Source organism: Aquarana catesbeiana, linkage group LG05, assembly GCF_042186555.1.
Source record: "Aquarana catesbeiana isolate 2022-GZ linkage group LG05, ASM4218655v1, whole genome shotgun sequence".
Classification (NCBI taxonomy): Eukaryota; Metazoa; Chordata; class Amphibia; order Anura; family Ranidae; genus Aquarana; species Aquarana catesbeiana.
Window position 1 is genome coordinate 514,401,956 of NC_133328.1, and position 125,574 is coordinate 514,527,529.

At 43.7% G+C, this 125,574-nt stretch overlaps 1 long non-coding RNA gene across 1 annotated transcript; it reads left to right on the forward strand.

The window, feature by feature from the left end:
• Window positions 1-549: 549 nt before the first annotated feature.
• On the forward strand, window positions 550-119,541 carry LOC141146014 (uncharacterized). Its single transcript, XR_012244714.1, has 3 exons — window positions 550-697; window positions 37,142-37,221; window positions 119,339-119,541. It is a non-coding gene; the product is annotated as an uncharacterized lncRNA (long non-coding RNA).
• The last annotated feature ends 6,033 nt before the right edge of the window (window positions 119,542-125,574 follow it).

Below are 125,574 nucleotides of genomic sequence, written 5' to 3' on the forward strand. Positions count from 1 at the left end.
AAGGGGAAGTTACAGTCAGATGGTCTGGCAGTGCCTAAAGAGGTGGTGCTAGGATCAGTAGCCACCTGAAGGTAGCTGGACAATGGGACTTTCTACAAACCAAAGGGGCCCATGGTCCCTGCCTGTAATGGACTTTTGCTGGATCTGACAGAGTGCCCTGTCATATACCACCTACACAGTGTTCCTGCTGGGCATAAGTGTTTCTGCAAGCAAGTGATGTGCTGGAGGAAGAGAAGTGTATATAGAGATTATATATAGTTGAAATGTCCCTGAGACTTTGTTCCAGTCAAGTGGGCCTCCCATAATACCCCTATCCCCATCCAAGTTATTAACCCCTAAATAAAAAACAAAACAAGGCTGCATGGACTGTTTCCTGTCTCAGTGAGCCTTTGGAAAAATTGGTGTGTCTGGCTGTGCAGGGTGGGGAATGCGCTAACTTACATCTGTGGAATTTCAATCCCGGAGCTGTAAATAAAACAAAGCATTCTTGACTTAATTTTTTCAAGTTACTGCAATGCATCCGCTGTCAGTGGAAGACTCAGAGGAAGTAGAGAGGAGAGGACTGGAATGAGAAGCTGTGCCTGCCACACAGAGGAAGGAGGAAGAGCTGGGGCTTTGCCTGTCACTGAGGATCTGGTGGGAACAGAGATCGCCAGTAGAGGCAGGGACAAAGGAAATTGAAGATTCCACAAGTGAGGTAAGCTTGATTGTGTAAGTATGTGTATGCAGTGCGTATGTATGTTGTATGCAGTGCATACAGTATGCATGAAAGCAAGTGTAGTACAACTTTCCTGTGCACATGGTGCTGTGATGGCCACCGCTATGCAGGGTGAGAGGGTGGAGGACAGGAGGAATGCTTGTTCCTTTGAAGCCTTGGTAGGTGTCATCAGGAGAGCAGCTGTCTGATTGGACGCTGCTGCCATAGATGACCTTGGCAGCCATCTTTAGTGTGGGCAGTGCTAATAAATAGCACTGTCCCTCTGTAATTGGCCTGCTTTTGTGAAGTGGCTAGGTAAGAAACAGGAACCTGCTGATTAGGGACAGCGTGCTTAGCATAGGGAAAGGTTCCAGTAGAGGAGGGACAGAATAAGGACTGTGTGCCTTTGTCGGCAGCCAGAAGCTCTTCCATGTTTAGGTGCCTTGTTGCCAGACCACCTTTCAGCCATCTCCTTCATCAGATGTTGGCAGGCTTCGTAAGCTGTTTAAAGCATCTTTTGTAATACTGAGACTGTTTTTGCAAGACCTTCTGCAAAGTACTGCTGTGTCGGGCTTGGCCATGTTATACAGATCCTGTTACCACCCTGTCAAAACTTTTGTGTTAAATACATTTGCTGCATTTATTGGTCTCCATGTGCTGTCTCTCCACTCTGTGTAACAAATTCCTGGCTCCACCTACCCAGATAGCAAGGACAACTTGTCACAAATTTGTGGCAGTGTTGAATTGTAAGTCTTGTTAACTTGCTGCACATTTTCACTGGGAAGTTGTACACTTGCAGAGCACGTGAAGCAAAAGTTCTAGTTGACACTTTTCCAATTTGTAGCAAATTTGCGTGGCAAGTCTCTAGCAAGAGCAAAGTTGCAGTGGTAAGTCTACAGCAAGAGCTTTGCAAGTCACAGTGACCCCTGTGGTGGGATGATTATTGCACAACATAACTGAACCAGAACTTGTAGCAGACTTACAGAATGTTTTCAAAGAAAGTTGATCTGAAGTCATGCAATGCGGACTTGCTGCAATTATGCAACATCTGGAAAGTCTAGCAATAGCTTAGCAAGCCATTTTCAAACTTGCATCTCATTTGCTTGCTATCTGGGTACATGTACAGTGGGGACGTAAAGTATTCAGACCCCCTTAAATTTTTCACACTTTGGTATATTGCAGCCATTTGCTAAAATCATTTAAGTTCATTTTTTTCCTCATTAATGTACATACAGCACCCCATATTGACAGAAAAACACAGAATTGTTGACATTTTTGCAGATTTATTAAAAAAGAAAAACTTAAATATCACATGGTCCTAACTATTCAGACCATTTGCTCAGTATTTAGTAGAAACACCATTTTGATCTAATACAGCCATGAGTCTTTTGGGGAAAGATGCAAAAAGCTTTTCGCAGCTGGATTTGGGGATCCTCTGCCATTCCTCCTTGCAGATCCTCTCCAGTTCTGTCAGGTTGCATGGTAAACTTTGGTGGACAGTCATTTTTAGTACTCTCCAGAGATGCTCAATTGGGTTTAAGTCAGTGCTCTGGCTGGGCCATTCAAGAACAGTCACTGAGTTGTTGTGAAGCCACTCCTTCATTATTTTAGCTGTGTGCTTAGGGTCATTGTCTTGTTGGAAGGGTAAACCTTCGGCCCAGTCTGAGGTCCTGAGCACTCTGTATAAGGTTTCCATCCAGGATATCCCTGTACTTGGCTGCATTCATCTTTCCCTCGATTGCAACCAGTCGTCCTGTCCTTGCAGCTGAAAAACACCCCCACAGCATGATGCTGCCACCACCATGCTTCACTGTTGGGACTGTATTGGACAGGTGATGAGCAGTGCCTGGTTTTCCCCACACATACCACTTAGAATTAAGGCCAAAGAGTTCTACCTTGGTCTCATCAGACCAAAGAATCTTATTTCTCACCATCTTGGCGTCCTTCAGGTGTTTTTTAGCAAACTCCATGCGGGTTTTCATGTGTCTTGCACTGAGGAGAGGCTTCTGTCAGGCCACTCTGCCATAAAGCCCTGGTGGAGGGCTGCAGTGATGGTTGACTCTCTACAACTTTCTCCCATCTCCCGACTGCATCTCTGGAGCTCAGCCACAGTGATCTCTGTGTTCTTCTTTACCTCTCTCACTGAGGCTCTTCTCCCCCGATAGCTCAGTTTGGCCAGACGGCCAGCTCTAGGAAGGGTTCTGGTCGCCCCAAACGACTTCCATTTAAGGATTATGGAGGCCACTGTGCTCATAGGAACCTTAAGTGCAGCAGAAATTTTTTTGTAACCTTGGCCAGATCTGTGCCTTGCCACAATTCTGTCTCTGAGCTCTTCAGGCAGTTCCTTTGACCTCATAATTCTCATTTGCTCTGACATGCACTGTGAGCTGTAAGGTCTTATATAGACAGGTGTGTGGCTTTCCTAATCAAATCCAATCAGTATAATCAAACACAGCTGGACTCAAATAAAGGTGTAGAACCATCTCAAGGATGATCAGAAGAAATGGACAGCACCTGAGTTAAATATATGAATGTCACAGCAAAGGGTCTGAATACTTAGGACCATGTGATATTTCAGTTTTTCTTTTTTAATACATCTGCAAAAATTTCAACAATTCTGTGTTTTTTTGTCAATATGGGGTGCTGTGTGTAAATCAATGAGGAAAAAAAATTAACTGAATTGATTTTAGCAAATGGCTGCAATATAACAAAGAGTGAAAAATTTAAGAGGGTCTGAATACTTTTCGTCCCCACTGTATGTGTATGCAGTGTATACAGTATGAATATTGTATGGAGTTTCTGTGTATGTACATAGGCGGTACTGCTGTGCTATGTATAAGAGGGTGGGGATGAAAAAAAAATCACAGGGGGGTGCTGTGCGCTGGACTATACAGTATATAATTCTGACTCCTAAACAATATATGTTACACACACCTGACCTCTGCACTATGATTGTTACACAACCTGAACCCCTTTCACTATGTACGTTACATACTTCTGACTCTGTACATTCTGGCTCAAATTTTAAGTACCTTCCACTGTCAGCACAATTTTGCCACACCCACCATTCACTGCAACACGCTATGCATGCTACTACTATTGAATTCAACCTGGCATTAGTCTCCTACAATCCTCTGTACTGCAAAGCTCAGAATGGGAGAGGAAAAGGCAGAACAAGAAATCAGTCAGTAGTGCTTTAGTGCTCATGTGCTAACAAGGTATGTGCTAATGTGAGGAGAGAGCTGTCCAGTCACAAGCTGGAAGCAGGGATTAGGCATGGGTGAACGGTTTGGCCCGAGCATAAGTTCGGACGTTCAACGAACAATGAACATTATGCGGTGTTCGTGGCAAATTCGAGAGCCGCGGAACCCCGTTAAAGTCTATGGGACACTAACATGAAAAACCAAAAGTGCTTATTTTAAAGGCTTATATGCAAGTTATTGTCATAAAAAATGTTTGGGGACCCGGGTCCTGCCCCAGGGGACATGTATAAATTCAAAAAAAGGTTTTAACCTCCCTGGCGGTATGATTCTTTCGGATTTTAGGTGCTGAAAGCGGTACAATTATTTTGCATGGAAATTTGGCTTTTTATATTGTAGGTCTGTAATTCTTAACAGTAACACACTTAAATCTGTCCAAACAAGAGTCTAGTAGATATCCCGGGTATGATAAAGTTTGAAACACAAAAACATAAATTATAATATAATAAATAAAAATAAATAATTAAAAAAATAAAATAATAATAAAATAAATTTCCCCACGATTCACTATCGCTCAATTCTGCAAGTGTTCTAATTTACTATCGCAGTTTTCTAGCTGGTCTAAAACCATTTTTGACGTAAAGGGACACTTTTTGGTTGCTATGGACAATCTCCAGTTTCCAGCCAGAAAGAACAGTATATATAATATAGAACTGCATGCAGGGCATAGGACAAAGCACTGGGAACAAAAGGGATGTGAAATCATTTCATACAGTACTGTAATCTGTAAGATTACAGTACTGTATGTGTTATGATTTTTACAGTTTTTTTAATTTGCCTCCAGGCTCCGCCCCCGTGCGTCGCGATGCTTGCAGGGAACGGAGCCTGGCACGGAGAGGCTTCGGGCAGAGGACGGAGCCCGCAGACACAGCGGGGGACATCGCAGGATCCCGGGGACAAGGTAAGTAACGCCACACCAGGATCCTGCAATGCGATCCCGAGTGTGGCTCGGGGTTACCACTAATGGGACTGAATTTTAACCCTGAGCCACACTCGGGAAAACCGCCAGGGGGCTACAGACTGGCGTTTTTTGGGAGCAGTGATTTTAATAATGCTTAAAGTGAAAGAATAAAAATGAAATATTCCTTTAAATATTGTGCCTGGGGGGGTGTCTATAGTATGCCTGAAAAATGGCACAGTTTTCCCCATGTTTAGAACAGTACCACAGCAAAATGACATTTCTAAAGGAAAAAATTCCTTTAATTTAAAACTGATCTGAACTGTAATGAATTGTCGGGTCTCGGCAATATAGATAAAACTCATTGACAAAAATGGCATGGGTCCCCCCCCCCCAGTCCACTACCAGGCGCTTTGCGTTTGGTATGAATATTTAAGGGGAACCCCGAACCAAAAATAAAAGTTGCGTGAGGGGAACCCTGAGCCAAAATGTTTTAAAAAATGGCGTAGGGATCCCCCCAAAATGTACACCAGACCCTTACCCGAGCATGCAACTTGGCAGGCCGCAGGAAAAGAGGGGGGGACGAGAGAGTGCCCCCCCTCCTGAACCATACCAGGCCGCATGCCCTCAACATGGGGTTGTCTATCTTTTTTACTATTCTTTACATTTTTTTTGTGAAATGGTAGGGGTACAATGTACCCATTACCAATTCACATAGGGGGGGTCTGGATCTGGGGGTCCCCTTGTTAAAGGGGGGTTCCAGATTCCGATAAGCCCCCCCACCCGCAGACCCTCACAACCACCAAGCAGGGTTGTGGGGATGAGGCCCTTGTCCCCATCAACATGGGGACAAGGTGCTTTGGGGACTCCAAAGCATCCTCCCCATGTTGAGGGCATGTGGCATGGTACGGTTCAGGAGGGGGGGCGTTCTCTCATCCCTCCTCTTTTCCTGCAGCCTGCCAGGTTGCGTGATCGGATAAGGGTCTGGTATGGATTTTGGGGGGGACCCCTACACCATTTTTTTTTTAATTTTGGCGCCAGGTTCCCCTCACGCCATATTTTTATTAAATTTTGGTGCAGGGTTCCCCTTAAAATCCATACCAGATCTGAAGGGTCTGGTATAGATTTTGGGGGTGACCCCTACGCTATTTTTTTTTTTTTAATTGGGCACAGGGTTCCCCTTAATATCCATACCAGACCTGAATGGCCTGGTATGGATTTTGGGGGGACCCCCACGCAATTTAAAAAAAAAATTTGGTTCAGGGTTCCCCTTAATATTCATACCAGACCCAAAGAGCCCAGTAATGAACGGGGGGGGAACCCATGACGTTTTTTTTCAATGAGTTTTAACTATATTGCCAAGACCCGACAATTCATTATAGCCGCGATCAGTTTTAAATTACTTTTTTTTTCTTTAGAAATGTCATTTTGCTGTGGTACTGTTCTAAACACGGGAAAACTGTGCCACTTTACAGGCATACTATAGACACCCCACTGCTGGCTATGGTGTTGAATACAATAGTGCCGATAATTTTCTAGTCAACTCAGTAAAATTATAATTTGGCTTTTGTCAAGCTGGTTAGTACTTGCAGGATTACCCATGACTAAACTTTTGGCTGATTCAGAAAGAATTGTCCAAAATTCAAGCTGTCTATGGCCAGCTTTAGTCAGCAATAAACAACAAATCCTATAGTAACAGCATCAAGTAAGTGATCACCAATATCAACAACAACCCAGCAAGAACCACATCATCAAAGTTAAATAAATAAGCATATAAAGCAAAAACAATCAGAAATACTTTATACTTAGCCTTTATAAGTACTGATCATTCTGTGCATTTAGTCTGCTATAGAAAAGCTAAATGTGTTGTCTATGATGCACAAATATTGTGGAAAAAAACAGGTCCAAAATGTGCACTGTGGGCCATAGGTCTGTAACTGGACCACTGGACATGGACACCCTCCTATTAAAGTTAAACTTGACTGTATCTGAGCACCACAAAGGTATTAAAGCTATTTAATTCACGTTTAATATTCAAACTCCCCCATCCATCCATATCTTCATGGGATGAATCCTGGGATGTGTGACATCATTTTGACAAATCAGAAACCAGGAAGCAACTAAAGAAATGTAAAAAAAAAAGTTTCAAACAAGTTAATATAATATACCATTTTATTGATTTACTAATGCTAGCAACATAAAGTTTCCAAAATAGATGATGTTGATTGAGATAGTTTAGTTCCACTTTAAAGTAGACCATCCATTAACTTTATAAGTCAGAAGAAACATTGAGGCTCGGTTCACACTAGGGGCGTCACGACTTGCAGGTCGCCTCACCGAGGCGACCTGCACACGACAGGGGCGGCGTCTTGCAAAACGACTTCTATATAGAAGTCTATGCAAGTCGCCCCCAAAGTAGTACAGGAACCTTTTTCTAAGTCGGAGCGACTTGCGTCGCTCCGATTAGAACGGTTCCATTGTACAGAACGGGACGCTACTTGTCAGGCGACTAGGTCGCCTGACAAGTCGTCCTAGTGTGAACCGAGCCTACCTCAGTCTCCCCTCTACCAATGATCAAACAAAAACACTGTAACTTTGCCAGTAGCTGAGAGGGTACAGCAGAGTAATGATCTTTATCAGACATTTGTGAGTGCAGCCACAAACTGCATAGGTGTCAGGATTTACATGACTGTATTTTTACAATCCAGTACCCCAGCCCAGGAAGTAGATGCTGATGCACATTGCCATATTAGGTCAATTACAGTGGGGCAAAAAAGTATTTAGTCAGCCACCAATTGTGCAAGTTCTCCCACTTAAAAAGATGAGAGAGGTCTGTAATTGTCATCATAGGTATACCTTAACTATGAGAGACAAAATGTGGAAACAAATCCAGACAATCACATTTCTGATTTTTGAAAGAATGTATTTGCAAATTATGATGGAAAATAAGTATTTTGTCAATATCAAAAGTTCATCTCAGTACTTTATGATATATTATTTGTTGGCAATGACAGAGGTCAAAAGTTTTCTGTAAGTCTTCACAAGGTTGTCACACACTGTTGCTGGTATGTTGGCCCATTCCTCCATGTAGATCTCCTCTAGAGCAGTGATGTTTTGGGACTGTCGCTGGGCAACACAGACTTTCAACTCCAAAGGTTTTCTGTGGGGTTGAGATCTAGAGACTGGCTAGGCCACTCCAGGACCTTGAAATGCTTCTTACGAAGCCACTCCTTTGTTGCCCGGGCATTGTGTTTGGGATCATTGTCATGCTGAAAGACCCAGCCACGTTTCATCTTCAATGCCCTTGCTGATGGGAGGAGGTTTGCACTCAAAATCTCACGATACATGGCCCCATTCATTCTTTCATGTACACGGATCATTTGTCCTGTTCCCTTTGCAGAGAAACAGCCCCAAAACATGATGTTGCCACCCCCATGCTTCACAGTAGGTATGGTGTTCTTTGGTTGCAACTCAGCATTCTCTCTCTCCTCCAAACACGACGAGTTGTGTTTCTACCAAACAGTTCTACTTTGGTTTCATCTAACCATATGACATTCTCCCAATCCTCTTCTGGATCATCCAAATGCTCTCTAGCAAATATCAGACGGGCCCGGACATGTACTGGCTTAAGCAGAGGGACACGTCTGGCACTGCAGGATCTGAGTCCCTGGCGGCGTAGTGTGTTACTGATGGTAGCCTTTGTTACGTTGGTCCCAGCTCTCTGCAGGTCACCAACCATCCAGTACTCAGCAACCTTTTCTTAAGCCACTTGTTGGTGTGATTAGGACAATTTGGCAAGCATCTGCATTATATATATGACTCTTTGAAAGATGAACCGGGACTACTCAATAGGGAGCAACTCTAAGGAAGGTCTGTGAAGGACTATTACCCATTTTGTCTTTTCAAATGGAAGGAAGATCCACCTAATATCTCCAATGATTGAGTATATCCAGTGACTTATGAGTCGCTATCGTTGAGCGGCTGGTCCATTTGTATGAATATAGGGGATACAGACATACGGATCAAGATGTCAGAACGGTGAGCTGTACTGGGTTAACCCCCTGCCTTAATACCGTTACTGTTTCCTTTGACCGATGTTATCCCTCATTAATCAATTGTGATCCATACCTACATAGCAACCAATGACCTGCATTTTTCAACTATGCAATTTTGAAATCCATATGCATTGCTGCTTTACAAGTTTGAGTGGAAGTTACTTGCTGAACATCCTTTGACTGATGTTATCCCTGATTAATCAATTGTAATCCAGATTTACATAGCAACCAATGACCTGCGTTTTTCAATCTGTGCGATTTTGAAATCCATATGCATTGCTGCTTTACAAGTCTGAGTGGAAGTTATTTGCTGAACATCCTTTAACCGATTTTATTCCCGACTAATCAATTGTGATCCATATCTACATAGCAACCAATGACCTGCGCTTTTCAAACTGTGCGATTTTGAAACTCATATGCATTGTTGCTTTACAAACCTCAGTGGAAGTTAATTACCGATGTTATCCGTGATTAATCAATTGTGATCCATACCTACATAGCAACCAATGACCTGCGCTTTTCAATCTGTGCGATTTTGAAATCCATATGCTTTGCTGCTTTACAATTTTGAGTTGAAGTTACATGCTGAGCGGAACACACGAACTCTCTATACATAATCACCGCTGGCTAATCTCATCTATATCACAGTGACTTTTGTCTCTATTAAGTTACCAGGCCAATATACGGTGAAGATACAACAATCAGACTGAACCGTGTGTGTGAGATGGGTGACTGATGTGTATGGCTGGATTTGCTATGGACACCGGTGTTCCATTAAGACCTTCTTGTCTTAATTTTAATTAAATGTGTTTGGAGGAGGGATTTGGGAACTTTTTCATTGTTTTAGACAAGTATTTTTGCAAGTATTTATTTGTTTTTGTACAATTAAATAAAGTTAAATTAGTCCTTTACACTTTCCGTATCCTTTCTGAAGAATAACTTTTGGGACCTTTGTCCCTATCTTTTTTCAATACATTCACTAGGTCACCTCCCCCCCGTGTGGTTCTGGGATTTTTGCTCACCGTTCTTATGATCATTTTGACCCCACGGGGTGAGATCTTGCATGGAGCGCTAGATGGAGGGAGATTATCAGTGCTCTTGTATGTCTTCCATTTTCTAATTATTGCTCCCACAATTGATTTCTTCACACCAAGCTGCTTGCCTATTGCAGATTCAGTCTTCCCACCCTGGTGCAGGTCTACAATTTTGTTTCTGGTGTCCTTCGACAGCTCTTTGATCTTCACCATAGTGGAGTTTGGAGTGTGACTGTTTGAGGTTGTGGACAGGTGTCTTTTATACTGATAACAAGTTCAAACAGGTGCCATTAATACAGGTAATGAGTGGAGGACAGAGGAGCATCTTAAAGAAGAAGATACAGGTCTGTGAGAGCCAGAAATCTTGCTTGTTTGTAGGTGACCAAATACCTATTTTCCACCATAATTTGCAAATAAATTCTTTCAAAAATCAGACAATGTGATTGTCTGGATTTGTTTCCACATTTTGTCTCTCATAGTTGAGGTATACCTATGATGACAATTACAAGCCTCTCTCATCTTTTTAATTGGGAGAACTTGCACAATTGGTGGCTGACTAAATACTTTTTTGCCCCACTGTACATTGTCCAAAAATGGTCATGTGACCATACTAGGTCAAAATTGGTCACCAGCATCCCCATTCCTTTGTTCATAGCTCCCAACTGTCCTTGATTTCGAGGGACTGTCCCTGATTTGGAGCAATGTCCCTCTGTCTCTCTTTCCTCCTCATTTGTCCCACATTTTGGTCTGATCTATATAGTTGAATATAAAATGCACTTTTTATCTTTCAAAAAGTGTTTCCCAGAGCTAAACTTTTCATCCAAATTCTAAATTGCTGCATTTGTAAGTTTTAAAAGCCAATATAAAGGAATAGTAGTGGTAAAAAAAAGCCCTTGTGGATTTAATTAATCTTTTTTTTTGGTTAATTCTCCTTTAAGGGGGTGTGGCAGGGGGCGTGTCCTATGCCTACATACATGTGCTAGTAGGTGTCCCTTATTCCCATCTCAAAATGTTGGGAGGTATGCTTTGTTGGTGCATACCTCCTAACCTTATAAGATGGAAGCGAGGGACACCTATTATCAAAAAGAAGGAGACACAAGTAACACCTACTGCTATGCCCCCTTAAAAGAAAATGTATACAAAAAAAAAAGAGAAGTTAAACCCACACATGCTTTTTTTAGCACTAGTATTTCTTTATATTGGCTTTTGAAATTTACAAATGCAGTAATTTAGAAACTGGATGAAATGATTAGCACTATAAAATAATTTTTGATAGACAAATAGTGCATTTTGTATACAACAACAATAAAGAACAGACCAAAATGAGGGATAAATGAGGAGAAAAGAGGGACAGGGGGACTTTGTTCCAAGTCATAGACACTCAGTCCTTTGAAATTAGGGATAGTTGGGAGCAAAAGGTGTAGCTGGAGGTCAGGGAATTCCATGGCTGCAGCTGATTAGGATGGTAACCTGCTATCATGCGTTTCCTGCAGCTCATCCCTAATTCTGACCCTGGACAATGCCTCAACAAAGATGTCTCCATGAAGAGAAAAAGCGGCTGGAGCCATTTTCAGGGGGCATACTGTGATCTCTGTGGGGGCAGAGCTTTGGCATCGACCTTATCATACATGCTCACCGGGATGGGTGGCACGCTGTGTTGTATTTGTGATTGAAACATTCCTTTAGTGAGTATATATTTATTCAATAAATGAGCAATTTAATGTGACAATATTGCACTATGGATCCTTTTCTTTTATGAGGTAACATTGGGCTTATTTTGAGAATGTGACTTGGCTTCGGATCACCCTATCTGCAGCAGTTAACCATTGCATACCTGGAAGCAGAGTTGTTTATATGGTGGCTTGCCCTGGTGACCACTGTGTGGAATAATTCCCAAACCCTTTAGACCTCTTCATTTTGGGGGTCTAACATTCTGGTAAGCAGATAGAGTTTATGTTTGGTGGAGGAGCATGGGCACAATAAGGATTGCAAGCACTCGTAGTCAACATCTCACAATTATATGTTTTATATTTGCTGCCAAAGCAGACATTTTTGCATGTTTTGTGTTGGCAAATTTACCATTGTATTAGTGTGTGTGTCACATAATTCACATTTAATTGTATTTATTTATTTCTTATTACATTTAAAAAGACCCTTATTTATATACAAGTAAGGAATACATGAAAGTGTTACCTGTACTTACATGCATGCACTTAACATAAAAACATATATCTGAAGCTGGGTTTGTTTTACATTTATTACTTAATTAAAAGTCGCCGTTGAATAAATGAATGTGGTTCAAGTCATTCACATAATTATGCTGTGCAAGCAGTTATTGTATTTGACAAATAAAAAAAACCTTAAATAAACTGGCATTAAGGAGATTATGCTTTTAGCTTGCTTGGCTATGATTCCCATGCTGCGTGAACAGAACGATAAGACACCTTAGTACTGTGACTATGTGATTATATCAAGGACAACAGACTAGGCAGCATTTTAAGTGCAGTTAAGGGAATGTTAAACCCTTATTAAGAGAACAAACAGCACTGTTAAAATAATTAATGGAAGGCATTAGGCTGAAAATGACTCAGCTAAATACTGTATCGAGCAAGGGACAGAAGACACAAGGGAAGGAGCCAGTATTGCTGATGTGAATCCCATTTACAACAAATAAAGATTAAATTCACTAATCAGGGCAATCTCATATATGAGAATAACTGAAGTCCACACATTAACGTGTAAAAACACTTATCTGAATGAATTACTATTTATCTACAGTTATTTCCCCAAATTAGATTTCACCTGCAGATGGTACTGCAGGGGGTATTGAGACTCCCAGCCGCTAAGGCTCAATTAAAGTGGAAACTGTTATCTGAGAGCCACAAACTGAAAACGTTCGTTAACCACTTCCGGACCAGCTCACGACGATATATGTCGGCACATTGAAGAGGGATATCATTATGGCAGCAGCTAGCTACCATAACCCCAGTATCCTCTTCTTCAATGAGCGGGTCGGTTTCAGATAAAAGTGGTCTCTGCAGCGGATTCGCCACAAGATCACTTTTATCGGCAGCGGGAGAGGGCCCCTCCTACTGCTCTCCGGTGCCCTCCGCCACTTAGCGATAGCGGTGGAGGTGATCGGGTCCTCTCGCTGGCATGGTATGGGGCAGAGTAAGGAGAAGATGGCCCCCACCCGTCTCCATACCATTGCAGGGTGGAAGCGACGTCAAAACATCACTTCCGCCCATAGCTCTTAAAGCAACATTTTTATTTATTTATTTTTTTAATGACATTTCATTTTTTTTTTATTGCATTTTAGTGTAAATATGAGATCTGGGGTCTTTTTGACCCCAGATCTCATTATTAAGAGGTCCTGCTTTTTTCTGTTAGAAGGGATGTTTACATTCCTTGTAATAGGAACAACAGCGACACAATTTTTTTTTTTTAAAGAACAGTGTAAACATAAAATATAAAAGGTAAAATAAATAAGAAAAACATTTTTTAAACGCGCCCCGTCCCGGCGAGGTTGCGTGCAGAAGCGAACACATATGTGAGCAGCTCCCGCATATGAAAACGGTGTTCAAACCACACATATAAGGTATCGCCACGATCGGTAGAGCGAGAGCAATATTTCTAGCCCTAGACCTCGCCTATGGAGATTTTTAAGGGTAAAAGTTTGTCGCCATTCCACGAGTGGGCGCAATTTTGAAGCGTGACATGTTTGGTATCAATTTACTCGGCGTAACATTATCTTTCACAATATCAAAACAAATTGGGCTAACTTTACTGTTGTCTTATTTTTTAATTCAAAAAAGTGTATTTTTTCCAAAAAAAGTGCACTTGTAAGACCGCTGCACAAATACGGTGTGACAGAAAGTATTGCAATGACCGCCATTTTATTCTCTAGGGTGTTAGAAAAATTATAAATATAATGTTTGGGTGTTCCAAGTCATTTTCTAGCTAAAAAAAATGTTTTTAACTTGTAAACACCAAATCTCAGAAAGAGGCTTGGCCCCTAAGTGGTTAACTCATTTTGAACCACTTCATTACAGGGCACTTTCCCCCCTTCCTGCCCAGGACAATTTTCAGCTTTCAGCGCTATCACACTTTGAATTAAAATTGCGTGGTCATACAACACTGTACCCAAACTAAATTTTTTATCATTTTCTTACCACAAATAGAGCTTTCTTTTGGTGGTTTTTGATCACCACTGGGTTTTTAATTTTTTGCTAAACAAACTAAAAAAAACAACATTTTTGAAAAAAAATAAGTTCTTTGTTTCTATTATAAAATGTTGTTTTCTCCTTTATTGATGGGCACCGATGATGCTGCACTAATGGGCACTGATGGGCACTGATGAGGAGGCACTAATATGTAGAATTGATGGGCACTGATGGGCACTACTGATGGGCACTGATAGGTGGTACTGATGGGCACTAATAGGTGGCACTGATAGGCGGCACTGATAGGCAGCACTGATGGGCACTAATAGGTGGCACTGATAGGCGGCACTGATGGGCACTAATAGGTGGGCACTGATTGGCGATTTGGGTGGGCACTTATTGGGATTTGGGTGGGCACTGATTGGCATTGTGGTGGGCACCTCTGATGGGGGCTGCGCTGATAATCAATGTGCTGATTATCAGTGCACACCCCACTCTGACAGTGGGACAGGAGAGCTGCCGGTTGGACCGAGGAAAGACGATTACTGGCACTTCCTGGTTCATGTTGTGATCAACTGTGATTGGTCACAGCTGATCATGTGGTAAAGAGCCTCCGCCCCACGGGCATGTGCTGGCTTGTTATTCTGCTGGATGTCATATGACACCCAGTCAGGATGACTGAACCACTTCCAGGCCGTCATTCTGCTATAGGCCGGGCGGGAAGTGGTTAATATTCACAACTTACCCATGCATTCATGTCTCCATGATTTTGTTGAGAAATCATTTTGAAAAACACCCCCAGCATTTCTAACTGGGACCATCTTGAGAAAGGACAGAAGATTCATGTAGCATTTACTTCCTAGAATCCATCTGCCCTTAGCTCAGGCATACAGCCAGGAGGGCGTTGTTACCTAAGAAAACCCCTCCTCCCCTACTCCAGATGAAAGAAAAAATTTTGTCCATGAAGACTCCTGGGAAGTATTATATTGTTTTGGCCAAGGCCAGAAACCTCAAAGGAACTGAAGAAAGGTAAAAAAACAAAGGTAAAACAAGGAAATATAATTTTCTTATCTATTTATTAACTGCTTCATTACCTAGCCATAGTCAAATGACATCCGCAGATGGGATCTCCCATCCTGGGCAGGCGTTATATGACACCCTCGGCGTCCCTCGGGACACAGCCATTCCCCGATGAGGGTAATGAGCGTCCGGCGGAGCATGGGAAACAGCCAAACCGGCTGTATCCAATCATAGCCGGTCACTATGCAGAGCGGCGATCAGGGTTGAGGCTTTTCCCTCGGATAAAGCCCAGCCCCGATCGGGATAAAGCACCAATGAAATTGGCACTTTACCACATGACCGGCTGTGTTCAATCACAGCTGGTCACAAATGTCAACAAACCCCAGTGTAACGGCTGTTGCTGGGTTCTCCTCCTCACACACTGATCCAGTGTGAGGAGGAGATTGCCCAGATTCCCCCCCCAAATAAAGAGGACCTGTCATCAGAGTACCTGCCATCAGAGTACCCGTCATCAGAATATCCATCATCAAAGTACACACCATCAGAGTACTCGTCATCAAAGTATCTGTCATCAGAGTACCTGCCATCAGTGTGAGGAGGAGATCACAGGAATAGTGAGTTACACATTACTATATGTACTACTGTGCCCAGATTGCCCCCCCCAAATAAAGAGGACCTGTCATCAGAGTACCTGTCATCAGAGTACCTGTCATCAGAGTACCCACCATCAGAGTACCCGCCATCAGAGTACCCGCCATCAGAGTACTTGTCATCAGAGTAATTGTCATCCATCCCGTCAGAGTACCTGTCATCCATCCATCCACCCCGTCTGAGTACCTGTCATCCCGTCTGAGTACCTGTCCCGTTAGCCCATCAGGAGTACCTGTCTGCAGCCAATTACTACTAAGGTTAGTACCTGTCTGCAGCCAATTACTCCATTAGTCCCTGACATTCAGCTCATTAGTCCCTGATGTTCAGCCCATTAGCCCCTGACGTGCAGCCCATCAGTGTCACCCGTCATACAGCCACTATGTCCAGAAAGGTTTACACTCCAGGAGAGGCATATCAAATTCTGAGTCTGACCAATGAGAGCAACGGGGAGCTCTCACCGCCCAGTTCTGATTCCGATTCTGGTTTGGAATATGAGCCCATTGAAGGCAGCACATCAGGATCCAAATCAGAGAAGGAAGTAGTCCGTCCAAAAAGAAGACGGTCTGAACACCAGGCAGCTACTAGCAGTGCCAACGGCGCTAGTCCCCAGGAAAAGAGGCCCAGTGCAAGAGTTGCTAGACCCCAGGAGGAAAGGCCCAGTACAAGTGCGGGAATTATACGCCAAAGAATTAGGGCCCAAACCCAGCTTCCAGATGCCTTGGCAAACCCATTGTGGCTGCCTTCTAGCACAGGGTCAGCCACGATCCCCCCTTTCACAGTACAGCCAGGTGTGCAGGTCAACACTGAAGGTTTTTCTGAAATTGATTTTTTAAATTTATTTTTCCCTGACGAATTAGTTCAAGGCATCATGGACCAAACCAAACTTTTTGCCCAACAATTCATTGAAAACAACCCCAGCTCAAGCTATGCCCGCCCATTTGAATGGAGACCCCTAACAGTGGAGGAGCTTAAATTGTTTTTAGGCCTAACGCTCAACATGGGGCTTACAAAACAAAAATGAAGTGCATGCATATTGGTCTACCAACCCTATCCAATTTTTTCATCTGTCATGTCCAGGTCCCGATATGAAATTATAATGTGCTTCCTGCATTTCAGTCCCGCCCTCCCCCCCCCCGAAATCACCCAGACTTTGATAAATTATATAAAATTTGCTCCCTAGTTGATTTTTTCTCCAAGAGGTTTGCCAAACTTTGTATCACTGACAAGAACATCTCTGTGGACGAATCCCTGGTCCATGTCACAGTCCGGCTGGGAATCAAGCAGTATATTCCAAGTAAGAGGGCGAGGTACGGGTTGAAGCTCAACAAGCTCTCTGAAAGCTCCACCGGATATGTGCACTGATTCCGCGTGTACGAAGGCAAAGACTCCCAGCTCCAGCCCCCTGAGTGTCCACCGTACATGGGAATAAGTGGAAAAATTGTCTGGGAGTTGGCATTCCCACTCCTCCAAAAGGGGTATCACATTTACATGGACATTTACTATACCAGTTTGCCCCTTTTCGGCCACCTATATGTCACACGTCATGGTGTGTATGAGGCCATTGAATAACATGGAGTGGCATTTTTAAGCAACAAAAAAAGCTCAAAAACGCTGCTTAAAAACGTCCGTGTGTATGAGGCCTTAAGAGGATCCTGGCTCTCGCTGCTCCGCCCCTGCACCTCCTTTATATGAGATCATGTCTTCTTGACTTGTCCGGCCGCAGCCACCAGGACAGAAGGCAGCACTGAGCAGAGTGGGAGCGACCAACACCTACCCGCCCACCAATCCTCTCTATTTCCATTGGCTCCGCCTCCTTACAGTGCCACTTCCCACCTTTGAATGCTGCTTGGGTGAGGAGCTGGACCCTCAAGGGTGCTGTTAGCCACGAGCCTGCCACGTGGACATGGATGTGGGTGATGTTCTGAAGTACTGCTGGCTGCTGCTGTCCGTTGACCCAGTCCACCCCGGGTTACTAGGTGTGTCCCTCTTTCCCTTGTGTCCTCCCTAGTCAGGCTAGCTTAGAACTGCAGTGCTGCAGAATTTCTTCCTGTCGTTCTACTGGTAACTGAGATTGTGGCAACTGCTGGTAAAGTTGGTGATTGAGGCACTGGACTGAGTCTTCCATAATTGCTGCTGTGTTAGCCTGTTAGGCTCATGTAGCGATTTGGGATTGTGGGCAGAATATTGCTGTGATTCTGCCCGTCACTGTGCCCGATTCCAAATCACACTGCAATGCTGGCAAAATGCAGCACATGTGTTTGTGGTCCATCCATTTTTACTGGCACCACAATGTGGCGATTTATCGCTCAAAAAGCATCCAAAACCACACTGTGTTTTGGTACCACTAAAAATGAATGGAACACAAATACATGTGCTGTGTTTTGCTAGCATTGCAGTGTGATTTGGAATTGCAGACAGAATTACAGCGATTCTGCCCATGATCCCAAATTTCTGCATGTGAACAGTCAGGGCCTAACAGGCTAACACAACAGCAATTATGAAAGACTCAGCATATTTTATAGGTACAAGGAATACCAGGTTTTGTTTAACCATGTCCCTTAAGACCCTCCCACTCTCATGTTTGGCCACACCCACTTTGGACACTGCAGGACACTGCTTCTCTGTCATGCCCCTCATTCTCAAGCTCAAAATTTTATAGGTATGTTCTGTATCTATGGACTCTGCACAGTACCACTTCTTTTGTCTAGTATCCTGGGTTAACAAAAAATCAGTGAGTGTGCTGCCTTCCACAAGATGGTGCCCTTTGCACCCACCCAGTAAGATTTACTATTACAGTGCACCACCCTGTGATAGGCAGTCCAATGGCAGAGAGCACTTACCGCTGTCAGAACACAGTAGCACAGCGAGGAGATCACCGTCCTAACACTGACTGTGTTTAGTACATTAATCCGTCAGGTTTTTCTAATTTTTCGTTCAGCCAGTACCAGGTTTTAGACTGGACAATAGCCAACCTCACTGGGCAATGTTCATAAAAACTGGAAGAAGGCAAAACTGAAATCAGGTTCGAGTTTCAAGAGGATCTGAGAAAATAGAATTATAAGGATGTGATTGCTTACTATGAGCAACACATGGTAAATGCACTCAGGTGCGCCACTAATGCCAAAAACACACTGGTTGAAGGTGCACCTTCAACCTAGGTATACATATTGTTCAAACATTGAATGTGAATAAAGCAATAATTATTCTAATAACGTGCAGTAAATTAATTATTTCAATATTGTGAAGTCCACCTGAGGAGTCCTGAAAACTCAGTGTGTGCTTTTCCGCGGAGCTTCAACCAGTGTGTTTTTGGCATTAGTAGCGCACCTGAGTGCATTTACCATTTGACAAAACTGGATATTCAGGTTTTTTTGGGTTGCAGCACTATTTGTCACTATTTTTGCTTTTAATTTATCTGATAGTCCTAATTTTTAAAGTGTTGTAGGAAGTTGGGGTTAGCGCAGATTATTTGTGTTACATATGAGTAACACATAGCTTTTCCTTTTTCCAGTCTTTATGAATTTGGCGCAATTTCTTTTGTTTAAAAATACTTTTACTTAGTACCTGCTGCTGAACCCCCCCCCCCCCCCCGAGCAAAAAATTATCTATGACCTGAGACCCTCATACAGGTATTTAGCTCGATTTTAACAGAATGGGGGCACTTCTGAGAGGGTTGGAAAGATTTTTAGATATCAGCAGCTCACATTGAATAGACTTAAACAAAAAAAGGAACCCATACTTCTCTTTTAAGTTCATAAAGTTGATAAATTCAGATTTAACAGCAGCAGGTGGGGAGGAGAACCCCTGGATTCTGTAAGTGTAGGAAACGGGGAAGGGTTAGTGTTGTGCAATGACATTGTTTCATGTTACCCCCTAAATATGAGTGTAACATAAATGAAACATGGTAATATGGTCAGAAATGTGGAGTTAGCCTTTAGGTAAAGCTAACCTTTACTAATTTGTAAATCACAATTGTTCTCAAGTATAACTGATTGCCACAAGATTCTCTGGCACCCAAGCTGAAGATGCCATAGTGCACGCCTCCGTACATAAAGTGGCAAAGCACCAGTGCAATGACAGCTACTGTCTACCAGCTCTTGGGTTACAACCTTTGGGACCATGGAAATCCAAACATAAAGGGGAAAGTTTCAGCATGGTTAGATTAGTTTGATTTAATTTTTATGTGCACATTGAAACAGAACCAGGATTTTACCAACATTATAATAACCAAATTTTGTTTTTTCATTTGAAAACTAAGGTAGCCTATTATTTATCCAAGTGCTATATTTTATAAATTATAGTCACAAAAATATGTTTACAAAAATACACAAATGGGTATTTCAAAAGTTCACAAATGAGCCATAAAAAAATCAAAAAACAATATCTAGAGCAAGAAGGAAATGAAGAAGATAAAAAAAAATAAAAATAAATGTTTATTAAACAATTTAAATATACCACTAATTTACGAATGAAGGCTGCAACTGCAGTCTTTACCCGTAAATAAATAAAGAGCAGGACTCAAAAACAGCATAACTTCCCTAAATACACTGGCAGAACAGCTCTCCCTGTGTAATCTATGTGGTTCGGCTATCAGTATTGTAGCACCTTGATGTTTAGGCAGGGTTGCTCCTAAATTTACCTGCCAGGTGTAGTTTCCTTGGTTCATTGTTAGGGATCAATTGAGTTCACCCTAAATCTGGAATTCCTGCACTTCTCTCTTCTGTCGCTAGGTGGTCGTTTACCTGGTGACATTAGATACAACAAGGGCAAAGCAAGGACAGATTAGGAGTATATGGGGTATCTCAGCCAATGGGCAGGGGTTTTCTTGGATATCTTGGCCTTCTGAGAGAACCTATATATTTGGGTGGAGTCAGGTGATCAGTGTTCTGTGCCACCTGGATGGCTGTCTGGGTGGACGAGTGTTGTATTGCCCGGGCTGCTAAGCCAGAGTTTGGGCCTATCATGGGCTCATCTGGCTGCTTGGCTGTCTGAGGGCCTATCCAAAAGGAAGAGAGCAGCGTAGGGTTGGAACCGCGGCTTGCAGTCCAACCAGAAGTGACAGTTCTGCTGGCCGGAGAACCTGTCGTGGTCGGAGATAGAGGGGAAGCTGTCGCCACTAAGGACCCAACCACCTTATTACCAGGGACCACAGTGAGTATCTGAAGCAAGTACTAGAGCAGTATTCTCACCAACCGAGACGGTGAAGAATCGGGAAACTTCAGCAGGTGTCAAGCCAGGGACCCAGCCAGCGGAGGTGACGCTTGCAGAGCAGCCTTGTGTGCCAAGCAACCCAGTGGGGTGAAGCTTGAGAAGTATCTGTGCCAAGCTAGGGACCCAGCAGAGAAGCTGGGGGTGACACTTGAGGAAGATACTTAAGTGAAGATTGGAAGAGCTCAAGGGATTCGGTCTATAGGTCTAGTGAGAGAGACTGTGAGCTCAGTGGGTTGAGAACCTACAAGAAGTGACTGTAGAGGAAGTAAAGGAGTTCATTATAACTTGTGTTAGGAACTGTTCTAAGACTATTGCCATAGGAGACAGCGCTCTTACACATGCAGATGTGGTGTCTTGCTAGATGCCTTTCCCTGCATGGCTGTCTACCTGTAGAAGTCTCAGAGTCTGCTAATTAACATTGCAACTACCTAAGGGTGTCCTGACCCTAAACACTCTCTCCCACAGTTCTGTTCAAGAGAAATAAAATCTCTTTGCATTCAAGAAGCGTCTGGCGCCCAAGAATCTACTTTACACTACACCCACTATGCCTTACTAACCAATTTTATATGGAAGATTGTCAGCAGTTCTTGGCTCTAGAGGTTCTCATTAGACTAAAGGAGGCCTGGGACTTTGCTACAGTATGAAAACCTGGTCCTGCAAAGCACAGGCCTACACAGAGGAAGTGGGGGATCCCACTGTACCTGCTCCCTACCACCAAGCACCCAAGGCAGCAGCTGCTCCTTCTTTTGCATTGGCCTGGTCCCATTACTACTGATATGCTCCTCCTAATGCCGCATACACACGAGTGGACTTTTCGACCGGACTGGTCCAACGGTCTATCCGATGGAATTTCCGCGGACTCCTGATGGACTTTCCTACCGAACGGACTTGCCTACACACTATCACACCAAAGTCAGACGGATTCGTACGTAATGACGTACGACCGGACTAAAATAAGGAAGTTGATAGCCAGTAGCCAATAGCTGCCCCAGCGTCGGTTTTAGTCCGTCGGACTAGCATAGAGACGAGCGGATTTTTCAACCGGACTCGAGTCCGTCGGAAAGATTTGAAATATGTTTTATTTCTAGGTCCGTGGGACTTTTGGGGAAAAAAAGTCAGCTGGAGCCCACACACGATCAAATTGTCCAACGGAGTCCAGTCCGCCGGACCAAGTCTGCCGGAAAGTCCACTCGTGTGTACGTGGCATTAAGCAAAACTGTCACTCTGCTTTCTCTTCCTCTCAGCATGCTTCTTGTCAACCTATGAACTGATTGGTTCTTCATGCTGATTCTGACTCTCACACTCCAGCCCTGCTGTACAGGAATTGCAACATGCTAATACCAGGACAAATTTAGGTATTTACACTGCTTAAATTTAAAAACTAGAGGTGCATTCATGTATGTCTTTTATAAACAACGTTTAATGATGCATTAATAATTACAGAGATGCATTCATGTATGTCTTTTATATCCAGCTAGAATTCAGCATGTTACATAGGTTGAAAAAAACATGTCAATCAAGTTTACCAAAAACATCAATTAAATGTAAATTGTGTATTTTTTTTCCCTAAAATGCATGCCGCTATGATCATTGTTATTCCCATTCCTGCTGAATGTTATATCAGTTTCCGTCAGACTTTAAGTGAGGATTTTGCCGTCTTCTGTGTTTTAGCTCAGCAAGTAGTTCCCCATTTGACTAGACTGGATTTGGAGGAAATGTTGAGTTAAAAACAACAGAAAATAAGCTAGAACATCCTGTGTGATGAAGTGAAATGAAGTCACTTTATTTATTAAAGGTTAATCTAGCATAGTAGTATTTAGTGATGTTGTGGAACATGAAGAGATTGGGCTGTCACATATGTTTCTGATTACAGCACAATTCGAAAGCATTCACAAAGTTACCATTTTTACATAAGAAATGGTTTATGCAGGCCCAGATAAATATCAAAGTACGCAAATCCAACTTTGAACCCACTTCCTGATCTGGCCAGAAACATGACAGCTGTAGTTATTCTTTCTGCAGATGACTGTAGAATAATGAAGTACTATTGTTTAAAGAGCAATCTGCTAGGGAACTCTGGAATGAGAGAGACCTGTCAGAACATCCTGTATGTGACCTCTGATGGCCTACTGCTTCAGCCAGGTATGAAAGGCACACTGATGATATGCTGCTAAAGGAGGCCCTATCCACACAATAGGTGCACAAATATCCATAGCTTAAAGTGACACTAAATTCTGGTTCAGAAATAACTATTCAAGTGTGTATTCTTAACTTCCTACCTATTTTTGCTGATCTGACTTCCTATTAGAGGGTGGCTACGTTCATTCTCTATGGTCCCACTGTATATAGAAACATAGCCACCCTCACTTGCTCGCTAATAAGGTCCACTAGGGCATGTGGCCCTCCAGCTGTTGCGTCCCATGAGTCCCATGAGGCATTGCAAGGCTGACAGTTACAAGCGTGACTCCCAAAGGCATAGGGCTTGTGGGACTTGTAGTTGTGTAACAGCTGGAGGGCCACAGAGCACCCTTGCACTAGGGACTATGGGCTAGGATATGTAGTGTGCATTGAGTGGTGCAGTGGTCATGACCAAAGTATGAAAACATTTATTGAAAAATAGATTACATGGCCATTAAAGTGATATTAAAGGCAAGTTTTTTAAACAATAAAATAACAAACATGTTATACTTACCTGCTCTGTTTATTGGTTTTGCACAGAGTAGCCCTCCTAGCCCCTCCCTCCTGCCAAGTGCCTCCACAGAAAACAAGCAAGCTAGCTCCTGAGCTGCTCCTCTGCGTTTCCATTCACACACAGGACTGTGCCCCCCCCCCCCCCTTACTCCTCATTGGCTCACTGGCTGTGATTGACACAAGCGGGAGCCAATGGTTTCTGCTGCTGTCTAAGCCAATGAGGGAAAGTACCCGGAGAGCCGAGGCTCCCATGCACATCACTGGATCACAATGGGGCTCAGGTAAGTATTAGGGGGGGCTGCTTTACACAGAAGGTTTTTTAACTTCATGCATAGAATAAAAAAACACCTTGAGCCTTTAGAACCACTTTAGGTAGTGAATATATACATGTAAATTTAGCATAATTTTAACCCATAATTTATCATTAAGTGCTTGTCGACCAGCCGCCATGTATTTACTGTGGCAATGTGGCGCTATTGCACGAAACAACATACCTGTACATCGCTTCGTTCAGTAGCCACTAGATGGTGCAATCGCGCCATGATTGGCTAGCAGGGATGTCAATCAACGGGTCCGGCGGACCCGCGATCATCCCCGGGAGAGGCAGACCAGTGATCTGCCTATGTAAACAAGGCAGATCGCCATTCTGCAAGGGGTCAAGATGGAGATCTTGTGTTTCTACCAGGCAGGAACCCGGATCTCTTTCTTCCCCCAATTAGTGCAACCCCCCCACAGTTAAAAGGAAATCTCCTAGGGACACACTTAACCCTTTGATCGCTCCTGATGTTAACCCCTTTCCTGCCAGTGTCATTAGTGCAGTGACAGTGCATTTTTTTTAGCACTGATCGCTGTATTAGTGTCACTGGTCCCCAAAACATGTCAAAAGTGTCAGATGTCCGATTTGTCTGCTGCAACGTCGCAGTCCCGCTAAAAAAAAAAAAAACGCTGATCGCCACCATTACTAGTAAAAAAAATAAAAATGATAGAAATGCCATAAATCTATCCCATAGTTGTAGACGCTATAACTTGCGTGCAAACCAATCAATATGCACTGATTGGGATTATTTTTAACCAAAAATATGTAGCAGAATACATATTGGGCTAAATTGATGAAAAATTTGATATTTTTCCATTTTTTTTTATTGGACATGTTTTATAGTAAAAAAAAATATTGGGTTTTTTCTTTCAAAATTGTCGCTATTTTTGTTTATAGCACAAAAAATAAAAACCACAGAGGTGATTAAATACCACCAAAAGAAAGCTCTATTTGTGGGAAAAAAAGGATATACATTTTATTTGGTTACAGCGTCATGTGACCGCGTAATTGTCAGTTAAAATAATGCAGTGCCGTATCACAAAAAATGGCCTGGGCAGGAAGGAGGTAAAACCTACCGGTCCAGAAGTGGTTAAAGAAAGTGCTCATATAAACGTAAGCAATGACTAATAGGCAAGTTCAGCAAGTAAATAGGTCTGTCTTGAAGCTTTCCATCCACCCCTCCCCCTCTCCACGGCACAAATCGGCATTCTTTTTTATTTATATTTTCATTTTTTTCTTTAATAAAGCACTGGCCCATATGTACATCCCATATCCCAGTAGGCATAGTCATCATTGGGAAAGGAGGAAGGGGCGAGGTCAGGTGGGACATTCTTGGGGAGCTTACGGCTCTTTCGGGTTAAGCTGGCAGCTTACCGATGATGTTACAGAACAAGGTTGTGGCGGGGGGCAGAAAAGAAGCGGATCTCAGCAGGACAGTGCTGGATCTGCTGGGTGGGTGAGTACCTTAAATGTGCAGAACCTGCAACCAGGTGTAGGGGACATGAAGATCTGCTTTCATCAAGGGGCAAAAAGGGCATTTGTACAGTTTCCACCAAGACAACTTTTAGATTAGAGCAGTAGCATGTGGAAAACAAAGGTGGGGGTTAGTACCTCTGCTTTCTGTGATATATATTATATAGTGGTTCAGTTAAAACCATTATGAAACATATTGTTAGGTTACACCCCTAATGTAAAATGCTATTAGGACCAACTAAACAGATCTTTGCGCTGAGTTCACGGACATCACCTACTGTAAAATACTTTACAATATGATTAAATTACCTTTGTGCATGTACCTGTGTGCATGTGTCTGTGTGCATGTGTCTGTGTGCATCCTACCTGTGTCCTGTGCATCCTCCGTGTGCCACTCTGCTCCGATCAGTGTGTGCGGTGGCCATTCACTGTTCAAAAGCCGCGCCTCCTCCATGATAGGCAGAAAACTCTATTTCCCAGCAGTCAGCGGTCAGCCTATCACGGACATTCTCTCATCCTTATACCACGGACGAGGATGAGAGAATGTCCGTGATAGGCTGTACACTGACTGCCTATCACAGACGAGGAGGCTCGGCTTTTGAACAGTGAGAGGGAGTGCTATGTAGCACACGCTGGCCGCCGTCTGCCTGCATGACACGCTGATCATGTAGGCAGACGGCGGTGACTCGAGTATAAGTCGAGGGGGGCACTTTCAGCCCCAAAAAAGGGGCTGAAAAATTCGACTTATACTCGAGTATATACGGTAAATAGAATAATATGTCTATTTTATATAATGGGAGAAGGGCACATCTGTTAGTGTTGGATTCTTGTGCACATTTAGTTTTATGCCTTCAAGCAACATGAATTACTTCCATCTCTGCTTTATTTCTCAATTTTCCACTCCTCTTTACTCAGCTCTCCTCAGTGTAACACTTCCCATACTACGGCCCCTTCTCATTCAGCTCTTTTCTTGCCTATGTCTGTAATGTGGTGTAAGTCTGACTTACCGGCTGCCGTGGCCACACTTAACTACTACCTTAACCACCTTATATTTATAAGACACGAACACTGAATGGGTTTAAATGGCCATAGCAGCCTTTTATTAACAAAGAAACCATGAACAATACATATTATTCATCAACACTAACAGACTCTCTTATAGCAGGTATTTGGAGGCGAGCATGGTCTACCAAATCTGCTGTATCAAGCACCAGTTCCATACTATGACCCCCATCCGGAAATACACCAACTCAGGGACAATTAGTTACCACATTACCTCTTGATACAGCCCCAATACTGTTCTCGCCTTACTGACGTCACTTATTCGGGAAGGTACCTATACCAAAGATGAGCCCCTCTCATCATTCTCCACAGAAATTTTTTGACCATGCCCACCTTCAAAACCCTGAGACCCCTGCCCACTGCTATGATACCATATGACCCCCCCTTACAAAATAACATCGCAAATAACATACATCAACCAGGACCAATAATAAATAGGGAAGGAAACCACCAAAGCAAAGGACAAATGCAAACATTAACCTTAAGGGAGGGAGGGAAAAGTTTGCTTGCTTTGCCTGGCTCCAACTGACCCTGGTAAACTCCCCCTCACTGCCTAGACCACAGTTGGTTGGTCCCACCCTGACCCAGCTTGCTCCACCCTAACACGCCTTGCTCTCTTCCAATAGCTAAAGCCTACTACTATTTTAAAAAATTATTTCAAATCTGCCTAACTACAGCCTGCGTAACACACCAAGTCATGTAGGCTTTGCACTTAATGCTTGGCATATCACTACAGGCCTGTTCTTGACTGGTGTAATGCTGACTTACCGGCTGCCGTGGCCACACTTAATTACTACCTTAGCTCCCTTATATGAATAAGACACGGACACTGTGAAAGGGTTTAAATGGCCATAGCAGCCTTTTATTAACAAAGAAACCATAAACAATACATATATTTTTCATCGACACTGACTCTCTTATAGCAGGTATTTGAAGGCGAGCATGGTCTACCAAATCTGCTGTATCAAGCACCAGTTCCACACCGCGGCCCCCAGCTGCAAATATACTCGGGGACAATTAGATACCACATTACCACTCGATACAGCCCCAATACCGTTCTCGCCTTACTGACGTCACTTATTTGGGAAGGTACCCATACCAAAGATGAGCCTCTCCCATCATTCTCCACAGAAATTTTTGACCATGCCCACCTTCAAAACCCTGAGACCCCTGCCACAGACACAAATGAAAAGCCCTCTGAACCATCCTGCAGGCACAAAAACCACATATCAATGCCGACGGCGTTCAAATGAACCCCGTCCCCCCACAAATAGAGCCAGTTGTCACCCTCCAACTCCATATGGCGCACAGCAAGGCCGCCATTTCTAACAAAAAATCATGCCACCTCCTTGTTTAGTTTTATTCTAGCCTTATTAAGCTTGTCCAGAGAGCGAGCCAGACGCCAAGAGGCTCTACCCACAATGTAGGACCACACTAAAACAGTGTCCGCGAAAAAGGATCATAAACGCAGGAAATCCAACTTTATATCCCGAATCAACTTCCTAGTGGCCCTGAGCCCGAGATCATTGCCCCCAACATGCACTACCAAGATGTGCAGGGGTCTATCCAACCGGGCATACTGATGCACTTCCGGCAATACCCGGGACCACAGCATGACCGGAACTCCGATCCACTGCACACTGGCCACACTCCGTGGGAAGCCCATTTGTCTGCCTTCCGACCTGACTGAAGTCCTTTTAGCACCCCAAAAAACATAAGAGTAGCCGAGTATCCACACCAAACAGTCTCTGTCTGAAAAACATGAAATTACAAGAATAAAGGAATAACAGTGTAATGAAAAAGTTGAAGCAGACAAAGACAAACAAAAAACAAAACTCCACATGACCACTACATACAACGGCAGAGGGATACAATGACAAACATGTTATAGGAGATGAGGACAAACATACAAACTAAAATGCCGGGATTCCCAGCGACCAATCCGCTGCAGGATCTGGTCACCCAAACCCCATCTGGCCGCCTCCACGGCGGCCCCTATTCGGAATGAATGGGAAGCATATGCCGACGGATTAAAACCAGCAGACAGTAAGCATTTTCTAAAAACCAAAATAAACTGGAAATGGGACAAAGCCGAGCCGTCAGCATGCGTCAAAAAAGGCCCCGGGCCCAGTCGTCCTGACTCTTAACCAAGTGAGCACGACTGCGACCGGGCAGGAAGATGAATTGGGAACCCTTCCGTGCACCACGCTAGCCCCACGGCCCAGCTGATCAGTCTTTGATTTCCGAATGAACAAAGACACCTTGTACCCCTGAACCATGACATCCGAAATACCCAAACCACCCCCAACACGGGTAGAAGGACTAACTGATTCCCCCACCTGAAGAGCCCCGAAAAAAGCCAAAACGAAAGCAGTCCGAAAGAGAACCGCTTCAAAAGAAGTTAAGCAGACTGCCAGCAACTGTTCCAAAAGTAAACCAAGCATCTCAAAAGAAACGGGACGGCGGGAATCAGGCACCCGCCTACCCTTCCTGTAACCCCGCAAAGCTTTTTTAACCAAAAAAGACTTTGTGACGTCCGCCACCCCTGAGAGCCAGAACAGAAATGCCAAACCAGCCAGCTTTCGATTCAGTGAGGAGATCGATACTCCCTCCTCAAAGTTCTTACCAATGTAATACAGCAAGACATGCAAACGATCTTCCTCCTGAAAGCAACCACCCACCAAACTCACTAATCTGTGCCATTCGCCCCAGACTTGTTCATAAGCTGTCCAAGTAGAAGCACAGACCGACTGCGGAATCAAGCCGGCTACGGTGGAAAGGCGATGTCCCATAAGTGATTGGGGCACGGAATTCCGAGCTGTTCTGCCTCTGGTGCCAACTGGTGGAAATGTTTCCATTGCAGACGATAAAGTGCATCAGCCACTGTATTATTCACCTCAGGCAAATGGACAGCATATATAAAAGCATTTAAACTCAGACATTGCAAAACCAAACGCCTTAGCAAACACACAACTGGCGGAGAAGTTAATGGCCTGTACAACCCCCAAGATTATCACAGTGGAACCGCACATGCTTGTTCCGGAAGCCCTGGCCCCAAATTTCAACCAACAACACTATTGGGAACAATTCCAACAGTACCAAGTTGCGGATGACGTCTGAATTACTCCAGGACTCCGGTCACCACCCCGTGCTCCACTAGCCACTAAAATAAGCTGCATACCCAGCCGAGCCATCCGCATCTTTATAGAGGTCCAAGTCAAAGTTGGACACTGCTGCTTCCATCCACAAGGACTGCCCATTGTACTTGTCAAGGAACATGTCCCAGACTCTCAGATCCTCCTGATGGGCCTTGTGTAGTCACACATAATGATGCAGGGTTTTTGCACCCGCGGTGGCAGCCGCCGGCAAAAAACCTGCCCCATGGGCATGATGCGGCAGGCAAAGTTGAGCTTACCCAGAAGCGACTTCAGGGAATGCAGTTGTAACTTCTTGCAACTCAGAGCATGGGTAACCGTCCCATGAAGATCCTCCAGCTTATTGACAGGTAGCGTGCATTCCATCCTAAGCGTATCAATGATAATACCCAGAAACTTCAGTTCCTCAGCCAGACCTTCTGTTTTTTCGGGCGCCAAGGGCACCCCAAAAACCTTGAATACATGCTGTTACGTGGCCAACAAGATCTGGCATGTCCGAGTCCCTGGAGGGCCGACCACAAAAAAGTCATCCAAATAATGGATAACAGACTGTAAGTTGGATAAATCTTGCACCACCCAGTCCAGAAAGGAACTGGAAGTTTCGAAAAAGGAACAGGAAATAGCGCAACCCATGGGCAAACATTGGTCCACAAAATATTGCCCTTCCCAAATACAGCCCAACAGCCGGAAACTCCGGGGGTGGACGGGCAGCAATCGGAAAGCTGACTCAATGTCAGTTTTTGCCAAAAGCGCACCCTGCCCAAACTCCAATCTGTAAAATCCAATTTGTGATAGGAGATCCGTCTCCACTTCCTCCCTCAGGTTAGGGGGCCTATAGCATACTCCCAGTATTATTTTCCCCTTAGCTTCATCCCTTTGGAGCTCTACCCATAAGGATTCCACCTCCTCACTAGCTCCCTCAGTGATGTCATCTCTCAGATTCACTTGTACATTATTCTTGATATATAGGCATACCCCTCCCCCTTTTTTACCCTCTCTATCCTTGCGGTATAGGGTATACCCTTGAATGTTTGCCAGCCAATCACGAGAGCTGTTGAACCAGGTCTCTGAAATTCCCACAAAATCCAAATCCTCCTTGTACAACAGTATCTCTAGTTCACCCATCTTGTCCGCCATGCTCCTGGCATTGGTGAACATGCCACATAGTTTAGACCGGTCGCATATTGTCCTCGTATTGTGTGTTTTAAGATTGCAACTAGGACTTGCTACTATACTCACCTTGTGTTTTTGTGCGTTGGTTAACCTACCACTAATGCCCCCAATACTACCCTCTGGAATATCTTCCGCGCTGGCTATCACTGTCTCTGGACCCCCCCCCCCATTCTAAAAATCTAATTTATGACTGTCTTGTGTTGCGCGTAAACAGTCCCTCAAGGGTATCTGTTACATGTGAGGAGTCTATGCAAGGCTTTTGTTACAAGTGGGTTCTCTATAACAGGCATTTGTTACATGCCAGTCACCTCTCTCCTTTAGTTACATAAGAGCAGTTTCTAACCGTCTTTTCTAACAGGTAAGCAGTCTCTGTCAGTAACACGTGAATAGCTGATTGCAGTATAGGTTGCCTTTCCTGCTACTGAAAAAGTAAATTACATTTTTTGTGATCCAAAAACATTTTCCTTAAATTGGCTCTACTTTTTCATGCTTGTAGGCATGTGCAGTCTGATTTCTCCACTGCAGGTGGCACTCAACCGCTGCGGCATTACAGGAGGAGAGGAAGTCAAGAAGAACATGGTTCCTCTATGGTTTTCTGGGCCACTGTGGAAGATATCCGATTGGCTGCTTCCACCCCATGTGACTCCGGCGGCTATCTTGGATCAGCCAGAGCCTATTTAAGGCTCTGGCACCCAGGCTTGGTGCACAATTTGCATGCAGGTAGTGTAGGGACAGGTCACCCTTCTGGCAGGGACAGTGATTAGCAGCAGGGAGAGGTTCCAGACAAGTAGGAAAAGGATAGGGACAAGCCATTCTGCTGGAGACCTCCCCATTTGGGTTCAGTCCAGCCAGGCTGCATTCTGTCCCCCCAAGGCAAACACTGTCAGCACATCTGAGACCTGCTCTGCTACACATTTCTGTTCTATGCCATAAGTGCTCCTGGCCGAGTTTGGATCCTGCAGTAATACAAGTTCTGTTCCTTGCAACCGGACTCTGCGTGCTTACTGCTGCAGCACTACGCTGCACCTCTACACATGCTCACTCAGAATGAGCTGCTACTGCTCTGCCTGTTTAACCATGACGCTTCACAGTAAGCAGGGCTGGCACCAGCATAAGGCAGCTCAGGTAGCCACCTGAGGGCGCCAGGAGCCGGGGTTCTCTCAAGAAATGCATATGCTGGCACCATCCCTGCTCGCACGTTTTCCTCACTTGGCACAGCTGTGTACAGTGACAGATAAACTTGTGCAGATACACTGCAAGCTGTTTGCGGTTTCCTCTCCTCCATGGCGGCTTTCAGCTCCTCCCCTCCTCCTCCTCCTAGGTGTCTAATAGGATCGCCTGTCCTGGGCTTACCTATAGGTAAAAATCAAAGGGAGTTTACTCCCACTGTTGTGGTTGCATTAGTTTTCTTTTTAGGCTAACTTGCTGTCTTAGGGTTTCTCCACTCTAGATAGAGAGGCAAGGGAGACACCTTTGGACATGAACATTGTCAGTGTGGGGATTACCCACCGTCCAGTGTTCATATTAGTATATGGGGAGTTGTCACTGTACTTTGGCAAGCCACATGAGTGCCGAGGCAGCTGTGTGACATACAGTATGTAATAGAAGGAGGCAGTCCGCAAACATACTGGGCTCCTGGTGTGTCATATTGTGGTTTCTGGGAGTACATTGAGCTGTATATAGTGTCAGATCCAAGGAGGGAGCAGAGCCCAGCCAGTGCAGCAAGTAGATGAGTGTCAGAGAGAGTACTAATGGGCTGTGTGTGCTCCGATCTCTCCAATCTACACACCCGGACTGACAGCCAGGCACTGGGAACTGCTGCTGGAAGAATGAGGGAGACAAGTCCATCTGATCTATGACACCCAACACCAGCATGGGGACACTGCACACTGCACAGGCTGATGACCCCCCCTCTGTTTGCTCTCGGTTGGCACTTACCACATCGTGGTGGGTGGCAGGCAGCGTGGAGCAGCAGCTCAGCTCCGAGTCCTCTCCTCCATGGTGGCTTCCAGATCCTCCTCTCCTCCTCCTAGGCGTCCAATAGGATCGCCCGTCCTTTCAGCCAATCAGGTGACCAGTGTCAAAACCTGCTTCCTGATTGGCCAGGATGAGGATCAGTGTTACAACAGGGAATATGCATGCAATATGCACCTGGGTGGGCTGAGAGCGCACTCTCTGCGACCTGAGCCCACCCTATATTGAAGCCTATTAGAGCCTATGGGTCTAATCTATGCTTAAAAAAAAAACAGCCCCTCCCTGTTGGATTGGAATTCATGCGCCGGTGTTCTGAAAGGGGCCGGACACATGAATAAGGGAGGCGGCGATGGACGGGGGGGAGGGGGGGTTGCGCCTGTGCGCCCTTACTGGATGGGCTGCCCTAGACCTTTGGTACCCCTGACATTGCAGATCCACAATAAAGGAGATGAGCTATATCAAATGATATTCTTTCTTTTTTTTAAATGCATTCCCTAAATATATGGTCACATACATTTTCCCCAAACATTTAACAAGAAACTGTTTATTATTGGGCTACTGTATCAAATCTTCAATTGTGCTCTGTAAAGTTGCAGACAAGCCTGCACAATATTGAGCTCTCTAATCTCTTGAAAGAGATTTGAAATAAGGCAGTCTTTTATTTCATCTGGAAGTGAATAATGAAAGCCGAACTCCTAGGAGTTCTCACTGAGATAAGCTTCCAATTTTAACTTTCTTACCAAGATTACCAGAGGGAACATTACATCCAAGTTTGCTGTTTTATGTAGTAATATTTTCTTATGATGGAGATACTTGCCAAAATTCTGGATGTAGTTTTGAAATACAACGTCAGTCTAACAATGCCATTTCTGTCTTGTGACCAAGGAGTCTCAGAAGAGAGTTGGGTTTTAACTGCTCAAAGAGACATTGAGGCTAAACTCTAGGCAAACAACTCAATACACAGATGAAATATATAAACGTGGGCTGTTATACCAGTCAAATGATTTGTATTTCTGTCTGTCTGATTTACAAATCTCTGTGACACAGGACAGCCTTGTCTGGAAGAAAAAGAGACCTAGTTATTTTAGTAATGTTTTTTTCTGTCTCCATCTGTAACTTCACAGTGAATGTAGAAGATACAGGCTGATGAGTCACTTTCTCTTTCACCCTGTTCTCTCCCCCTATGAGCATGCTCCTCGTTAGCCCCTGCAGGACATCAGCTGGGCTGCTTGTTCTGGTTCTCCTGTTTCAAGTCTGAGCTTTACTCTAGAGTGCCTTGTGAGAAGCAGATACCAAATCAAATTCAGGAACTTACACTGCTGCTATTAAAAAAAATAAGTATATTTAACCACTTTCTGCCTATTGTAATATGACGGCTGGGCGGGAGATTCATTTTTTCGGGTGGAAATCACATGCCATCCTCCCGGAACCCGCCTGCCCCACGGACTGCGCTTTGGCGTGATTTCTCACCGCCTGTGTCTATCACACACAGCTGAAGACTGATCAGTTTACTGCCCCACTGCCAGTACCATATGATGTGACCAATCACAGCAGAGCACATGACAATTGTACACAATGGATGGCTCCCTTTCGTCCCATTCATTGTTTACAATTGTGTTGCTAGCTGTGATTGGTCACAGGGATCATATGGTACAGACAAGGCCAATCACAGCCCATCTGTAACATGTGATTAGCTGTGGCCAATCACAGCTAATTACAATAGTAAACACTGAATGAATCAGCTTCATTCAGTAAAAGGTGCTGTTTATAACAGTGAAATTTACTAGTATAAGCCATCACAATGTATAAAAAAATACAGATTACTTCTCCAGAGTAGTACAGTGTTACTATTGTAACATTGTATGGCCCAAAAATTGTAACAAAAAACTCACCATGCCTCTTACCAAATACCTCGGACTGTCTACTTTCCAAAAAGATGTCATTTGGGAGATATCTGTTCTGTCCTGGTGTTTTTGGGCCTCAAGAAATGAGATAGGTCATCAGTAAATCAAGATTGATCAGTTTTCAGATATATACATACTATAGTTTGCGGACTCTATAACTTTCCTGCAGACTAAATAATAAACACTAATCTGAGTTATTTTCACCAAAGAAATGTAGTGGAATAAAGTGTGGCATAAATTGATGAAGAAAGATTATTTATTTTCAAAATCTTATAATAGAAAAACTCTGTTTTTTGTTTTGTTTTTTTACTAGATTTTCAGAATTTTTCAGTTTATTTAGCAAAAAAATACCAGTGGTGATTAAATACGACCAAAAGAAAGCTCTATTTATGTGAAAAAAAGTGATAAAAATTTCATATGGGTGCAGTTGCATGACCGTGCAATTGTCATTCAAAGTGTGACAGCGTGAAAAGGTGAAAATTGGCCATGGCAGGAAGGGGGTGAATGTGCCCTGTATTGAACTGGTTAAAGTAGTAATAAGCCAAAAAACAAAAATGAAGTATACTGCAGCTTACCAATCCTTAGATATGATGGCTGCATTAGTTGTTTAGTCTTTTTTTCTTTATTTTTACCTGTCAGTAAAGCTGTGATTTTTCAACTTTTTTTTCCGGACCACGCTGTCCAGCAAAAGTAGCAGAGGTGTTTATAATGGTCAGCTTTTATTCATATATGTAAAACCTTTATCCCAAAGGTAAAAAAACAATGTTGCTATAACCACTTAGAGCTAGACATACTATGATTTTTTTGACCTCTCTGATATGATCTGCACAAGTTTTTGGATTATAATTCTTTTGTCAGGACTGGGACCTGAACCCATACCATCTACTGCATCCAGCAGAAACTCTTCTTGCTGAGCCACCTGAGATCCTGAACAGCATCCTGTCTGATCCTTTAGATAACCTTGCTTTCTACCTTGCATCTGGCGAAACTTAAACTCCTTGCTCCTCCCAAAAACTTCTGATTTAAACCATGCCTTTGCACTTCCTGTTTGCCAAATGATTGTACTCTCTTCAGCTGATATCTTGTTCCTTTGCATATCTGCAGCTGTCGTTATCTCCACTAGCACTTGTTCCCATCCTTTGACTTGTTCCTCGACTACACTTCTGTTTGATCCCAACCTACAACCATTCATTATCAACTTTTGGCTTCTTCCTTGACTGCACTTCCACTTGATCCTAACCGGCAACCACTTGTTACCAATCTTTGGCTTGTTTACTGACTACACTTCTGCTTGATCCCTACTTGCTATTTTTGCTACTAGACCCTGGCTTGGTCACTTCCTGGTGGGATAATCCTGAGGGCCAAGACCTGGTACTAACACGCAAAACCCATTTCCACCATCAGGCGCTCTGGTGCATATCGTCGGTTAGTACTTAGACTTCGCACCTTGGGTGAGCCTGCATCTTCCGCCAGGGTGACCTGCTAATCTACTTATTCAGCTGGTTGGTGGGAGCCTCTTTACTGCTGTAGCTACTGGTGTCCGAGCCTAACCCCTGGCCAAGACAGCTTTCTACTATCTGCAGGATGTCATTTGGATTGAGTCACTCTGCTAATTCTTCTGAGACTGTAAGTTACAGCTATCTTGCCCTGAATGGATCAGTTATAGATATCACACTTGCAGTGCTTAGTTTGGAGAGGCAGAACAAATTGTTGATGATATTATCATAACGATTATTATTATTTATTATTATTAATATTATTAATATAATTATTATTAATGGTGTTTTCTTCCATTCTTATTTTTGGATTTTTACTGTTTAGAAAGCAGCATGCAACATCCATGATAATATAGACTGATCTTTTTTTTTTTTTTTTTAGAGGCACTGAATTAATATGAAAAATGTTATGGACCCAGGCTAGATTTATGCTGATATTAATACTTCATTAAGTTTCAGATTATATACACAATATTTTAATTTACAGAAGTAACTGTAAAATATAGTAGATGGACAGGTAATAATGTTGAGGGAAAAAAGTGTTTTTGTTTATTTTTTTACTATTATAAAAACCCTTGAATTTAACTCTAATTATGTTTTCCCCTTAGCAATCCATGACAAGCCTTTCTCTGCTTCATGAAATTTCCTGCAATTGCCTTTGTTTTCCTAGATTGTTTTCTAGCTCACTAAGAACGCTGTCATATGACTTCACATACAGAGCTTATAAGGTTGTATTTAGAGTAAAGAAAAGTTTCTATTTTACGCAGCATGTTTGTAGAGTTATAAAATTACACTTGTCTTGATTTGCTTTGCCAATGTTTCTGTTTAACAGTGTTTGTTTTTTTTTTTTTAATTTAATCATATTTAAAGCCCCACTCAAGTTTTAACTGATATCTTAATTTTGGTAGGGGACATTGGGCTGAATATGGTAAATCCAGAAGAGGAGAATCCAGAAGATTAATCAAGGAGGCATCACAGCCTAGTCTGGGTATGTAATGGTTGCATTCGTTGAAATAAATGTGAAAGCTGGTGGGGATATCTTGACACTACTGGCCACATATACACACACATTTTGGATGGTCCCTGATGAACCAGGTAAAATTAGAGTTATGCGTGGCCCTGACTGCCCCTCCCTTCCCAACACTCTTCAATCTGAAAATCAAAGGAGCCTAGCAGAAAGTTGTCAGTTGAACAATAGCTGGATCCAATCTGATGCAGGAACTCTTTGGGTATAGACACAGATGCCTGATGTCAGAATACAATAGTTAGCAATTATTCCTCCATCCACACATACAGTGAATGGCCAGCTTAAAGCTGAAGTTTAGGTATGCATATTTCTGCATAATTACATTGGTCCAGCTTGGACCAATGTATGTAAGTATGCATGTATCATACCTGGAAGATACCAGTGGAAGCTGGAAATCACTGAAATGATAGCGGCTAGCTTCCAGGTCATGTGCCGAGCAGCTGCCCTGCTACTTAGTGAACACAAGAGGTTGCTCACTGGGCGCGGGTGCCATTTAGGGAACACTTTGCATTCTCCCAATGGGGGGTGGAGAGGTAGGGTGGTGATGTCATATCTTTATCTCGCCCAATCAGAAAACCCTTTGCATTCACTGAGAAAATGCAGTGTTCTCTAAATGGGGGCTGTGCTGAGTGAGTGGCTTTTTGTATCCACTAAGCAGCAGGGCAGCCACTCAGCATGGGACCTGGAAGCTAGCAGCAATCACTGTAGTAGAGGTGCCTACTAGAGTGACTTCCAACTTCCACATGGCTCTTCCAGGTAAGACATAATATGCATACCTAAACTTCATCTTTAAGATCACAAGGGACATATAAGTCCAGCATGTAGGCCGGTGCAGTCTACTTTCTGCTCTGCAGGTGGTGCTCATCCGCAGCGGCACTGCAGCTGGAGAGGAAGTCAAGATGCACATGGTTCCTGTATGGTTTCCTGCGGCACTGAGGGGAGCTATCCAATTGCCTCATGTGACTCTAGCAGACATCTCGGGTAAGGCAGAGCCTATTTAAGGCCCTGGCTCCCAGGCTTTGCATGGGTTTGTGAGTGGGTAGGGTAGGGATAAGTACCCTATCTGTTAGGGACAGAGCTAGCGGCAGGGAAAGGTTCCAGACAAAGACATCCTGTTATACTCTGATACACAGGGTATTACCAGGACATGAAGTGGGGGGAACCTCCCCAGTGTTTTCTCAGACAGCAAACCTTTTTGGGTCAGTAGGTTTGCTTTTTCTCTGCTTTTCTATGTATGGTGACTAGGGATGAGTAGGGGTTTGGTCACAAATTTCTGACTAAACCTGGAAGCAAGCTGTCACTCCCGTCAAATCAGCACCCAATTAGCTGCAGGCAAGGCATTCTCTGCCCCGCAGCCACATGTAACAATGAAAATGGCAAGCTCCTGACATCATTGACCTAATATGACCACATGACAATGACCTAGTGTTGACACAAGAAAACACAAACATCAGTGAGTGGGCAACAAATCAGTACCGCAGATTTAAAAATTAGTGACTCAAAGACCACCCAATAATGTTTTCAAAGCTTGACCCATCCTTTGCTGTTAAAAACTATCCATGCGGGGGCGTGGCCGGATGTGAGAAGGAGAAGACGTGCCGAGGCTGAGCTCCGCTCCTGCACCTATCCTGAAAGCTATTCCTGGGCTAAAAAACTCCAATCTACCACCTCAATCCAGCACCCTGGGGTCTAAGAGGACTCACAGCACTCAGCGGGCTCCTCCGCCGTCTTCGGGTAAGCTCCAATCTTCTTCTACGATCGTTACCCGGTCTTCAGCCACCATCTTGCCCACGAGGCTCCCTGCTGCTACAATGTCCGCCAGCACTCAAACCCCCTCTGAGCTGACCGCCGCTCAGGTGGCTTCTCATGCAGAACTACTAGCGGCTATTAAAGCGGGCAACGACTCTGTAATGGCCAAGATTGACCACTTGGTTACAGATGTCAGCCTTATAAGACATGACATGGACAAATTTAGGTCCCGGTTCATGGAGGCTGAAGGCCGCATCTCCCATCTAGAGGATGATATTAGAGCTGACTCCCGAGACCTCCGTGCATTGCAGTTACAAGTCAAGACTTTACAGGAAAAGTCCATAGACACCGAAAATAGACTTAGGAGAAACAACATCCATGTACTGGGCTTTCCCGAGCGAGCGGAGGGCTCCAGACCTGCTGAGTTTGCAGAAACCTTTCTCCTTTCGCTGCTGGATATACCTGCAATGCCTCCTACCTATGTTGTGCAGAGGGCACACAGAGTCCCTCCAACTCCTCCAATTCCTGGAGCCCCACCGAGACCCTTCCTGCTCAGGCTACTGAATTATAGAGACCGGGACAAGTTGCTTGCGGCAGCCAGGGAAAAAAACGGGACTTGCGCTTCAATAATGCCAGAATCATGCTCTTCCCCGACTATTCTGCGGAGATACAGCAACACCACCGCTCATTTACTGAAGCAAGACGCCACCTCAGAGAAAAAGGCCTAAAATTCAGCCTACTCTACCCAAGCAAGCTCTGCGTGATCGATGGTGATCGTGCACATTTCTTTACAGATCCTGAGACAGCAATGTCCTGGCTGGATGGTCGTGGATGAGCTTACAACATGGCGAATATTGCAACTGGATATAACCAACTCACTACGATTTGAACTTCCAATTTTTAATTCCCTGCCCCCCTGTTTTGGTGGTTCTCAGGTCCAGATGCCAATCTACTTGCCTGAGAGGCATTGATCTGTGACTTAGGGCTGATATACGCTGACCCCCCTTCTTTTCAATATTCCAGACCCCCTCTTTCTTACATGTGGAGTACATAAGCACTGTATTAGGAGCTGGACTGCTTGCCACTTTGTTGAGGACACACCGCACCTGTACATCAGGAAGAAGTCCTAGAATACTGAGCCAACCCCCCTCCCCCTTTTTTTCCCCCTGTTTTGGGGAACACCTCCCTCCCCCACCTCCCCTGTTGGCAGGCTCTTGGTGGTTTTTTAGTTCCAGAGCCTCGCCATTGGAAGGAGACAGACATCGACCAGCCACCTGGCATCGGAGTGGTGCAGAGTGTAGTGTACTAATTTAAAGTTGCAACTACAGTTCTAAGTTTTGGTTTAGGAGTAAAACTATTCCCAAGCCCTCTCCTTTTTTTTGGAAGAGGGATGGGACATAGTAAGAAAGGCACACTGTGCTTGGGTTGTTTAAGAAACGTTTTTGAGTTTTTTTGTTCCTTTTTTGTTTCTTTTTTGATCTATGGTATGTAGAATGTTTAAGTTCTGATGATACCTGGTGTGTTATATCAGAGATGCTGTTCATGGGTTGCTTTTTGGTACGCCCTCCCATCCATCCTAGTTGGTCATCATCACATACTTCAAATGGCTGAATGTAAGGGGCCTCTGCTCCAAATTCAAATGAGCCCTACTATGAGACCCACCTCATGGGCAGCAAAACCCTGACGCTAAAAAAAACATGGATACAGAGGGCTATTCACGCTACATACTCCACATATGCAAGGGGAGTGTCGATTCTAATACACAAGAACTTTCCATGTGTGATTGAAGAAGTGTGCACGGACCCACAGGGCAAATTTGCTATTGTGGTATTTACACTCTGGTCTCAAAGATATATTGTAATTAGCATATACATTCCTCCGCCTTTTTCACCCGCTATATTATATGCCATTATGGAAAAGGTTGCATCTTTCTGCCCAGGCAAAATACTAATAATGGGCGACTTTAATGCCACCATGTCCCCAGATTTAGATAGACCTTCCCCACCCAAGCACCACTGTACAGATCTATCTGCCTGGGCTCAGGCGGTGGGTCTAGAAGAGATCTGTTGGTGGAAACACCCTACCACCAGACTCTATTCGTGATTTTCAACATCTCACAAAACTGCATCGCGCAGAGATTTGGCTTTCTCCAACCTTAAGCTAATGGCAGATGTGCTGGAGGCATCTTATCTGCCAAGCGGGCTGTCAGATCATAGCCCATTGGCAATGGTACTCCACTCTCCTGCGCTTTGGAGATTAGGGGCACACTGGGTCTCGCATTCGGAGTTGGCTGAAAAAATACCACCCCTACTCGCTGAGTTCTGGGAGCAGAACACTGGGTCCTCCTCTCCTGGAATTATTTGGGATGCATTCAAGGCTTACACTAGGGGGCAGTACATTTCATCTATTGCAAACATTAAGAAACAGCAGTCAATTGAGACTCAATCATTGCAGCAATCGGTGACAAATCACGCCTCTATATACAGCTCAGATCCCACCCCTGTTCACTTTTTTTGTCACCCTGTTCAAAAGTCCTCTGTTTACCTCTGTGGGTTTCAAGTCGTGTGACCTTGGTTAAGTGCAAGTGTAGTTCACTTTGATTTGTTGATGGCAGCTCAGAGAGAACTACACTTGCACTTAACCGAGGTCACACGACTTGAAACCCACAGAAGTAAACAGAGGACTTTTGAACAGGGTGACAAAAATGGTCGTCTTTTGGTCTGCAGACCTCTGAGGGTGAAAAGGTAACCGCTCCCTCGGAAATCCTACAAACATTTAATACCTTCTATGAGACCCTATATACATCCACCTTACCCTCTGATTTCCAGCCAGAGAAGTTACAGGATCTGTTAGATCCACTGGCACTCGGCTGGCTTTCAGACCAGGAACGGGAGACACTGGTCCAACCATTCACGGCCTTAGAGGTCCTGAACGCCATTCAAACCTTTCCCACTGGGAAGGCGCCTGGGCCTGATGGCATTCCAATCAATTTTTGATGCTAGCTGCAATGTCAGCATGCCCAGGGCCAATGCTACCACTAGGCAAACTAGGCAGCCGCCTAGGGCGCACTGCTGCCTAGGGCACCCGGCCACTGGTGTTTCTACTCTCTTCTCTCTGCAGCAAGAAACTAAGTCTCAGCATCAGCAGGCATCCGCTGCGCCATTTGCACGTACAGTCAGAGGTGCAGCGGCGACGGAGGACTGTGTCTGTGTTCTGACTCCTGAATGAATGGAAGCAAGCAAACATTCATTGATGGGCACTGGTAGGCTGCATTGATGGGCACTGGTAGGCTGCATTGATGGGCGCTGGTGAGGCTGTATTGATGGGCGCTGGTGAGGCTGTATTGATGGGTGCTGGTAGGCTGCATTGATGGGCGCTGGTAGGCTGCATTGATGGGCGCTGGTGAGGCTGCATTTGATGGGCACTGGTAGGATGCAATGATGGGTGCTGGTGAGGCGGCATTTGATGGGCGCTGGTGAGGCGGCATTTGATGGGGGCTGGTGAGGCGGCATTTGATGGGCGCTTCATTAAAAAGATGGGGTATACATGGGCAGGGCAAAGGGGTGGGGTCAGGGGTGGAGCCAGGGGGGGTGGCAAAATTAGGTTTTCACCTGGGGTGTCAAAAATCCTTGCACCAGCCCTGAGCATGCCCCCATTTAGCACATGGCCCTCCGACACCACAGTTAGCAAACAGACATTGCTAGTGAGCTCCTGTCTCTGGCTCCCAGCACTTGACCAAAGCAAAGCACTGGCAAGAGGAATGCAGAAGGAGATGATGCAAGTCAGCCACACTTATTTCTGCATTTCTCGTGCCAATGTTTGCCTCGGGCAAGTGCTGGTGACCGGAGATAGGAGCTTGTTAGCAATGCAGCTATTTCCTTGCTAGCTGTGGTGTCTGGCAGCCCTTTGTGTGGGCACACTGCCCAAAGTCACTTGTGCTTTAACAGGGACTTTCATGGAAGTTTTATTAGCAAATTAAAGAAATCTGCTGATTTCAAAATATTAAAAAATGCCTTTTTTATATTATTTAATATGTTATGTTTTAGTGATTACATTCGCATAATCTTTAAAGAAATCAGAATCTGAATTTTAAAGCAAACCTGTTTGATGTTTTAACAAAACAAACCATGTCTGCAGTTGCAGAGAAAGTACCCTGCAGTCAAACTTTACCTTTACACTGGAAATCCTTTGCCCAGAGACAAACTAATGCCGCGTACACACGGCCGGACTTCCCGACAGACTTTTTCTGTCGGCATTTCGGACGGACTCAGATATAGAACATGTTCTAAATCTCTCCGTCGGAAATGCCGACTGAGTTTAGACCGTTCGCAAGTCCGGCCGTGTGCACAATGAGACCCTAGAAAAGGTAGCAACTCTGGTCCCCCATGATTCAATTGACATTTGTATTGTCTACTGCAGTGATTCTCAACCAGGTTTCCGTGAAACCCTAGGGTTCCTCCAGAGGTCGCTAGGTGTTCCTTCAGCACTGGGCAATTTCTGCCTCTCCGATAAGTTCACACTGACACCATTGATCTTTTTAACTATCTGTAAGGAGGTAATTCTTCCCAATGACCACAAGTGTAAGGACCAATCTTCCCACTGACCATTACTAATGTATCATGAGTTGTAGATTTCCTCTGTGTTGAAAAGGTTGAGAAAGGCTGGCCTACTGTATATGGTGCTGCCAATACCATCAGGCTACCAACAGCTTACAAGTGCTTTTTCCCTTACAAAGTGACAGGCAGGTGCACTGCTTTGACCAATTGTCCCATCTCCTGGTTCCTTCAGGAGCATGAAGATTGTAACAGGGCCCCCTGGACAACCAACAAAGCCCTAGACATCTACCTAGGTTGTCTCGTGGATGATGTGGCTCCACTACTGCCCCAAGGTGCCATGCAATGGGAGAAGCAAATTTGCATTAAGATGATGTCATTATCTGTTTATTTCACTATGTTACAAATAAAAATATGAACATATTTTATATATATATATATATATATATATATATATATATATATATATATATATATATATACAGTATAACGCCATAGCAGCCAAAAGGAAAGATCACCACAAGGGTGGTTTGACAGCACCTTTTCCTTATCCAGTGACAAAGACCACCTGGACTTTGCCTTTCTGCTGTTAGTTTAATTCTCTTCTATTTTATCCACTTTGGCAGTTCATTTCCTCAATTTGGCACTTAAAGTTAGTGTGTCAAGAGCATTATTTCACTTTTGTTAATAAAAATGTCAGTGACAATATGTGGTCAAGCATAAAGAATTTAACAGATGCAATTTCATGTTTGTCTCAATGTCATCTAGACATCGAATGAAAGACAAATGATGTCACAAATTATGTTCCCCTCTAAGCTGATGGAAAATGTGTTTTTTCAGACTTAAAGAAAACTTGTACTGAGGAAGTAAGGAAATTGCTATTCCTGACCTAAATATTATTTGCCTGACTTATCCAGTAGCTTTAGTACTTCCGAGGTCACCAATCTGGAAAATGGAAAATGTCTAGAGATTAGTTCTAACTTTCCTTTGACTGTCCTGATCTGCATACTTGTTCTGGGTCAGAGTAATGAAGCCATTAGAGTAGCAAAGCAGCCAGCTAACTTTGTCCAAAGAAGGTCAACAATGGTGGAAGCAGCATGTTCTGAGTTTTGAATAGTCTGGCCTTTGAAAGCCTTATAATGTTTTCCCTGCCCCACCTCCCTCAACCCCTATTTTCTAATTTAATTTATAAAAAAAATTAAAAATAAATAAACGATCACCTTTTATAACAACCCATTCAGTTTAAAATAGAAATGAAAGGCAAAACATTTATGTATAGATATAAAAAACATTATAACATTTTGCCCTTTTTTATAAGTTCTCTCCATTCTTAGTTGCATAAGAGCTGGGGGTAGGAGAAGCAGCAGCACACTGAGCTTCCCAGTGAATGGTTGTGCAGGGGAGGCATGTCAGGACAAGTCTGATAATTGGAGGAGAGCAGACTGAGTTCCCAGCATAGCTAGAGAACTGACCATGTTGTGCTCTCCTGCTTAGTGTGGTCCGTTTTTAATAAGAAAGCATAGAAACTGGCAGAAACACCAGGGATTTCACACAAAGGAAGCAATAAACTTTAAGTGCGAATTTCAGTACTTAAAGTGGCTGTTAAGCCACTGTGCTGTATTCATACAATCCTCTCTGTTTTATAATGATAGGTGCCTCAGTGCATGTTATTTATAAAAAAATGCAGCTATATACCTTATTTCAGAGTGCCCCTCGGTGCTCCCGTGACCGGCCACCTCTCCCCTCTCTCGATCTGACAGCTACAGAAGGAAAGGTGGAGAGAGGCGGACGGTCCCGTGAACGCCGAGCAGAGCTCTGAAATAAGGTATAGAACTGAAATTTTTTTATAAAGCACACACACTGGGCCCCTAGATGCTGCTAGCAGGGCTTTTTTAGCGTCCTGCCAGCGCACCGCTCCAGTGTAAAAGCATTGTGATCTTTAAAGTGGATTTGTGGTGTCAGAGGGGGGCAGGGTCACCCGTTATGTAAACGGGTGACCCCGCCTCAAAACGGGGGAAGCCATAGGGATGTCCCCGTGCATCAGAGGGGGGTGGGGTCACTGGGTGGCCCCGCCCTCAGTTATATAAGAGCTGTCACAACAACAGAAGTGTCACACAGCGGGAGCCTCCCATTGAGGCGGATCATCCGGAGGTCGAAGCGGGGAAGAAGCCAGAGGAAGATGCCGTACGAGAAGACCGGAGGAAGATGCCGGAGGAGAAGACCAGATGAAGAAGCAGAGGAAGATAGAGGAAGAGGCGGGGGAAGAAAAAGATGAAGGAAGAAGAAGAAAACTGAAGGAAGACCAGAAGAAGATGGAAGAAAAAGTGGGGAAAGAAGACATTAATAAAGGAATTGTCAAAAACTCGTCTTTTTTAACATTTTTTTACACACTTTTTGTGAAACGGTATGGGTACATTTGTACCCCATTACCAATTCACATGGGGGCTTCCAGATTCCAATAAGCCCCCCCCGCAGACCCCCACAACCACCGGGCATGGGTTGCGGGGATGAGGGCATGTGGCCTGATACGGTTCAGGAGGGGGGCGCTCTCTTGTCCCCCACTCTTTTCCTGCGGCCTGCCAGGTTGCATGCTCGGATAAGGGTCTGGTATGGATTTTTAGGGGGACCCCACGCCATTTTTTTTTATTTTGGCGAGGTTCCCCTTAAAATCCATACCAGACCTGAAGGGTCTGGTATGGATTTTGAGGGGGACCCCCACGCCATTTTTTTTTTAATTTTGGTGTGGGGTTCCTCTTAATATCCATACCAGACCTGAAGGGCCTTGTTTGGAATTTGGGGGAACCCCCACGCATTTAAAAAAAAAAAAATTGGTTCGGGGTTCCCCTTAATATTCATACCAGACTTAAAGGGCCTGGTAATGGACTGTGGGGGAATCCCATGCCATTTTTTTCAACGACTTTTATGTGTATTGCAGAGACCCGACAATTCATTAATAGCCGCAAGTACTTTTAAATGACTTTCTTCCTTTAGAAATGTCATTTTGCTCTCGGACTGTTGTAAACACGGGAAACATGCGCCACTTTACAGGCATACTATAGACACCCCCCAGGTACGAAATTTAAAGGAATATTTAACTTTTATCGTTTCACTTTAAGCATTATTAAAATTACTGCTCCTGAAAAAACGTCAGTTTTTAAAACTTTTTTTTGCATTGATACATATCCCCTGGAGCAGGACCCATGTCCCCAAACACTTTTGATGACAATAACTTTGCAATAACAATAAGCCCTTAAAATTAGCACTTTTGATTATTCATGTTCGTGTCCCATAGACTTTAACTGTGTTTGCGTGTTCAAACTAATTTTTTGCCTGTTCGCATGTTCTGCTGCGAACCGAACAGGGGGGTTGTCCAGCTCATCCCTACTCCTTAACAGGTGCTTGAGTTGAGAAGAGGCCTGATCTTTGATCTTCTGGTAGGCCTCCTAGACTGGTGGCAACAGGGCAGCTGCCTATTTTTGTCAAAAATATAGAAAGAATGTGTTTCAGTGCAGTACTAATGCCCCTTTTAAAATTAGATACACTAATATTACAACTGGAAATTTAGTGTATGTATCATAATAGTGCTAGTATAGTGTTAAATGTCCATGCCTAATCTAAGACCATACATTACAGGAAATACATATTGCATGACGACAGAAGAAGGTATAAATCCTTGCAGACATAACGTAATTTGATATGATTTTTCTTCCAGCTCCATTACCTTTATCAAAAGAAACACAGTCTACGATAAACTTCCTGTTTTAAGCAGCCATCATATCTTAAACAAAGAACAACTGTAAAAAATTGCCTACTTTATACTAATGTCAGCCATTCACATAGCTTTTTCATTTTTTCCTGATTGTGTGTCCTGAAATGACTGTCTCCTAAACAATGTGCTGAAGATAGATGGCACACTTTCATATACGTATGAGACTCAAGAAAAATCCAGGAAGGAAAAATGTGGCACCTACTTACTTCACATTTAGTTTGGCACAATAGAAGACCACCATCACCGAGGCATGCTTAGCCAGAAAATAAATCCTCTGACTGTAATAACAACAGTGCTTTCATGCAGCTTTCACTATGGAAAAAAATAACTAGAAAATATATTATTTTGTCAATGATTTGCCAATATCTTCTAGCCTTTCACAGTTTTCACTGGTTGGCATAACTTTTAGAAAGCCAAAGTTCAGCAGTCACAACCTAATACTGTTTCCGGAGATTTCTAGACGCTATTCTAAGTATATTAAATGCCTCGGCTCACAATTCTGGTGTGTAGAATATATATAATACACTATATTGCCAAAAGTATTGGGACACCTGCCTTTAATGGACTTTAATGGCATCCCAGTCTTACTCTGTAGGGTTCAATATTGAGTTGGTCCACCCTTTGCAGCTATAAAAGTTTCAACTCTTCTGGGAAGGCTGTCTACAAGGTTTAGAAATGTGTCTATTGGAATTTTAACCATTCTTCCATTTGTGCGCATTTGTGAGGTCCGGCTCTAACGTTGGACGAGAAGGCCTGGCTCGCAGACTCTGCTTTAATTCATCCCAAAGGTTTTTCCATTGGTTTAAGATCAGGATTCTGTGCAGGTCAGTAAAGTTCCTCCACCCCAAACTCGCTCATCCACAAAAGTATTGGGCCACCCCTTCAAATCATTTGGTGGAGCGGGATTATGGTGTGGGGTTGTTTTTCAGGGGTTGGGCTTGGCACCTTAGTTCCAGTAAGGGGAACTCTTAAGGTGTCAGCATACCAAGACATTTTGGACAATTTCATGCACTTTGTGGGAACAGTTTGGGGATGGCCCCTGTCACAGACCTAGCCGGGACAGAGGCTGTTGGAGAGGACTGTATGCAAGCCTGTTGCCTTTTGATTATGGGCCCTGGATTTTCAATGGATTCATTCTGTTGGGACACATCCTGTGAGGAGATGCTGGTGTCATCAACCTGTGTTTATGTTAATTGAATGAGCTAATGACATTGTCCTCTATACAATGTAGGAGACGGGACGACTGCTATTGTGTTAATTAACTGTATGAAGCTTGGTGACCACAAGTCTGGGCGAAAGGTCATGTCTCAGTCACCTAGGCTGTATAAAGGATTAGATAATTAGCTCATGTTAATTAAGTTACAGTTGTATTGTTAGAGGAGGTTCCAACGGCATATAAAGTCTTGTAACTTTGATTCATAATAAACAGTCCATGTTAGCAGTGAAGCAAGTGTCGCCTTGTTTTCTGCTCAGAGAGCTTGGAATATCTCATATTTGTATACAGACTGGGAGGAAGTGGTATATGAAGGAAGCACTCAAGCGGAGTGTGGGACGTTCCGTGACATTGGTGGCAGCAGTGGGATAGCTTTCTACAGACTGGGACATCCAAACTTCCATCTGGATCCAAGGTCCAGATAGCAGGAGAGGAGAGGAGAGGTACAGATACCAGCTGCCATGGATGAGGAATTCAGAAGGAGGCTGCGAGAGATGCAGATACAGCACAGAGGACCAGTATCGGAGCAGGTCCTGCTGGGATGGTGTGATTCTATTCGCTGCAAACTCTGGAAGGAAGCGCTAGCCCGTGAGCAGCGACACCAGGGAAAAATTCTCCCCTCCATCGAGGAAAGGTACTGGTCGCAGTACGGACTGCGGGTGCGGTTTTTGGGAGAAAAAACACACAAGAAGCAGACAGCTGAATTAAGCAGGCTGGTCTGGGCAGAGATAAAGCTGGATGAGAGCTACAGAGCCCTCCGGTGGCATGTATCCCAAGCATGTCCCTGGATAGCGGATGACAGCCCAACGGAAGGCTTAAGCTACGGCGGCTTGGGACTATTGTTTGTGAATCTGACAGGGGACCCTAACTTTGGGAGTGATTTGGGGTGGCGGGTGGACGAAATCATGGATTTCAGAGAAGGGCTACTGAACATTTCGGAAGTGCACTGGGCACTGGAAGATTTGGAGTTTCTGGCCGTTCAGGAATGGGAGCTAGAGATCGCCTACAGACGGCTGCTAGACATTGTTCAGTGCCAGGGCTGGGCTCCCTTTGCCTGGGACTATCAGGAAATACGAGCTGACAACCCTGAAATCCTGGCTGAAGAGTCAGCAATGTGGCAGAGCAATAGTGTGCTTTGCCAACCTGCCCCCCGCAGCTATGGAGGCGGAGGTCTTATGGCGGATGCAGCAAGTGCTGACTGACCTTGATGATCCTGTTTCTGCATGGGATGATCTTGGATGGAGGAATGTGCCTGTCCAGCAGCATGCCAGAGAATCTGCAGCGGAAAATCTGGAGATTGCCATCCCCACACCTGAAGTGCTGACAACCGGGCAGAGCTCTGCTAACTTCTGCCCAGCACTGATAGCATCTTCTGGATTCCATGGACAGGAGATGGTGAACCTCCATCCCCAGAAACCAGTTGCAGAGACGGGGGATTTAATAGACTTTTCTGCTGAGGAAGAACAACCTGATGAGCCTCCAGCAGAAGAGCTGCTATCAGGGCCAAAGTTCACTGTGTTCTGCCCAGCACCAACAGTGGTTTCGGCCTTCTTGAGAGAAGAGGTAGTCGGCCTTTCTCCCACAACACTGACAGGGACATGTGATTTTCTGCCAGCAGCATCTATGGAGTTAAAACAAACTTCTCCAGCTGAAGATCTGGTAACTGAACAGAGGGTCCAAGACCTCTGTCCCACACTTTTACCAATTCCAGAGACTGGGGATTTAATAGACGTTTCTGTAGAGGAGGAACCACCTGGCATACCCCCAGCAGAAGTGCTGGCAACCGGACAGAGGGTCCAAGACCTCTGCCCCACACCTGCAGCAATTGTGGAGGCTCAGGCTGAGAAGATGGCAATCACTTCCCAGCAGCAGATACAGGGGGAGAAGGGAGAGGAGGTGTGTGTTGTCCCTCCCCAACAGTTGGCCAGGGTGGAGGAAGTGGGCTTTCCTCCCCAGCAAAGATCCGTGTACCTGGGAGACAGTACCATCGACATGTCGTCCCAACAGCCAGATGAGGGAATGGAAAAGGAAGCAGCCGGCTCACCTCCCCAATGGCAGCTACACAGTTTGGGAGTGGAGGAAGCCAGCCTCCTGCCCCAACAGTTAGCCGGAGCAGAGGATGCGGAGTCCCCAGCAGAAGTGCTGGCAACAGGGCAGAGTGCTACCAACCTCTGCCCAGCACCGGCAACAACTACAGAGTTCCAGGGAGGCGGGGCAGTCGGCCTCCCTCTCCAACAGTTAGCCGGAACAGATGGTGTGGGGTTTCCAGCAGAAGGGCTGGCAATAGGGCCGAGGACTGCTGGACTCTGCCCTCAACTAACAGAGGATGGATTTCCTGTGAAGGTGGATGGGACTTCAGTCTCCACCTGTATACCCCAGGGATGCTGGGCAGTGGGCCCCGATCCCCAACAGCATGACAGAGTGAGCCCAGACACCCTGTCTTCTCTCCAGCGGCAGAAAGGATTCCAGGGAGAAGAGCCAGTCCAGGCCTCTCCCCAGCGGCAGATATGTTCTCTGAGAGAGGCAGAGGTTGGCTGGGTGAGTAATACTCTGTTTGGAACAATTTGTTTGGGGTACTGTGTGGGTACAGGCAGTAGAGGACTGGAACTATGGACTAACTTCGGAGTCAACCCGTCTGGGGTCTCCTCCTGTGTTAGTCTCCTGCCGAAAGGGGAGAAATGTCACAGACCTAGCCGGGACAGAGGCTGTTGGAGAGGACTGTATGCAAGCCTGTTGCCTTTTGATTATGGGCCCTGGATTTTCAATGGATTCATTCTGTTGGGACACATCCTGTGAGGAGATGCTGGTGTCATCAACCTGTGTTTATGTTAATTGAATGAGCTAATGACATTGTCCTCTATACAATGTAGGAGACGGGACGACTGCTATTGTGTTAATTAACTGTATGAAGCTTGGTGACCACAAGTCTGGGCGAAAGGTCATGTCTCAGTCACCTAGGCTGTATAAAGGATTAGATACTTAGCTCATGTTAATTAAGTTACAGTTGTATTGTTAGAGGAGGTTCCAACGGCATATAAAGTCTTGTAACTTTGATTCATAATAAACAGTCCATGTTAGCAGTGAAGCAAGTGTCGCCTTGTTTTCTGCTCAGAGAGCTTGGAATATCTGATATCTGTATACAGACTGGGAGGAAGTGGTATATGACGGAAGCACTCAAGCGGAGTGTGGGACGTTCCGTGACAGCCCCTTCCTGTTCCAACATGACTACGCACCAGTGCACAAAGTAAGGTCCATAAAGACATGGATGAGCAAGTTTGGGGTGGAGGAACTTGACTGGCCTGCACAGAGTCCTGACCTTAACCCCAATACCTTTGGGGTGAATTTGAGTGGAGATTGCGAGCCAGCCCTTCTCATCCAACATCAGTGAATGACCTCACAAATGCCATTCTGGAGGAATGGTCAAACATTCCCATAAACATACTCCTAAACCTTGTGGACAGCCTTCCCAGAAGAGTTGAAGCTGTCATAGCTGCAAAGGGTCGGGCAACTCAATATTGAACCCTACGGACTAAGAATGGAATGCCATTAAAGTTCATAAGTTCATGTGCATGTAAAGGCAGGCATCACAATACTTTTGGCATTATAGTGTATATTAGGTTAGCTATACATTGGTATTATAGGGGTAATATGGACAATAACTTTGGGGTCCAGTGCTGTAAGGGAGCCCGGAAGCCCAGACATTTTTCAAGCATATTTAGGGTTTATAATAGGACTTAAAGGCATACTGCAGAAAAAAAAACTGAAAATGAAACCTTGAAACTTATTGGGGAACAATCTGCTAAGTACATCAGTTTTTGGTCCAGGCGCTCCATTTGCTTTAGGCCAACCCAATCCCTTTACTTTTCTGTAAATCTGAAAAACTCTGCTTGTGATACTGAATAGTTATTTTAAAACACACCCACTACAGTATCCTTACTTATTCTTCCATACAGGTAGTCATATTTAAAAAAAAAAGATAATATTAAAAAACTTCCCCAAGCAACCCATCGTATTAAAACCTGCCTAGGAGAATTAGGCCCCCGTTCACACATGAGCATTTTGGACTCTTGGTCAGAATCATGCGAGTTTGCCTGTGATTCCAGAATCACTGCAAAACACAGGACACGTTTGGGGTGCCATTATTTCTTAATGGCACCCCAAATACGGTGTGATATTGCCGCGATTGTTGAGTGACAAAATGCAAAAAAATTGTGGCAGAAAACACCAAATGCGTCTGGCTCAGTGCCAAAACTTGGTATGTGAGCTTCTTATGCTGCGTACACACAAGCGGACTTTTTGAACGGACTGGTCCGACGGACTATCCGATGGACTTTCAACGGACTTCCAACGGACTTTCCAAATGAACGGACTTGCCTACATACAATCACACCAAAGTCCGACGGATTCATACGTGATGATGTATGACCAGACTAAAATAAGGAAGCTGATAGCCAGTAGCCAATAGCTGCCCTAGCGTCGTTTTTTGTCCGTCGGACTAGCATACAGACGAGCGGACTTTTCGATAGGAACTGGGTCCGGCGGAGTTCCAACATAAAGATTTGAAACATGTTCCAAATCTAAAGTCCGTCAGATTTTCGACCGAAAAAGTCGCTGCAGGTCCGATGAAGCCCACATACGGTCGAATTGTCCGCCGGACTCGGTCCTTTGGATCAGTCCGGTCGAGGAGTCCGCTCGTGTGTACGCGGCATTAGGCGCGTTTTTGGAGCAGAGGGAGACCCATTCAAAATAAATGCTGCCACTCTAAAAACGCAACACAAAAACATGACGCTGCAGCATCGCTCCGTGTTGCTCAGGTGTGAACAGGGGCTTTAATATTGCCAGCAATACATGTGGCACAAAGAGAGAGGAAGATACCCATGGCAGGCTTCAGAAAGTACAACCGCTCAAGTTGCCTGAGGGCTGGTTAAGGAAATTTTGAATTAAGATAAACTGATTACATTTCTGACTTAGAGAATGCATGTACATATAGTCAAAACCTTTTTATTACATACTCCTGTTAATTAATCTCACATTTGGTTTTTAACTCCCATTCACAAGGAGTAAAGAAATTCCCTTCTTCACCCTGTGACAAGATATGCCAAAATCTTCATCCTGCCAGGGCCAAGGGGTGGGATCCAAAAGAGCATGCATCACTTTCATAAGGTGCCCTGCTGGATTACATATCCTGCACTGATTGGGAATGGGAGATATATAAAAATGTCGCTGTACAGGGTGACAATGCTGCAGTTAATTCGCTGCAGGCTATATAGCTTGTCACTCTGCAAAGGAAGGCCCACGAACCAAAAGTATCACAAGAAACTGAATGAAAGATCTTTGGGCAACTTTAAGGTGGTGCATATAGCTATGCTTTAAGGACTAACTACAGCCAAATTTTGTTTTAGTTTTGGATAGAAAAGAAGATTAAATTCTTGATTTTTTTACTCCTGCTCTGACGCCCATTCCCCCACACTTTCAAGATCTGGGTTTCAAAACCCAGACCTCAAAAAGCAGACTATAATAAACCTCACTAGGAGAGCTCAAGAGTAAGGGGTAAGGTGGACTCATTGCTCCTGCCACCTCCTCAGCCTGGGTAAAACATACTCCTCTGATAAGAAACTTCTTGTTAGTCAAAAATGTACTTACAATTGCTAAATATTGAGTTCAGAAAACAGTTTTCCTTATACCATTGACCACTGATGTTATTGTAACTATTATTCTTGTACTACATTAGATACCCAATTGCTCTGTGATTTTAGTTCAAATGTTTTAGTGTTAAAAATACCTTTCAATAAAAAATTTACTGAAAAAAAAAATCTTATCAGGTTTTTATTTGTATATGTGATCCCATTGGGGAGTTTTGCCTTTGCTTACTGCCCCTGTGACATGCATACCAGCAATGGGGATGCCATTATCATCGTTACATTAATGGAATGGTGGAAATAAAAAAATGTTCAAGGGTTCTAATCCTTCCGTATACTACTATAAATATGTTTTTGTTTTGTCTGTTACCTGTAGGGAATGCCCCTGACAGGCTAAAGTAAAACATTTTTTTACCAGAATGGGTAATTGGTGAAATGAACAGACAGAGAGTAATGGTAACTTGCAGTTTACTAAACTGAGGCAAAGGTAGAAGCAATATTGCAAAACAGGATTAGGGTGGGAAAAAACAATGAAAGCTGTACAAACATAATTTGAGTGCCCTTCCCACAATATAGCAACAGGAGCTATTGTTCTTTTTATCTCCTTTTTTTTTTTAAACAGGATTTCAGGGGATACATGTTTAATGTATGTAGTTGCGCAATCTAGAATTGGGCTTTAAAGCATAAAGTGATGCTAAACGCACAGGGGTTGATTCACTATAGCGCGCATATGCGAATGCGTGAAAAAGTACTCGCAAAATGGCCAACCTCCGTAAATTAGAGCAAAAACTGAATTCACTATAGTCCTCTGGAAAAAATAATCACAAAATAGAATTCACTATAAGTCACAGACAACAGAGACCATCCAAATCATTAGTCGTGCTAGAAACAGGGGAATTGCACATGGAAATAATGTTTAGAGCATGATATGATTCTTAAATATGTGGTACATTGTTTAAAGATAATCTGCTTTTAAACTGCCGAAAAAAGTGATGTATAAACTGAAATATCATTGAAAGTCTGAGAAGAGATAAATTCCCCCTCTTTCTACAACTACAGTATCTCACAAAAATGAGTACACCCCTCACATTTTTGTAAATATTTTATTATATCTTTTCATGTGACACAGAAGAAATAACACTTTGCTACAATGTAAAGTAGTGAGTGTACAGCTTGTATAGCAGTGTAAATTTGCTGTCCCCTTAAAATAACTCAACACACAGCCATTAATGTCTAAACTGCTGGCAACAAAAGTGAGTACACCCCGAAGTGAAAATGTCCAAATTGGGCCCAAAGTGTCAATATTTTGTGTGGCCACCATTATTTTCCAGCACTGCCTTAACCCTCTTGGGCATGGAGTTCACTAGAGCTTCACAGGTTGCCACTGGAGTCCTCTTCCACACCTCCATGACAACATCACGGAGCTGGTGGATATTAGAGACCTTGCGCTTTTCCACCTTCTGTTTCAGGATGCCCCACAGATGCTCAATAGGGTTTGGGTCTGGAGACATGCTTGGCCAGTCCATCACCTTTACCCTCAGCTTCTTTAGCAAGGCAGTGGTCATTTTGGAAGTGTGTTTGGGGTCGTTATCATGTTGGAATACTGCCCTGCGGCCCAGTCTCTGAAACTAGGGGATCATGCTTTGCTTCAGTATGTCACTGTACATTTTGACATTCATGGTTCCCTCAATGAACTGTAGCTCCCCAGTGCCGGCAGCACTCATGTAGCCCAAGATCATGACACTCTGTGGTATCCCTATGGAAGCTGGAAATCCCAATACTCCAGTGATCTACACTAGCTTCTGGGTCTTGGAATTAGCGGCTGCCCTGCTGCATTGTGAAAACAGAAGGTCGATCTCTTGACACACTATTCAGAGAGCACTTTGTATTTTCTCAACAAATGAGATGCACTCTTTGATAGGATGAGGTGGACAGGCAGGAGGATGGCGTAGCTATCTCCACCATGACCAATCACAGAAACTTTGCATTCATTTTGAAAATGCAAAGTGTTCTCTGAATAGGGCTCCTGCCAAGCAAGTGACCTCTTGTGTTCATGAAGCAGCAAGGCACCCATTTGGCATGGGACCCAGAAGCTAGCGGCAATCATTGTAGTAGCAGTGCCTACTACAGTGATTTCCAGCTTCCATGGGTATCTCACAGGTATGGCACATACATAAGTATACTGGTCCAAGCTGGACCAAAGAAATATGTAAAAAACAGGCATAGCTAAACTTGCTTCCACGTTTGCAGTCAAATTTGAGAAAACCCCACTATATGTTTGTTATGTGTTCTCATTTACACAGCATACCTAAAAATAAATAAATAAATAAAAACATTTCTTACCTTTTAAATGTTTTTCCTGATGCCACCATGGCAGCATACTAGTGATAGGCTCTGCCTTTCTCCCCTCCCTCAGGACCAATGAAATAGCATAAATTAAAGGCCAGTTAGGCCCCGCCCCATTCTTCTTTTTGTCCTCATACCTCCACACACCAGTGAAGAGTAAGCATTACTATGTTCCCCCCCTCTGCCTCCAGGCAGCTGCCGGCTGGGTTAAGCCTCTCCCAGTACGAAGTCCCAGTATCAGGCTGCTAAAAGCGCCAGAGTAGCTTGGGAGCTCCTTCTGTGGGTCTTGATGGAGCTGAGCAGTTTTCCTATTTAGGAATGAAATCTGCCTTTAAGGTTGGTGTCTGCAATGCTTGTTGGGTTTGGGGAGGCCAGCTTTGCATCCTTCTTAACTTTGCCTTTGTTTGTCTCCTGTCATTTTCTCACTTTCTGTACCTCCTGTTTTTTTCCTCCTGCAGTGGCACTAGTCTGGGTACATTACTCCCCCTAGACAGGTTCTCTGTCCTTTGCTGTCCTAGGCCAGCTGTAGGTATAGCTTATGTTTGTAGGTTGTGTATGTATAGGTTTGGGGTAGGTGGGTATGTGTATGTATGTGTGTGTGTGTGTGTGTATATATATATATATATATATATATATATATATATATATATATAATATGTGTAGATATGTGTGTGTGTGTATTGTAGGGGATCAGAGTGGTGGACAGCTGGCTCAGAGCCCATTAAAACAAAAGTGGCTTTATTCAGCAAAATGGCAAATTAAACATAAGATAAGACAGACTTGTCTTGTCTCAAGGTTGTGCACACAGGTACAGTTCAGTAGCACACAGGCTTATAGATAATAGTTTTTTTTTTTTAACAAAAACAGTGGTGCTTTATTGTTGTAATAGATAATCAGAGTTACAGAATACCATTCAACAGAGTACAATACATTACATACGTAGATTATATATTTGAGGATAGGGAAATTAATATGCAAAACCCGCAACCAATACGTAAGGTTAATAGTACCATTCTCAGCAAGTACCGTCCACCCTCCACCCTCCAAAACCCTTCCCTATTGGGCAAATAAACGTAGTGAACTGAATATTTCTCTACGAGGCCATCCACGGAGCCCAAACTTTTTCGAATTTCCACGGACAGCCACGGTTTATATATGTCATTTTATACATGGGGATTACTGCCTCAATCTGTGCCTCCCAGGCTGAAAAGGATGGAGGGGAAGAATCTATCCATTTCATGAGTATTTCTTTTTTGGCATAGAAGAGAAGGAAGGAAATCAGTAATTTAAGATGATATGGCCTTTGCTCATCATCATGTATCCCCAGCAACGCCATGGCCGGCAAAAGCGGAATAGAGGTCTGCAATCTGGAGTTGATTTCACCTATAATCTTAGTCCAAAACAGTGCAACAACTGGGCACTCCCAGAGCATATGCATAAATGTGCCTATATGGACTTTGCATTTAGGACACATGGGGTCTCTATCAGGAAATATGCAATGGAGTCTCTGCGGGGTATAGTAGACCCTGTGTATAAATTTAACTTGAATCAGTTTGTCCTTGGATGCTCTCACTAGTTTCGGGCCATACTCTAGACAGTCCTCCCATCCCTCCCTATCCAGCGACGGGATATCAGCCCGCCATCTTTCCCATAATTCATTAATCTTAGGGGAATCTCTTCCCAGCAACGCATTATATAGAGAGGATAAGGGTTTAGACAAGTCTCCAGGAGATAGGAGATCTTCGATGGGGTCCGTCTGTAACAGGGGAGTTTGCGGGAATTGAGCCCTGGCCGCATGTCTCAGTTGTAGGTACCGGAACCCCATCCAACGGGGCAGTCCAAATTTAGCCGTAAGCTCATGCAAGGAGAGCAGTTGACCCCCAGACATTACGTGTTCCATCAAGGTTACACCATATCTGGCCCACACCTGTGGGTCCGGTATCATACGGAAGTGTTTAAGTCGTGGGTTCCCCCATAGGGGATGAGCTGGAGACAATTGGCCAGGTCTCAAGTATCTGCGCCTAGCTGCTTCCCATACTCTCCAAGTTGCTCTAGTAGGCCCAGGGATCCCACAATATGCTTTGGGTCCTCTATAGGGAAAATTCCGAAGGTCCGTCAGGGAACCCAAAATATTTGCCTCGAGACAGGTTGCCACATTGGATCTAGAACCCTGGAACCACCAGTGTACCGTCACCAACATGGCTGCCCAAAAATATAACTGGAAATTTGGGAGGGCAAGTCCACCCAAGTCTGCAGGTAAACATAATGTAGTACGAGCCAACCTAGGGTTTCTCCCCGACCAAATAAAGGATCCCACTATACGGTCAATCTCCCTAAAAAACGAGGCGGGGACCCAGACCGGGCAATTCCTAAACAGATAGTTAAATTTGGGCAGTATCATCATCTTAAGGAGACTAATGCGACCCAGAAGATTCAGAGGAAGATTCTCCCAGGCAGCACATTTCGAACGTAAGGTGTTCAGGACAGGGGTCAGGTTTTTTACGATAAAATCAGAGAGATTCCTAGTGATCACAACTCCAAGATATTTAAATTCCCTAACCCTTTGTAGTGGGGAGGAGAAGGGTCCAGAGTTAACCTCATCATCTATAAAAAATAGGACTGATTTGGTCCAATTTATCTTAACTCCCGAGAGTCCACCAAATCTGTCAAAAATACGCAGGGCAGCCTGAAGAGAGGGTCCAGCATCATTAAGGTACAATAATGCGTCGTCGGCATAGAGGGAGAGGCGCTCTTCCATCATACCCACCCGCAGGCCCAGAACGTCCGGTGCACTCCTAATGGCAATTGCCAGAGGCTCCAGCGCCAGGGCGAACAGGCTGGGGGAGAGCGGGCATCCCTGCCTCGTACCACGAAACAGAGCAAAGGAGTCTGAGACCCAATTGTTAGTGCGAACCCGTGCCCGGGGGGATCGGTACAGCAATCGTACTCCGTGAATAAATTTAGGACCGAATCCAAATCTACGCAAAGTTTCCCATAAGAACTTCCACTCAACAGAGTCGAAAGCCTTCTCGGCATCTAAAGAGGCAATAACCCTGGACCCCGTGTTGTCATGCGATGTTGCTAAGTTAAGGAATAGGCGCCTAATATTAATATCTGTGCCCTTGCCTGGCATAAATCCCGTCTGGTCTATACCCACTAGGTCTTCTATTACATGGGATAGTCGGGTGGCCAAGACCTTAGCAAAGATCTTGGCATCAACATTAAGCAACGAGATGGGCCTATACGATGCGCAGTCAAGAGGGTCCTTTCCTGGTTTAGGAACCAGTACAATAACCGCCTCATTCATTGAGTCAGGTAGGGCTGGCAGATTTGCAAATTTAGAAAACAGTGAAGTCAACTTAGGGGCCAGTAGTTCGGAAAAATTGGAGTAAAATTCAGATGGTAACCCATCTGCACCCGGGGCCTTCCCTCCCTTGAGATGTCCCATGGCAACCTGTATCTCCTCAAGTGTGATGTCAGCCTCCAGCCCCTCCCTTGCTTCCTCAGACAACACAGGGATAGACAGGGAGTCAAAAAAAGAGGACATGGATGAATCCGATGCAACATCTCTAGAGGAGTACACCTCCTGAAAGTATTCTCGGAAACGGTCGTTAATATTAGCAGGGGCAGTAAGGATCTGGTCAGTATTGTCTCTAATGGAGCCTATGGGCGTTGAAGGTATGTTTCCCTTAGCCAGCCACGCAAGAAGCTTCCCATTTTTACCACCATGCTCGAACACGCGTTGAGCGGAGTATAACAAAGCCTTGTCTGTCTGGGCCATCCTAGTGGTGGATAGGTCATGCAGGGCCTTTTTCCACGCCCTATACCGGTCCTCCCCAGGAGCAGAAACGTATTCAGCCTCCAACCTGCCTGCCAGCGCCTCCAGCTCATCCATGGAGCGAGTAGATTCACGTTTGAGCCGAGTGATACTATGCCCATACTCCCCTCGTATCCAAGCTTTAAATGAGTCCCATACAACAGGAGGGGCAGCGGATTCAGCATTGTCCGTCCAGAAATTGCAGATAGAGGCCGTTAGGGGTTCCAACAGTCTCTCATCATTAGCCCAAAATCTGGATAAACGCCACAGGCGAGTCCCTGGTGGAACTGAGAGCGTCAGTGTCAAGCACAATGGTGCGTGATCTGAAATTCCCCTGGGAAGCACAGATAGGTCATGTACATATTGTAATGCAGGGCCTGAAGCATAGACAAGATCAATTCTAGATAGCGTTTTGTGTGAGGCTGAGTGGCAGGTGAAAACTTTCAATGTCGGATACAAGTGCCTCCAGACGTCAGTGAGGGCAAAAGTTTCGGCCCACTGCCTGAGGTCCGGGGTATCCCGAGCCGAGGATTGCAGCCGATCAAGTTCCACCAGTGGTACCATGTTAAAGTCCCCCATGAGGTATACCAATGCGGTATCAAATTGCACCGCTATTTGCATGATCTCGTGAAGGACCCTGCCAGATGCTGGCGGAGGAACATAAAGCCCTACTAGTACCACATTCTTATCAAATATATTAGCATGTATAACAACAAATCTCCCTTCTTTATCTGTTTTAACCTCAATCAGCCTAAACGGTAGTGTCTTGTGGACCAGGATGCTAACCCCTCGGGCATAGGTGGAAAAGGTGGAATGGTAATTAAGGCCCACCCAGGCTTTCCTAAGGCATACCGTTTTGTTTTGCGGCAGATGTGTCTCCTGGAGAATACAGATCTGCGGGTTGTGGGAGCGAAGGAAACGAAACACCAGGGAACGCTTAACAGCAGTATTAAGCCCTCGAACGTTCCATGAAATTACCTTTATCTCAGCCATGGAGTATGAGGTAAAGTGGATATGCAGTTATATAACATACCAGACAGGTAGCATCCCAGTCCAGCCACACATATATTGTTCTACATAGTACTGTGTAAATGGTTCTGTTCAAACATGCGTCATATCTAAAGCACCTGAAACAACAAAATAGTGTTAACAAAAACAAACCCAGCATTAAACCCCGCCCCCCACCCCGCATCCCCCACCCCAACCTAGGAATGCCTTGTTCCCCAAACATCAAAAAAGAAAAATAAAACCCCAAGTTCAGGGAGCGTGAACCAGTGGGTGTAGACCCTTAGTGGAGAGGATTGTCCACGTAAGGTGACGAGAGACTCCGCCGCCAGTAGGAATTAGGAGAGAAATAGCGTTCCAACCAACAAAGGTTATTTCGGACCGTCTCATTTCGGACCAATGTGGGTGAGTAGATGTGTGGATTAAACTAGCAGCACATGGAGAATAGAAAAAATAGAAAAATAAAATAAAATATGTTCTCTGTTTAGGATAAATGAGGAGGATCATCCTGTAGCTCAGGAAGACAGGGTATACCATACTCTAGGCAGTCAATCTGGCAAAGTGCTTTCTCCTTCCCATGCGGTTAGCAATTGATTGTCTCCCAGAGTGGAATTCCAGCCTAGGCAGTCATAATGAAAGGTGTATATCACCTGCAAGTGAAAGAAGAGGGAGAAGTGAACCTGCAAAACGTGTAATGGTCACTAGAGTCCGCCAGTGACCCTCCTTCAGGAATTACTGAAATCTGAGCCTTCAAGAGAGCCAAACAAGTCATTGCTGCAGTAAATCAGTATAACATAGGTAATCTTCATCTCTAAAAGGTCCCAACATCTCAGGAACATCTTGTAAAGGGCAAAAAAGGTTATCCCACAGTAGATTCAAACAGTGGCAAGCTTGAGAGTAGATATCACCTGGCATAGCCAGGGGCACAACACTTATACTGTATACTGACAGGGAATACAAAAGGCACAACGGGTGCAAGATTAAGTCCCCTGTCAAAGTTTGAACAATCAGCGGCCAATATTCAGAGCAGAAGAACAGAAGAGCATGTTGCAGCGTTTAACAGTTGGGGGGCAATGATTCCAGCCATGCGTTAGCATCCCTGGGGGAGGTAAAAAATCTGGTAGTTTCCCCGTCTTGAACCCTCAGTCGTGCTGGAAACAGAACACTGTATCTAATGCCCTTAAGACGCATGGCTGCCTTCACCTGGTCAAAGGAGCGTCTGAGCTTTTGAGTTTCTACAGAGTAGTCAGGGAAGATAAGTAGCTTGTTATTTTGATGGCGTATTTCTCCCTGTACTCTAGCAGCCCGGAGCACTTCATCCCTGTCACGGAAGTTCAGAAACTTTAGGATAAATGTGCATGGCGGTGCTCCAGGGGGGCCCGGCTTGGGAGGGATCCGGTGAGCCCGCTCCACCGCATAGAAAGGTGAAAATTGAGCCCCTGGTAGGAGGGAACGCAGGAGGCCTTCAATAAACTCCGTCGGACTTTTCCCCTCAGCTCCCTCCGCCAGACCTACAATACGGAGGTTGTTCCTCCTATTACGGTTTTCCGCATCTTCAGATTTATATTCCAGCGCTCTAATTTTGGTTTGTAGGGCCCTTAAGTCTGCTCCATGAGACTCTACAGTGTCCTCCACTTGCCCCAGACGCTGTTCCGCAACAGAAATTCTGCCCCTTATTTTATCCATGTCCAGCCTTATTAGACCAACATCTAATTGCACAGCATCTACCTTGGAGGTAAGGGTAGTAAGGGAGGCTTGGCAATTCCCTATAGCAGCCAAGACATCAGCCAGGCCTGGCTGTGTAGAAGGGGACTGCTCTGGTTGCTCTGCCTGGGACGCCATGTTGCCACTGGCTCGCCTCCCGGGCCCCACGCGGCCCACCCAGGCCGCCTCTGTCTCCACCGGTTCGGGGGGAAATTTCAACTTCTTACCCCTTCCTCTGGCTGTCCGGGATGATCGGCGGTGCATGTGAAGAAGGCCGTCGGCTTAAAGTCCTGCTGCTGATGCTGCTTTAAGAATCTTCCACAAGTAAGTTGCAGGTGCGGAGGTGATCCTGGGTGCAGCAAGGTGGCCACTGCTCCAGAGACCAGGTCGGGGCCCCAGACCCTCCAGCCAGCTGTCACGGGGTATAGAAATGCTGTGGCAGTGCCCACAGGTGATCCGGTGGCCAGGACAGGCAGTCCGGGGTCTCTGGGGAGCAAGATGTGTCAGGGAAATGTGCAGGAGCTGCCGCCGGGTGTAGCAAGATGGCCGCCGCTCCAGGCAGCAGGTCGGCCTCAGCCCCTCCAGCCAGCCTGTACAGGGCACAAAGTTGTTGTGGTAGTGTCCATAGGTGGTCCGGTGGCCAGGGCAGCTAATCAGGGGTCTCTGGGGAACAGGATGCGGACAGAAATTGTGTTGGAGCCGCCGCCGGGTGCAGCAAGATGGCCGCCGCTCCACTGACTAGGCCGAAGCCGCGGTCTGTCCTACAGGCCTTCCCCGGGCGGGGAGATCTGGCGATCGCGGCTGCGGATGACGCTCCAAACGGCTGGATGGTCCGATCGTCGGGAATAAAGCAGGCTTGTTGATGACAGCAGAGGGGTTAGGATCGCCCGGATTGCAGCAGGATTGTATGGGCAAGCGGAACTCTCACTAAACCCGTCCTACCCCATCACTCTCCAGGCCACGCCCCCCTTATAGATAATAGTTCATGGCTCCAATCAGAGCTACAGTCTTTATGTGGTAAGCTCACCCAGCACACCTTCCAGCAATGGACATTTTCACACACAGCATGCTCCTGTCATGTCTCTCATTCCTACTCAAACAGCTCCTCTCTGAGACTTTCAGCCAGCTGACAATTAGCAGGTCTGAAGGGGAAATACCTGCCCTCTTCGATTAACCCCTTCTTAACCCCGCCCCAGGCTTACCCTCTGCAGTATGTATATGTTTGTATATATATGCAGGGCTTTTTTTCAGGGGGAACTTGGTGGAACTCAGTTCCACCACCTCTGGCTCAGACCCTTTGGTGCCTGCTCACCACAATCACTTGTAAACACAGAAGTCTGGTTTCTGTGTTTACAAGTGACAGCTCTGCACCCCCATGAACTCTGTACTCTGTATGTAATGCAATCCTGATATTTAATGCCCCTTTAAGACCCTTCTACTGTTTGTGAAATATGACCATACCCACTATTTGATGTGATTTGGAGGGTGTGTGTGGGCTGAGGGGTTTTGGGGGGTCGTGATTGAGTTCCAGCACCTATTGTTTGAGAAAAAAAAGCCCTGTGTATATGTGTGTGTGTTCTTATGTTGGTTGGTATTTATGTGTGTGGGGGGGTATTATATGGAGCGGTATGTGCATGAATTTATGCATGCATATTGTTTAAAAAAAAAAAAAGGGGGGGGGAAAGGAGAGAGTGTGTAGATGTATATACTTAGATATACATTATTAGAGGGAGAAGCGAAGTCGCTGTTGCCTTATCTATTTTTCCTCTTCTCTGTCTTTCTGCGGCTGTCCGTCTCTCAGCTGGTCATCCCATTTCTCCACGGTTCAAGTATCAGTCACCACCCATACAAAAGACCCTCAACACTTAGGGTAGGGAAGACCGTGTCGCTAAGTTTTCAGTAAAAGAGTGCCCTCTCATGCCGATTGCTTTGATTTGCTTCAGCTCCGCGTGCCCACGCTCTCAAAGGCCAGAGCCAGAGGCCATAGAAAGGCGGACGTTCTTCAGAGGAGCATAGCTCGGATGCCGCTCCCACTCAGGAGAGAGGTTCCAAGGAAAACGTCTTAGCTCTTCTTTCCCAGACCCAGCACCCAACAAGAGTCCTGCAGGACCTGTGGCGCAGTGCCTATGCCCAGGAGGCTGGTGAGTGAAGTCGGCCTGGTTGAAGTTTGCAGCTGACAGGAAATACCGAATGTCCTTATTACTTATAAGGTGGCACAAAACTTTTGTTTTAAACTCACTGTAATTACTCTAGCTAGTCAGCCCCCTTGTTGCGGGTCTAGCCACTAGCAGAACAATCTGCCTCATGGATCACTCATCCTCTCAGTACTCCCGAGGAGGGGGCGCAGCCTGCAAATGATTTTAGCTCCCTTGCACCAGAGGAAGATCTGGAGCTACTTGGTGTCAGTTTTTCTTTGGAGAACTGTGCATCCAGGCAGTCATGCAGACCATTACATGGGTTAAAAGACAAAGTCCTATTTACCCTTTCAATGAGCAATCACTTTTCCATTGGTTTAATTCAAGGGGGATATAGCATTGCTGAAATCCATGCCTACAGTGGGACCGGCTGTTGTCCAATAGGGTGGTGGCTGGGAAGGGCCTGCCAATCAACAGAGGCCCTTACCTTGGTGACGGGTACTTTGGGTTTCTGCTCCCAGGATATGGTTGGAGAGGAAATCCTTAGGGGTGATATCTTGGGACCCGGTCAAGATGTATCGGCAAATTTCACTGTGGAAGCAGCAATAGTCTCAATCTGGTGCCTGGCCAAGGCAATTCTATACTCAGTTACGGCTAGGGGTACCCTTTGGGTTGAGACCTGGGGCTGTGTTTGGCTTCCTAGAAACAAAATTGGAATAGTCACTTTATAGTGCAAGATCTCTGTTTGATATGAAACCAGAGACAGCCATGTCAGAAGTGACAGGAGGAGGGTCTGTTCTTCTCCCATAACAGAAAGCAGGAAAGTAAAAAATAAGATTTATATATAACTAAAAATAAATAATAAAAAATAAAGGGAGAAATATGTTTCTCCCGCTAGGTTCCGCTCCTCTAGGGGCAACCTTTCATAAGGTCCATAAATGAAAATTTTTGGGTGTACCGCAGGTACCCACAAAACCCTTTTGCGGGTGCATGCCCAGACTTTTAAGGTACCGTATTTATCGACGTATAACACGCACTTTTTTCCCCTTAAAATCAGGGGAAAGTCGTGGGTGCGTGTTATACGCCGATCCCCGCTATCCCCATGTGAATGTCGGCGCGTGGGGTGCGTGTTATACACCGGCGCGTGTTATACGCCGATAAATACGGTAAGTTCCAGTGGGCACGCATCACGGGTTACTGGACAGTGGATTGTGCAGATCCTTGGAGGATAGGCACTCATGGTCACTTCGGTGGATTCCTCACTGTTCCTTCTCCGGACCTTTTTCTCCCCCTCGGAGCTGCCAGATCCACCGCAACCACGGCGGTTACAATACTTACAGACACTTCAGACTCAGAGGGGAGCTGTCCTGGTCCCATCTCACAGGAGAGATTGTAGGTTTCCTACCCACCCCTGTTTGTAGGTTGTGGGGGTTGGATAGAAGCATTCGCTTGCAGCAGATGGCTGGAGGCTTTCACTAGATCGTCAGGATTCTTAGCCTCACAACCCAAAAATGTTTTCTTTTCTTTTTTATTCCAAAGTAAGTAAATTTGTTGATTGGTTGGATACATCTCCGCTTTATCAGCCTACCTTTTAGCCTATGAATATCTCTAAGAATATTCACAGAGGTTTCAGTGCCATGTAAGTTCCTCTTGGAGAACAGGGTCTCCAGATTCGCCTCTACCTGGACGTCATTCCTTTCTACATTAAAAAAAAAAAAAAATGCCAACTTTTGTTTTCCAACAGTTAAAGTGCCTGTGGGGGCTCTACTGGTTCCTCTGTTTTGCTTCCATCAGAAAAGGACGGTGGCGGTCATAAGGAGAATTCTGAGATCAGATTCCTCTACTTCAGGGAGGACTTCTAGGTGTCTCAGCCTCCTGGCCATAATGTTGTCATTCATACCGATGATACCTTGGATACATGGGCACCGTTGCTAGTTTCAACTACAATTGAGGAGACGGGATCCTGTGCAGCTATGGTCAGTGTCACGCAGAATGTATAGCGGTCAGCGGTGATGGAAAGACTTTGAGGATGTCACAAACCATCTGACTGGATCAATGTGATGAATCATATTGGCAAGACAGCCTGGAAGGCGCACTGCGAGGGTCTGTTGGTCAAGGCAAGCGGAGTTTGCTAGCCAAGGAAGGTAGTCTCGAAAGCGCTGGAAGGTCAGGCAGCCTTTTTTATCACTTTGACCTTGCTACACAGAATCAAGGCTGACGAGTCATCTTGCGCTAGAGCAACAGGACAGCAATTGCGTATTTTCAGCTCCAGGGAGGATCTCGCAGCAATATGCTATTGAGAGATGTAGAACCCAGAATGTCTGGGTAGGAAGATCACCAGCAAATTCCGGAAGCAATTTACTTCCTAGGGGTCTGGAATACACGGACATACTGTCCATCATGCAAGCTTGCCAGAGCATGAGGGGGAGGCTTGTCCACAGGCGGCCTACCAAAGACAGGCTTCTTTGCTTCTCACAGCAAAGGCCAATTTAAGAAGAGGTCTGACTCGGTTTCCGCTCCCCAAAGCAGAGAATAGAAGCTGAGTTTCTCCATAAAACTGCAATCAAGCCTACTGTATATGTTTCCCCAACTTCTCTCGTAATGAAATTCCTCTGGAAGCTGTCACGAATGAGCATGGTAGTCACGACCACCCCTCCATTCTGGCCATAGGAGTCTTAGTGCTTCCTGGCTTTCTACTTCAGAATACAGAAGTCGATTCCACTTCACACATGCTCAGACCAGAGATGCAAGCATAATGGTGGTAAGGGGAAGCCGCAGAACCTAGATTGCTACAGAGTTGCTCCAAGAGTGAGCTTTACTTTGGGGGGTGCGAAAGGCACTCTACTAACAGCCTCTATGCCAAGATCTGGAACAAACTTGTGTTTTTTTCTATTTTGCATGGCAAGATATTATTCTTACTGCGCCTCTGGTGGCAGCTGTTCTGGTCTTCTTGTAGGGCAGATTGGACATGAACCTTACCCTATACTCTTTTGAGGTTGCAGGTGTCAGCAAGAACAAGGTTTAATTTGGCCAAAGGCCCTTTAGTTTGCAAAATTTTGAAGACAGGAGGTTTCGTTAACCGCGAGAGAGAATCTTTCACAATTAAAATCTTTCCATGCTGTTGGGGTTTATTTCAACTGTTTACTCCAACAGGGCAGTATTCGGTTTAAGACATCGCTTACTAACCAGTATTTAGCGCAAATCGTCAAACAGAAGTCGGTTTGAGTTTCAAGCCCTTAGAGCTTCAGAAAAGCATATTGCTTTTGTTACAGGAGTAGAACTGCATCCTGTAGTTCAGCTTATATCAGAGGTAGCGACAGCCCTCCATCTATCAATCATCTGTCCATTGCCTAACTTTCCAGATGTTCAAGCAAGAAAACCACACAAATTGGTCATTCCCAGAGCTTTAAAGAGGTTTCTGTCCACAATTGCTCTTTTCAGTTCATATGATAAGTCTTTCACTGTTCCAGATGGAATTCATCAGGCAAGAGAGGTTGCCACCTGGATTTTAGCAAGATTGGTTGTGCAGATGGGAAATGGGTTGTGAGCCTCCTTTAGTGACAGGATGCATCCTTTTCGAGAGGAGTTGAGGCCTCATAGGCAGCCCAGTTGAAAGCATCTATGGATTCATTCTAAAGGAAAGTGGCATGCTTTTCCCAGCATACCTTTCCAACCTTTACAGAATAGATCTGGGTGCCATGTCATCAGTGGGCTTCGGAGGAATGACTGTTCAGTCTTCTGTCCCATTTGAAAATATATAAAATAATTATTTTGGTTTTGTTAAGTAGAACCCACCCTGTCAGCTAGGATATGTATCACTAGTATGCTGCCATGGTGGCGTCAGGAAAACGGAAAATTGTATCATACTTACAGTCATTTTCCTTTCCTGACGCCAATCCATGGCAGCATATGGACCCACCCTTGTGCGTTTCGGTATCTAGCTAATTACAAAGAATGGGGCGGGGCCTAACTGGCCTTTAATTTATGCTATTTCATTGGTCCTGAGGGAGGGGAGAAAGGCGAAGCCTATCAATAGTATGCTGCCATGGATTGGCGTCAGGAAAGGAAAATTACGGTAAGTATAATACAATTTTCCGTTTTAAGGAGAATGTGTCATGGCTGATTCTAAAAGTTTCTGGATAGTCTCAAGTGACCTTATCTCCACACTATCCCTCAATTACATACAGTGCAGGAGGGTAGGTTCTAGATTTTTAACCCTATGTTAGAACAGACAGGTGTTGATTTACTAAAGGCAAGTAGACTGCGCACTTTGAAAGTGCAGTTGCACTCTGCAAGGGTTTTTGCTCCAGAGCTTAGTAAATGAGGGGAATCGCTGCTGACTTCCACTATCCAATCATGTGCAAGTAAAAAGGGTTGCTTGCACATGATTGGGTATTCTTTGCAAAGTGAAGCTTTACCTTATTTACTAAGCTCTGGAGCAAATGCCCTTGCAAAGTGCACAGTTTAAAACAACCCCACAGTGTTTAAAGCAGTAGTAAACTGTGCTAGTAAGTAAAACTTACCTTAGAACGAAGCCATCCAGAGGCACGCTGTCACTGCTGAAGGCGCTTTCATCTTCACCCGGTCTTCCTTCCTTGCGGACTGCGGCTGAGTGAGTGGGCGGAATCACCGTTCATGGCACAGGAGGCTGAAGGAACGGCATGGGTGGCCATTCCTTCAGAGCGCATGCGCCGGTGATGTCACCGGCTGCATCAAAAGTAAATATCTCCTAAATGGTACAAGTTTAGGAGATATTTACTGTACCTATAGGTAAGCCTTATTATAGGCTTACCTATAGGTAAAAGTCATGCATGGGAGTTTACTCCCACTTTAAATGTAAATTACAACTGATAACGAAGAACTGCGAATGCAGTACAGACAGAGTTAATTATGTTAAAAATGTCTTCATAGCCCCTCTTAAACATTACAATGCAGGGAGAGCTTACAGGATTTTTAAGTAAAAAGCACTAAAAAATGTAACCATCAATTTTAAAATATTTTTTTCTTTTAAGTTTTGCTACGTTAATGGCAACATGTACAAATATAAAGGAGGCATTAACCCAATTTGGCTACAAAAGTTTTTAAGCTTTAATGAGAAAAAGTACCATATATAATTTTATCTCTTTCAAACATTTTATTGAGAATAATACAGTACAAGTTATTTGTCAAGAACATTTGTAAGAAAACAAAGTTAACAGGTTCAGATAGCAAGGCTTCTTAATTACAAAACAATTGACAAATGTTATATTTTCGTCTAGTTATGCTGTACAGTGTGTATCCTAAGGGATATGTCTCAAACTGTGGAAGTCATAAGTTGCAAAAAGGGAAGAGTTAAAACTAATGTAGCAATAACTCTCGGTGGAGCTGCTGGTTTAAGCGGGCTTGTTACCTTCACTCTCGACACCCCTGCTTCACCGGCACTGGGTCTAGGGTTGCGTTGAGTTTACCTCTGGACAATAAAAGTACCAACACTTGAATACGTTTTCAATGCTTTATTGAACCAAGTAATGAAGAAAGTAGCAGGAAAGACGCAGGAGGGAAACTGCAGGGAAGCTCAAATACCTTTCTTTAGGATTCTTGAGAACGTCCTTTAAAGTTGAATATTGTAATCGGATGCAATCCCCTTGTGGGACACAATCTTTGCTCGTCTGGATAGGCCTCTCTCACTAGCCTAGCAGCCAGTACGTAGCACGAACAAAAGTCTCTTCCACAGACTTGCTTGAAATAAATCCGTACGATCCTCTGCCACAGGATGTATTAAACATTGCGGTGAATGTCAGACACAGTACTTGGACCTCTAAGCCAACCCGGCAGTACTATGCTGTAGAACTACTTTAGGATACGTCCTCCAACCGAGTCACCAGGCCCCTCTCCAGACCAGCACTCTGCATGATCCTTCCCTGACGGGTCCTCCCCTCCTCGGTTGTCCAGCTTTTTCACTCTGGATAGACAACTCAGGACCATTCCTCGGCTGCTGTGGTAGGCCCCAGACATGCTTCTGGGCCCACCCACGTGCCGCAGCGGTGCGGGCCTCCGGAACAGAGGACCACGAGGTAGCACTCTAAGGCATTCCTGTAGGCCAGGAGGGCCAGCAGGTGGCTGAAAACGAATACCAAAACATGGTGTCTGTCCCATAAATACCCTCTCCCAGAATGCAACTCGGAGGACCACCTCCACCGAGTTGTCTCCGGGACAGAGGAGCACCCATACGCCTCGACACGTTGCCTTTCCAACACTAGCCAATGGTAACAGCGACACCCACCGGCTCAGTGTGGAAGCACACGCAACGTCAGCCAAGCTGGAACAGAGGTAAATCTAACTCCCCTAACGAGCAATTTACTAAATTTACCTATCAGTTGGTAGATCATAAATCTACCAGCGCTACACTAAAACCATGTAATACAATCTTTAAACATGGGTCTGGGGGGGACAAGGTATTATGTGGGTTGATAGAATGGTTATCTGTGGGATAGATGGGGGGGTATGCATGTTTTCCAGGGCCAAGATCCGGCTATGTGGCTTGGCTTTTCCTGAGGAGAGGATCAATAATCCAAACTATCCCAGGTGTCCCCATTGTAGGTTTGTCAGTGAACTAAGTGTAGGTGACCTTTGTTGTCCCAGGTTCATATGTACAGGGGAACCGATAGGTCACAGGTAGCATGAAGTGTGAAAAAAAAAAGGTATATCAAGTGGGTGGAAAAAGGGGGTGTGTGAGGTTTGGAGGGTAGGGGGAAGATGGGGGGAAGGAGGCGTCTCCAGAGGGGGTCAGCGGTTCAGCGAGCCAGGTGTGGTATATGGATAGTGGTGTGGTGGATGGTATGCACCCTCAGGGTAATAGAAGTGAGCAATCAAAGCCTGGTGGTAGGATGTGTTTGATCCATGGGATTCACAGTGATTCGAATTTGGATAGTTTATCCAGTAAGATTGTCTCTGTTGTGGCGTGGATCATTTCCTGTGTTACTCATTGTTTAACTGACACTGTGCATAGTGTGGTTGATTTCCATGCTTTCCCTATGGTTTGTTTTGCTGAAGTTGTTACAAGGAGCATGAGTTTGAATTGACAGTGTGTTATGGCTTGTGGTTTGCTTTTCAGGAGCGCTAACGTTGGGTCAGGTGGCAAGGTGGTGTTGAACATGGTGGAAAGGATGTTGAACACTTCCGACCAAAAGGTGTGGGCTATGGGACATTCCCACCAGATTTGTAAATGTGTACCTGGGGCACTACAGCCTCAGAAGCAGTGGGAGGGGTATTGGGGGAGTAATTTTGATATCCTGGTGGGGACCAGGTACCATTTGGTTAGTACCTTGTAATTGGTTTCAAGGGCCGCTATGTTTGGTGTGGCCGATTTGGTAACCTGACAGATTTGAGCCCAATCTAGTGTGTCTGATTGGAGGTTTAGGTCAGTCTCCCATTTGTTAGTGTAGGATGGGGGGAAGTGGTTGTGTGTGAGAGTAGCTAGGCATCCAAAACTGAGATAAGTCCACGTCTGTGAGGGTCGGATTTGCAAGTTTGCTCAAAGGTTGTGATGCCAGGAGTTGTTGAGTTTAGGGGAGCATTTTGGGACAGGAAATGTTTTATTTGTAGATATCTAAAAGTTTCCGTTCGTGGAAGATCATGTGTTTTGCGAAGTGTAGGAAAGGTATGATATTAGTTGATTTGTAAAAATGATTGGCACGTATTAGTCCTGCATTTGACCATGCTGAGAAGGAGGATGGAGATGAGACTGAAGAGAGTTCTAAGCTTGTCCCAGATTGATAGGCTTTGTTTAGTGACAGGGTTCGTGATTGTTTGGCGTTGAGCAGGTGTGAGCCATAGGAGATTTGCTGTGGAAAGTGGGTCACAGTCAACCAACTCGATCCTGACCCAAAGAGGGGTTTCCGTAGTGGCGTGGTATTTGGCTAGTTGCGCAGCATAGTAGTATTTGGAAACATTTGGAAACACTTATGCCCCATACACACGGTCGGACTTTGTTCGGACATTCCGACAACAAAATCCTAGGATTTTTTCCAACGGATGTTGGCTCAAACTTGTCTTGCATACACACGGTCACACAAAGTTGTCGGAAAATCCGATGGTTCTAAACGCAGTGACGTAAAACACGTACGTCGGGACTATAAACGGAGCAGTGGCCAATAGCTTTCATCTCTTTATTTATTCTGAGCATGCGTGGCACTTTGTCCGTCGGATTTGTGTACACACGATCGGAATTTCCGACAACAGATTTTGTTGTCGGAAAATTTTATATCCTGCTCTCAAACTTTGTGTGTCGGAAAATCCTACGGAAAATGTGTGATGGAGCCTACACACGGTCGGAATTTCCGACAACAAGGTCCTATCACACTTTTTCCATCTGAAAATCCGACCGTGTGTACGGGGCATTAGCCCTCCGCGAATCTGGGGTGTATTTAAAGTAGGTTTTGGTAGACATGGTTTAAGTTTGCTCCAAACAAATTGGGAGGTTTTGCTCTGAAGGATTCATAGGAAGTATGCTGGGATCTCTATCGGGAGCACTCTAAAAAGATATAGGATCTTAGACAGTATAGACATCTTGACCATTGTGATTCTGTCCATCCATGCTAATGGCAGGGAAGACGAGATCGTCATTAGGGTGGTGAGTTGAGTCAGCATAGGTGAGTACTTTGCCGTGTATAGGTTCGCTGGATTCGCAGTAAATTTGATTCCTAGGTAGGCGATATCTGTTGTCAACCAGGTAAATGGGATAGAGTCCTGTAGTTGCCTCTGTAGGTCAGGTGGTAGTGAAATGTTTAGGGCTTTAGATTTATGAGGATTATGAGTCCAGATATTTGACCAAATTTGGTAAGAGTGTCTATGAGGTTCGGCGCTGATATTAGGGGTGAAGTGAGGAATATCAGGACGTCATCAGCAAACATGCAGAGTTTGTGCTGGTGACCTCCTAGTTCTAGGCCTTTAATATTCGGGTTAGAGCGTATGAGCTGAGCTAGGGGTTCGATTGCCAAGGCAAAGAGGAGCACCCCTGCCGGGTTCCTCTCTCAATTACGAAGGGGTCAGAACGGAATCCTAAGTAGGATGCATATGCTTTTGGGTTTTGATACAGAGATCAAGATTCATCGTAGGAAATGTGTTTCAAATCCCCTCCGGCCATAGGATGGAGTTAAGATAAGGCCAGGATAACAAGTCGAATGCCTTCTGTATGCCAATAGAGAGGAAGCCGGCAAGATGTGGCGGGGTCGTGCTGTTTGGGCTAGGAGGGTAGCGCGACGGATGTTGTCACCGCTTGTCTGGACGGGATAAACCCAGTCTGATCTTTGTGGATCAAGGTTCCTATAATTGGGTTGAGTCGGGTAGAGAGAATCTTAGCTAGTGTCTTGATGTCTACGTTGAGTATAGAGATTAGTCTGTAGTTGGACCAGGATGTGTCATCAGTGTTCGGTTTAAGGATCATGGAGATGTATGCTAAGAGGAATTCTGTGCGATAGGAATGGCCTGTGAGGAGAGAATTGAAGGCTTCAACCATGAGGGGGGGCAGTAGGGAAGCAAAACGCTTATAGTAGGTGGCTGAGAATCCGTCAGGGCCTGGGCGTTTGTGCGGTTTTAAGGATTTTATTGCGGTGTGGACTTCTAAATCTGTGATAGGTCTGTCAAGGGTTTCTTGTTGTGTCGAGGAGAGGGAGGGGAGTTGAATAGAGGATAGAAGGGTATCTGTCAGGGCTGGGCTCAGCCCTTCCTTCTCGGAGCTGGCCACTCAGCTGTCGGCTAATTGCCAGTTCCCATCTCTCTCCACAGTTACCCAGCTGTTTCTGATTCTGCTCATCAGTCCTGCCTACTTAAAGCCGTCCAACTCACTTGATCTCTGCCTTCGCCTTTGTCAACATCACAGAGACTTTCTCATGCATTCCTGTTGAAGACTTGCTCAGCTGATGTTCCATCTGGCTTCAGATCCTGCTTGCTGTACTACTACGTTTATCTCTGGCTCTCTGACATTTGCTTGGCTGACTACCCGATTCAGTTACTGAACTCTGGCTTGTTTTGACTAAGTTTACTCTGTTTACCTCATTATTATTACTATTGAACAAGTGTGATTTAACTATACTTCTGTCTAAGTCTGGTTCATGGTTCCTGATAGTAGGCGAAAGCCATGAATTCAGAAGATACAGTCAATCCACTTGTTGGTAATATTTTTTCCAGATTGGATGAGCAAGATCACCGCATGGATCAGTTTGCCATAGCGTTACAAACGCTCCTAAGTTGCACAGCTCATCTGGAGACTCCCACTGTGGCTGTTCCAGTACAACCTGAGATGCAGGCCATCCCTGCTGCTGCACCAGTCTCTGTGCAGGCACCCGCCTCGAGTATTACCTCTATAAGAGGTATGTCTGGTTCCACCCCTCTTCCCCAGCGATTTGGGGGAGATCCAGTTAAATGAAGAGGGTTTCCCAACCAGGTTGAGCTTTACTTTGAGATGCTGCCCCAGGCATTTCCCATGGACAGAAGCAAAGTAGGTTTCCTGATAACTTTGCTTTCTGAGAGAGCCTTGGCCTGGGCTCTATGGGAGATGCAAAAACCTGTTGTCTTGAGTTACCCTGAGTTTGTGGCCTCCTTTAAAAGGGTATTTGACTCTCCCTCATGCTCTGCTTCTGCTGCCAAGTGCCTCGTGTCCATCAAACAGAGTATGAGAACTGTTGCCGACTACACCATTGAATTCCGTACCCTGGCAGCAGAGGTTGCTCAGAACAATGAGGCCCTTGTGGCTGCTTTTTCTCATGATCTCTCGGATTCCATCAAGGATGAGATAGCAGCCCGAGATATACCCACTGAGCTGGAGAGGTGGATCACGTTTGCCATCCTCATTGACTCCAGACTCAGGGAAAGGCTCTCTTTTAAGGAGCGCTTGCGGAAGCCTCCTGTACGTTTGCCTCCGAGCTTTGCAGTCCCACCCGTGCCTCCCTCACCTCCCATGCCTCCTGGTACCGAGTCAGTCAGTGAAGATGAACCCATACACTTGGGTTTCACGGGTCTCTCTGCGGATGAGAGAGCCTTTAGGAGGAGGGAGAGAATGTGCCTTTATTGTGGCCAGGTAGCTCACTTTTTGAAGTCTTATCCTACCCCTCCAAGGGATGCCAGAACCTTGAGGTCCTGTCATGGACAGGCCTTAGGTGGCATTGTTTTGTCCCAGTTATCCAGAAGGATAAGCCCCTGGTTTCGGTCACCCTTTCTTGGGCTGTGTCGTCCATCGAGATACAGGCTCTAATCGACTCTGGGGCTGCAGGCCTGTTCATTGATGCTGCCTTTGTATTGCAGCACTCGATTCCGCTGCAGCTGCGTGACACTCCACTTGCCATTGAGGCTCTTGACGGGAGACCTCTACAGCCTGCCCATGTGACTCATGAGATGTTTCCGTTGTCCATGGCCATAGGGGCTCTTCACCATGAGATAATTCAATTCCAAGTTATTTCCTCACCTAGGTTTCCGCTGGTTATTGGTTATTCTTGGTTACAGAGGCACAACCCCTCTTTTGATTGGCTCCATGCTGAGGTTCTCGCCTGGTCACCACAATGCAGTTAGGCATGCTTCCAGAAGGTAGCCACGGTCCTGTGTACCTCTTCACTCTCCTCACTGCCGGAGGAGTACCACGATTTTAGCGATGTCTTAGAGAAAGGTCAAGCCGGTAATTTGCCTCCACACCGGCCTTATGATTACGCAATTGACCTTCAGCCTGGTGCCATACCCCCTCGTGGCCAGTTTTACCCTTTGTCGGTCTTGGAGGATAAGGCAATGGAGGAGTATGTTGCAGACGCACTTTTTCGAGGTTTCATCCACAAATCCTCATCTCCTGCTGGTGCTGGTTTCTTCTTTGTGAAGAAGAGCAGTGAACTAAGACCTTGTATTGATTATAGGAGTCTCAATTGTTTCACGATTAAGAATGTCTACCCAATTCCGTTGATTACAGAGTTATTTGACCGCCTCAAGGGAGCAATGGTTTACACTAAGCTTGATTTGAGAGGGGCATACAATCTCGTGTGGATTAAGGAGGGCGACGAGTGGAAAACTATGTTTAATACCAGAACAGGTCATTATAAGTACCTCGTAATGCCTTTTGGCCTTTGTAACGCCCCGGCAGTTTTCCAGGAATTTATTAACTATGTCCTCCGAGATTTGTTGCAGTTTTGTGTGGTGGTTTATCTCGATGATATCCTCATATTTTCCAAGTCCCTGGAGAGTCACCACACAGATATCTGTTGTGTGCTTCAGAAACTAAGAAAAAACAATCTCTATTGTAAACTGGAGAAGTGCAAGTTCCATCGTGAACAGGTTAAATTCCTGGGCTATGTCATTTCCACTGCTGGTTTTTCGATGGACCCAGAGAAACTTTCAGCAGGCCTACAGTGTCCCCAACCCATGGGTTTATGTCCTCTGCAGCGTTTCCTGGGCTTTGCCAACTATTATCAGAAGTTTATTCGTAACTTCTCGTCTCTGGTCAAGCCCCTGACTGATATGACCAGAAAGGATGGTAACCCAGAGAGTTGGTCTCCAGGGTCCATTAAGGCCTTTGAGAGTTCTGCTCCTGTGTTGGCACATCCTGATCCTATGTTGCCTTTTATCCTAGAAGTTGATGCTTCTGAGACTGGAGTTGGCGCCCTTCTGTCTCAACGTCCTAACTCTGAGAGCGCTATGCATCCGTGTGGCTACTTTTCCAAGAAATTGTCACCTGCAGAGTGCAATTACGAGACAGAGACAGATGACAGAGAGCTGTTGGCGATCATTTTAGCTCTGAAAGAATGGAGACATCTCCTTGAAGGTACCACTGTGCCGGTTCTCATTCTTACTGACCATAAGAATCTCACATTCTTGTCTGAGGCTAAGCGCCTCTCTCCCAGAAGGGCGCGATGGACTCTTTTCTTGTCGAGTTTTAATTACATTGTCTCATTCTTACCCGGTACTAAGAATGTAAGGGCTGATGCCTTGTCACGACAATTTTCCTCCACTTCCAAGTTGGAGTCGGTTCCGATTCCTGTGATTCCTCCTGATCGTATTCTGGCTACGGTTCCCACCAGTCTTACTTCTCCTTTGGGTGACAAAATTCTTGCTGCTCGGGTCCATGCTCCTCCTGAGAAACCTTGTGACCACTGCTTTGTCCCAGAAAGTCTCCGTACTGCCGTGCTCCAGACTTACCATTCTCCCAAGGCAGCTGGCCACCCTGGGAAGAATCAACTCGTTTGGGCCATTTCCCAACAATTCTGGTGGCCTAGTCTACGGGCTGATGTAACTGCCTAGCTGTCTGTTGCGTGTGTTCTCAGAGTAAGACTCCACGACACCTTCCAATGGGCCTCCTACAACCCATACCCAATGGAGAGAGGCCCTGGACCCTCCTGTCTAAGAATTTAATTGTGGAGTTACCCACCTTCCAAGGCAACACTGTTATCCTTATGGTGGTTGACCGATTCTCAAAGATGTGTCATTGTATTTCACTTAAGAAGTTGCCCACTTGTAAGGAACTGGCTTCCATTTTTGCTCTTTCGCTTACATTGGCTACCCAAGGTGATTGTCTCGGACAGGGGTAGTCAGTTTATCTCCCGGTTCTGGCGAGCCTTTTGTGCACAGTTGGGAATTCATCTTGCTTTCTCCTCTGCGTATTACCCACAGTCTAATGGGGCCGCAGAACGAGCCAATCAGTCCTTAGAGCAATTCCTACATTGCTATATTTCTGACCATCATAACAACTGGTTAGACCTATTACCATGGGCAGAGTTTGCTCACAACAGTGCCTTGAATTCTGCTTCCCGATTGTCCCCGTTTATGGAGAATTATGGTTTCCAACCTTCCATGTAGCCTGACTCGTTTGTTCCGCAGAGTATTCCTGCGTTAGAGGAGCATCTCCGTGGTCTTTGTTCCACTTGGGCACAAGTTCAGGAGGATTTGTAACATGCTAACGATAGGTACAGACTCCATGCTGACCGCAGGCGCCTGCCTGTGCCTTCCTACCAGGTTGGGGACAGAGTCTGGCTATAGTCTCGCAACCTCCAACTTCGTGTTCCTTCTTTGAAGTTCGCACCTCGGTTTATTGGGCCTTTCCATATCCTTCAAGGATTAACCCAGTGGCTTACGCCTTGGACTTTCCTCCTAGTATGCGCATCTCAAATGTGTTTCATGTCTCCTTACTGAAACCTTTAATCTGCAACCGCTTTACCACCTCAGTACCACGTCCTCAGCCTATACAGGTTGAGAACCATGAGGAGTATGAAGTATAATCCATTGTTGACTCCCGTAGGTTTCATGGGCAAATACAGTACCTAGTGCATTGGAAGGGGTACGGTCTGGAGGAACGCTCTTCCTTCTCTGAGCTGGCCGCTCAGCTGTCAGTCTAATTGCCAGTTCCCATCTCTCTCCACAGTTAACCAGCTGTTGTTGATTCTGCTCATGAGTCCTGCCTACTTAAAGCCATCCAGCTCACTTGATCTCTACCTTCGCCTTTGTCAACATCACAGCGACTTTCTCCTGCGTTCCTGTTGAAGACTTGCTCGGCTGACGTTCCTTCTGGCTCCTGATCCTGCTTGCAAACCCTTCTGATAGATGGTTTAAGGGGTTCCCATAGTGTTAGGGGGTTTGTATCAATGGGTGTGTTGTTTGTAAGACAGTCCTGTATAGCGTTTTCTATGTCTTGTCGATATGTTGGATTGGCTAGTAGACTGTCATTTATATACCAGGTTCGGAGGTTAGGTCGTGGGACCAGGGAGGAGAGAGTCGTCATGACTGCATTGTGGTCCAACCAGGGGCATGGTTTGATTAACAAGTCTAGTATAAGAGGAGAGGTGATGATGTTTACAAGAAGGTGGTCTATACAGGAGAACTGCTTGTGGGGATGGGAGTAATGCATATATTGACATCTTTTAGGTTTTTATTCTCGCCATGAATCGAGGAGGGAGTGTTGGTTAAGGAGCTGTTGGTAGGAGAGGCGATGGGCAGTTATGGGAGTCGGGGATTTATCTAAACTTGGGTATAGTACTTGATTTGAGTCACCACAGTATGTTTAAAGACATCATTATGTAGTGTAGGTGGGGTCAGGGGGTCCTGTGGCTAGTTTTTAGGCTTTGGGTATCCTCTCTTGAGAAGTGGGGGATAGAGAGGAAAGGAGAATGGGGGTGGTATCAGGTGTGAACTGGGCAGCGTAGGTAGTTCCTGATAGTAGGAAGGAGTGTGAGAAGCTCTGGTTGAAGAGAGGGAAGGAGGCTCCTATGTGGAGTGAGTATCCAGGGGGTGGTGAAAAATCACCAGCCGATGGGTACAGTTGGTCCAAAAAGTGTCCGATCAACAATGCTGGGCACTCAGGGATTAAAAGGAGGTGCAGTGGGCTGTATGACAGCCACTACAAAAGCTATACTAGTAATGAACTGTATAACAAACGAGTCACTAGCGTAACAATAGCTAATAAAAAAATGGTAAGGTGTAAGGTAAAGTGAAGAACATGGTGTCGCCAAGCTGGGGTGGCAGAGCGGACGTCCTGCAGGTGAGTTGATGGCGTGAGTCAGGCGGTGGGCGAGCGCTGCCAGTGGGCAAAGGTCACCTGGGTTGCTGTGTGAGAGGGAGCAATCAAACTTACTGCAGGAGGTCGTAAGGCAGGTTATGGGTGGAGTTAGCAGGTGCATATGTCTGTGGATCCCTGCTTCCCTGTGCGTACCGAGTAGGGAAACCAGTACCCTAGTCCATAGGCCCAAGGGAAGGTGGTGGGTAGGGATGAGCCGAACACCCCCGATTCGGTTCGCAGTAGAACATGCGAACAGGTAAAAAATGTATTTGAACACGCAAACACCGTTAAAGTCTATTGGACACGAACATGAATAATCAAAAATGCTAATTTTAAAGGCTTATATGCAAGTTATTGTCATAAAATGTGTTTGGGGACCTGGGTCCTGCCCCAGGAGACATGTATCAGTGCAAAAAAAAGTTTTTCGGGAGCAGTGATTTTAATAATGCTTAAATTGAAACAATAAAAGTGAAATATTCCTTTAAATTTCATATCTGTGGGGTGTCTATAGTATGCCTATAAAGTGGCGCATGTTTCCCGTGTTTAGGACAGTCCCTGCACAAAATGACATTTCTAAAGGAAAAAAAGTCATTTAAAAGTACTCGCTGCTATAATGAATTGTTAGTCCCAGCATTACAGATAAAATAAGTCATTGAAAAAAATGGCATGGGATCCTCCCAGTCCATTACCAGTCCCTTTGGGTCTGATATGAATATTAAGGGGAACCCTGAACCAAAATTTGAAAAATAAAATTGCGTGGCGGCCCCCCAAAATTCCAAACCAGGCCCTTCAGGTCTGGTATGGATATTAACCGCTTCAGATCCGGGCCATTGCCAAATGACGGCAACAGCGCGGATCTAAATTGCCGGGACGACGTCTATTGACGTCGTCCCGTGCACGAGCGGCCTGCGCGCCCCCTGCAGGGCGCGCGCGGCGCGCTCGGTGATCAGCGAGTCTATGAGACTCGCCTGATCACAGATCAGAGTAAGGGGTTGGTCCCAACCCCTTACCACATGATCAGCTGTCAGCCAATGACAGCTGATCATGTGATGTAAACAGAGCCGGTAATCGGCTATTTTTCCTCCTCGCGCTGACAGCGTGAGGAGGAAAAAAAAAACCCGATCACCGGCGGCCGTGATCGGGACATCAGTTCCGATCATGGCGATCTTATAAGACAAAGCAATAGGCAGCAGTGCTGCCTACCAGTGCCCACCAGATTAACCCATCAGTGCCCACAGTGCCATCAATCAGCGCCACCCATCAGTGCCCACAGTGCCACCCATCAGTGCCCACAGTGCCATCCATCAGTGCCCACAGTGCCACCCATCAGTGCCACCCATCAGTGCCACCCATCAGCACCCACATCAGTGCCACCCATCAGCACCCACATCAGTGCAACCTATCAGTGCCCATCAGTGTCACCTACCAGTGCCCATAAGTGCCCATCAGTGCCACCCATCACTGCCCATCAGTGCCACCCATCAGTGCCCCCCATCAGTGCCCCTCATCAGTGCCGCCCATCAGTGCCCCCCATCCGTGCCACCTATCCGTGCCACCTATCTGTGCCACCTATCCGTGCCACCCATCCGTGCCGCCCATCCGTGCCCATCAGTGCCGCCTTATCTGTCCCCATCAGTGCCGCCTTATCTGTCCCCATCAGTGCCGCCTTAACTGTGCCTATCAGTGCCGCCTTAACTGTGCCTATCAGTGCCGCCTTAACTGTGCCTATCAGTGCCGCCTTAACTGTGCCTATCCGTGCAGCCTATCAGTGCCCACCAGTGCCGCCTCATCAGTGCATATCAATGAAGGAGAAAAATTACCTGTTTGCAAAATTTTATAACAAACTATTAAACATGATTTTTTTTTTTTCAAAATTTTCCATCTTTTTTTGTTTGTTTAGCAAAAAATAAAAACCCCAGCTGTGATTAAATACCACCAAAAGAAAGCTCTATTTGTGGGAAAAAAATGATAAAAATTTCATTTGGGTACAGTGTTGTATGACCGCGCAATTGTCATTCAAAGTGTGACAGTGCTGAAAGCTGAAAATTGGTCTGGGCAGGAGGGGGGTTTAAGTGCCCAGTAAGCAAGTGGTTAAGGTGAACCCCACACCAAAATTTAAAAAAAGTGGCGTGTGGGTCCCCCCAAAAATCCATACCAGACCCTTATTTGAGCACGCAACCTGGCAGGCCGCAGGAAAACAGGGAGGACGAAAGAGCGCCCCCCCCCCCTCCTCCTGAAATGTAGCAGGCCACATGCACTTTTATCTTTCAAAAAGTATTTCCCAGTGCTAAACCTTTCATCTGATTTCTAAATTGCTACATTTGTATATTTCAAAAGCCAATATAAAGGTGTAGTAGTGGTAAAAAAAAAGCACTTGTGGCTTTAACCATTTTTTTTAAATTTCGCCTTTAAAGGAGCGTGGCAGGGTGTGTGTCTTATACCTACATACTTTTGCTAATAGGTGTCCCTCAATCCCATCTCAAAAAGTTGGGAAGTATGTAATGGGTAAGCATTTCAGTACTTTACAGCCAGTTGCAAAAGTAGGAGGCCACAATATAAATATGATCTGTGTCTGTGTTAAAATCTTTCTTAGACAGTTGTATAGTTTAAAATGGAATAGCAAATAAGGGTAAAATATAGGACCAAATTTAAATGCTCGCAGTATCTAACTATTCCTCAAGGATGTAACTATATATGATAGCACACTATAGCAAAATCATAAATAGGCTTTTGGCTCGTCATCATTCCTCTTTAATTTTTAAGTCAGTCCTACGAGAAGACCTAAAGTTTTTTAAAGCAACAACTAATATCAAAGGATTCACATGACTTTAAACTGGTTGTAAAGGCAGTTTTTTCAGTTAAAATAATAAACATGCGATACTTACCTTACCTGCTCTCTGCAATGGTATTGGACAGAGCAACCCCATTCCTCCTATTCTAGGGTCCCCCATCAACACTGTCCTCTCCTCTTCTGTGTGGGCCCCCATAGCAAGCCGTGTGCTATGGGGGTACAAGTGCAAACATGCTCCTGAGTCGGGATGTGTGTGTCCATAGAGACACGCACAGTGTGGCTCAGCCTTACCCCTACTCCCTCCTTGCAGGATTTGGCTGACAGCAGCGGGAGCCATTGGCTCTCAGTGAAGCCAGTGAATGCAGTATTTTGATTTTGACTGCCAGAAAAAACTGATCAATGCTGCAGCCGATTGGCTGATTGAACACAAATTTTCCAAGGACCATAAAATGATAGAAATTCAGCCATTCCCTGCTGAACTGGCTGAATTTCAATCCATCTATAGTCAGCTTTAGAAGGGAGTCAAATGCAAGTCAGAAGGTGGTCAGATGCACTAAGTGAAGGTACTCACATGGAACGCAGCAGTGTGTAAATGCACCAGAAAACACACTATGTATGTCTAATCTACACAAATCCTAATAGAGGTGCAGGGCATTTTATGTTATGCATACATTTTATTGAAAATTATATTAATTAGTTATTATTGGAGAAATCATTATGCAGTCATGCATCATGGGCCACTTGTATCTGTTCACATAACATATAAAGTAAAACCTAACAGATAAAGTAAACCTGTCATGAAAGACTGAAAATGCTAGTTATCCATTTGTCATCCTGACCCTCTTTCACTAAAATTCACTGACCTGGAGGCATACAGAATACGGATTATAGTCAAAGAATTCATATGTAGCCAGATAATAAGCATTTTTTAGAAGGAAATCTGCAAAGGAAGCTCCTATATTTTTCTCAAGTTAACTTTAAAACTGAATTTTCTGATCTGGCTAGCATTCTCCTCTAAAATGAGTGTAATAAGTTTGATGGTCCTAGACTACAGCTGCACTGCAGATAAAAGAAACATAAAGTCTGAAATAGTTATAGCATATTACATAAAATGTGCTGTGTCTGTTGTGGTAGACGTAACCAAGTCATTATAATATATTTTAAACCCATTTCAAGTCTGTTTAGCTAGTAATAGAAAACGACCTTAAAAAAGCGCATTATATAGAGAGCTCAGTGATAAAACCCGAATATCAATCCTTAAAGCATTCACTGGCTATAGAAATAAACATTTCAATCTGGTGTTCCCCATGTAAATAGATCCTATTACTGGAAATGCTGCGAGTACACTGAATGCCTAATGAGCATAACTGATTTTTGTCAGCTTTTTAATCTTTATTTTTACCCCCTCTTTCTCAGAGACAAAAGAATTCCAAAGAAACGAAAGGAAACAGCAATATGTTTCTTGGCACGGTGGAGTAAAATGATAGATATTTTTTGTCAGTTTCAAACAAAAGAATAGTCGCTCTGCTTCACAAATTTTTGATGCCAGAACTAACATTTTAAGGAACACAAAGATCTAAAACGAAACTATGAACCTACCGCCGCCAAAATAAACAGCAAATATTTGATCTTTTACAATCACTGTAGTGGAAATTTGCACTGAGATGGGTCAAGTATTATGTGTGAATGATGTGAACAATGATTACCTGGGAACCTTGCTTTGCAGCGTACTTCTATCCAAAGATGTTTTAGTTTTGGATAGTGTAAGTGGGTAGTCTCAAAACTGCAGTCCCCAGGCCGGATGTGGCCCTTTGCTTGCCTTTATCCAGACTTGGGGCACTATTACTCCCATCCTTCCACAGAACTCAGTGATGAGGTATTATTCCTCCCACTGACACCAGCAATGGAGCACCATTCCTCCCACTAACTCCAGTTATGGAGCATCATTCCTCCCATGGACACCAATGATGGGGCACTATTCTTCCTCCTAGTTTATGTAGGATAATACTAATGACCACAGGCCTATGTAATTTTTTTGCTCACACTGATGACCAATATTGAGACATTGTTTACGCTTACTGACTCAAGGGGATTTTCTACTCCCACCGAAGCCAGGACAATATCTACACCCACTGGCCACAGTCCAGCCCCTCTAAAGTCTGAAGGACAGTAAACTGGCTCTTTGCTTAGAAATAATATTTCTATATATATTGATAACTCAATATCCCTATTGATATGTTGATTATTCCTTACATTTGTAGATAACCGGTATTTAACTATTTGTGTCCCAGGATCATTTCAAAACAGCCTAGGGACAGCAATATTTCTCTCAGTACTGTTTTAAATGGCACCTGGATTCAACGGTCCCCTGCGGGAACTAGTACAGCAGCTGCTGGCTATCAGTAACAGCTGGGACCCAGTGCTAAGTCAAACGGCTGAAACGATCAGCTCCTGGGCTTCTAATCATGTCACACAGCACTCTATAGTAGAGTCTGTAGAAGGTCACTGTAAATGCAATGCTTCCTTATTGTGTAGTATGTACCCTCTAAATACCTAAAATAATCCCTCTCCAAATTAATACCAGGTCGCAACAACGCTGTAAGGAGTATCTATATTACATTTACATTTACTTTACAAGCATCAAATGCTCACATACATTTTTAGTCATCTCAAACCTGTGAAAAAGTTGCCAGTATACTAATATGTGTTCTCGCCAACTCAACCTAATCTCACTTTATTGTTATGCTAACAATTGATGCAAGCCATTTATATCTGCTATGTGCATTGCAATATAGTGTCAAAGAGGAATAAAGTTCATGCCATTTGTTCACGTTGAGTGTTACCTTTCTGTACATTAAATTAAAGACACATTAATATGATATTTTATTCAACAGAGTTTGCTAATTATATTTTGCATTACATATATTGGGAGATGCACAAATTACATACATGTTGTGCTGGTAAAAATTACAAAAAATGCCTTTTTCTCATTTATAACTACTTATTAAAAAGCAATGTAAAATACATTAATGTAGGCTACACATGCTAAAAGGGATACTGTGCAGAACAAAGACATTGCCGAAAAAATCCCATTGGATTAGTAGCAAATTAAGTGGTTAAAGGGTTTCTAAACACTATAACTCCACTTTTATGAAAAAAATATAGCAAATAAATTTAAAAAATAGCGTATATAATTGCTTGACAAACTATATTGTAATTTAAACTGTATTTACACTTATGTGGCTAAATCAGGATAGCACCTACTTTATATTTGTTACCTATCCTCATTCACAAATCATAACTTAAAAATAAATATTTAAAAATTGCAGCTTACCGTTTTTTAGATGCTCTTCTCTTTATGATGGTACTGGGCAACCGTATTTACCATAATCTATCCTGTTTATACTGTGCAGGCAGATCTTCATTATCAGTTGTAACTAAATTTGGACAATGCCTGTCCTAATAAAGGGTTAAAGGTGTGGAGGCTGGGATTCTTGCATTGTATGTTAACAAGGACAGACTTAGGACAGACTCATTCTTAGGCCCCTTCACACTAGCTGTTCGAATGGGTCCTCCTGTCTGGATATATTAATACTGTATGTTAAATAAGCCTTACTCTTTGAATCATCTATGTTGTTATACATAGTCCTCTAATGTCAAAAAGGTAAATATTTTTTTTCTTGTATATCATGAAATCTTACCAGCAAAGTATATCCACAGAAACTGCCTCTCCTAGAGTGACAATGCTTTTTTCATCTGCAGTGCTGTTACTCTTTTTTGATTCCAGAATTCCAAAATGAACAACACAATTAGCTGTACCAATGAACTCACCACAGTAAACTGATGTTATCGGCAGTTCTGTACCAATACTTTTAAGGACTGTGTTCTGCATTTACATTGTTTTGTCCTGGCCCGTGGTTTCACTCCCCTTTTTTTCTTCTGCTTTTCTAATAAAAAAAAATGAATACAAATTTTAAATAGGGAAAAAAACTGATGTTCAGCTACTGGTGGATTATACACACATCAAGAGAAAGTACATGGGAAGTAATGGGGGAGGTTTACTAAAACTGGAGCGTGCACAATCTGGTGCAACTCTGCAAAGAAACCAATCAGCTTTCGGGTTTTATTGTCAAAGCTTAATTGAACAAGCTGAAGTTGGAAGCTAATTGGCTACCATGTACAGCTTCACCAGATTCTGAGCACTCCAGTTTTAGTAAATCTCTCCCACAGAATCTACAGGATATGCACAGTGGAAGGAAAAACAAGATCAAAGATAGTATTTTTTAACAAAAATGTTTATTTGCTCCACAAAATGAACTATTCCTCTGTGTGGGTTTAGTTCTACTTTAATAATCTTCAAGCGTAATAATCAGATCAGTCCATAGAATCTTGAGTTCTACCACTTGGAATTGTTACCATGTGACCTGTGACTAATAACAGTTCATGCTATCCTTCCCATTACAGCATGGCAGATGGTCATGCTTTTAGATAAGTGACACTACATGCTCTAGTAAATAACCATGTAATAGATAACTCTGAAGGCTGTCTAATAATGTAGTTATTCAGTTGAGTTTTTGGTGTTTCCTGGCTCCAAAGGTGGATTATCCAAAGTTTAGTTGTCTGGGTTCCCTAAAGAAGTGGGCATTGTTGCATAAAATTTGCCTGTCATCCAGTACTTACATTTTTCTCTCCATACAAGCTGAAGCGATAAGATTTCTGTCATGTTATGCCAATGGTGTCTCTTAGATTGACTTGATGTTTTTGATGTGCCTTTTGAGTAATCCATAAATCAATTTTTGCTTGAACTTTTGTTTAATCCCAGTCTGCCATCACCCAGTGGCTTATCTTTTGCTGCTAAACAGTTTCAGGTAGTTGTGAGCAAACTTGATACATTTTTATTATAACTGATAGGCTTTGCTTTACCCCTTCTATTGTATTTGTGCAAAATATAATACTGGACTATGTTTAGGCCTTTGCATTTCTGCGCTTATGTTATTATGGTTCAGACTAAAAACTTTGTAATCAAGATTGTAGCCTAACTTCACGTTTATTACTTGCCATTAATACAAAAAAAGTGAAACATTGAGATAATACTCTTAAGTTTCTTTAAATGTGGTAATTGTGAAGCCTGACAATTTATGGCTCAGAAGAGTTTCTTGCTTCAAAGTAAAATGAAACGTCTTGGATTTCATGACTTGGGAGCTTGAAGTCTCATCTAATATGCTTGTGGTTTGCTATATTTTATTGGTTCCAGCAGATCATTTAAATGTGTTTGTTATAAATTATTTGGACGCTCCAACTTTCTGGTGTAATTCAGTGTCTAAAATATTAGTTTCCACTTAAAGTGGTGTTCCACACAATTTTGAGAGGTGGTCTTAAATGAAAGACCACCCCTCAACCTCCTTATTTTTGCATATTTAAAAACATTTTTTTACTTTCTAATTTACCTTTTTTGGAAGTACTAAGAGTACTTCCAATCCAGCCGGGCTGCGGCTGAGGAAGTCACATCCTCTTCTACAGCGAGCCCCCCGTTGTCTTCTGGGACATGTGTGTGTCCCAGCAGACAAGCTGGCCATTCACAAAGCACCCTCGGAAACCAGCAGTGAAACCGCAAAGCTAAGTTACCCTTAGTTGGAATGGCGGCACCTGCACCCAATCCGATGGATGGATCGGCCTTGAGGGGCCGACATCGCGGGCTCCCTTAACAGGTAGAAAAGGAATATATAAAACACAAAGCGCTGTGATGCTAAATAGCTGATAATTACACAGAAAATCAAGTGAGGCTGCTATCAAAAAAGAGTGTTTTCAGAGTCACTTAAAAAGAATAAATAATGATATTTGAAGCGCTTCACAATGTGCATAAAAATGAATATATATGAATAAATATAAATACTCAAATAAACCCAGCAGTGAGTAAAAATTCCTAAAAAATCCAGCAATCAAAATAGTGTAAAATTATAAAAAATTAGTGACACCAAATGTGTAAAAAAATCCACATAAAAAATCCACATAAAAATAAATATATAGGGATGTATTCAGAAGGTTCAATTATACAAGCGTAGAATCCGATTGGTATAGAGCTTTGATCCAGTCCCACTAGCAAAGCTGTTTAAAAACACTTGCTTAATTAAGGTGCTCATTGACCTTTATAGTAACAATGTTTCTTTTTCTTCTGTTCACAACCAATGTGAGTATCATAAAACAGATCTCATTTGACAGGCAGATAAGAGAAAAAACCAATCATTGTGCAATAGTTAGGATACCAAGGTACACAGGCAAACTTCAATCCACTCACGTGTGCCTTATAATGATAAGGCATATGCAGGTTTTACTATAGCAGTCAGCCGCCTTAGACAGGAGCAGATTCACTGCAGTGCACTGAGGGATACTGCTGATCTGCACAGAGCGTCCTTGGCTCCTCTTGGAAGAGCTCTATACCAATCGGATTCTACGCTTGTATAATTGAACCTTCTGAATACATCCCTATATATTTATTTTTATGTGGATTTTTTATGTGGATTTTTTTACACATTTGGTGTCACTAATTTTTTATAATTTTACACTATTTTGATTGCTGGATTTTTTAGGAATTTTTACTCACCGCTGGGTTTATTTGAGTATTTATATTTATTCATATATATTAATTTTTATCCCTTAACAGGTAAGTGTCCTTATTAAAAGTCAGCAGCTACAGTGTTTGCAGCTGCTGACTTAAAAAAAAAAAATTTGACTGGAACACCGCTTTAATTAGATGAAAAGTATCATTGTAGCTTTAAACTTGAACTTAACATATTGCCAAACAGTAGCAGTAAGGACTATTCTACTTTAAATTGAGATATAAATATTTAACCTTTGCTTGTACAGGACATTGTTCATTTTAAGTGTAAAATCCAAACTGCAAAATATGTCAAATACAGCAATTAAATAATGAATAAGTGTCACACTGAGCAGAAACATAGCGTTACAACACCAATATGTTGCCTTTTAAGAAGTGACCGTAATTACTGGATATCAGCTTTGGCAATCTGTGATAGTTCAAAGGATTGAAGAAAATGTTTTACCCCACAGTCTGACAGAGTATTCTTGGACTTTGGTTTCTTACAACTGCTCCAGTGACCTACAGTGTCTACCAAGTTAACATGATAATTTTCTTTTTTGGGAGAGTTATGGTAAACGCTTGGCAAAATTGCACCAGTATCCAGTCTATTGGCATTAATGCATTTCAAAACATAATAAAATGTGTCCTCTAGGTCCTAGTCAAATGTATACATTTTTGCAGTCTAAAAATTATATATACAATATCTCACAAAAGTGAGTACACCCCTCACATTTTTGTGATTTTTTTATTATATCTTTTCATGTGACAACACTGAAGAAATTACATTTTGCTACAATGTAAAGTAGTGAGTGTACAGCTTGTATAACAGTGTAAATTTGCTGTCCCCTCAAAATAACTCAACACACAACCATTAATGTCTAAACTGCTGGCAACAAAAGTAAGTACACCCCTAAATGAAAATGTCAAAATTGGGCCCAATTAGCCATTTTTCCTCCCCAGTGTCATGTGACTCATTAGTGTTACAAGGTCTCAGGTGTGAATGGGGAGCAGGTGTGTTAAATCTCTCATACTGGTCACTGGAAGTTCAACATGACACCTCATGGCAAAGAACTCTGAGGATCTGAAAAAATAATTGTTGCTCTACATAAAGATGGCCTAGGCTATAAGAAGATTGGCAAGACCCTGAAACTGAGCTGCAGCACAGTGGCCAAGACCATAAAGCGGTTTAACAGGACAGGTTCTACTCGAACAGGCCTCGCCATGGTTGACCAAAGGAGTTGAGTGCACATGCCCAGCAACATATCCAGAGGTTGTCTTTGGGAAATAGACGTATGAGTGCTGCCATAATTGCTGAAGAGGTTAAAGGTGTGGGGGGTCAGCCTGTCAGTGTTCATACCATACGCCACACACTGCTTCAAATTGGTCTGCATGGCTGTCGTCCCAGAAAGAAGCATCTTCCAAAGATGATGCACAAGAAAGTCCGCAAACAGTTTGCTGAAGACAAGCAGACTAAGGACATGGATTACTGGAACCATGTCCTGTGGTCTGATGAGACCAAGATAAACTTATTTGGTCCAGATGGTGTCAAGCATGTGTGGCAGCAACCAGGTGAGGAGTACAAAGACAAGTGTGTTTTGCCTACAGTCAAGCATGGTGGTGGGAGTGTCATGGTCTGGGGCTACATGAGTGCTGCTGGCACTTGGGAGCTACAGTTCATTGAGGGAACCATGAATGCCACATGTACTGTGACATACTGAAGCAGAGCATGATCCCCTCCCTTCAGAGACTGGGCCGCAGGGCAGTATTCCAACATAACGACCCCAAACACACCTCCAAGATGACCAATGCCTTGCTAAAGAAGCTGAGGGTAAAGGTGATGGACTGGCCAAGCATGTTTCCAGACCTAAACCCTATTGAGCTTCTGTGGGGCATCCTCAAACTGAAGGTAGAGGAGCGCAAGGTCTCTAACATCCACCAGCTGCGTGATGGCCTCATGGAGGAGTGGAAGAGGACTCCGGTGTGCAACCTGTGAAGCTCTAGTCAACTCCATGCCAAGAGGGTTAAGGCAGTGCTGGGAAATAATGGTGGCCACACAAAATATTGACACTTTGGGCCAAATTTGGACATTTTCACTTTGGGGTGTACTAACTTTTGTTGCCAGCAGTTTAGAAATGAATGGCTGTGTGTTGAGTTATTTTTAGGGGACAGCAAATTTACACTGTTATACAAGCTGTATACTCACTGCTTTACATTGTAGAAAAGTGTAATTTCTTCAGTGTTGTCACATGAAAAGATATAATAAAATATTTGCAAAAATGTGAGGGGCGTACTCACTTTTGTGAGATACTGTAAATAACCTAAGACATTTAAAAAAAAAACAACCGGCAGAGGAGACCAAAAAAAAAAAACACCCGCCAGAGAGAAAAAATAAAATAAAAAAGACAGCCAAAGGGAACACAAAAAACAACAAACACCTGCCAAAGGGAAAAAAACACCAGAGGGGACCACTAAAAATAACAAACACCTGCCAGAGAGAGAAAAAAAACCACGAGAGAGAACCACAAAAAACAACAAACACCCACCAAAAAAAAAAAAAAAGGAAGAAAAGAGCATCAGAGGGAGTTACTGGTACAATAATCATAGTAAACAAAAAAGAAAATAAAAGACCTGACTTAGGCTCAACCTCTGTTATTAAACTCCACTAGATCCATAGGCAGGGAAACTATAGGGACAACGCAACACTATTTCTCTATAATATACATTTTATTCATATCAAAAAGTACAAGAGCAATACATAACACAAACCCCACAGTGCTAAAAAATTATTGGCCAATTATAATAAGATAAAAACGAAATCCCCAGCAAATACATAGGGGAGCACTCTTGAAAAACAGCATGCCTCCTTAGTGATAAAAAAAAGTGCATTCGGAGCCCAGATTGGAGATTTCATTATGATAGTAGATATTGTATATAGAAATCCACTTGTATTGAGGATGGAAATGCTGTTCCACTTAGAAAAAAGGGGATAAGTACTTTCCATAAAGAATGAATCTTCAGTGTAATGCCCCGTACACACGGTCGGACTTTGTTCGGACATTCCGACAACAAAATCCTAGGATTTTTTCCGACGGATGTAGGCTCAAACTTGTCTTGCATACATACGGTCACACAAAGTTGTCGGAAAATCCGATCGTTCTGAACACGGTGACGTAAAACACGTACGTCGGGACTATAAACGGGGCAGTGGCCAATAGCTTTCATCTCTTTATTTATTCTGAGCATTTTGTCCATCCGATTTGTGTACACACGATCGGAATTTCCGACAACGGATTTTGTTGTCGGAAAATTTTATATCCTGCTCTCAAACTTTGTGTGTCGGAAAATCCGATGGAAAATGTGTGATGGAGCCCACACACGGTCGGAATTTCCGACAACAAGGTCCTATCACACATTTTCCGTCGGAAAATCCGACCATGTGTACGGGGCATTACTGTGTTGGTTATAGTATATAACATCCATACATAATTCCATAGAATACAAGCTCAGCTAAATAAGTGTATGATCTACAATTACTGAGCGTAGTCCATCAATGGTACACATTCACCAGATGATGTAATGCATGAACCTTTAGATGGTAGTAATGAAAAGTACTATATGCCCCAAATTGACCTTCAGTGAAACGCTCTCATCCAGACTTTAAATATCTGTGTACGGATGCATAGATATTATGAGGAACACAACCGCCAACTCAATATTGTCAGTATATGTAATGTGTATCCTTCAAGATGGTAAAGGGAGTACTGACAATCTCAGACCTGGAAAACAAACACATAAAGTCATATGGACTCCGTGTACTGTGTATGGATGTAAATTGCTGGAAGACTCCGCAGGAAGTATCTATGATTTCATATACCGGTATACAGTATACGGCAATGTCAGTCCTCCATGTGCCGTAAGGAAAGCCTATACTTCCCAGAGCACAATGATAAGCCTCTCATCAGAGGTCACTGTAGATATTAGGGTGTATACTGTTCGGTATATTAACGTAGTTGCACTTTACTTGAAGTGCTTTCCGCACTTCACGGAGGCATATATAATACGCATGTTATTTCTAATTGTTGGTGTGGTTTTACCCAGGCGCCCTCTTGTCCTTATCTTTTGGGGCTTAGCAAATAGGGCAAATAGCAAATAGGGGGTGGAGGCATGACATTATAATGCACCAGCATACATTATTATTTATATGATGGCTTTTTGATATGAATAAAATGTATATTATAGAGAAATAATGCAGAGTTGTCCCTATAGTTCCCTTGCCTATGGATCTAGACCTAAGTGGATTTCAATAAGAGAGGTTGAGCGTAAGGTAAAACCTAAACACTTTCAATGTTTAAGCAATCAGGCAGGACATTGCACTACATAGTTGAAGGTGAATCTAAAGGAAATAGAATAAGGAAATTGTATAATGTATGGCCAGCTTAAGTCAGGTCTTTTATTTTATTTTTTGTTCACATTAAAGTGTTTACTGAATACTGACAAGCAGTAAAGTAGCTTTATAACAAGCCATCTCATATCTCTAGGTACTAGAAAATTGTTTATTCTTAAAGACTCTCAGAGATCACAACATAGACTCTAAAGTCAGGTTGTTAACAGCCTAAAAACACCTGCTGTGTGTTTACATTAAAGGGCTGACAGGCTGCTTTTTGTGAACTTTGAAGATGAATTTCTCTATAATGTCTATAATTACAGAAGTAATTGAGGGCTTGTTTTAAAGTGCTTTTACCTCTTGTTCGGAATATGTAAATGTATATGCATTAATAACACTATGTTTGCAAAGCATACTGGGCTTTGTAGTCAGAAACTACAGCATTCCATTTATGCTTTCTAGCAAAATATACTTTTCTACCTTTGCAAAAATAGGGGGTGTATTCCAGTTAGGTTTCGAGAATACAGTATAACCTTGGATAACTCTTCAGTAGGCATGTTAAGAATCTTAAAAAAAAGGATATATTTGCTATCATAGCAGTCTTTATGCATACTTGGTGATCGGAAACCTTTACAAGCAATAATTTGCAAATGAAAAATAAGATTACCCTCTCAAGAGGCTGGTGGGACTTTAACGGCAACGAAGTAGTAAAAAGCAAGTTTATTTGGTACAAAAATACAAAATACAAAATAAAGAAGTAGAAATATACATGCGAATATATATATATATAAATATATATATAAATATATATATATATATATATATATATATATATATATATATATATATATATAAATATATAAAAAACAATAAAAAGGCTAAAAAGATATACTGGTATGCAAAGGTGAAAGTGATTGTGCGGTCTTCCACGAGGACCTACGCGTTTCGGGACTGAGCAGAAAGTCCCTTCATCAGGGGCAACTTGTAGGAAGAGTCACACTACATAATAGAATCCAGATTTAAGAAAAATGTAAGTAAATACATATTACATTAGTTAGAACAATTGCTTATATCATAGAACATTCAGCCAGGTTGTCATAGCAACAGAAACACAACATACCCAAGCATATCAGTATAGGAGACTCATTGTCCAATCCCAATGGCGACCCTGTCAAACGGACACCCCAGAAATCCAAAGGGAAATCGAGGTGTGTGACTGGCCCCTCCTTGTCCACACTGGTCCACCCGTATGACACCAGAAACAGCAAAGCTCAACCGCAAGGGTAATATGCCAGATAAACACTGGGTGTGTGTCTAATAAAACAAGATATATAATGGGACATATATATATATATATATGAAGTACTAGCATTAAACAACAGGATATCAAAATACCATATGGATCTCATATCCAGAAGTTAAACCAGGATAATACATAATGTCCTACCTGAGTGGCAGTGAAAGCCCAAGGATGTCAGGTGGAGAGGAGGAGAGAAGGAGGAGGAGAAGGACGAGTACGAGGCTATGTGTTATCGAGTACCAATGGGTACCTCCAATTGATGTATTTGGAGTATTATTCCTTCACAGAAACAGAATCTGCAGGTGAGAGGAAAGAAAATAGTCGTATATAAACAATCCTTGTTATTATATCATGTACTGAGCGTAATAGGGTTAAATGAGAGGAAAAAGGAACACTACCATAATATTCCGAAGCTGAAACCCATTTAGTCCCAGAGCATAGTATTCCTCCGTGCGTCCAGCCCACCACCGACCGGAACAGTGACAATATTTCACGGGCCGGCGTGGCTTTAAATAGCTAAAAAGGAGGTGGGGCCGGGTACGACGCTGATCGACGCATGGCCTCGACACGTCATTGCATCATCTTAGAAGAACGAGGGTGGGGAGGAGCTTCGTGGATGATTGCGAGGATTCGCCGCGCTCTCTGCTGTTGTCCTACACGTGAATACATAATTTGCCCATTCAAAGGCTTATTTTAAGATGCATGTTCTCTTAAAATGGTGCAAATTTTTTTAACATATGCTGGGTGGACTTCTAAACTATGGGAAAAAAATATTCTATTATTATATTATTCTGTGTGATAGGGTACAGTTACAGTGATTTGAAGGTTGTTGTTTTTTTGTTTGCAATAGTTTTGCAGAGAGCAGCCCTGACCCTCTTCTTTTGGGGTCCCCTGCCAGCACTCCCCTTAACTAGTGCCCCCAATAGCAAGCCTCTTACTATGAAGGCACTGGTGCCTGCTCGCTCCTGACCCCCGCTCTATGTGTCCTCAGCCCCGCCACCCGCTCTCTCCTCATTGGCTCACTGACTTTGATTGATTGTCTCATCTAATAAGAGAGAGACTCAGGACAGCTGAGGCTCCTATGTCCGTGGCTGGATTGAGAGGGGGCTCAGGTGAGTATTAGGGGGCTGTGGGGGGAGCAGCACACAGAAGGTTTTTTTACCTTCATGCATAGAATGCATGAAGGTAAAAAAAACTTCAGCCTTTACAACCACTTTAAGCAACACTGTGCATCTAGGATGGCAGGTAACCTTCGGTTATCCATGTGTTGTGTCACCTTCCTCTTATTTGATAATGCATTGTGGACTAAGAGGGAAGTTAATACACAAACTTGAAAATCCTCATGTCTGCAATATCACAGGTTATAATAAAGCAACAGTGACAATATGTCAGCAAGAAATGGCCAATAGTGACAATAAGTGGGTAAGAAACAGACAACTGTGACAGTATGAGGACAACAAAGATGCAATGTTTACAAAGTGCGAGCAATGTATGAGAAATTGTGATGCTGAAAAAAAAGCAATTGTGGCAACATGTGGGCAAGAAATGGAACATCCATGAAATTATGTGAACAAAATTACAGGCAGTGGTTACACCACACAGGCAACTGTGACAATACCCCATCTTCGTTACAATACCTAACATCATGCTCACAGCTATGACGGGCTGTTTTTCCCAATGAACAGAACCACGAAGGAGCTTTACTATCTGTGTTCTAGCCAAACATAGCATAATGATGATGGCATTCTCTTATTGCAAATTCTTCACTATGTGAGATACATTTATTTTTAAGTGCTGCTGTGACAAGGACGCCTTGTTTATAGCTTTATTGGGGCTGAGACAAAGACTGATATTACTGCAGTAAATTTTGATACTGAAACGTGGATGAAAAAGTTAGTGGCTGATTAAACTCACTGGTGCCCAACCAAAACTCAAATAGCATAAATGCCATGTCACCAGAGCAGCATCAAATGCAACGTTTCATGTTGACTGGCTCTATAAAGGTTCCATGTATTCTTTTCTTAGTTTCAGTGGATATCATGACCTTGGAAATCAGCTATACGCTTTATTCCAATTACATTGTTAGCTGCACAGTCATCTGCTCATATAGATTTTTATTATTTCTAAGGCTGAAAATAAAAAAAGAGAATGCCAAGTCTATTTTCTGCTGTACATTTCTTTTGCTGTATAGTAACCTGCAAACTATAATACACAGGAATATAAAATTACAACCCATGCACAAATTAATCCAAGGGATGTTATTCCTCTCAACAATAGTCTGATGCACTAATGTGTAAACTAATTCACTATTAAATAAATCAATACATAAAAGCCTATATTAAAAAGGTAAATATAAGAAAAGATAGTGGTACAATATCCAGGTGAAATCCCCAGCAATTCTGTTGCTTTAGCATTATTGTGGCTTCCTCTTACCTTTTAAACACTGCCAGAACATTTTAATATGTTTTGTAAAAAGTAATAATAATTACTCTGATCATCGTTCATCAGATTATAGAATTTGATTAGAATTTGTTCTAGCTAAAGATGGCTACATATCTTGTAGTGCTCTAATACAATTATTTCACTGCTTACACGAAAGAGTGTTACATAATACTGCTGTAAAATCAGACATGCATAATGCTAAATAAAAGTGACAGTAAACAATACCCTTATTCTCCATATATATCCACTATATAATGCCCTCTTTGTTTTTCATTAATACTGTGTTTCTATGCCTGTTTGTAACATAACCTGGAAGCTCCCGCACTACTCCTTTCCTCCCACTTATGTTTGTTTGGAACAAGCAGTCCACAGTCCATCTTGGTGGTAAGCAAGAGAGGGTGACCACTTTCCTATATGCATTGGGACCATGGAGAATGAACATTGCCACACTCTAATGCCAAGTACACATGATTGAATGTCAGGAGACATCAGCCAGTTCAATAAAAATGGTCTGACATTTGGCTCATGTGTATTTCAGCCAGTCCGACAGAAGCCGGCCATTTGGCTGGCTTCTGTTGGACGAGCATGCTGTGATGAAACGCGTATGGCAGAGAAGCATGCTGATGTTTTCGCGTACCTCGGTTACCCAGAAGTGCGGGTTGCTTTCTCTACGCCGGCCGTCAAGACTTTTTTACTGTTTTATTTCACATTGATGTAAGTGTGATTCTACATTTTTAATAAATTACAATTTAAGTTTTTACACTATGTGGAGCATCTCCTTTTTTTGGGTCTGATACCATGGAAAGTGTGGTTGGATAACCTTTACCTTGGCTCAAGGGGACCCCGCAGGAACATCTTTGAGAGGCGCTGGCTGGGTATTTAGCTAAAAGCATTTTTGACCTTTCTTGATTGAAGGTCCATTCTAGCCAGTAAGCAGGCAATTTTACCATTCCAAGGTGGCGGTGTCTTCTGCGGACTTTGCACATGGTGATGGATGGTGACTGCATGTATTCCAACCTGTGTCACATATAAGGAGGACTACCTTTAATAATTAACTCTTGCCATATCCCTTTGTATTCAATACTTGGGCTCATTTGTAGCACATGTTATATAATTTTACCTAATCGTTAACTGTCAGCGCAACTCTTTTTGTACATGATTATGTTTGTGTATTTGACAGTCCCCTTTTTAATTTCCAGGCAAAAGATTAGAAAATTGCCCAGTTTTGGCCTATGTCAAGACTGAATGTTATTCTGCTAAGAAAGATTCTTATTCTAAATTTGAATTCTGAACAGGGGTCATTTACCTGGTGGATGACTGGTATACATTTTTTGCAGGGACACCCGAATGTGCTGATAAATATATGTAATGCATGGAGAGAGGAAGGCTGAAGATACCTAACCACTTCAGCCCCGGAAGAATTTACCCCCTTCCTGACCAGAGCACTTTTTACAATTTGGCACTGCGTCACTTTAACTGCTAATTGCGCGGTCATGCAATGCTGTACCCAAACAAAATTCCTTCCTTTTGTTCCCACAAATAGAGCTTTCTTTTGATGGTATTTGATCACCTCTGCCGTTTTTATGTTTTGCGCTATAAACGGAAAAAGACCAAAAATTTTGAAAAAAAACAATATTTTCTACTTTTTGTTATAAAAAAAATCCAATAAACTCAATTTTAGTCATACATTTAGTCCGAAATGTATTCAGCCACATATCTTTGGTAAAAAATTGTCAATAAGCGTATATTTATTGGTTTGCGCAAAAGTTATAGCGTCTACAAACTAGGGTACATTTTCTGGAATTTACACAGCTTTTAGTTTATGACTGCCTATCTCATTTCTTGAGGTGCTAAAATGGCAGGGCAGTACAACCCCCCCCCCAAATGACCCCATTTTGGAAAGAAGACACCCCAAGGAGATTGCTGAAAGGCATGTGGAGCCCATTGAATATTATTTTTTTTTTGTCCCAAGTGATTGAATAATGACAAAAAAAAAAAAAATTACAAAAAGTTGTCACTAAATTATATATTGCCCACACAGGCCATGGGCATATGTGGAATTGCACCCCAAAATACATTCTGCTGCTTCTCCTGAGTATGGGGATACCACATGTGTTGGACTTTTTGGGAGCCTAGCCACGTACGGGGCCCCAAAAACCAAGCACCGTCTTCAGGATTTCTAAGGGCGTAAATTTTTTTCTTTTTTCAATTTTCAAAACTTTGTGACAAAAAGCGAGGTCTGCAAAATACTCATTATACCTCCCAGCAAATAGCTTGGGCTTGGGGTGTCTACTTTCCAAAATGGGGTCATTTGGGGGGAGGGGGGGTTGTGCCATCTGGGCATTCCATGGCCTCCGAAACTGTGATAGGCAGTGAGGAGTGAAATCAAAAATTTACACCCTTAGAAACCCTGAAGGCGGTGCTTGGTTTTTGGGGTCCCGTATGCGGCTAGGCTCCCAAAAAGTCCCACACATGTGGTATCCCCATACAGAGGAGAAGCAACAGAATGTATTTTGGGGTGTAATTTCACATATTCCCATGGCATGTTTGAGCAATATATCATTTAGTGACAACTTTGTGCAAAAAAAAAAAAAAAAAATTTGTCTTTTTCCCGCAACTTGTGTCACAATATAAAATATTCCATGGACTCGACATGCCTCTCAGCAAATAGCTTGGGGTGTCTACTTTCCAAAATGGGGTCATTTGGGGGGGATTTGAACTGTCCTGGCATTTTATGCACAACATTTAGAAGCTTATGTCACACATCACCCACTCTTCTAACCACTTGAAGACAAAGCCCTTTCTGACACTATTTGTTTACATGAAAAAATTATTTTTTTTTGCAAGAAAATTACTTTGAACCCCCAAACATTATATATTTTTTTAAAGCAAAGGCCCTACAGATTAAAATGGTGGGTGTGTCATTTTTTTTTCACACAGTATTTGCACAGCGATTTTTCAAACGCATTTTTTTGGGAAAAAACACACTTTTTTAAATTTTAATGCACTAAAACACACTATATTGCTCAAATGTTTGATGAAATAAAAAAGATGATCTTAGGCCAAGTACATGGATACTAAACATGACATACCTTAAAATTACGCACAAACATGCAGTGGTGACAAACTACATACATTTTTAAAAGCCTTTAAAAGCCTTTACAGGTTATCACTTTAGATTTACAGAGGAGGTCTACTGCTAAAATTACTGCCCTCAAGCTGACCTTCGTGGTGATACCTCACATGCATGGTGCAATTGCTGTTTACATTTGACGCCAGTCCAACGCTTGCGTTCACCTTTGCGCGAGAGCAGGGGGGGACAGGGGTACTTTTTTTTTTTTTTCCTTTATTTTTTTTTTGCTTTTTTATCTTATTTTTAAACTGTTACTTTCATTTTTTTTTATCATTTTTATTGTTATGTCAGGGAATGTAAATATCCCCTATGATAGCAATAGGTAGTGACAGGTACTCTTTTTTGAAAAAAATGGGGTCTATTAGACCCTAGATCTCTCCTCTGCCCTCAAAGCATCTGACCACACCAAGATCGGTATGATAAAATGCTTTACCAATTTCCCAATGGTACTGTTTACTTCCGGCGAAATCTAAGTCATGAAATGCTCATAGCTTCTGGTTTCTTAGGCCATTTTTTTTTTTCCTTTATTTTTTTTTTGCTTTTTTATCTTATTTTTAAACTGTTCCTTTCATTTTTTTTTAATCATTTTTATTGTTATGTCAGGGAATGTAAATATCCCCTATGATAGCAATAGGTAGTGACAGGTACTCTTTTTTGAAAAAAATGGGGTCTATTAGACCCTAGATCTCTCCTCTGCCCTCAAAGCATCTGACCACACCAAGATCGGTGTGATAAAATGCTTTACCAATTTCCCAATGGTGCTGTTTACATCCGGCGAAATCTAAGTCATGAAATGCTCATAGCTTCTGGTTTCTTAGGCCATAGAGATGATTGGAGCCATTCTGGTCTCTGATCAGCTCTATGGTCAGCTGGTGGAATCACCAGCTGCATTCTCAGGTTCCCTGTTGGGACAGGAGAGCTAGAGAAAAACATGGAAGACGGTGGGGGGGGACATTCCCTCTCACTGCTTGTAAAAGCAGTCTAGAGGCTAATTAGCTGCTAGGATTGCTTTTACATGAAAGCCGACCGCTGGCTGAAAAGAATGATACCAAGATGATACCTAAACCTGCAGGCATCATTCTGGTATAACCACTCAAAGTCCAGCAACATACCAGTACATTGCTGGTCCTTGTTGGGCATATATTGTAATCTTTTTTTTTCATGCAGCCTGTGGGCTGAACGAAAAAAAGAGATTGATTGGTGGGTATGCCCACCATTAGAATACCTCCCTTCATCCACCCACTTCTAATGATGGGCATACATGCACCATTTATATATGCCGAAGCATGGGGGCATCCGCTCCAAAGTTAGGAGCAAATCGTTCCTTCGCCCCTGCTGCCCCCATGCTTCGGCATATATCACCTCCGCTGGAGTCACGGCTTTATATATCGTGGGAGCAAACGCTGTTGCTGTCAAGATAAATAAATCCGCGCTGCAGCTGAATGGCGTACCTGAAAACAAAAAAATGGTTAACAATAAAACACAGTAAACAGTAAAGTATAAAAAATTGCATACCTGAAAAGCAAACATGATAAAACATAATAACAATAAAACATTGCAGAATAGAATACAGTAAAAAAGAGCAGAACAATAGAGAGAGAATAGAGAGAGAGAACAATAAAACGACAACTATTTTTTTTTTTTTTTTATATTTTTTTGTGTTCTTTTTACACTTTTTTTTATAACTGTAACCGGTTTCAGGTTCGGGTCTCTCAAAATGCGATGGCGTCTTGGGAGACCCTGTGAAAGTGTGCCTAGTCTGTGCAATGCTGTACCCTACGCTAATACTCAACTAGTGTATGGTACCGTTCAAAACATTCACCAATGCAAAGACCAGGATTGTCAGGACAGGAGGGACAATAATAGAGGGTGTCACGCCTATATCTGCGCTTGCTGCAGACATGACATCTTTTTTGGGGGGGTTCGTTGGGTAGGGGTACTCAGGAGGACATAAAGAAAATGCCTCTCATGCAGCCGACTGCATTTGGTTGGGGATGTGAATGGGGGAAGTACGGGTGCTGCAAAAGTGGTGGGTTCCCAATTAGGATTGGCGAATGCAGCAGGAAGGGCACTATGGGCACGACGGGCCTGTGTCTTCTTCTTGGTGGCAGTGGGACACTACTTGTGCTTGCCACCTCACCAGCTTAAACTGCACTTATGGGACTCGCCACGTCACCAAGTGTTACTGCAGTGCTGGTTTGACTACGACCGGGATGTACAAAGCTGCTGGTGCTTGCCAGTTCACCAAAACGCTACCAAAAAAACTGTTAGCGATCGCAGGTATCAGGCCTGACTCTGAGAAAGCTGCAGTTATGCGTTTAGTGTTTTGTAAGTGACAGTGATCGATCGATACTGCACTTGGGTGGGCTGGCCTGGGCCGGGCGGAGGGGCAAAACGCAGGTGCTAGCAGGTATCTGGGCTGATCCCGCTAAAACTGCGTTTTTGGGAACCCTAAACTGCTGGGGATGCTAGTATAGATCTGATCGGATCAGATATTGATCCGTTCAGATACTATACCACTAAGGGAGGTGTATGCTGCGTGCATGGGTGTTAGCGGTACTGGCACTAACCTGACGCTGCCTGGGGCGACGCAGACCCTATCTGACCCTAAAACCTAAGTTATATCACCGCCGAGCGATCAGGGGGCTAAACCTTTATTTGGTAATAAACGGCGGGTGCCCTGACACTATAAAAAATAAACTAACTAACCAGCGTCACCCGTAACAGTTATACAGTGATCACTGGTGAAAGGGTTAACTAGGGGGCAATCAAGGGGTTAAAACCTTTATTAGGTAGTATATGGGGGTCCCTGACGCTATAAAACGCTAACGGCGAACCTATATATTTAACTCCCTAACTACCAGTGACACTAATACAGCAATCAGAAAAACGATCGCTTAGTGATACTGGCGACGGGGGGGTGATCAAGGGGTTAAAACTTTATTGGGGGGGTTAGGGTTGTACCCTAGACCTAAAGGGGGCTAACACTAACTGCCCTACCACACTAACTGTCACAAACTGACACCAATGCAGTAATCAGAAAAAAAAAACAAAAAACATGCTTGCTGTCACTGTGACGGGGGGTGATTGGGGGGTGATCAGGGGGTGATTGGGGGGTGATGGGGGGTGTAAAGTATGCCTGCCATGTTCTACTGTGTGTGTATGTGTTGTGCACTCACTCGGATGTCTTCTCTCCTCGGCGCCGGAAAGGAAAATACCGAGCCGAGGAGAGATGACATCACTTCCTCTGTCGCTGTTTACTATACAGCGGCAGAGGAAGATTTTCATTCGTGGGGAGCGATCGCAAGGGGGTGGCCACGAATGAGTGGTCTCCCCCTCAGCCTGGATCGCTCCCCTAACGAAGCCGACTGCCTCAGGCACCGGGGGGGGCCCGATGCGCCCCCAGCCCGCAGGAGGCAGATCATGTACCAGGTACATGATTTTGCCTGCCCGTGCCATTCTGCCCCAGTATATCTGCGTTAGGCGGTCGGCAAGTGGTTAAAGTGTTACTAAACCCACAACAGTAAAATCTGTCTGTGTATGCAGCAAAGCATGGTTGTTATGCTCACTGTGGAATTTAAGATGTTAGTCCTCTGCATTGTGTAAAAAGGCTGTTTTATCCTGTACGCATAGATCCTCCCCCTCCTGCACTGTCTATCTGGGGAAGGTCAGCTAACACAGGCAGGGTAGCCAACCTGCACATGCTCAGTTGTGTCTTTTATGCTGGTGAGAACATTTACTTGTTCTCAAAGCTAGCTAGGTCACATGATATTGATATCACACATGTGGGCGTGTATGCAGGCTGTAGTGAAAATCTCCTACTACCTGAAGACAGATCATCCAAAAAAGGTATATAGTGGCAGTATTTTAATGTAAAAGGAAGATTTATAAGCTGTGGGCATTGGGGGGGGGGGGGGGGTGAACTATTTTCATATTACTGGGTTTAGTAACACTTTAATAGTCATGACCAGCGAAGGTCAACAAAGAAAGTCAAGGTTCCGAACTGCTTGGACAGGCTGGAGCAGTCAGGAGAGGTTCAAATCCAGTAGCAGATTATGGGGGGCAGATGGGTACACAGCAGGTCCAGAGTTTAAGCTAGAGTAAACTAAAACAAGTCAATGTCTAAGCAAGCTTAATCAAATCTAAAAAAAAAGATTTTACAAAAAACACAGCAACAGAAGACTTTATAGCAACACGTGGCATTACTGTCCCTTTAAATAATGTGCCCACTCGCCCCTGCTCATGTCACACCTTGACAGTCAAAAATGTCTTCTGCATGCTAATATGCACTGAGATCAAAATGCCACTGAATTTTTAAGCACCGTAAAGACACACCTGATCATAATCCAACTTCCATGACTTTGCTTGTCTTTAGCCATTCAAAAAGTATTCTTACCAAAATAAACAAAATAGATTGATGGATAGTGATATGAATTCAATATTCGTGAGTTTAGCTGCAACTAATAAATGCAAGATACACGCATTAAAAATAACATTCAGAAATAATAAGCTGCGCTATATATCAAAATTGCATGAGTTTTGCAAGTCATGCCTCTACACATATTTGAAATGACATTCAAAAAATATTGAGCTGTGCTATATACCAAACTTGCATGAGTATTACAGGTCACGCCCGTACATATATATATAAAAAATTATTCAATGTCACCCGTGATCAGTGCTCAAAAACAATAAACAAATATAACTAGATTATCAAAACAAAAAACTTCTATTAAAAGTCCATCACAGAAAAAGGTTTGATTTTTTTTATAAAAGCAACAAGTCCGCTGATGTAGACATTCTCCCAGAAGATGTATTAAAGATAATTCATAGATGGTGACATGCAGTTCAAAACACTAGACGTGTTGAGTGTGAAGAGATGTTGAACACAAAAGTGCCTCCACCATAGATATTACTGCCGCTTACCAGCTCCCTACGTCCCCTGTCACAGGGACCCAACGTGCTTTAGGCTTTTACCCAGCCTCGGGTGTTAGCTGTCAGCGCCAGAAAAGCTTCCCCCGCTTTTAATATGAGATGTCATCTCATATGGTGTGAATTCGTTCACAGACCGGGAAAAGATATAAGACATCCATAGTGTAATCCGTTTTAAAACAATTTATTAAAGTAAAAGATTGCACTTACAGTTAAAAAGATGTATATTCAGCAGTGGATAACAAGAAACACGAGCCGGCCGGCTCTCGTATGCTGCCCGTAGCTTCCGGGTTCAGCGCAGTGTGTGGTGACATTAGCACGCCGCTCCTCCCTACGCCGTTTCGTCACAGATGACGTCTTCCAGGGGTACGGGCGGCGTGCTGACTCACCGCCTTATGTACATTACAAAGCAAGCGGAACGCCCAATTCTGAACTCGTGGTATCCATCGATCCACCATATAAGAAGAGGGCATATGCCCTAAAACATTAGAATAAACTAATACTCACTAGTTTAATAGTGGTTCAAGTATCCAAACCACAATATTAGCCTTAGTGAAAAACATCCTTCACATTAAAAGATGTGAAGAATATTTAACTAAAAATATTTGGACTATAATTACACTAGTGGCGTTTATACAACTTCCTGCATATTGACCAGAATGTTATTGTCATCACATCTAATAGACACTGGTCAGACAGTTTTGGGAATCCACTCACGATTTATAGAGCAGCTTAAACCCCTGTGCCATTAGTAAATAAAATGTTTTACCAAAAATTAATTAAAAATAATTAGATACTAAAAAATAGGTAAAACGGAAAGAAGACTCAAAAATGTCTCATAACCATACATTCCACATATTATAGGGACTTCAATGGTTAAACCATATCTATAATATTATTTAAAACTTCAAATTCATGCATCCACTGTAACATGGTGCATATCAACACGCAATAATATTAATGTCACTGGTATCTGACCTGTGTACAAAGGATTGGTCTACATCCATTGGTACCACAGGTAGGTACCAGTGGGGAAATGTCCTCCTAGTACTTGTAACCCCATGGGCTTAATTCATCCTGATTTATGTCAGGCCGTACATAAAAAGGTGCTACAACTAAAATTTTAGCTCAACTATACCTACTTTTAGTGTGGTAGAGGTTCATACAACTCATACCACACTAAAAGAAGGTATAGTTGAGCTAGAATTTTAGTTGTAGCACCTTTTTATGTACGGCCTGACATAAATCAGGATGAATTAAGCCCATGGGGTTACAAGTACTAGGAGGACATTCGCCCACTGGTACCTACCTGTGGTACCAATGGATGTAGACCAATCCTTTGTACACAGGTCAGATACCAGTGACATTAATATTATTGCGTGTTGATATGCACCATGTTACAGTGGATGCATGAATTTGAAGTTTTAAATAATATTATAGATATGGTTTAACCATTGAAGTCCCTATAATATGTGGAATGTATGGTTATGAGACATTTTTGAGTCTTCTTTCTGTTTTACCTATTTTTTAGTATCTAATTATTTTTAATTATTTTTTGGTAAAACATTTTATTTACTAATGGCACAGGGGTTTAAGCTGCTCTATAAACCGTGAGTGGATTCCCAAAACTGTCTGAACAGTGTCTATTAGATGTGATGACTAGGGATGAGCTTCGTGTTCGAGTCGAACCCGTGTTCGACTCGAACATCGTCTGTTCGCCTGTTCGCCGAATTGCGAACGATATGGGCCGTTCGCGCCAAATTCGTGTGGCGCGTCACGGCCCATAATTCACTGCGGCATCGCAGTGCATTGCTTGCTGATGATTGGCTAAGCATGCACTATGACCCACATGCTTGGCCAATCACAGCGCCGTCTGAACAGAGAGCCGTAATTGGCCAAAGCCAAGGAGGCTTTGGCCAATTATGGCTCAGGGGATTTAGTACACGCCCCACACTATATAAGGCCGCCTGCACGGCGGCCCTTTGTAGTGTGTGTTCCGGCGTTGAAAGAGATAGACAGAGAGACAGTGTCATTTGATTTGAGTTAGATAGATTAGGCAGAACAGTCAGTCAGTTAGCTGCACTTACAGTGTATTGTGTATATATATTCCCAGGTGTTGCATATATATATATATATACACTGTATTCAGTTTAGCTAGATCCGTTCCTGTTATCTTCCTGCTGACAGGCAGGCTTGTCTTGTTACAGTATTTACAGCTACCTGAAGAAAATTGCTGGTGTTCTTTTGATCCTATTAGTACCACAGTCAGGCAGCTAGACTATTTACAGTTAGTGCAGTGCGTCCTGCTCACAGTGTTCAGCTAGATCCGTTCCTGTTATCTTCTTACTGACAGGCAGGCTTGTCTTGTTACAGTATATACAGCTACCTGAAGAAAGTTGCTGGTGTTCTTTTGATCCTATTAGTACCACAGTCAGGCAGCTAGACTATTTACAGTTAGTGCAGTGCGTCCTGCTCACAGTGTTCAGCTAAAACTACAAGTTAGTGGGGTGCGTCCTGCTCACAGTGTTCAGCTAAACCTACAAGTTAGTGCGGTGCATCCTGCTCACAGTATTCAGCTAAAACTACAAGTTAGTGCTGTGCGTCCTGCTCACAGTGTTCAGCTAAACCTACAAGTTAGTGTAGTGAGACCTCTGCACAGTGTTCATCTAAAGCTAAAAGTTAGTGCAGTGCGTCCTGCTCACAGTGTTCAGCTAGATTCGTTCCTGTTATCTTCTTACTGACAGGCAGGCTTGTCTTGTTACAGTATTTACAGCTACCTGAAGAAAATTGCTGGTGTTCTTTTGATCCTATTAGTACCACAGTCAGGCAGCTAGACTATTTACAGTTAGTGCAGTGAGTCCTGCTCACAGTGTTCAGCTAAACCTACAAGTTAGTGGGGTGCGTCCTGCTCACTGTGTTCAGCTAAACCTACAAGTTAGTGTGGTGCGTCCACCTCACAGTGTTCAGCTAAACCTACAAGTTAGTGCGGTGCGTCCTGCTCACAGTGTTCAGCTAAAACTACAAGTTAGTGCTGTGCGTCCTCCTCACAGTGTTCAGCTAAAACTACAAGTTAGTGGAGTGCGTCCTGCTCACAGTGTTCAGCTAAACCTACAAGTTAGTGGGGTGCGTCCTGCTCACAGTGTTCAGCTAAACCTACAAGTTAGTGCGGTGCGTCCTGCTCACAGTGTTCAGCTAAAACTACAAGTTAGTGCTGTGCGTCCTGCTCACAGTGTTCAGCTAAACCTACAAGTTAGTGTAGTGAGACCTCTGCACAGTGTTCATCTAAAGCTACAATTTAGTGCAGTGTGTCCTTCTCACAGTGTTCAGCTAAAACTACAAGTTAGCGCTGTGCGTCCTGCTCACAGTGTTCAGCTAAAACTACAAGTTAGTGTGGTGCGTCCACCTCACAGTGTTCAGCTAAACCTACAAGTTATTTTTTAGCGAGCTCTGCACAGTCTTCACCTAAAGCTACCTGTAGAAGGCTGCTGGTGTTTTCTGATCCTATCACTACCGCAGGCAGCTAAAAAAGCTACAAGTTAGTTTTTTGCGAGCTCTTGCACAGTGTTCAGCTAAAGCTACCTGTAGAAGGTGGGTGGTGTTCTCATACTACAGGCAGGCAGTTGATTTTGCTAGCTGCAGTATCAGTACATATATATATATATATATATATATATATATATATATTTTTTTTTTTTATATATATATATATATATATATATATATATATATATATATATATATCCCAGCTTAGTGCAGCTACAGGCCATTAGTATGTCTGGAAGGCCAAGAAGGAGAGGCAGACAGTCACAAGCCAATAAGAGAGGGCAAGCAGGCTCTGTGTCTAGTGCTGGTCATGGAGACGGTGCATCCTCATCAGCACGTGGCCGTGGGACACGCTTGGCCTTTTTTTCGGCAGCTGGCCGTGTTGAGCCGCAACATGCGGAAGACTTAGTCGAGTGGATGACCAAGCCGTCCTCATCCTCCTCATCCTCTCTCACCCATGCCCAGGGTACTTTGTCTGGCAAAGCAGCGGCCTCTTCCCTCGGCTCAATGTCATCAGTGACTCCTTCCCTAGCCCCACCATGTCCTCCTGAGGAGTCCCTCGAACTGTTTGACCACAGTGTTGGGTACATGCTCCAGGAGGATACCCAGTGTTTGGAAGGCTCTGATGATGATACTGAGCTCGATGAAGGCAGTAACATGAGCAGGGACAGAGGGGGTGCCCAAGAAGGACAGCAATCTGGCAGTCATGCTCCCCCTGCTGCAGCATACTGCCAGGTTTGCTCCAGTGATAAGGAGGGAGGGGATGATGAGGTCACTGACTCAATGTGGGTGCCTGATAGGAGAGAGGAGGAGGAGGAGGAAGAAGAGGAGGCGGCACATCACCAACGAGGCAGGATGCCCTCCAGGGGCCAGCCTAAGGGCAGCACATTGACTGCATCACACCCCAAAGCTCCATATGTGCAGGGCACTGCAGTCTCTGCGCATTATTCAAAAAGTTCTTTGGTGTGGGCCTTTTTTGAGACGAGTGCATCAGATCGCACCGCTGCTATTTGCAACATATGTCTCAAGCGTATCTCGCGTGGCCAAAACATCTCCCGCTTGGGTACCACATGCTTGACCAGACATATGTTGACCTGCCATGCAGTTCGTTGGCAAGCGTATCTAAAAGACCCACACCAAAGAACAAAGAGGACCTCTCCTTGCTCCTCATCAGCTGAGATCTCCAACCCCACTATACCTTCAGTCCTCTCTGAGACCTGCACTGAGAGGAATGAAGGTGTAGAATTAGGTGTGTCACAGCCAAGTACTTGTGGGCAATCTGCTTTTGGTACACCGACGTCAGATTGTACCAGGCAAATTTCCCTGCCCCAGCTGCTGCACCGCCGAAAGAAGTTTGCTCCCAGCCATCCACATGCGCAGCGGTTGAATGCTAGCTTGGCAAAATTGCTAGCACTTCAACTGCTGCCTTTTCAGTTGGTAGACTCTGCCCCCTTACGTGAGTTTGTGGAATGTGCGGTTCCTCAGTGGCAGGTACCCAAACGCCACTTTTTCTCACGGACAGGGCGGTCAGCGGTAAGGTGCATATTACCGCTGACTCATGGTCCAGCAGGCATGGACAGGGACGTTACCTAAGTTTCACGGCGCATTGGGTGACTCTGCTGGCAGCTGGGAAGGATGCAGGACAAGGTGCAGTAGTGTTGGGGGTTGTTCCGCCACCACGCCTCCAAAATGCTAATGATTGTGACACACTTCTCTCCTCCACCCCCTCCTCTTCTTCTTCCTCCATGGCCTCTTCCTGTGCTTTGTCCTCGGAACCAGTGGTGCTCTGTAGCTGTTCAAGGGGCTACGCAAGTACGCAGGCCAAAAGATGCCATGCGGTGCTTGAGCTGGTGTGATTGGGGGACAGGAGTCACACTGGGGCAGAGGTTCTGTGAGCTCTGCAGGGGCAGGTTCAGAGGTGGTTGACGCCACACCAACTTAAGGCAGGAATGGTGGTTTGCGACAATGGCACCAACCTCCTCTCTGCCCTCCGACAGTGAAAAATGACCCATGTGCCCTGTTTGGCTCACGTCCTTAACTTGGTGGTGCAGTGGTTCTTGGGCAGGTACCTGGGCTTACAGGATGTCCTGAGGCAGGCCAGGAAAGTCTGTGTGCATTTCCGCCGGTCGTACAATGCCAGTGCTCGGCTGACGGACCTCCAAAAGGAGTTTAACCTGCCCAAGAACCGCCTAATCTGTGACATGCCCACCAGGTGGAACTCAACGTTGGCCATGCTGCAGCGGCTGCACACGCAGCAGAGGGCCATCAATGAGTACCTGTGCGACTATGGCACCAGGACAGGGACAGGGGAGCTTGTTTTTTTTTCCCCACGCCAGTGGGCCATGATAAGGGATGCATGCACTGTCCTGTCACCATTTGAGGAGGCCACGAGGATGGTGAGCAGTGACAGTGCATGCATCAGTGACACTGTCCCCCTTGTCCACCTGTTGGAGCACACACTGCGTGGAATAATGGACAGGGCACTTGAGGCAGAACAGAGGCAGGAAGAGGAGGACTTCCTTAGCTCTCAAGGCCCCCTTTATCCAGACAGTGTTCCTGCGTGCCCGCCGATCACACAGGAAGAGGACGAGGAGGAGGAGGAGGAGGAAGATTGTGTCAGTATGGAGGTGGAGCCTGACACTCAGCATCAGCAGCAGTCTTTAAGGGATCAGTCCCAAGAAACACATGGACTTGTACGTGGCTGGGAGGAGGTGGCTGCGGACCATGTCGTCCTTAGTGACCCAGAGGACTCCGGACCGAATGCCTCAGCAAACCTACGCTGCATGGCCTCCCTGATCCTGCAAAGCCTGCGTAAGGATCCTCGTATTCGTGGTATCAAGGAGAAGGACCAATACTGGCTGGCAACCCTCCTTGATCCCCGTTACAAGGGTAAGGTTGCGGACCTTATCTTGCCATCGCAGAGGGAGCAGAGGATGAAACATCTTCGGGAGGCCTTGCAGAAAGGTCTGTGCAACGCGTTCCCAGAGACTGGGAGGTTACAAACTCCTGTTTCTGGACAACGTGTTGCTGAGGCTTCGGTCAGTCAAAGAAGGAGCGGTGGAGAAGGTGGCCGTCTGACCGATGCGTTCAGACAATTTTTTGGTCCGCAGCCCCAAGGTATGATCGGTTCCAGCAACCATCGCCAGCGTCTGTTTTACATGGTGCAGGAATACCTAGGGGCAAGATCTGACTTGGACACCTTTCCCACCGAAAATCCTCTGGGTTACTGGGTCTTGAGGATGGATCACTGGCCAGAGCTTGCACAGTATGCAATTGAGCTACTGGCCTGTCCTGCATTCAGCGTTCTTTCGGAACGCACATTCAGTGCTGCTGGAGGCTTAGTAACCGATCACAGGGTGCGTCTGTCCACCGACTCGGTCGATCGACTGACCTTCATAAAAATGAATCAGTCTTGGATCACCACCAGCTACCAAGCACCTGATGCTGATGTAACCGAATAATTTTTTTTGAAATCTCAGATCCCTTCAAAGACTGCCTATGCTGATGCTGAGTGACTATCCCTGAGTAATTATCCTCTTCCTCCTCAATCATCACGCTGATAGCTAGTAAGAACATTTTTGGTTCTGGGCGCCACCACCAGTGCCTAAGGCACAATTTTTCAGCCCTTGTTTAACAGGGGCGTGTAATTACAATTTTTGATGCAATACTTTGCAGCAGGGCTCATTTCAGCATTCCAACTAGAGTATCTGTGAGGGGTTGCAGTGTTGTGGCACCAGCACCAGTGCCTAAGGCCTAATTTTTCTGCCCCTGTTTAACAGGGGCGTGTAATTACAATTTTTGATGCAATACTTTGCAGCAGGGCTCGTTCCTGCGTTCCAACTAGAGTGTCTGTGAGGGGTTGCAGTGTTGTGGCACCAGCACCAGTGCCTAAGGCCTAATTTTTCAGCCCCTGTTCAACAGGGGCATGTAATTACAATTATTGATCTAATATTTCACAGCAGGGCCCATTTCTGCACCCACCAAGAGCGAGTGAGGACTTACAGTGTTGTGGCACCAACACCACCACCACCACCACCAAAGGCCCAATTTTTCTGCCCCTGTTCAACAGGGGAATGTAATTACAATTCTTGATCTAATATTTCACAGCAGGGCCCTGTGAGGGCTTACAGTGTTGTGGCCACAACAACACCTAAGGCCCAAATTTCTGCTGAGTATATAGGGCAGGCCCCTACTTTCAAACATCTAACTTACAAACGACTCCTACTTGCAAACGGAAGGAGACAACAGGAAGTGAGATGAAATCTACCCCTAGGAAGGGAAATTCTCTCCTGTAAGAGTTAATATGGGAAAAACATTTCTCCTTTCCACTGATGCTTTCCAATCCTTGTTCCACAAAAAAACCCAAATTTTCAAAAAACATTTGTCATTGGGACAAAAAGTGAGGTGAAATCTTCTGAAGAGGAGGAAAGAAAGCAAAACAAATGTCACAGGGGTGATAACCCTTCCCTATGTTTTCCAAAAAGCTTAAAAAAGTGTTTTTGGCTGGAGCTAAACACGTAAAAAATGTACCCATTCAAAATTACAAACAGATTCTACTTAACAACAAACCTACAGTCCCTGTCTTGTTTGCACCGCCTGTATACTGCTGTTCAGAGTATATAGGGCCTGGTGGCCCCACACCTTTCCTTATTTTAATTTGGGTTCGGGGTTCCCCTTAATATCCATACAAGACCCAAAGGGCCTGGTAATGGACTGGGGGGTACCCATGCCGTTTGTCTCACTGATTTTCATCCATATTGCCAGGACCCGACATTACATTAAACCCGCAAGCAGTTTTAAATGAGATTTTTCCCTTTAAAAATGACATTTTGTGCAGGGACTGTTCTAAACACGGGAAAACACGCGCCACTTTACAGGCATACTATAGACACACCCCAGGTACGATAGTTAAAGGAATATTTCACTTTTTTTTTTTTTACTTTAAGCATCATTAAAATCACTGCTCCCGAAAAAACGGCCGTTTTTAAAAGTTTTTTTTGCATTAATATATGTCCCCTGGGGTAGGACCCGGGTCCCCAAACCCTTTTTAGGACAATACCATGCAAATTAGCCTTTAAAATGAGCACTTTTGATTTCGAACGTTCGAGTCCCATAGACGTCAATGGGGTTCTAACGTTCGTGCAAATTTTCGGTCCGTTCGCAGGTTCTGGTGCGAACCGAACCGGGGGGTGTTCGGCTCATCCCTAGTGATGACAATAACATTCTGGTCGATATGCAGGAAGTTGTATAAACGCCACTAGTGTAATTATAGTCCAAATATTTTTAGTTAAATATTCTTCACATCTTTTAATGTGAAGGATGTTTTTCACTAAGGCTAATATTGTGGTTTGGATACTTGAACCACTATTAAACTAGTGAGTATTAGCTTATTCTAATGTTTTAGGGCATATGCCCTCTTCTAATATGGCGGATCGAGGGATACCACGAGTTCAGAATTGGGCGTTCCGCTTGCTTTGTAATGTACATAAGGCGGTGAATCAGCACGCCGCCCGTACCCCTGGAAGACGTCATCTGTGACAAAACGGCGTAGGGAGGAGCGGCGTGCTGACGTCACCACACACTGCGCTGAACCCGGAAGCTACGGGCAGCATACGAGAGCCGGCCGGCTCATGTTTCTTGTTATCCACTGCTGAATATACATCTTTTTAACTGTAAGTGCAATCTTTTACTTTAATAAATTGTTTTAAAACGGATTACACTATGGATGCCTTATATCTTTTCCCGGTCTGTGAATGAATTCACACCATACGAGATGACATCTCATATTAAAAGCGGGGGAAGCTTTTCTGGCACTGACAGCTAACACCCGAGGCTGGGTAAAAGCCTAAAGCACGTTGGGTCCCTGTGACAGGGGACCTAGGGAGCTGGTAAGCGGCAGTAATATCTATGGTGGAGGCACTTTTGTGTTCAACATCTCTTCACACTTAACACGTCTAGTGTTTTGAATTGCATGTCACCATCTATGAATTATCTTTAATACATCCTCTGGGAGAATGTCTACATCAGCGGACTTGTTGCTTTTATAAAAAAAAACAAATCTTTTTCTGTGATGGACTTTTAATAGAAGTTTTTTGTTTTGATAATCTAGTTATATTTGTTTATTGTTTTTGAGCACTGATCACGGGTGACATTGAATAATTTTTTATATATATATGTACGGGCCTGACCTGTAATACTCATGCAAGTTTGGTATATAGCACAGCTCAATATTTTTTGAATGTCATTTCGAATATGTGTAGAGGCATGACTTGCAAAACTCATGCAATTTTGATATATAGCGCAGCTTATTATTTCTGATTGTCTTTACCCATTGGCTGACATCAGTCAGGAAAGGGCACCTGTACAAGAACATTTTTGCACCCCAAATTTTGTTAGGGGCAATGGATAGAATATCATTATACCTGCACCCTGCTTCTCCCTTATCCTAAAAGTGAGCAGTGTCTAAGTCTATGGGAAGGGATCCAACCCGCATCTTATATACAGTATATAAAAGGGAAGTAAATACCAGAGGGCCCTTGAGCAGTCTCTTCCACCAATATCATAAGTAAACATCACTACCATTGCAATCACCAAACTATAACTGTTCTGTTCTCTCTACACGTTTGCCGTGGCGTGTATGTAGCTCAACATACAGCTTAAACCTTGAATCCTAAAATAACCAGACTGTCTGTAACTTTGGATCTTTATTACAATGAACAGGTGGTGGCCATATAAGAATAGGATGTACACGTGCGGTGAAACGGCAATGCTGCCTTAGAAGGACCAGGATTTTCCTCAGAAACACGTGGTGCAGGCTTAGCTGGCTCCCATGCAGTCTGTCCCAATGGAGAAGGTGAAAGGCTTGCAGTAGGAAGTGGAGCTAGTTCCCAGTGATATGACAGGAAATGTGCATTAACCATAGAACACTGCCCATCAATAGTCTTTTGTTAGAGTGGCATCTAGTGGGCAATGTTGGTATTGCAAGTCCAGAAGATATTGTTTTTCCTTATAGGCTGAAGGCATGACAATAACTGTTCGTAAGTAAGAGAAAAAACAATAATAATTTTGTTCACAATACAGCGATTTATGTTGCTAACAACATTGTTCCTGGTGTCCACATTTATTTTCACAGACAAACAAAGACTGTCTGCTGTGGCAAGGCTGATGGCATTTACAAAGCATGCAGAGTGCATTCTGCAAACTGGGGCCATAATGGGATTCTCTAGATGACAACATTCCTGTATTACCATGCAGGCACCCATGGGGCACAGCAATAAATTGTCATTCTCATTAGTACCGCTCATTACTAGCAGATCTTGCTTCTACAATATACTTCATTGGCTCCTTCATGAAATATATTCTGCAGAAACTAATGTGAAAGAAAATAATGTTATTACTGTGCTTGCCTGTAGAAAATAAATGATTAACCTCTGTTTACTCATAGAGAAGAGTGCAGGGAGCAGATGTAACATGGAAAATCAAGTGTTGTAATTCTTTCCTGGGGCAATTGTTTCCCCATTATTGGAATTAGTCTGATTTCCCAGTCTGTTCAGGGATAAAGCTAACCATAAATATAAAATGCCGCTTTCAAGAAACTAATAGAATGCCAGCTGTTGAATGCTCCGTCTCTATGTAAATCAGGAACGTTAGCATGCTGAAAAATTAAAATCTTTTAAGCAGCAATTCATTAATTTATTAATTCTAAACAAGCGCCCTAGGCAAAAAAAAAAAAAAAAAGGTGAAGATCACTTGTAAAGGAGAAACAAACTATAGAAATTAAGTATACCCATTAAGATTCATATATTTAAACAGTGCAGTGCTTACTATTACCACAATCTACTATTGCTACATAAGGTATGTATCACCCACTAAATTTTCATAAAAATGTATATCACACCAGGCATGCATTAATACATTAACAAAGTAAAAATAAAATAAAAATCCATTGCAAAAGGTGCAATGCATAAGTGTCAATAAAGCCCAGACATGTAAAAAAAAAAAAAAAAAAAAAAGGTTTCAATGAAAGTGAAAATATCTCCTTCTCTCATAAATAATGTTCTACCATGCACATGTGAAATAAGAAAAATAAAGAAGCGAAAGGCGCATTACTCCAAGTAAGAAAGGTGTTTATTGGAATAAAAAGCAACCAATTTGTGAGTATGCATTTTATTGGTTGCTTTTTATTTCAATAAACACTTTTCTCACTTGGGTAATGCACTAGGGGTTTGTGCCTTCCCCTTCTTTGTTTTTGTAGTTCCATATGGGATATTCCCATCCGAGGAGGGCTGCTTCCACCAGGCATTGGACCGTGTATGTAATGTGATATTGGTTGGCTATCCTTCTGACAAGGACCACCGAACACTGGGAGTGTTTGGCTGTCTTTAGATGTGAAATAAGATGTAGCACATCGCCAGAACATTGCCATGCAGCACATCGCCATATAGTACATCACCATACAGTACATTGCGATGTAGAACATCTCCATGCAGCACATCACCATGCAGCACATCGCCATGCAGAACATCGCCATGCAGCACATTGCCATAGAGCACATCACCATGCAGCACATCGCCATACAGCACATCTCCATGCAGCACATCGCCATAGAGCACACCTCCATGCAGCACATCACCAAATAGCACATCTCCAGGCAGCACATCACCATACAGCACATCTCCAGGCAGCACATCGCCATACAGCACATCTCCATGCAGCACATCGTCATACAGCACATCTCCATGCAGAACATCGCACATCTCCATGACACTGTAAACTTCTAGCACATATTATGTATCGGCCTTCAGTTCACACATCTCTGTTGTCCGGCCACATCATATCAGTGAGCTGCAGCATATTACACATCACCGTGTATCTCATAGCACACTTTCCTCTCCATCACACATCTGGTCCCCCCTCTGCAGCTTACCACCCCCTCCCCCCTCTGTTGTAGTACGGCAGTGGTACCACAAGCACGTCTCAGTGCAATCCTTATAATGTAATTGCCAGCTACAGTAAAAAAAGATGTTTTCTGAAGTCTCCCTGTAACAGAGACCTCTTAGAATTCCTGGGAGAAGTTTGAAATGTTAGAGCCTGTCATCTCCTTCTATCACCATAGCAGAGAACATGGTCACATGACGCGGCTCATCACTGGCAGCTCTGGACTCATCTCTGGGCTTTCTCACCAATGGAATGAAGCAGCTGCACTTAGGCAACCCCCCGGCAAACAAGCGCCCACTTCTCATCCCACGCCAGTCGATTGGCTGTTCATTCCCAGGCCGAGGGAGGCGATTGGCCACCCTTCCTGCTGGTCTGTGAGGTGGTCCCGCAGCGCTTTTTCCAAATCCGCTGGATTTTCTACAATGTATAAAATAAAAAATAGGCTGCATTAACAAATGTTATATATGATATGATATCTATGTACACCTATGTATTACTGTATTCCCTTTTTTCTTTTCTCTTTTTTTTATTTTTTATTCCTCATGCTAAATCAAGTTACTTATATATTGTTCATTGATATTTTTAGAATTTATATGATATCTACAGTGCTGCTACCCTCAAGGCCCTGACGAAGTGAAACTGTCCGCGAAAAGCATAGGCCATATCTGCTTTACTGTGTTTGGGACTGGCACGCCCTGACTTCAAAATTCCAAAATTGTATCTAATTTTTAACCTGTTCGTTCTTAGAAGATTTTGCCGTATGGCAGATGAATAAAGTTTGTATCATTTTCCTTAAATTGTGTATATTTTTACTATACTCCTCTGAGGCACAATCAAAGTCCCATTCTGTTTTAAATCCCTTTTTTTTTTTAAACATAGTTGTATGTTTTTTCCAAAGAGTTGTGCGGTGAGTCAAAGTACTGTGTGTGATCGGGAAGAGGCAGGTGGTGGGACAGTGCGGGGACACTGGGCGCTTTGTCCTCCTAGTGAAATGTGAAGAGCCTTTGTGTGCCCGGAGCTGCTCAGAAGATTGTAGCTCGCTTGCCCACAGAGGGAGCTCTGCGTGGCAGCTGTGACATGCGTGCCATGGGTTCGCCATCGCTGACCTAGAATATACACCAGCATAATACTGTATAAAAAGTTTTTCTAAAATGTAGGATAAAACAAACTCACAATGTCTGTGCACTTTTAAACCAGTGCATCGGTAGCAACATTAGCAACGTGTAATTTTTAACAAACAAGCTCTAATACAGCAGCCAGGCCCTGCTTTTTGTGTCACATCATCAAGACTTTGGAAGAACCCCCCCCCCCCCCCTTGATAATAACGCAGTCAAACTTTCAAGACAGGTTAGAATCTGAGATACCGTACTTTATATTGGTTGTGTTCGGGAATACCTATTCTGCACTACAAACAGGTAAAATTGGATCCTGGGTCACTGGATTGCTGGAAAAATCCAGTTGTTTTTAACTAGTGCACTACAATTGTAAATAATAAAGAACTGAAAACCTTAGCAAGTAGATTATGTTCATTGTGTGCATTTAAAGTAATAGCTAGTAGGATCAGTGATAGAACCCTACTTCTTCTTGACTACCAGCCTCCTCATGTGCTTCTCTCTATTTCTCTTGTCAATAGGACACAGGCTGCTCAAGCAATTTATTTTGCTGTAAATGGTAGGGTGTACATTACTATGCAGTCTTTAGCACCCCAATAAATGGTCCTCTTGCCCATGTTGAGGGCCTTGCTCCCCATACTGCTCATTTTGCCTGCCACCAGCACCTTTCCCACTCTGTTTCATACTGCTCCTCTTATTCACATCCAGTGTCCTTTCTCCCCATACTGCTTCCATTATACAGCCACAGTGCCTTTGGTCTGTACTGTTTAATTTATTCACCACCAGCACCTTTCCCCATTTATAACTCTTCTTATGAACACCTCATCTTCCCACCATGTACTACTCCTCTCATCCACCTCCAGTGCTTTTGCCCTATACTACTCCTCTTGTTCTTTCCTCAGTGTCTTTTCATTCCATGTTACTTCTCTAATTTATCTCCAGTGCTATAACACCTGCGTACTGCTTCTCTCCGACCTTGTAATCTAGTAATCCTGCTTTCTGTACTTCCCTTGTCATTCACCTCAAGCACCTCTTCCCCTCACTGTTCCTCTTGTCTGCTGCCATTAGTAATTTTATTTACAGTACCTCCCTTTCCTTGTTATATCTCCCTTTAATTTGCAGTAAGTCATAGAGGGGTTTAGGTATACATGAATATTTAGTAAGAAACAGTGATAATAACGTAGAAACCCAAGTAATTTTCTCACATCACCCACTGCCTTTTGTGTTCTCTCTTTAAATGAATCCAGATATGCTGAACAACATTCATCTCATATTTCCTCCAGCGTCTTTCCCATGCATCTTTGAATTGCTGCTTGGGCATTCATCATCAAGCCAAAAGGAATCCTCACCTATTTATGTAGGCCCCAGGATATACCAAATGCTGTCATACAGTTGACTCTTACACATACACATACAACTCCTATCTTTTTTCATACACAAATTACAGGGAATTAGGAGGAAGAGTTGGACATTTGTATCTTTCCACTTTCCAACTGCATTTTTATGTAGTCTGACTTCCTTGTTGAAGGAAGATGGTACAGAGTTAAAGAACGTCTGCACTGCTATGTAATCCATCACATTTATCTGAAGGTTTAAATTAGGAATGCAGTGCAGTTTCCTCTCTCCTCTATCCTCTGATTCATCATACAACATTGTCCTAGTAAGTATCTGTTATTCTTCTGTGAAATGTTGTAAATCCACTGGTAAATTCCATTTTTGGCCCAGTGTGCCTCGGAAGAGTGCTTGTATTAACATTGTTACCCCTTCTCTTCCTTCTTATTCTGCCTGGTTTAATTTATCCAATGAGATTTATTCTATAACTGGATGACTGTAACTCAACATGTTCATTGGTAAAAAATGCACTGTATGCTTAAATGTATTCTGGAGAGGAATCTTTGTCTACTTTGCAATTTCACCAGCACTGAGAATGTTTCCAGACCCTCAGGCAGTTGATTGGGTAGTAGTGGGTCAAACAGCACTGTTTTCACCCCAGTTCAGAAAGTAACGTTGGAACAAAAAAAAAATATATGCAGAGTAGGGGCATTTAGCCACCTCATTAATCCTATGGATTTACAGATACCACGTCCTCCATTGTTACTGTTCTGACTCAACTACAAAGCCATAAAATGTATCTCCGGCTTCATATAGGGCTTACATGACCTGGTGTTCTATTTATTCCTTGCATCAATTCAGACAGCTTAACTCAATGAATAACTCACTGTTAGAGAGACAGACAATAAATTCTTTCTAATGTTCCGTTTAATGATGGATAGTCATAGGTAGAAAAACGTTGGTGTTGTAAGCCATATGTAAAGATGTTACAGCAGTGATGGTATACTGAGCAATGAACCAGAGAGAGGAAGGGGAGGGGGAATATACAGAACTACGGTGGGAGATAGAGTTCAGCTAGACAGAAGGGAACAGAGCCTGCGCTAGGGGTAAGCATGCACATCTGAATTTTGATCAATGTACGGGCAGGCTAGTTGTACACAAGTCGATTTATCGATCAACTTGTGTGTAGCCAGCCTGTTGGAAAATTTTCTCTCAGTCAGCACTGACAGCTATAGCCAGCGGTGCTGATCAGTGTATTCAGACAACAGAGAAGTCTCACTACTGTCAGAATATAAAAGCTCAGTGGGAGGGATTGCCCCATCCACATTGAATGCATGAATATGAAAATCAAGTCATTTTCTTTTGTTGAACGAAAAAAAAAAATGACTCATGTATGGCCAGTTTAAGTTCAGCCCTCAATCTGATTTTATTGGGTGAATACATTAATATCAGGTTTTGCAGATATCATGAATCAAAAAAATAACTGATACATTAAGGCAGGCCATAGACGGTTCAGATCTCCTGCTGAACCGGTCAAGATTAGAACCGTGTGTGGATAGGCTGAATGTACCATGTTGATCGATCCTGCATGCCGGATTCAGTTGCAGTAATCGCTGTCTTCTGGCATGGACTGCTTCCCCTGCCCTCCCCTCTGCTGCTCGACAGGAAGGATTACATTGTTAGCCCTGTCTGTGTTGATGGGGGATTTGTGCAAATTTCTTTTCTGCAACCCGTGGTTGCAGGAAAGAAATTTACACCATCTATGGCCTGCCTAACATACTGTGGAGTGTTAATCATGTTCATTATTTTTCTTATTTAAAACAATATTGTGTTCTAATATCAACTATTTTGATGGTGATATTAAAAACTATACGAGAAAATGGCCAAAATATGCAAGTTAGCTCAAACACTATCCCTAGAATTGAATGTAGTTTGTGGTGCAGATACATGACCCCAACAGAGAAGATTTTGAGAAGAGGCTATGTGGCACAGAGGAGGCTGCACAGCTATGGTCCCAGTAGACCAGGAACAGGTGGGTATAGAACTTAGACAGGTAAGGGGGGCACCATTACGTGCAGTTACACTTAAAATATATAGTGATATAGTAATACAGAGTACTAATTGCTTTCATGTCACTTATATACATTTTCTGTTATACAGTATATACAGTAATGTTATCCAAATGTATTTTCTCTGCAGATGATATAGAAAAATGCATATTAACTAAGGTTATTGTCTATTCAAACACCGGGGCATGTCCGAAACTGTAATCTACAGTTTAATCTGCCGAGATGTCACAGACCTGTGCTGTCTGGCAAGAGTGTTTCAATTACAAGATTGACAGAACAGAATTACAAATCCTTTTGCATGTGAAACAAGCTGCATTTATGGTTTTCAGCTTTGTATCTAGCTCTTTGCTTTGAGTATTATTTTAAATGAATTAAAAAAATTAAGAAGAAAGAATTGCTAAGGTGGGGAGATGTATTAAAAGTATGATAATGGGCTTTTCCTGGTCCAGTAGAAAATTGGGTTTGAGACAGTAGAGGATAAGAAAAGGGGGTGGTAACAGCCTATTTTTTGAGAGTATCTTACTTTTAAGAATATCTGTTTTTAGTACCATTTATTATTATTATTTTTTTTTTTTTGACTTTGTATACATTTTTTTTTCCATTTGTTAAATTTATATATTGAATTATTCTGTTATCCCAAAATCGTTATGGAATGTATCATATTATTTTTTATATGTGAAATTCTATCCCCATATTCTCTATCATGAGGATATAGGTTTAAACTATTCTTATACATTTCTTAAGATTTAAACCAAAAATATCTTTTGATAACTATTGTCTCTTTTTAGTAGTAAAACATGAAAAAAAATGATTTGTAATAGTTGTATATGACTTATATGGGGAGGGAGTAACCCTTTCTGAATTTTGAGATTTTAGCCAACTTTCTTTACTCAAATGTGCACTCGGAATATCCTCTTAGTAGTGACACAACACAGGATATAAGGCTGTGTTGGACTTCTGGGGCCACTCCTGCAAGTGTGCGATATAAGACAATGCAATAGACGTTGCAGATGAGCCTCCTTTCCCAGTTAATGCCTGTTTAGGGGGAAACACATTGGGTGGAGCCACTTCTGTGACGTCTGCACGCACGAGCCAGCTGGCGAGGTCCTTAGCCATGTTTGTTCGTTATTCAATCCGCTTTTTTGAACTTCATAACTGTACGTGTGATTTTATGTGCAATAATTTGGGATGTTTTTTAAATACTACACTATGAAGTGCTTCCCTGTTCCTTTGCATGAGAAATATTGAGGACTCTTTTTCCATATGCTGGGCTGAATACCTGATACTTGGTTGGATGAGCATAAGGCTGAACCCTCCACAGATGATATCCTATCCCTTCTGGGACACACAGGGATGAGTGGAAACAAAAAGCGCTTTTGATCTCTATAATCTGAGGCCCAAAGTCTCTGGTAAGAGGCATGAGTTGGAGTGGAGATGTTTTTTGCACGAGCACCTTGCTATTGTATGTTTTGCTGATTTTTGCACATCCAAATCACTGGGATATCTTTTATTCAAACGGACTTCTATTATTTTGGATTATACACCTGGTCACTTTTTTAAACTCACCATCCTATCCTGAGTCCTATATTCAGACTTACTGGGTAGTGGCTTATTTTTTTTTTTATTTATTACACATATACACGTGTTTGGATTATTTCTTATTTTCACTTTTTTGTGAGGTTTACATTGTTTTCAGTCCATTTTTAGTTCGGCGGATAAGCGCAGCTTTTTGTCTTTTTTTAACTATCATTTTAACAATGTATTCACTAATATTTTGCCTACAATTTACTAGAAACTGATTTGTTCCACCGCTTACCTTTAAACCTAAGGAGAAAAAGTGTTACTATAAAAATGTTTGGAGTGTACTGTAATGTTAGCACTTAAAGCCATCTATTGCAGCTATATCTGCTAACAATGTCTTTGGGCTCCACTCCCTCATCCTTTTTGATGGCATGACCCAGTAGGAACAGCTCAAAATCAGATAGTGTACTACTAAGTCGCTATGCCAGCTTGACTTTTGTTATGTCATGATAACATAAATTGATTATCGTGCTCACTTTTACATCTCTGAACTGTGTATTTGATTGCTGCTGCCCTTTTCAATACTTTCATTGGCCATGTGAATACTCTTATTATCTTTAGCACATCTGCTGGAAACATAAGACAATTCACATTGTATATTCTCTCATTTGACAAGTTCCCAATGAACTTACAAATGGTGATGTCCATGTTTCCAGTAGATAATGGCTTTTAGTGTGAAATATTTAAACTGGGCATTTAATGTGTCTTTTGCTGTCTTAAAGTACACA